The sequence below is a fragment of the Lichenostomus cassidix genome, chromosome 7, assembly GCF_008360975.1.
Source record: "Lichenostomus cassidix isolate B80296 chromosome 7, HeHo_3.0, whole genome shotgun sequence".
Classification (NCBI taxonomy): domain Eukaryota; kingdom Metazoa; phylum Chordata; class Aves; order Passeriformes; family Meliphagidae; genus Lichenostomus; species Lichenostomus cassidix.
The window spans coordinates 4,849,613-4,969,949 of NC_139488.1; the positions used below are offsets into that span (position 1 = coordinate 4,849,613).

Sequence of the window (120,337 nt, forward strand, 5' to 3'; positions counted from 1 at the left end):
GCTCCCTTTCAGCCCCCTCTTTTCCCAGAATAAGGCAATAATTAATTCCTTTCCTTTTCTATTTATACCCATTAGTCATTGCAAAAGTGTCCCCCAGTAGATTTACAGTTCAATATAATGAGGATGTCTTCAGGGAATATTAATCATGCAGTTAGCTGAAATCTAACAGAGAAAGTCTCTATTTTATTTGTAACCTTAGCCAGAGTAGTCATTTCATGGTGGGGAGGGGCAAGGCTGTAGGCTCTACCTCCAGGCTCCAGCAAATGTTTAGATAGGAAGAAAAATGAAATTTCTTTCTTAGGTCTGTACATGGCATTAAGGACCGTGGGTGGGGTGGGATAGGATGTGACTAAGTTTAAAAAATGCACTTTTTTTCCCCTTTTTTTTTTGAACCATCACTAGTAAAAGGCTAGGGAGGGGAATGAGGTTTCCTCTATAAACTATGTGGGTTTTTTTCTCTTAATTTCATGGAAACACCACTGCAAGTTTTTCCTTCTCTCGTTTCTCTGGTGACAAAATAAAACAAATGCAGCTGGGTCGTGCTGCTCTTGCTGTATTGCACCACGAAGCCCCAAAGACACCAACTCTGTGTTTTAACTCTTTTCCCTCCCTACCCAGGGCTGCAAAACTAAAGATGGCTTGAAATCTCCACAGAGATATCTTGGGATTATCCACCGTGTGCTCCAGACCACGGAGGCAGCAGCCACCACTCTGAGGTCCTGACCTGCCAGGGAGCTGGAATGCAGTTGCTTCACTATGCAAAAGCTCTTCTCCATGAGTCAACAAGTTTTGGGACTCAACCATCCTGACTGGCTGCCTGGAAAAAATGTGCTGCAAGAGGTGAAAGCATCAAAAAGCATGGATTGGGAAATGGGTAAAAGGGGAAGGGTTCTGGGAGAAAGGGTTTCAGGCCATACTCTCCCCTCTCTGTCCACCTATTTTTCACAGAGTTGTGGAATCTTCTGAGCAGGAAGGAACCCACAGGGTTCCAGGTCCAACTCCTGACCCTGCACAGACACCCCAACAATCCCACCCCATGCCTGAGAGTGTTGTCCAAATGCTCCTGGAGCTCTGGCAGCCTTGAGGCTGTGACCATTCCCTTGGGAGCCTGTTCAGTGCACAGACACCCTCTGGGGGAAGAACCTTCTCCTAATATCCAACCTAAACTTAAATTTTTTGCTTGTGTTCACATAATGAACTTGTATTGGTGCTGCCTGGCACTACTGGGAAAACCCAGGGCACTCTCCCTTTCCCTGGCATCAAAATGCCTGAGATGGTTCTGCCACCCCCTGCATGATAGTGAGGAGACCCAGAAATGTTCTACTGGAAGCTCTAGGACTTTTGCCAGGCAGGAGAGATCAGGTCCAGAAGAAGCTGAGCCACCATGGAAAAGCTGATTCTAGACAATAAGATTAGACTGAGGAACTGAATGTACAATGTTTATAAGTTCATAATTATGGCCTTAATTACTCTAAAGACACAAAGGAATTGTGCAGCTTAGCATAGGAGCCCTGGAGCATCCCTGCTGTTTCTTCAAGCCAGTGTCCTCAAACCCATCCTGGGAAGAAAAATCTCGAGCAGGTGGGAGATAAATCTTGGAGTGAGAGTCTCCACACTAGTGGGGTCTGAACAACCATTTCAGGAGGATTATTAGAACTCATGGAGAATCAGGCTTTCTCACTACTGTATCTAAACAGTGCAGAGTCCCTGGGATATCTTCATCCTCAAAGGATCTCAAGCTCTAGTGAAAAACCACAACGTCACAGATAGAGGCCTGTGCCTGGCAGAGCTTCAAAAGTGCTGTAGGTTGGGAAAACCTTGGGGCTGTTTAAAATAAAACTCTAGAGACTCCAAACAGTCCTTCCTCATGTGTTAGCAAACAACAATTTGCAAGCACGCAAATGCTGTGTAGAAGAACTGGGTGCTAGATAAATAAGAGTTGAGAGAGCACAGGGGACTTAAAAGTTGACACCGGGCTATTAAAATAGGAAAAAGTATGCAAAGCCTCAGATTGTGTTTGTGTGTTCATGAGGACTCTCTAAACATCCTGGAGCAGTTGGCTTTAATGGCCTAAATCCCAGGAAATGCTGCTAAACTATGGTATCAAATGAACATTTGCTTTTTTTCTTCAGAAAGATTCCCCTTTGTGCCTCATCTTACTGCAATTTGAGAATGTCAGGCTCAGTGGGGGCTGTTGGTCACATGCATTAACTGGGTTAATCCAGAAAAATAAGTTTATGTTCTTTTTTTTTTTCATATATGTATGTTTCTTTAATAGATGTCTTCTCCTGGGCAAATTCTGCCAGAGATGCCAAGTCTGTTTTGGGAAGATGGTCCAGCACAGGGGATGCTGTAGCAGGATTCTGCTGGAGACCATTTGATGAAGAAGAGTTGGATGAAGTTTATTTCAGGCACTTGGAGAAATCCTTAGAGCCCCAGGGAAAGCAGTGTGGCTGGGCATGAGCACCACAAGAGGTTTCTGGAATGGTTTGAAGGCATTAGTTTGAAGGAATTCAAACACATTGTAGGAATTGAGTTTGGAAGTCACAACGCTGGCAGTGTCCACAGCCAGGTTGGACAGGGCTTGGAGCAACCTGATCTACTGGAAGGTGTCCCTGACCAAGACAGGGAGTTGGAACTGGATGAGCTTTAAGGTCCCTTCCAACCCAAAGCATTCCTTGGTTCTGTGAACAGGAAGCAAGAATTTCAGAAAATGGCAACTACAAAAGGGCGCAAAATCCATCCTTCTGTTTATCATCGGGGGAAATGCTGAGAATATCAACTGCATACTTACAAAGGGTTGAAAACCAGCATCCATTGTTTTCACTAAGCATTTAACAATCTTGGCCTCATTTTCAGTTCTCTGCTCACAGTTAGAAAACAAGACCCTTGGAGACCACAGCATCACGTCAGACTCGCCTGAAGGGTGGATGCAATTGCAGACAGACACAAAGAAGCTACAGTAGCTGCTTTCCAGAGAAGCCATAAAGCTGTTTCAGTTGTACACACGTGGTTTAAAAGGAGGAGTTCACATTTTATTGGGGGCTACAAGTCAGATGAAAAAAGAAAAAAAAAAGCAGATACACAGTTTATAAAGGAGCAACTAAACAAACCATAAAACATATTTCAGTTTACAAGGGTATGTAAATGAACTAGTAGCCATCTGTGCCTTACTTCCTATAGAGTTGTAGAGGAGAGCAGATAAGTATTTTTCTTTCTATCCACACTTCATCTCCCTCCATTTCCTCTCTCTCCATTTTAAATATAATGGAATACTAAAAATCTGTTCAGGACAGTGTGTTCTGTGAGCTGCAATAGTAAGTTGCAGGTCAGACAGAATCATAGAATCATTATGATTGGAAAAGCACTCCAAGATCACCAAGTCCAACATAGAGGGTAGGTAACTAATCCATATCCATACACATTCTCTGCAAAAAATCTCTCCATGAAATCTGCAGTTCCACCAGCATGAGGAAGAAATAAAGGGTATTTATTTGAGGATTAGGAAAAGCAGCTAACTAGAGCACACCCACTTTCCTCCAGAGCATCCTATGTCCTCAACCCATTCTTAAGAAAAAACCCTTACAGAAAACAAGCTCAGGCCTTTAACATCAGTCATAAAAGAAGATGCGGAGGAAAAAAACCAAAAAAACTTACCCAGAAAAAAAAGCAGCAGGATATTTTGAGGTTATTTTGTCCCATTTTCCACCACTTCAGTGTGCCTTTGTGTCAGACTGTCCCAACAAAAGACAGGAACTCATCAGATGTGCCCACGTATGACAGAGGTGTGAAGGTGAAAATATTCCCACAAATGTCATGCAAATAGATGCCTACGTAGGTGAGAAACACCAAGTTTGCTTTTTTTATGGAGGCAAAGTGCACAGTAGGGAGATGTTCTGTAAAATATACAGGAATCCTCACAGGGACGAGGCATTATGTCATGTCAAGCTGCAAGGAAAGGTTTTGATTTGACATGAGAAAGTTCAAGAAGCCCACACAAGAAAGTTAAATGTAGGTCCTGAGAAAAGACAACACTCTCCAATCTGGGAGGAGGAAGAGGGAGATGCAGAGGTGTGGGTCTGTGCTCTGCTCCTTTCCACAATTTGGGCACTCACCAGCACTGCAAGTGACAGATGTGCTGTCCAGCTGTTTGTGATAAGGCATCTTGCTGGAGAAACAGCTTCTGCAGGGGCAGGTTCACCTAGAAACAGCTGTATTGAATGGATTGGAAGCAGCGTGGATGGGTACCCATGGACATAACAGAGCCTGGACACAGCAGCAAAGCAGACAAAACAAATGGCCTGTAATGTGATGTGTTCACTGGATCACTCGCAGGTGGATGGTTTGCTCAGATATCTCAGGTGCTGTCTGGTAAATCACTGTCATCAAAAGCTGGACCCCTCCTCTCTGTTCAAGATGCTCCAGAGGAAAAGGGACCAACCCATTTAGAGCTGCAGGAGAGTCCCTGGAAAGCAGTAGCCTCACAAAATCCTTCTTTTGCTCTTCAAAACAAAGTTATAGCTCAAGGAATAATAGGCTGTGTTCCTGAAAGTCATTGCTGTTCTCTATAATTTTTGTTGTGACACTTGGCCCTATTTTTCCTTTAGCACAGCTAAAAATAGCATGTGAATTTAAAAGTAATTAAAAGAAATACAACAGCAACAAAGCCCTAGAGCTCAAGGAGTGTTTAGACAATGCTTTCAGGCACGTGGTGGGATTTTTGGTGGTGTTCTGTGCAGGTCAGGAGCTGGACTCGATGATCCTTGTGGGCCCCTTACAATTCTGGATACTCCATGATTCTATGAACCCCAGCCCAAACCCAGAAATGAATCAATAGTAACAGGTAATACTCAGAGTTGGCTGACTCTGAACAAGACTTGGATATTTGCAAAGGCAATGATTCTGTGATTCTGTGCAAGCTCCTCTTTTTTGAAATGTTCTTGTTTTCATTTGTTCCACTCAGGACACGTTACTGGGATGGAAAGAGGAGCAGGACAGCAGGGGGGAAGAAAGAGAAAGACTGCTTGATGGTGTAAATAAAGATGTGGGGCAGCAATGCCAACCACGAAAAGGGGCCTCTCATCATGGAAAAATGAGACTTCTTCCAATTCGTGTCAAACAAAGATGCCTTCAGCTCCAGAGGGGACAACCTCGCCCCAGCCCAGCCCGAGCCGCGTGGGAGAAGATGGGAGGGGACCATCCCGGGTCTCGGTAGACCCACAGTGACTCTCCGTGGATGTTGGGAGCTACTGCAAACGAGACTCTGCCCGATTTCGGAGGAGGAGGAACTCAGAGGGCAGTTCCAGACGGCCGGAGAATAGCGGGACTGGGCTAGAGACGCCTCTGCTGCTCTTCCCGCTCCCTCATCCTGCACATCGCAGCGCCCAGGGCCCGGAGCCACCCTCCAGCCAGGGATGCGGGAGCCTTCTTGACACCGGCCGCTCCACAAAGTCCTATTTCCTTACGCTGCAGAAGGATTTGAAGGAGAAGTTTGGATGACCTCATTTTCCAGGTAGGTAGACTTTTTCTCTAGCTACTTACTGACAGAGCTCCAGCTGGGAATAACAGAAATCCCTCTGAAATCTCAGCCTGTGCCTGCTGCTGCTTAAGGGCTTTCCAGCAAGGTGCCTATTTCATGTTCAGACAGTACCTGCTATAAGAGAATATAAATTTTTCCTTTACTTTCAGCTCTTGGCTAGTTTGGGTGTTTTTCCAAGGGTTGTTTTTTTTTTCTCCCAGGTGAAAGTAGTTTGGGCCACAACTTGCTGAGGCCAGAGGTCTAGAAAATACCTCAGCAAAGGGGGTGGATTTGTTGAACAAAAGTGCTCCCTGGGGTAACTGAGCTGAGCTCAGCAGCTACAGTGAAGGGATGGCAGCAGGGTGGAGAACTAATGTGCTGCATGACTCCCTTTTGGGATTTCAGAAGATACGAATTAGACTCACCTGTGGCCCTTGTCTCCTATTTATGCTGAATTACATCAGCACAAGCTCCTCTGTTTTGGGAGGTGGCAGAACATTTAGGCATGCCTGTGAATTTATTGCTCTTGGTGGCAGGGGTTTGCTCCCCCCTAGCCTTCCTGCAGCCTGGGCTTTCCCTGGCTGAAATCCCAGGATAATTACACTGGGAGAAGATCTGGAGTCCCTGCAGGTGAAACCTTCCCCCTGGGTGCTCTGCCCAGGGATTAGAGTTACGAGGCACGTTTGGGTAGTGGCTGCAATGAGCACTGAAATTCCCTCCTCATGCAGTGTGCAAACCACAGGCACACAAATGGGAAGGAAGAGGAGGTGCATTTATAAGAGTTTTGTTCCAAATGGGACATATTTTTCTAGTTTCATTTATCAAACATTCGAGTGGAGAAAATGTTGCATGCACAATGAGTGACACCACAGGCACTGCCTGCTGGGCATGGCTGTAGAAAACACTAGGACTGAACAGCAGGGAGGCTTCAAACTTTATTCTGCATGTTTTAGCATAGTCACCATAATTCTCCTTTCTTGAGAGTAGTGCAGTTTCTGTGGCTTTAAATGTATGTGACTTTAAATAAACTTCTTGCAGGAAGTGTTAGCTTAGAGAGCAGAGCATCTCAGTTTTTGTGAATTTGGGAGCAATTTGCTCAGTTACAATGGGTATTCTGGTATTGGAGGAGAAATACACGATGCTCCAGGGGGAACTTCAGGAATATCAATGTGTAGGATAAGGCAGACCATGGCTCTGGTGCATGAGGTGACAGTTTTGCCACACTGGGATCTGCTCTAAGATATAATCAGATGGGAGAGCACAAATAACCAGATATAATTTGCACATTTGAGTCACTGCAAGTAATTTGTTTGCCATAATATTACTTTTGGTTCAGTTGCTCGTGGTGGGAAGAGAAGCAAGCAGAGAAGTTGGGTCCTCTTGCAAGGCCACTCCTTCACCACTCTGTCAAGATAAATTAATACATTTTTCAGTTGCATGTGTAACAGCCAGTTTTCAGTTGCATGTGTAACTGGGATTTCAGTGTGGGACCAGCAAAGACCATGCATTTTCTGCACCTGAGATAGGAGCACAGACCTTAATCCAGGGAGAATGGTGCAAAACAGTACCTTCAAAATCTGTTCAGAGGACCCACTACTTGAGATTCCTCATTGTTTTTCCCTTGTGTGCATCTCATGGGGAAAAAGGTGAATCATTCAAAAATACAAATACTGAGGGACGTCCTCATAGGAACAGTGGTCCTGCTGTGGTGGAGAGAGAAAAGTCAAGGAAGAACAGGATGAGCAGACCCAGGTGTTCAGACTTTATGAGTCAGCTCCCAATTTGCTCTTTGTGGTTTTTTTTTTAACTGTTTGTGTTCAAAAATTGCCTTCAACATGCAGAAATAGTTAGTCTGAAATACTGACGAAATCTGAGGTTTCCATCTCAGCATCTTGCAGCAGCAGATGGGACTTTAAGACAAATACCAAATATTAGGGGATTTGCAACAGCATCACAACAGCTGGTGGTGCTCTGAGGATGACAAAATGGGCACCATCGCCTACCCCAGCCTTGGAGACCCCTGAGGTGGGGACTGCAGTTCCCAGCAGCTGCCCCACCATGTATCCAGGGGGTTAATACCAGGTGAGATGCTGATAGAGAAGTAGTTCAGGGTGCAGACTGGGATAGAGGAGATGGTGCAAGAGGACCCCAGGGAACAGAGTTGTGTGTCGTGTTTTCAGGGGTCACTTTCCTGCCTCACCATTCTGCCCATGGAGCTTCCCTGACCCAGTCCCAAGCCCTGAGGACTGCAGGCATGAGCCATCCTATCCCAGAGCTGGCCCTGGATGCCAGTGCAGCCACTGCTCTGCTGTGTAGTGCCTTCCCACCCACACACACACAGAGGAAAGGAGGGAGGGAGGTGGTTAAACTCGGGATGCAGTGATGAGTCAGACACTTGGCCAAAGCCCTCTGTGCTCCCAGCCTCTCCAAAAGTTAATGTCTCCGTCCTCCTCAGCTAAAGTCTGGCTCTAAAATGGTGCTGTCTGAAGGCACAAAGCTGTTGTGTTCTACAAAAGATCAGGATCTCCTGCAGCCTCCCTGTTTTATGGAGGGCAAACAAAACAAGGAAAGCCTGCAGTAGGGTTAGAGGGGTGAAGTGTTAATCTTAACTAAAGCACACCTTTAGCATTAAAGTATTTTACTCTTACCATACCAGTTTTATTCTCTGCAGCACAATGGAAGTTGAGCCACACTTATCCAGTGTGCAGGGACTTCATGGAATTATGGAATGGTTTGGGTTTGGAATGGAAACCCAATGGTTTGAAAGCCATCCCATCCCACTCCCTGCCATGAGCAGGGACATTTTCCACTAGACCAGATTTCCCCAAGCTCTGTCCAGCCTGGCCTTGGACACTTCCAGGGATCCAGGGGCAGCCACAGCTTCTCTGGCCACCCTGTGCCAGGGCCTCCTCACCCTCACAGGGAACAATTCCTTCCCAATACACCACCTAACCCTGCCCTCTGGCAATGGGAAGCCATTCTCCCTTGCCATGTCACTCCAGGACCTTGTGCAAAGTCCTGCCTCAGCTGTCTTGGATCCCCTTTAGGAATTGGCAGGTGTTGTAAGGTCAGCCCAGAGCCTCCTCATTTCTAGGCTGAACAATCCCAATTCTTTTCAGCCTTTCCTCACTGAAGTGTTTCTTCATGAGGCCATAATCAGGTCTCTTTGCAAACAGCTGGGCAGCAGGTTGGATGAGGAGGAAAAGGACCCATTAACTACTCATTAGGGACATTTGGATGCTGAGTTGGAGGTACGTGAGAGGCCCTTGAAGTCAGAGGGCTTTGCTGAGCCGTGTCTGTGAAGTTGGTGTTCCCAGAGCTTTTGGATCTCTTGTCCCACATGGAGAGAGGTCTCAAGAGATGCCAGGGAGGGCTGAGCTGCCTGTACTCTTCAGTAGTGGTGTTTCTCAGGCAACTGAGGCAGCAGCCCAGCTGCATTGCTCACTTGCCCTCCCCCTGCACTGCCAGTGCCACCCAAATGCATGCTCAGCGTCCCTTCAAGCCTTGGACCCCTCGAAAAGTTACTCCAAAAAAAGCCATTCAGGAAGGAAGCTCTCTTTTTGGACTGGATTCAGGTCTTTTTTTCATAACAGACATCCCACATGTCCCTTTCTGGCTAGTGCTGGGTTGGCCATAATGCAGAAAAGCATCTCTGGGCCACTACAGAGCCACGCTGGTTGGTTCTCGCATCCTCCAGACACAAAGGTTAGCATCTCCTCATCCTCCCTATTCTGTGCTGGTGACAAATGTTGCTTGACTGTTGCCTGAGAATATCCCTTCAAATCCCAGGTTCTTTTGAACACTTCTATACGTTCCTAAGAACTTTTCAGACTAGATCTCTGACTCTTCTGCTGCTTTTAGTTACCATAACCCTACATGAAATAAAATCCCTTGTGCAGCTGGGCCTGGTGATCATTTGAACAATAAAGATGTGCATTTCTTTAAGAGGTTTATTATTTGCCTCATCACTCTGTGGGTTTACAAGGAGCATTGGCTGGCTTCGTGTCATGCCAGCAGACTCAGAAGAGTGAGCATCATGTTTAACATGTAACTTGTGTTTTCTCACAGGCATCTGAATATCCTGAGGGGCCGCTGAGATGTTCCAACAAGCCTTGTTTTCCACTCTCCTTTGTGTGGCTCTAGTTCCTCTCATCGCCGCTCAGCTTGATGTGGATAATGGAGATGTTAGTTCTACTTCCTGTGCAGGTATTAACCAAATAATTTGTGGGCAGCAATTTTAACAAAAGCAATGGCCCATGCTCAGTTGTGGAACCTGCTTGCCAGGAACTGGCAGTGGGACATTCCACCTTCCCTGGCCCCTTGCACTCCTGTGGTAACAATCCATCCGTAGGGAACACTGCCTTCCACCCAAATTCATGTTTCTGGGTTTATGTTGGAGTGCAGAGAGGTAGAGATAGAAGAGCTGAGGTCTGCCAGTGGTGGTCTCTCCCAGCAGGTGTAGTTACAAACACCAGTCAGTATCCAGCGCTCAGCTCTCTATCTGATGCCAGAAAGTTGTTAACTTTAAATCCTCACTTTTCAGTTGTAATGCAGAGGTGATTTACATGTCCAACCTGACTCAAGCAAGATTTTCAAGATTGATTCAGTACTGAGCAGTGCTGGATTAATGGTTGGACTCGATGATCTTAGAGGTCTTTACCAACCTCAATTAGTCTGTAATTCTATAGCGGATCTTAGGAGTTAGAAGTCCTGTTCACTGAGGACCCATCTGACCCAAACACAGGTGTCACTTCTAGAGCTAGGTGGGACTTGCACTTTTTCCAGCATTGAACTTAATCTGGGGGACAGCAAATTCTGGGGGACAGCAAAGGGGGTGGAAGAAGTGCACTGACATGGTCTGAATAATTGTGTCCATGCAGAAAAGAGGAACTGCCCCATCAATGTCTACTTCATCATTGACACCTCAGAGAGTGTGGCTCTGCAGACTGTGCCCATCCAGAGCCTCGTGGACCAAATAAAGCGGTTCATCCCCGTGTTCATCGATAAACTGGAGAGCGAGCTCTACCAGAACCAGGTCTACATCACCTGGCAGTTTGGTGGGCTCCATTACTCAGACGTGGTAGAAATTTACAGCCCTTTGACAAGCAGCAAAGACATTTACCTGCCCAGGCTCAATGCCATCCAGTACCTGGGCCGGGGCACCTTCACGGACTGTGCCATCTCCAACATGACCCAGCAGATCCAGACCCAGATGGCCAACGGCGTGAACTTCGCGGTGGTCATCACCGACGGCCACGTGACAGGCAGCCCCTGCGGGGGGATGAAGATGCAGGCTGAGAGGGCACGAGACATGGGCATCAAGCTGTTTGCTGTGGCTCCCAGTGAGAAGGTGTATGAGCAGGGCCTGCGGGAGATCGCCAACCTGCCGCACGAGCTCTACCGCAACAACTACGCCATCACCCAGAGGGACACCCTGGAGATCGACGTCAACACCATCGACAGGATCATCCAGGCTATGGTAGGTGCAAGGAGGGGAGCAGGGGGCACTGGAAGTTGGGGAAATGCTATCCCCTGTGGTGGGTTTTGGAGATAACCTCTGGCAGGGAAAGTGGAGCCTTTTTCTGGTACTTAGCCAGGACTCCTTGGTTTGTGCCTGTGTTTCCCAGCATGTCTGGGCAGGCTGCCACCCTAGTCATGGCTCTTGCTGAAGACCAGGCCATACCCCAGGGACATGTGCCACACTGAGACCCCACCTGTGAGGCACTGTTAATCAGGGGCTCTGCTGTGAGCCTCCTTACAGCCACAGGACCTTTACCACGTCCCCTCCCTTACCACCAAACACCCCTCCAAGGGTGGGCTGTGGGCTTCCCTGTGGGACTGAGCACCTTAACTGATTGTCTTCTTCCTTTTCTCTCCTTTGCAGAAACACGAAGCCTATGGCGAGGTGAGTGAGCAGCACTTTATGCAATTGCCACAGGAAGCAAGTTTAGGTTGCCTCAGTTAGAGAAGACCAGCTCACACCCCAAAACAGCATGGACCTGCATGGGATAGGTCTCTGCCCACCTGTGGATCAGGGCAGAGTCTGGGGACACATAATGGCCCACTGGACTCTCTCCCTGCCTCCCCCTGAGCTGCAGTGGGTTTGGGTCTGTGGAACAGATTCATTTCATCACTCTGGAGGCACATCACATAAGTGCTGCTCCTGCTGAAGTTCCTGCCCTGCTAGTACCACAGGGTTTGGCATACAGAGGGAGGAACATGCAGGGGATGCTCCAAAGAACATGGCAGTCCCATGATGACCCCAGATGAGCAAGTCTCTGCCATCTCTGATACTTGGCAGTCTTGTCCCAGTCTGGGCCCAGAGCCAAGCTATAATGAGCATACTTGTGGCAACTTTCCACTCTCAATTTATGGGCAGCACTTCTTAGGTGTGCTTGCTGCTTCCTCAGTCCTGACCCATCTGGAGCCACAGCAGATTTTAGCCCTGAGCTGATGGAGAGAGGCGTGTGGAGAGCCGTGGGTGCAGAGCTGAGCTGAGTTTGGATGCTCACTGTCAGTAACCCAATTTAACTTCTTGTATTTCAGTGCTACAAGATGAGCTGCCTGGAGATTGCAGGTCCACCTGGTCCCAAGGGATATCGAGGGCAGAAGGTAAGTTGCTTTAAGCTGTAGGAAAGACACACATGCCCATTTCTGCCACAACCACCGCAGGATGCTCAAGACCCCACCTCAGCTGCCTTCCCTGGGATCACCCAGGTGGGAGATACCCCCCCAGCATCTGTCTTAGCCCTGGGAGACACAGCGAGCACTGGTGTGCCCGTGTCTTTGCCAAGGCTGATTCACTGCCAGCAGTGCAGAGAGAGACCTGAGCGTCCGCTGGGCACCTCCAGCACTGAGGCAGCAGTTGCCATTGAGTCTCCCACTCTCAAAGCAGAGCTCTCACATGCACAGTGTGCCCCACTCTCCTGCCCCAGCTCTGTGTGCTCTGATCTCCCAGAAATGGCCATTTTCTCAGTCAGCACCAAGCCTGGACTTACATTGGGTTTTTTCTTTCCTCAGGGTGCAAAGGGGAACATGGGTGAGCCAGGCTCCCCTGGGCTGAAGGGACGACAGGTGAGTTGTGGAAAAGCCTCTCTTTCATTTGCCACACCTCTGATGATGTCAGGCTAACACTCTGTGCCTTCCTCCCTGAAGGGCGACCCAGGTATTGAAGGTCCAATCGGATACCCTGGTCCCAAGGTAAGATTCCGTAGTTGATGGCTGAGCACTTTGCATTCCCTGATTTTTGGTAAAACAAGGAGAGCTTTGCTTCTCCTTCTCACCCGCCCATTTCCCACCCCAGACCCCTGCCCTCTGCTGCCTCCGCTCCTGCTGGTTGTCCAGGCACTAACACAGCGATTTTCTTTTCTTTTTTTTCTTTATCTAGGGTGTCCCAGGGCTGAAAGGAGAGAAGGTGAGAAAGAAGAAACAGAATGGCTGGCTGGGCACTTGGCAGGGGCTGCACTTCTTTCTGATTCACAGAGGGAGAGATTAGCTGTAATGGGGAAGGATAACAACCCTATTAATGCATCATTGTGGACCTGGGGAGGAATTTCCAAGGGAATCCCAAAGCCTGTCTCTTCGTTCAGGCTTTGATCACGGTCTGGTGAAGCGGTGATGGGTTTAGGATGGAAATTAGGGGAGGGGGGGGGGCATGCCGGCAGTGTCTAACTTCCTGTCCTCTTTTTCTCCCAGGGAGAAATTGGATCCGACGGACGGAGGGTAAGAAAGGACATTTGCTAACTTGCACATTGTTCCAGCTACCAGCCCTTGGACTGTGTGTTAATAGAACCCTCTTCTTTTTTTTCCCATGATCCAAGGGTGCCCCTGGCTTGGCGGGAAGGAATGGCACAGATGGACAGAAGGTAACTGGGAGCACCCCATAATGTCACTGCTGCTGCTGCTCCATTTCTTTACCCTCCCTCATCCCTGCAGGCTGGTTAGTTTTCACTATCCCACATGCTGGCTCTCTGTTCCAACTGAGGCTTCTGTGAACTTATCTGTACATTATTCTGCATGTTCTGTAGAAATAAGTGAAGTATTTCAGGTCTCAGGAGTGAATCACAGAATATGCTGAGTTGGAAGGGACTCACAAGAATCAAGTCCAACTCGTAGAGGACACCCCAACAATCCCACCCTGTGCTTGAGAGCCTTGTCCAAACACTCCTTGAACTCTGGCAGGATTGGGGTTGTGATCACTTCCCTGGGGAGCCTGTCCAGTGCCCAGCCACCCTCTGGGGGAAGAACCTTTTCCTGGTATCCAGCCTAAACCCCCCTGACACAACTTCATGGCCTTAATGCCACGCCTCAATCAGCAAGCTCTCTGCAGGACCTGGATGTGTGACCTGGTCTGTGCTCCTGCTGAGAAGGTGATAAGGCCAGATAATTTGGGTGTAGATACCTTATCTTGAGTGTTAGTGATCCCTATAGGACATAGACACAGAAAGCTTTGCAGAAATTTGGGGTTCAGCGCAGTTTATCACAGAATCTGAAACTTCATCTCTAAACTGCTTAGTATTAAAGCCCTAAAGCCAAGTTCAAAGGCCTCTCAACAAAGTCCCTGTCTCTGTCCACTGGCCAGCATGCCCTGGTTTTCACTGTTTCTTAAACCCAGCCCAGTATATCTGTGGGTAATAGCAGTTCTTTCCACTCCTCAAGTGCTGCTGAAGTTCCAAAATATCCTTCAGTCCCCCAGACTCCCTAAAACAGTAAAGCCCTTTGGTTCCCCCCAGTCTCTATCCCAGAGCTGTCTCAGCCCTGGTGACAGAGCTGTTTTGGGGCACAGAGCAAGGCAGTCCCTTCTCTCATGGCATCTGTCAGGCAGAGTGGTTGCTGCACCCCTGAGCTGCTCTGACAGGAGAGTCATGAGAGAGGAGCAGCACAACCCTGGACATGAGTGACTGCCAAATCCAGCCTCAAGAGACATTCCCATCACTCAGGGTGCATTCATGGGATGACCCTGCCTGATTTCCCTCTGCCACTCAGGGCTTTAGACTGTTTTTCCTTTTCCACTTGTCTTTGCACACCCCACTCCTGTTTAAAGAATACACTTGGTACTTTTTCTCTAGCTGGTGACAGATAAGGTCAGTGGATGATGCTAAAAATTATTAACTGTCAGCAAGAAAAGCTGTATTTTCCCTTCAGACACCTGTAACTTCTCTGTCTTTTCCTTTTGAATGTAATGTCTCCAGGGCAGGCTCGGGAGAATTGGACCACCAGGATGCAAGGGTGACCCTGGTGACAAGGTAGGAACTCTTTACTTTTTCACCAGCACATCAGCTGTGTAGCTAGCTGCTGAGTGAGTTTCATATGTAGAAAGATGGCCAACAAGAGGTTACTGCCCCATTTTCTGACCAGCTGTATAACCTGATCCCAGGCCTGGGATCCCTGGAATGGGGAGCACAGTTTGATTTTTCTGTGCCTCCTTTCCATGGCCAAGTAAGCTGGGAGCCCCCACTGTCCCTCCCCTCCACATATGGAGGCGTTGCCCTTTTATCAACATTGGCAACAAGCAGAAACTACTTTAGCCTTCAGAGCAACTTTCTAAGCACTGGCTTAGAAGTTTTATTTGATTAGAGAGTTTTATTTGATTTATTCTGCATGGAAAGTGTTCCCAGTGTGAAGAGTGTGGTTCTTTGTCTTTTTCCTCCCCAGGGCCCAGATGGTTACCCAGGAGATGCAGGAGACCAAGGTGAAAGAGGAGATGCAGGCATAAAGGTACAAGTGCTCTGGATGGGCAGCAGGGTGTGGGCAGAGGCCACCAGTGGGGACAGCTAAACACTATTACCTGTACCTACATATATATATATATATACACATATATATATATATATATCCTAAACGCCACACTGCTTATGGAGTCCATAGGCTTTGTGGGGCTGGATCCTCTCACCAGACACAGGAGCCAAGGGAAGAGCCTCACTGGCCTTGCTCCTTGGGCTACTTATGGTGCAATGTGCTGACAAGGCAGGCAATGACCATTGGCTCTCTGGCCATTTCAGGGTGATCCTGGCCGGCCTGGTCGCAGTGGACCCCAGGGACCCCCAGGAGAAAAAGGAAACCCGGTAGGTTCATACAGCGTTCAAATGTCTCCAGTGTTTTACTGTGGTCTGTTCATAAAATCACAGAATGGTTTGGGCTGGAGGGCATCTCAAAGGTCATCCAGTTCCAACCCCCTGCCATGGGCAGGGACACCTTCCATTATCCCAGGTTGCTCCAAGCCCTGTCCAGCCTGGCCTTGGACACTTCCAGGGATGGGGCAGCCACAGTCTCTCTGGCTTTGGGCAGGACTGGACGGATGCTATAAGGAACAGATGACAAACCTCTTGTCAGCTGATGGAGGGAAGGTGACACAGGATGACTCTGCTCCAAGGCTCATGGCAGTGACATGTGGGCATGTTGGGTGTGTGGAAGCAGAACTTGGGTGCTCATACACACCTCTGCTCAAGGGGGACTGCTTGACACAGGACACCTTTGACCTCTCTTCCAACAAACTCTATTTCTTTTTCTTCTCCAAGGGACCTCCAGGCAACCCTGGAGCTCAAGGGCCTGCTGGAACCAAGGGAAGAAAAGGTGAAGTGGGACCTCCTGGACCCAAAGGAGAGGCTGTAAGTGCCTGAACAGATCCCTGGACATTGGGCACACTGCAAGAACCTGAGGAAGTTTCATGGATGAGTGCTGAGAAACTCCCCTGTTCTGCTTTGTGAATCCCAAAAGATATGCAGATGCTGATCTCCCTGTCCCTCCCATCCTCACAGAGGAGTACTCCCATAATCCTAAGGCTGATGTTAACCTTTTCACCTTAGAGAAATGTCCTGTTTTCCCACATAACAACACTGATCTGTTCTCTATGGATGCCCAGGGACACTTTGGTTGTACTATGGCAAGTTCCCCAAACCTCTGGTTCCTTGCAGGAGTTCAGAGAGTGAAGATCTGGTGGCCATTATGGCAGAGCTCTGTGAAAGGGAAAGTGTCACATATCAGTGGTGCCACACAGACCCTTTAATATGATGGTGCACTGCAAATTTTGGGGAAGGGGTTGAAGACAATGATCCCTGGCACAGCTCCACCAGCACCAATGGGTCAGAGCCCAACCAGCCTGTGTCCTTGTGCAAGATCCAGTGGAAAAAGCAACACTGGATGAGCTGGGAGTGAATCAGTCTTTAACCCTGAGGGAATGAACCAGATGTGTTTGTGGTCACCGCAGTGAAAGAACAGTCTGGCTGAGGCTTCCCAAAAGGAAGCTCCCTGCTCCCTTGCTGCCAGGAACATACTTGCTTAGGGGGCAAGTGTACATCTCTTGGGCCCAGAGGGAGGAGGGAGGGCAGCCAGGGGTCGCTGCCCAGGTAACATCCATCTTCTCACCCCATTTATGTGACTTCTGTGTCTGCCAAGGGGCGACGTGGAGATCCAGGGACGAAAGGCAGCAAAGGCTCTCCTGGAGGCATAGGAGAAAGGGTGAGTAAAGGAACTGCCCAGATTGTTGCACAGGAGCCTGAGATGGACAGGACTGGTGTGTGATGTGCTACTGCCCAGCCATGCAGCGTCCAGCACCAGAGCTGGGAATGCAGATCCCACTGTGCTGTGCTCCCACTGTGCCCGCTGCCTGTCCTGCTGGCACCAGGTACAGCCTCCTCCTCCAGCCCTTGGTCCAGAGAGGGGATGAAGGGCAGCAAAGCTCAGGGTTAAGAGACATTCAGAGGGCACACTGGCCTGACCCTATTTCAAACCAAGAAACTCCAGGTTTGAGAAGGGCATCATGGAGCACTGCCATGCACATGGATAGCATTGGAGACATCCCTGACTAGGAATATCTTTACCCTCCTCACAGGGAGATCCTGGTCCAGAGGGTGCTCGTGGTCTGCCTGGTGAGGTTGGAAACAAAGGAGCTAGGGTAAGCATGGAGCAAGGCTTGGTGACAGCCAGGAGGAAGGGGGAGCACTGCTGCCATCTGGGGCAGCTTGCCTGGCTTTCCTCCTCATGCACTCTGTGTTCTTGTGTCTTTCTTTGCTGTACAGGGAGAACAAGGACTGCCAGGACCCCGAGGTCCTTCGGGTGCTGTGGGAGAGCCAGGCAAGATAGTAAGTCACTCTTGGGCCTGTGTGTGACTGTGCCCTTCTTCTGTGGTGAGAGCTTGCCCTACTGACACAAGCTGCCTGCACAGTCTCTCCTGAGGAGAACCTGCATGGCCTTTACTCAGGGAGTCTCAAAAATTGGGTGTTCCCATGGAAATGTGGAAGGGATCACCAGTGTGGGTGGGTCACTGGGGAGAGGGAAAATGGGACTCCACAAACATCCATTTGTCCTGGGTCTGTGGTTGGTCCATCACCCCACTGTGGCAGTAGTGCTGTGACATCCACATGGCTCTGTGGGACATGGGAACCCCAGTGCTGAGACAGTCACTTTCACAGTAAAGTCACAATGAAGGGAGATGGTCCTGCAGCACCATCTCCAGGGCTGGTTTCTCCAGCTCGGTCCCCTGTTTGCTGGGGGGGTAGCAGAGAACATCCTCAGCCACTCCCTGCTTCTCCCCAAAACTGTCCTGCAGGGATCACGTGGGGATCCTGGTGACTTGGGCCCAAGAGGTGATGCTGGACCACCAGGACCAAAGGTAAAGTTTATGAATTAAACTCAGCATTTGAAAGAGTCCTATTTATCGATGTATTTATTTACTAAAGAAAAGAGGCAGTTTTCTGTGTGCCTCAGAAACAGAATCAGACCTGAGCCTCCCTATGGGGCAGAGATGTAGGTCTTGCTCTGGTCAAGGCAGCTCTGATTACACCCCTCACCCTGCACAGACTCAGGGGCATCCCTGACATGAGACATGCCCAAGACCCAGCAAATCCTTGCTCTGCACAGCCATTCCCAGTGCTTCAGGGCTTTGGCTCCTGGTGGTGTCTCACCCCAAGAGAAGATGAAAATGCCTGTAACTGTCACTGACAGGAGCAGGTCAGAAGGGTCAGCTTTGGTATCTCACAGGTCTTTTCTTTCTACCAAAGGGTGACAGAGGCAGACCTGGCTTTAGCTACCCTGGACCCAGAGGACCTCAGGTATGTATTCCTCATTCAGCATGTGGGGAAATCTGTTTGGGTGGGTGTTGCTGTTGGATCTGAGCCGCCTGAGAAAACAGGGAAGGAGGAAGAAAAATGCTCAGGGTCACAGATGTGTGGAGCCTGTGAAGGAGAAAGGGGCTTGAACACCAGGACTGAACCTGGCCACAGTCCATCAGGTGCCTCAGTCATGGTGATGGTCCCTCAATCATCAGCCTGAAGCCACAGCTGCTCTTCAGCTTCTTGCCCCTCATTGCAGTTTTTGGGTGTACCTGTGCACAGTGTGGGGCCACCTGGACAGGTGCTGACCTCTCCCTCCTCTCCTTTTGTAGGGTGACAAGGGTGAGAAGGGGCAGCCAGGACCCAAGGTGAGTGTGTTTGTCTCCATCAAAAGTTTTTTTGTACTGACTGAAATACCAAGGTGTTGTCTCCCAGCCCTCTGGGTTAATGGCTGAGGAGCTGCCCTGGATGTTCCCTGCAGCTGGAGCCTTGTTGTATCTCCCAAGCCCATCTCCCTTTGAAATCATCTGAAAAATGCTTTGCAGAACGTTTTTGGTTTTTTTTATTTCTTAATGCCTGTGTAAACACAGTTTGTTTGCTCTGCTCTGAGCTGCTGGTTTAGAGGATGCTCTCCCAGGCCAGGCAGGCATGTGTTTGTGATGCAGCAGTGCCTCTGCCTGAGCACATCCAGATGTGCTCCATGCCGGATCTGTTTCTCCTTCCGTCGAGCAGGGAGCAAGAGGTGAGCTTGGACCAAAAGGAGCACCAGGGACCAAAGGAGAGAAGGGAGAGCCGGTAAGCAGACTCCCTGTACTGCCCCCAGGGCCAGTGTCCCCCTCCTACACCCCTGCCAGGTGTGCTGCAGATGACACTGCCACTCTCTGCCTGCTCCCTGTCCCCAAGCTCAGCTGTGGCAGGCTGGTGACTGTGCTTAGCAGGGCTGGGCCTGACCAAGGGGTCAGGAGGGGCCCTGAACACCAGGGGCTGCATTACCAACATTACCCAAGAAATATTTGACCCTTCTTTACTTCTTCCCCAGGGTGATCCTGGCCCAGGAGGGGAGCCTGGACAGCGTGGTCCACCTGGTGAAGCAGGCCCTGAGGTACAGACCCATGGCATCGTGTCTGAGCAGATGCAGTTGGAGGGGACACAGCTGCCAGATGTGTCTGCTGGCTCACAGTGGGGGCTTCCCTTCCCCTTCCCTTTCTCTTCCCTTTCTCTTCTGCTTTCCCCTTCTGCAAAAAGCCACATTTTTGATGGCTCTGACATCTAGTTCCCAGAAAAAGAACTCATGGGAGAACTGTGCCTGAAATCCCTGTGCTCTTCTTACAGGGGACCCCTGGCCCACCAGGAGACCCTGGTCTGACTGTAAGTAACCCCTGCTGCTATCCCTCCTGGAGTAGTAATAGCTTTGACATGCACAACCAAAGAATAAAACAGGTCATCAGGTCCCTGCTGCTGCCTGGCAGAGGTGGCCTGTGGCTTCCCATGGGAGCCAGGGGAAGAGGGGAGAGGGCTGGCTGGGAGGGAGGGGGAAAGGGAAAGGGAAATGCCTTTCCCTTAGAGGGAAGCATTCACCCTGCACCCCTTTCCTGGCAGGACTGTGATGTGATGACCTACGTGCGAGAGACCTGTGGATGCTGTGGTGAGCAGACATCACCTCTCCCCAGGGAAGGGGAATGACCACTGAAAGGATGGGGACAGAGTGTCACCAGAGGGTTCCCAGCATCACTGATCCCTGTGTTTCCCTCCTTCTGCCCCTCTCCCCAGACTGCGAGAAGCGCTGTGGTGCCCTGGACATCATGTTTGTCATAGACAGCTCTGAGAGCATCGGCTACACCAACTTCACCCTGGAGAAGAATTTTGTTGTCAACGTGGTCAGCAGACTGGGCTCTATTGCCAAGGACCCCAAGTCACCAACAGGTCTGGACCCTGTGAGGACAGAGTGGGGTGTGGGGAAAAGAAAACGGTCTTGGATCCTTTCAACCTCAATGCTTATTTTCCATGGCTTTTCAGACCAATTGGGCAGCTCTTTGACTTTCTCCACTTTTCCCTGAGGATGCAAAGCCAAGTAATGTGACACTTCCTTGGCAGGTGCCCGTGTTGGGGTGGTGCAGTACAGTCATGAGGGGACTTTTGAAGCCATCAAGCTCGATGATGAGCGCATCGATTCCCTGTCGAGCTTCAAGGAAGCAGTGAAGCGCCTGGAGTGGATTGCTGGAGGCACCTGGACACCATCTGCCCTTCAGTTTGCCTACAACAAGCTCATCAAGGAAAGCCGGAGAGAGAAAGCCCAAGTGTTTGCTGTGGTGATCACAGATGGGCGCTATGACCCCCGGGATGATGATCAGAACCTCGGGGCTCTCTGTGGTAGAGATGTGGTCGTCAACACCATCGGCATAGGAGACATGTTCGACCAGCCAGAGCAGAGTGAGACCCTGGTGTCCATCGCCTGTAACGAACCCCAGCGAGTCCAGAAGATGAGGCTCTTCTCAGACCTGGTGGCAGAGGAATTCATTGACAAGATGGAGGATGTACTCTGCCCAGGTCTGTCCCTGTCCTTGCGTGGAACTGGAGTTTTGAGCCCCAGGGTTGGGGGTGGGGGGCAGAGGTGTGTCCCAGCAGGTTGTCCAGTAGCTGGGTCATCCATGGTGGGCTCTGACCTTTATGAAGGACTAAGAGTCCTTTCTCAGATACAGGTCAGCCTTTTGGGGCAGTCCTTTGGTGTTCCTTGCAAGAGACCTTGTCCTGCCACTCTAACTGTGCAAGCTGTGAAGGGGGATGGCAGCACATGGCTCAGTTTTCCTTGTTTCTTTTCCTTCCAGATCCACAGGTGGTCTGCCCAGAGCTGCCCTGTCAGACAGGTAAACATTACAAGTCGCTTCATGCCATCTGCACAAACTCTGGGGGGAGACTGCACGAGGCTCAGGAGTAGGAGAGAGGGGTGCAACCTTGTTCATTCCCTTTGGAAGGCAGGAGTTTGAGAAATAGTGTTATTTTACATGAGGAGAGGCTCCAGGGTTTCATCTCCTGCTCTTTTCCTGTCTCTCTGAGTTCTCTACACAGGTAGGTACGAGTGGTTTAGCATGGTTCATCTCTGATATTGCTCCCTGTCCAGATTCCTGGGAGCCACCAGGTTTTGACCTCCAAACTCAAGTCAGAATCCCCTGGCTAAATTCCCACTCCTGTGACCTTTGTAGCAGGATGCTCCTTGGGAGGGATGAGCAGAGCAGATACTAGCGAGCTGGAAAATGGCACTGTAGTGGACCCAAAGCTTTGGCTTCTCTAACGCTGGCTGTATTTAATTAACAATTAACTCAGGGTGTTGGATTAAAGGAAAAGCTGTAAGGATCCACTGGCATCAAGGAGACAGTTGCTGTGTGCTGAAGGTAGCTTTACTCAGTCACATTTTGCTTGTTAAGGGGCAGATGTGTATCCAAATTCCTAGAGATCCTGTCTGTCTGAGTCCCTGCGCCTGTTTAAATACAATAGATGCGCTCTGCTGATACACAGAGTTTATAAAGGACCAAAGTTTTGCCCATCCTGTAATTTTTATCTCTTCTCTTGCCATGAATGCTTTTGTGGCAGTCCCTGGCTTCAACTGAGCCTTATACAGAATATCAAAATTCATTTTTAAATAAGTCCCTTCATTTCCATGTGACGGAAAGGAAATCTGGTCCCAGGATGCATGGAAATCTGGAGAAAATCTATAATTATTCCTGTCGAAAACCCCTTGCTGGAATATTTGCACCTGGCCATGCAGGGCACACAGTGTCCAACCATGATGCTGAGCTCCTCTGCCACGTCCTCTAAGGAGCTTTGTCCTGCAAATCTGTGCACAAGGAGGTGACATTCCTGGGCCACACTGGTGATTGCTCAGGTGTCTTCAAAGGTTTTGGTCTTTGCAGCCTTCCCATTTCCAAGGAACCCAAGCAGTGGCGTGCTCGTTTCTCCTGGGCTTGGGCCATTAAAGCCTTCCAAAGCTATCAGTCCTTTCCTTGTAGTGCAGTTGGGTGTTTCTGTTCCTGATGCAAGGTGAGAACAGTTTGATGGTGCCTGGCAGCCCTGGGGACTGAAACAGGAGTGGCTTGAGGAGGCATCTGAGGGGCTTCCCTCTTGGGCAAATCCCTCAAGCCATGCCATATGCAGACCAGGCCAAGCATGGGCAAGACCTTTGCCCCAGAGAACATGGGAGGTGGAGTGCAATGGCTGGGTAGGGTTGGCCTCCTGTCAAAGTGCCCTCTCAGCATGGGCAAAAGTTGTGCTAGGTCTGGTAGATAAAATTTTAAGTAATAGGTAGAGATTCAGGAGTCTTTGGGCAAGGAGACTTGCCACTCACCACACTGGATGGTCTGTGCTGCACTGCTGTCATCGTTTAGAAGGGTTTGCAGTGGTCACACTTCCCTAGTGGCAAGGGAACTTGTTGGATGGGATGGGACATAAGGCACATGACAGAGCCTGGGGCTTCTCTGCTCAATTCTTGGCTTCCTCTGGTTCTCAGAGGACATCTCGTGAGTTTGTGCCAATTCCCGTGCAGATCCACTGGATGGAGATGATGCCCTTCAGAGGGAAATGAGTGAGCTAGTGTACATCCAAGAGGTGTCATGGAATGGCCAGACAGCCTCAGGTCAGGGAGGTAGCTAAACCAGTCCTGTTCTTGGCCCCATGGCTCAGCGTGGTGGTCCTGGCACTTTAAGGGGCAAATCAGCTGTGCCCCAGCTTCAGCCTGGGTGGTGTTAGCAGAGCACAGAAAGGAACAGGTACCCTATACAGCCTGTCTTCCCCCATGCTGCCTCAGTGCTTTACCTGAGATTTTCCTATTTTCAGGACAGACCCTTGCCTCTCATCAGTTACTGCTGTGCTAACGGGATGCTGGAGGGTTGAATGCTGAGCAAATCTGAATTGACCACTTGCTTCATAGAAACCGCATGACATCCTGTGAGGCCCTTGCTAACCCACGCAAAAGGCTTTGCTTTGAGCTTTGGGGTTTTATTCAAAGTTAATTTCAGCACAGCCAGGTACAGACAGAGGCTCTCAGGGTCCTGACAAGCCCAGACACCACACAGCTTTGACTGGAGTCACTGCCCTGAGGCTCAGTGTCAGGCAAGGAGGTCACAGAATTCTGTCACTTAGATGTCTTTCTGCCTTACAGCACCATGTGTGCACATAGCGTAGTCCTAAGCTATGTGATGGGTGAATCCCATCTGCAGAAGGAAGTGGCCTTTTTCATGAAAGCTGCTATTTCTCCATTGTTCCTATGCTGGATCAATAGGAACTCAGCAACTAAGGTTTTGTGTAATTTTCTGAAGTCACTCAGTTGATGTGTGAAATATTTCAGGGCAAATCCCACAGTTCCTCAGACATAAATGGCAGAAAGATTAAAAATCTGGCTATGGTCTTTACTTCTCTATCCTCGTTAGCTCTGTTCTTCTCTGGTGAAATGCAGGTAGGAAAGCCAGGTAGCTTTCAGAGACACAGCCATTGTTAGCAAGCCCTGAAAATATTCTTTTGACGCTCACTTGCAGATGACAGGAACCCTGGGAGCATAAACCCACTTATTTTCCGCCCCATGGAAGAGGGAGTCAAGATAGATTTCCCCAGCACCACACATTCGATCGCCCAGTTCCTAAACTCCACGCGGGATTCCCAGGACCCCAGCGTGTACACCCAGCTGGTGGCCACTTTGGCCTTTACCGCCGAAAAAGCCAAGTTTGCCACCGGAAATGAGCGGCAAGAGTGGATGGACTTGTTCATTGACACCTTCAAAATGGTGCACAGCGAGATTGTGGGGGACCCAGAGACCGTGCTAGGGCTGTGCTGAGACCTCTGTTGGGGGTTAGCAGAGGCAGAGGAGGCAGAGGTTGAGTGGAGGTGGAAATCATCACTCCTGTGTGGTAGAGGGGACAGTACATGGGGAGATGCTTTTAGTTTAGGAGAAACAGAGGCAGTGGAATGGCTTGGTTGCACTCAGCCAGGGACAGGACACAGGGAGCAGTCCCCTCCAGCTCAGCCAGCTGACAAGCATGGTGGCTTTCCCAAGCAATGCCAAGTGATGCTCTTGCTTTGCCTGCTGCTTTTTTGCCAAGAGCCTAACGATGCATTTTCCTCATGCCTTCCTACATATGTCTTTGCTGACTCCCTCCAGAGCATCTTCTGCATTCTCTCTCCTGGTTATCACAGGCTCCCTTGGAGTCCTGCAAGGCTGACTAAGCAAGGTCCATCCCTGCTCACCACAGTGTCTCTGTGGAGCCCCTCATGGGCAGCTGGGGGTGTGGAGGGAAGGAGCAAGCAGGATGGGAGAGGGAGCAGCCCTCCCTTTCAATTGGGAGAGCTGACACATGGGCAGTGCTTCCCTCAGAAGCTGTATGGGCTCCCCTGGCCTTTTTCTCTGCTTGTACATTTGTGTATCCTCTGTCTTCATTCACAACATGCTCCTGTACATATCCGAGAGGCAGATACTCTGTTACGTAGGGCCGAGTGGTCCAAAGCTAAACTCCTTGAGTGATGTGAGCTGTTTAAAAGCAAGTACTTAAGCTTGATGCAGTAGAGCCTACTCAATCCATACCCAGTGGTGGCATGTGTGTTTGGACAAGGTGTGATACCTCCATCCACTCAGCTGCCCCTGGTTTGCACAAAGTCAGGCAGGCGAGTTTAAACCTCCAGTTTAACTGCTTTCAAGCTGTATTTAGAGGTAGTGGAATTTCACATGCAGACACAGGAGTAGAAGCGCTTACTCTGACTGACATGGTATTATTGCAATAAAGTATACTGAGAAAATGTCATATTTAATGGGCAGAAGGGAGATGTGCCATCTTCAGGGATGTGGCTGTAATATTTCCAGGAGTAAAAAGTGGAGCCAGTTGCCAAGCTCAGCCATGGGAGTTGCCCGCTTTGAACTTATTGCAGTGTTCCCCTGAGGTTTCAGCACTTTTCCCCCCCAGTCTACAGGGACAAGTTGCTCAGAGAACTCTAGAGGGGAAAGAGTTCTGAGCACTTTACTTGGTGTGCTCTCTGTTTTAGTAGAAGGCAAAAAGATCAGCCTGTGCCTGAGTCTGGTCATAATTCACACATTCCAGATGGTCTGTGCAAAGCTAAATTCACTATTCTGTTCTGATTTTTACCCCGAAGTTGGTGTGATTTAGCCTGCTGGGATACAGGACTCAACTCAGAGTAGTTAAACTGTTCCAGCCATGATGCCACAGGAAAAGCTCCAAAACCCCACTGATTTGAAAAGATCTCAGGGCTGAGACATTTTGCTGAACAAAAAGAGGACTGGGGAAAATTTCAGCAAAGGGGATGTTGATTTTATTTAATTTCATCACACAGTGGCTATTTATTTCTAGCAAAAACATTGGAAACAAAGTTTTTTACCTCTCAAAAACCTTCAACTGATTAGAGATGGGGAGAGGGAGAAAATATCTCATTGCCTGAGCAGTATTTGTGCTCCTCCTTGTTAGAGGCAAGTGGGTGAAGGAATGTTTTTTTTAGTATAATCCTGGCTAATCCCTCTGATAAAACCAGATGGATTTCATCACAGCAGCAGTTCCTTCAGTGCAGGTCTTGGGCAATGGGAGAACAGAAAAGGAGCTGGGTAAAGGATGGTCCACGCCTCCCCATAGACACAGAAGGGGCTGGGAAAGGGGGAAATCCCAAAAAGGGCTGGGAGGTCAGTCCCCACTTCACTCTCATCTCCACTGTCAACACTGAAAGAATAGAGCTGGTTTTAGAAGAAGCAGAAAGGTGATGTGAATGGGTGGGGTTACTCTGCACATGCTAATGGCAGAAAAATCAATGATATTTCTGCTTTTTTGTGCTGTCTTAGTTAGACATCCTCAGCTGTGCAGTAAGGTGAGCTGCAGGCACTCATGATCCACATAAGGAGCAATGCACCACTTAAAAGCACAATAGGAAGATTTTAGTTGGCCTAATTCATGGTGGTGCCTTTGAGAGCATCTCTCCCAGTTAGGATGAGAATCTTGCTGCAGAAAAGGGAGCTCGGGTCCTCAGCCTCTCAGAAATGGGAACAAGCTGCAGCCAGAGCCTGACACTGAACAGGACAACCCCAAGGCTTTGCTGCCTTACATTCCCATGGGATAACTCATATCTAAAGGCACCTTATCAAACAGCTGGGAGGCAGCCCTCTCCAGCTGGGAGGGCTGAGCAGCAGGCGGAATGTGTCTCTGGGGAATGCTCCTGTCAGATGTGCATTACGCTCTCGCTGAAGCTCCATGGAGTGATGCTGCTCTCTGCTTAGCTAGGAGCTCTTCAGGCTTGCTTGTCACCTCGAAAAACATGTGGGCAGGCCTTGGGGAAGGCTGTTAACACTGCCCCAACACGACATGCAGCTGCTTTCACAGACCCTCACGTAGGTTTTGAGCTGTGTGGTTGCAAGGGGGATTCTTTCCTGCCCTTCTGCCTCCATGGCTACTCAGAGCAGGTGAGGACCAGGCAGGTGCTGCCAAGGCAAGGTATCCTTGTGGCAGCAGTGCCTGCACACCAGGAACTGCAGCATCAACATGCCTTTAGACAACATTTCTCACAGAAAATCGGGCAGAGGTGAGTATGTACCTTTATTGCTTTAAAGGAGGGGAGGTAACAAGTGATAGGACAAAAGGAAATGGCCTCAGGTTGCACCAGGGGAGATTTAGGGGAAATTTCTTCACTGAAAGGGAGGGCAGGCACAGGAACAGGGAAACAGTGAAGTTGTCATCCCTGAAAGTGTTCAAAAAATGTGATGTGGTGCTTAGGGATATGGTTGGTGGTTAACATGATAGTGCTGAGTTAATGGTTGGACTTGAGGATCTCAGAGGGCTTTTCCAACCATAAGGAATCTGTGATTCCCTGATTCTGTGCTGACCCTAGTATAGCACCATTCAGCACCAGGGAAGCTCTTTGCCAGGTTGGATTCACTCATAACGTGTAAATTCAATCTGACATTACACTCCAATCCCCAAAGTCACCCCCTCATTGCCAAAAATGCAAGCTCAAGACAGGGCTGTTCCAGAAGCTCCTATTCCCTGCTAGTCATGTAACATAACATGGCAACATCTTTGGGACTTCACCCTTTTGAGATTCAATCTCAGAGCCAAGATCTGCTTGAGAGTGCTGTGGCCATTGCCCTACCACCAACTCAGGAGAAGGCAGAGGAACACTGAATGCAAGGCACATAACTACAGAAAAGGAATTGCAATACTTGTCTTTAACTATCAGCTGACTCCAAAGATGATAGCTATTTTCTTCTTCTCTTTTTGTTTTTTTTCCCTGAGTTCATTCTGTATATATTAATATATTCTTTATGGTTAGGCTAGGCTTGGAGCAACCTGATCTAATGGAAGGTGTCCTTGCCCATTGCAAGGTGTTGGAAGAAGATGAGCTTTAAGATCCCCTCCAACCCAAGCCATTCTGTGATTCTCTGATTCTCTGATTTTATGATAATAACTCTGAAAGTAAACCTCTCCCCAGAAGTAACCAAGAGGTTTGCAGGTGCTGCCTGCCATTTATCTCTGGACATTCCTCTCACAAATCAGAGCTGGGAACTGATGTAAGGCAGTGCATGTAATTCTGGGACTGAAATGCACAGACCCATCTAATTTCTTGAGGGTCTGTCATTGTTCCCAGAATTAACATTCACCAAGGGCCCAAGAGCTGAGGGCATCAAAAGCAAAGCTCCTACATTTCAAGCTGCAAAGACAGATTTTGGCAGTGGGGTTGGGCTGGTCCTTCTCTGGACAAGGATGCCCAGAGGCAACTCCAACCCAAACTATCCCACAGCCGCCTCCTCCTCCCAACTCCTGTCTTGTTCTTCCCCCTGCAGAGCTCGCCGTGGCCCAGTGCACCCAGCGCCCTGTTGACATTGTCTTCTTGCTGGATGGCTCGGAAAGGATCGGGGAGCAGAACTTCCAGAGCGCCCACCGCTTCGTGGAGGAGGTGGCCCAGAAGCTCACGCTGGCCCGGAGCAACAGCGACAGCATGAACGCCCGGATCGCGCTGCTGCAGTACGGCAGCGAGAGGGACCAGAACGTGGTCTTCCCGCTGACCCACAACCTGACCGAGATCTCCGACGCCCTGGCACAGATCAAGTACCTGGACTCGTCCTCCAACATCGGGTCAGCCATCATCCACGCCATCAACAACATCGTGCTCAGCCCGGGCAACGGGCAGCGACTCGCCCGGCGCAACGCCGAGCTCTCCTTTGTCTTCATCACCGACGGCGTCACGGGAAGCAAGAACCTGGAGGAGGCCATCAACTCCATGAAGAAGCAAGATGTCATGCCAACAGTGGTGGCTCTGGGGAGCGACGTGGACATGGATGTCCTGCTGAAGCTTGGCCTGGGGGACCGGGCAGCCATATTCCGGGAGAAGGACTATGACAGCCTCTCCCAGTCCAGCTTCTTCGACAGGTTCATTCGGTGGATTTGTTAAAGGAAGGGCACACACATCCTCTTCTCACTGTTATACACACCCCTGGTATTACCTGTTGTATTTTCTTCCCCCTGTATGGTTGCTAGCCCAGAAAACTGCCCTCTGGGTCCTCCTTTCTAGCCAAAATCCAGAGCTTTTTATTGATTTTCATGATGAAGAGTCATGTATCTTACATTTATGGTGCTAATTAAAATCCAGATCAAAGCAGGATACAGAGCCATATGATGTACTTTTGTAAAGCTTTGCACACACCAAGCCATGACTTGTGTTCGTACTGTAATCCTAGAAGGGCTTATCAGAGATGCAAAAAATCTTTCCAGTGTAGCAGGACCAGTGAGTAACTCTAGTTTTCAAAAACACTCAATATCTCTCAGTGTGTCCTGCTCCTCCTTCCTGGAAACAGCAGGATGGTGTGAGATGTTTTGCTGCCTTCCACAGATGCTCCTTTGGGGGTATTTAACTATCTTAAATTTTGCAAATTATGTTTAAGATCTTTTTTTCCTGTGGGCCATACCTCCCTTGACTCCTTCTGTTGTTCTGCCCTTCATCAAAACCTGCTCATCTATTACTGCACTCCAAATTTCAGCTGAGAGGGGCAGCATGACTCCCAGCATCCACAAAATACTGGGCAGCCACCAGAGCTGCCTCCCAGTCATCCCAGAGTGCTCAAAGCATCCATGGTACCTTCCTCCCGGCGGTATCTGCTGAGCAATGCCCAGATTGGAACTTGAATTGAGCTGTCTGCAAAAATAAATAAACCTTTTTCACCCTATCCTGAAAGGCCTATTTATTCTTGGGGTGTTTTTTAATTTTTTTCAGTGAGCAGCTGGTTCTTCTGTTTTCAAGCTGGTAAAACCAGATAATCATGGGATCACAGAATGGTTTGGGTTGGGAGGGAACTGAAAGACCATCTCATTCCACTCCTCCTGCCGTGGGCAGGGACACAGATTGCTCCAAGCACTGGCCTTGAAGACTTCCAGCTGTTCAGGTTCCTCATCTGTTCATGGGAGATTCCCTCTGCCATGGTGAGCTTTTTCCTATAAATCATTACCCTGGCATAATCACAGCATCCCCCAGCCACCCCCTCTGCCACATCTGGGAAGGCTCACCCAAAATGTAAGGAGTTTTATGGGATCCCCTGTTAGCAGCCAGCATCATTGCCCAGGAAAAAACACACGGACACAAGCAGATTGGAAAACAGCACGTGATGACTTCCAGCAGGTTCCCCCGAAAGACAGAGGGTGGACATGCTGTCCATTGACTCAGAGATTCCAGGTCAAAGGATTTACAAGCTAAACACAAGAAAAATCACTCAGCAAGCAAAATGCTGCTCCGAGGGAAAGGGGGGGGGAGTGGAGCAACAAAGGGGGTTCCCACAAGGAGTCTGGCCTCCTGTTTTGCTGATCACCGCGGTGCAGGTGGGACATGCCAGACGTTCAGTCAGAGTCAGAGGAGCTGCTGCTTGAGCTGCATGAGCCACCAGAGTGCTGAGGGAGAGAAAACAACTTTTACAGCAGCAGGGAAACTAGTCCCTTTTACAGCATTCCTGAGAGGGGTTAGTGACCCTATGGTGACTGCCCCATATTGTGGGAGGGTTGGAGGGATTTTTATTATTTTTTTACAAGGCTCTTTAGGTCAATAAAGGAAATTCCAGAAAGATCTTGCTCTCTGCCAGCAAGGACAAGGTCACAGCAGATCACTTCCAGAGCTGTCTCACAGTGAGAGGAGCTGATGATTTGATTTGGTTGGGAAATGCTCCTACCTCCAACATTGGAACTGGGGATTTCTTTAGCAGTTCCTCATTCAGACCTGCTCTGGATGGTGCCCATCCCTGGAATGGCATTTTCTGCAGAATCTACTCCAAGCACAGGGAGTTGCTTCTCCTTTTTTGGGTTTTTATTTTGTGAGTTGCTTTGTTTTGTTTTTTTTTTAAGGGGGAACTGAGCAGTTCCTCTGCTGCAAGACACTGAGTGAATGTCCCTTATGGAGGCACAGCTTACACTCAGGTGAGCAGGACAAAGTCCTTAATACACTGCACGGTGCCCCCTGAGCCATGTCACCACTTTAAATGGCTTCAAGGAATTTCAGAGATTGCTTTTCAAATTACTCACTTAACATGACTCATTCTTGCCTATTTATCAATCTAACAGGAGTTTCCATGTCTAAAAAAAGCCACTGAAGTTTTGGCAGCTTGCTCCAGCCACTACAGAGGAGAGTCCCAGCTGCTGAGGCCGGATGCTGTGGAATGGGGAGGGGGTCCAAAGGACTACAGCAGAATTGGGGAGGAATTAGCTGTCCCACTCTTACCTTGCCTCCATGGTGCTTGCAGTGCTTCTTCTTGTGGTGCTTCTTGTGGTGGTCCTTGTGGCAGCCGGGCTGATGGCCTGATGGGGGGTGCCCGTGGGGATGATGCCCGTGGGGGTGATGCCCGTGGGGGTGATGCCCGTGGGGGTGATGCCCCGGGGGGTGCTGGCCAGGCGGAGCAGGGCACGGGGGGCACACTGCAACGCCACCAGGGTAGGGACCCGTGCCAGGATTGGGGTGTCGCGGAGGGCACGGAGGGCAAACTGCAACACCACCAGGACCAGGGTATCCTGGAGGGGCAGGAGGGCACACTGCAAGGTATGGCTGTGGCGGGCCTAGGAAGAAGAGGGGGCTGTTAGTGGGTAGAGACAGGCTGTCCCCAGACGGACAGTGCAGGGACCTGGTGCACCCTTCCACCCAAAGGGCCGTCCCGGTCCAGCTCTTCCTCACAAAGGACACCCCACACCCCTCTGGGATGCAGGGAAACCCCCCAGGTGCCTGTGGCCATGGCACAGAGCTGCCCTCTGAGCCCTGATGGCTGTGTGGTACTCACAGCCCTGCCTGGCCCCACAGCCCCTCACCTTGGTTGGGGTCACACATCCTCAGTGGTCTCCGAGCTGAAAGGGAAGGACAGGAACCGTCAGTCACCTGCTATGGGACATCCCCTGGCCAGGAGCTGGGACCTGACTCCTCTGTCCCACATGTCTGACCCTGGCACAGCGACTCGCTTCCCAGGAGTGCCATGCCCACACAGACCCTAGCAGCGCCTTTGGTGACAGTGCCAACGTCCAGAGCCACTGTCCCCCCTCCCATGCACCCCCAAAGCCCAGACGTGTGGTTCCCATTGGTAATGGAAATATCAAACCCACGCTGGCCCAGCCTGGGTGCCCATCTCGTGTCCTCGTGGACCACGAGGGACTGGGGACACGTTTCTGGGTGCAGAGCCAGCCGTGGGGACAGTGCACCCTGACCCTCCCGCTGCCCCCGTGCTCCCCCGCTGCCCTGCACTCACCAAACCTGCGGAAAAGTTCTCAGAGGAGGCGATGCCGGCGGCACTCGGGATCACCGTCCTTGGCACCGCTCTCCCGGCTGTCGGGCACCCGTTAAATACCGGAGCCCTGCCCAGGTGAGCCGGGCGCGGCGGGCAGGGGCGACACCGGAGCGGTGGCACTGCGCCGTCACCATGGGCACCCGAGAAACGTCAACACGGCGCTCCCAGCCGGCACAAAGGTCCGGCAGGGATAATAAACACAGGCGATGGAGGGCGGTGGTTGCACTCCCAGCGCCGAGGGATGCAGGGAGTGAGTCAGCTGACCCCTTCATGAACCCTGGCTCGCTGCCCCCAGCTCAGGCAGAGTGCCCAGGAACAGGGGTGACCTTCCCACAGACGGGGCTGTGCGACACTGGGGCGCAGGGTCCACACACTGCTCAGGGTGCTGCCGCGGTGTGCGGGTGGAGGACACAGTATCTGCTGTCACACCCGGTCAACAGGGACAGGAGGCAGGGCTGGATGTCCAGATTTTCAGGTTTTCTTCTTGGAGGATATATGAGGAGGGTGCAGGATTTCTCCCATCCCACTCCATCCCATCGCAACACACCCCATCCCCATTTCCCTGCTAAAACCCCTGATGGTCCCTCGTGTTTGGCAGTGCTCCCTTCCCAGGCAATGCAACAGGCTGGAATTGTCACACATCACATGGCAGAAAGGGACTGTGCCAGGTCTTAGCCCAGATCTAGGATAGCAGGGTGTTTCATGGGGTTTTCTGGACACAGGCACTGTGTGGGGTCAGGAGCTGCCCATGCACAAGGATTTCCTCATAGGCAGTGCCAGAAGATCCCTACTATCCCTTCTGTAGGGATCATTGTGGTCCCAGGTTTTGCCAACCCAGTCATCTACTTCTGCCCCCGAGATGGGGGGATGGAGCCTGGGGTCCAAGCCCCAAACAGCAAAAATCCCCCTCCTCCAGGGAAAGGCCAGCAGGGAACATGATGCCAGATGTGCTTGAGCAGACCAGCTCTCCAGAGGCAGATACCAACAGAGCCCAGGCAGGGACAGGTGTGTTTCCCAGCTGTATTTGCCACTGCAGAACCCCCAGAGCACTCCTGAGCCCTTCTCAGGCCACCCGCTTGTCCAGCAGCGCCAGCACGACTGCCGAGCCTTGCTTCGCCTCTTCCAGCAGCTCAGAGACCTTCTGTGACATCTGTGTGGGGACAACATGTGCCATTTGCCACTCGACAGGACAGAAGAGCCACCCACAATCCCCTATCCACCCATGCATCGCACTGGTGACAAAGGGACACGAGAGCTCCCGGGTTTGCCACCTCCCTCTCTGTCCTGCCTCACCACAAGGCGGAACTTCTCATCCGTGATGTCCTTGAGGTTGATCATCACGTTGAAGTAAGCTCCGAACACGGCCGCTTCCAGCATTTTGGCTCCCACCTGGGGAAAGTTGGGCTTGGGAGAAGCTGTCCCGGTGGAGCAGTTCCACCATTCCAGCAGGACCCCCACCCTCTGCCACCCAGGGGCATGCAGCACTTTCCAATATGTCAGTATTCTCATGAAGTGGCTGCCAAAGAATTATGGGGTGGAAGCCACTGGCCAGTTTGGGAATCACAGCTGGACGGATGCATCCTGGAGGTCAGGACATGAGGGAGCACCTGGCAGGTGAGCACACTGGGGCCGTACCTGGATGTCGGATTTGCAGGCCAGGTTGCAGTGTCATGCTAGCTCCTTCAGAGCAGGCCAGAGCCCGCTCACCTTCTCTGCCAGGCCATAGGGAACCCCCACGGCCGTCTTCAGCCCCTGCTGCATGGCAGCCGTGCGCCTGGGAGAGGGACAGCCCTGGGGTGAGTGCTGGGGGGCTGTGTCCCCACAGTGAGCCAGTCCCCACCAGCCCAGCTCACCTCTCTCGTTCTTCAGGGGTGTTCTTGGGCAACTTCATGGCTTCCTGCAGGGAAAGAGAAGCAGCTTTGCTGCCATCACCAAGACGGTGCCTTGCACTGGGGTCACGGCAGACCCCACAGCTCCTGTGCCCTTGCAAACTTCCTTTATGTGGCAATGTCCCTTCCCCTGGTCCTGGCTTTAGCATCCCTGGAAGTGTTCAGAAAGCAAGGCACCAGTGGGACCTCACCATGTAGCTGTTGAAGGCACGAGAGTCAGCATCCACCATGGCCACCAGCTCATCCATGGCCTGGTGGAAAGGTGGGATCAGCTTCCTCATGATGGGGTCCAGATCCTCAAACTGCCGCTTCCCGTAGCTCATCAGTCCCACCATGCTGCCCAGCGCCGCTCCCTGCCAGGGTAAATCCTCCAGTGGGACACAGTGCTCACTGCTACCAGCATGCCAGCTCCCTTGGCACATCCAGGAGCCCCAGGGCTCCATCTCGGTGTGGGGAACATACCAGGGCTCCTGCAGCTGCAGACACAGAGCCTCCTCCAGGTGCTGCTGACCTCGCCCCCACTGCTCGCACGAAGGCACGCAGTGGCTTGGCCACCAGCCCCTCGTCCACCTCTCCTGCCTGCACCAGGTACCTGCAGCACAGGTGGTTTAGAGCCCCCCAGGTGCAGGGACACCCCCACCACCCGGACCCTAATCACCCAGCACTGCCCTCTCCAGCATCAACCCTGTAAATGAGCAGGGGACTAACCCAAAAAACCAGCCTGAGGGTCAGGATAAGGACTGGGAACCCCATGGGAACAGCTCGGGAACACAGGTGGTGTGGGGGTTGCTCTGTATTAGGCAGAGTGGGCTGTTGTAAATGGCATTTGGTGGGACAGAAACAAGTCTGCAGCCATGTCCTGGGGGGGTGACAAGGACTTCACCTCCTGGGTGGATTTCCCTTCCCTTTCCCCCACAGACATGTTTCACACCAGGTGCTTCAGCGTGTGAGCCAGAGGCAGTGAAATTTTGCATGGGGATAGCATAAGGAATTTAACATTCAAATCTGGCCACAACACCTGCTCCCACTGCCTGCTCAAGTGGCCTGGAGTTCTCCCACTCCATGTTCACAATCATCAGCGTTTGGGAGCAGGGACCACCCTGCTCCTGCACAACATCCAGCAGAGATGTCCCCGGGCTGTGGAGAGGAGCTGGGAGCAGCCACCACTCCCAAAACAAGCCGAGTGAAGGCTTCAGGCAGCAGGATCCCCTCACCCAGGCGGGGAGGGGCACCGTGACAAGAAGTAGGATGTGGGTCCCTACTCGATGATGCGCTCCCGGGGGTGAAACGGAGACAGGGAGTCCAGGCCCAGCCGGTTGACCACCTGCGAGGAGCAGCGCTGTGTCAGCCCTGCCGTGATAAATCCTGCTGCATCCTCATTCCCTGCTGCTAATTAACCATGGCTGAGTCAGCACTGGGACCGGGCCACCACCCAGGGAGAGGACAGCTGGCAGCAGCAGCCCATCCCATCCCATCCCAGGCTCGGGGGTGGTGTGCGGTCACCTACAAATGACTGGGAACTCTACCGATAAATCATTAGCTTGCTCTTATCTAGCACGTTCCCCACAGGCTGGAAAAGTCCCTCCCTCCTGCAGTGGAACAGCAGAGCCTTTCCTCATTTCCAACTAATGCCCTGTCCTGGGACAGCTGCCCATAATGCCACACACTGTCCTTGAGCTCTGGGGACACCTCCTTCTCCTCCTGGCCTCCATGCAGGCAAAACAGGCAGCTGCTGCCCACACTGTCCACATGGATTGTAGTCCCTGCCCCCGTGCATCTCAGCATCCTCAGCACAATAAAGCAATTTGTCCTACAAAATCCTCCCTGGAGACAAGTGTAACACCTGGGACCTGAGCAGTCCCAAATCTCTGCTCAGTGACACTTTGGGAGACTGACAGGGGGTAGACGTGTCTCTCTCATGATCCCACCCTTGTGCTGGGTGATCAGGATCCCACCCTTACCAGCCTGATCTTCTGTTCCTCCTCCAGGATGAAGAGCTTTTCCTTCTTGATGTAAAACTCAGCTGCGTCCAGCATGGCCTTCTTGGGAACAAGCCCCACCAGCTGAGACCCCACCACAGGAAGATTCAACTCCTGCAAAGGAATTGAAAAGAAATGTGATTATTCCCAGAGCCCTGCTGCCACTACCACCCCAACCTGGCGATCCTCATCGCTTCCCAGGGCATGGGAAGCTCATGGGAAAGCCTTCAACAGAGTAACTGGGGGCTAGCAGCAAGTTGCCAAGCTTTTGGGGGTTTTGGCACCGTTCAGCACTTTGGCTGAGCTAAGCATGAGAGAAAGAAGAGCCTGACCTGGGGGTGGGGAAGAAAACTTGGTGGGAGACATCCTCTGGGAAGTCCCCCAGAGGAACCCAGAGGAACCCAGAGGTTCCCATTGGAACAAGCACCCCAGGCCACCCACCTGTGCATCTCGGCAGATCTCCTCGTAGACAGTGTGGAGCGGCGTGGTCTCAAAGTCCAGCAGGTTCGTGGAAACCTGGGCCATGTTCTCCTCCTCCAGATACCACCCAATGCCCTGCACCTTCTTCAAGCGCCCGGGCTGCCAACAACTGCCACACTCAGGGCACAGCCCAGGAGGTGTGGGGACAGGCAGGTGTGCTCCTGGCGTGCCCGTGCTGCTGGGGTACCTGGTCGGGGCCACGGCCCTGCTCGCGGATGTTGAGGGCGATGCGGTGAGCCAGCTCCTTGGTGCACAGCAGGTTGATGTTGTACGCGATGAGGAAGGTCCGGGCACCCGTCACCGTGGCCCCCCACCGGGGGACAAATGTGGGGGGCCCAAAATCGGGAGCCCACTCTGGTTTTGCAAGCTGGGGAGGAGGGAGGAAAGCGTGTGGGCTGGCACCGCACAGCAGCACGAGCCGCTCTCCCAAGGAGGGCACCTCCCTCCCCAGCTGGAATCTGCTGTGACCACCTGTGTCACCAGCTCCTCATGGTGCAGAGGGACTATGCCAGTCCCCAGCACACCCCCTGAAACCAGGGAAGGACAGCTCAGGGGTGCCCAGTCTGAGCCACCACCAGGCTCACCTTCTCAGGGAGCGCCTCGTACTCCCCAGCACGGATGGAGGGCAGGGCTTTCCTGCTCTCATCCCGTGCTGCCGCTCCATACAGGTAAACTGCAAGACACAGCTGGGAAGTGAGCATCACCAGGCAGGGATTGGCACTTTCTCCAACAGTTGGAGTCATGAAGGGTGGGATGGGATGTGGAGAGATTCCTGACGCCACTCACCAGGCACCCCCAGCTCTGCTGCCAAGCGCTGCCCAAAGATGTGGGCGCAGGTGACACACTCCTCCATGCTGACGTTCCTCACTGGCACAAAGGGGCAGACATCCAGGGCCCCCATCCGAGGGTGCTCACCTGGTGGGGGGCAGATAGAGGAATGGGAGGTGGGAAGAGCAAGCAGACAAGGAGGGAGAACGATCTTTTCCCGCACTCTTACAGACTGGACACTGTCACTGTGAGGAAATCACAGAGCTGCAAGAGACCCACCAGGGTCATCGAGTCCAACCCCTGGCCCTGCACAGGACACCCCAACAATCCCACTGTGTGCATCCCTGAGAGCGTTGCAAACACTTCTTAAACTCTGTCAGGCTTGGGGCTGTGACCACAGTCCCTGTTCCAGTGCCACCCATGCTCGGTCCCAGCAGTGGGGATGCTCTGCTGATCCCCAAGATCACCTGAGTGTCGGCTCATGTCAATGAGCTGCCCAGCCACGCGGGCTGCGCTCAGTGCCCCTTCCACCACGGCCTCGGGGGATCCCACGAAGGTGTAGACGGTGCGGTTGGTGGAGGCACCAGCATCCACGTCCAGCAGCACACATCCTGGTGTCCGGGAGATGGCCTGAGCCACCGCATCAATCACCTGCCGGACAGTGGATGGGAGCAAGGGGGCTGAGCTGGCTGGGTCTGCACCACAGCAGTGCCTTTTTGAGAGAGGGGACATCTCAGCTGAACCCCTTCCCACCGGTGATAGGGTTGAGGATGACCTCACAACCTGTGGGGATGCAGCCCTGTGCCACAGAAGGTGCAAAATGCAAAGATGTGGGCATTGCACTCCCACACAGGGTTTGGGGCATCCCTGGCTCCCAGCGAGCCCCAGACTCACCATGGTGGGGGAGAGACACCTAGCTACTGCTGCATGTCAGAGAGCACCACCACAAATTGCTGTTCCTGAGAAAACAGTCCTCTGCCAGCTTCCCAACAGATCTGGCTCTGCAAAGCCTGTTCCCTGGGGAAGCTGTGCTTTCATGGCCATGCTGCATTTGCTGAGCTCTCCTGCCACTGGCAGAGCCAAAGTTCAGTCAAAGGCTGATGCCCAGGACAGACTCCATTAACCTAGAAAGCGTCTTTTGGCACAACTGCAAGCAGAGTTTCTCTGCAGTGGTATCCCACACCAACCCCAGATCTGGTGCTACAGCAACCTGCAGGCAGGGGTGGAGGGAGGTCTGAGCCCCCACTTCTCACCGAGGTGCCTAAGGGAGCTGAGGCTACCATTAGGCATTTTTGGCACTAGATAGGTATGGAAAGGTGCACAGCACTGCAAAGGAGGCACAGCAGAGGCTGGCAGTGGGTACTGCCCTGCAGGGGGAAACCTGTCAGTCAGCACCCCGGTGCCACCCACCCCTCAGCCCTTCCACGTACTCCCTCACCTCTTTGTTATTCCCCTCTGAGAAGTTGGGGACGCACTCCACCAGCTTGGCCATGGTCCCAGGGTCTGCTTGCACCCCGCAGCCCCCGGCTCGGCTCTTCACACCCCGTGGGTTTCCTGCCCTTTCCCGTGCCACTGCGGAGCAAAAGCCTCTCAGCAGCCAACCCGTTGCCTCTTTCCCAAGCAGGAGTTTCTCATTAACTGAATTGATCTGTGGCCAGGGGACAGAAAGGGGCTTGGATAAACACGATGGTACTGGCCCTGCTGTGCCTAGAGCAGCTCTGGGAATAAAGACTCTGCGGGGCCAGATGGCAGCACTCATCAGCACCAATTAACTGATGAAGGACAAAAATCTGCTGAAAACAGCAAAATGCTGCAGTTACCACACGGGACAGCCAAGTCACTGCAAAATCACCAGTGTTTCTAGCAGGGGCACATCTCCCGCAGGACCCCAAATGTGAATAACGAGTAAAACCATCGCTGTGAGCAGGATTCGAACCTGCGCAGGGAACCCCTATTGGATTTCGAGTCCAACGCCTTCACCCCTCGGCCATCACAGCCCGGCACCGCCACCCGCCCCACTCCCTGGCCCGGCCGCGGGCAGCGCCGCGTTTTCCCGGCAGCAGGGAAGTGTTTGGGATGTCCCGGGACAGAGCGGGGGGGCAGGACACCCTGCGCACCGCGGCTCGTTGGTCTAGGGGTATGATTCTCGCTTAGGGTGCGAGAGGTCCCGGGTTCAAATCCCGGACGAGCCCTTCTTTTAGCCCACCCACCCTACTAGCCCTTCTTTTAGCCCACCGCCACACGCTGCAAACGTGGCCTCACTGTCGCATCGCCACCTCCGCCCCGCCCTGCAGTGCAGCTTGCGGCCACAGCCACCCACAGCTTCGCTTGGCCTCTCGCATCGCCTCTGTGCTCAGAACTCCACCTCCCTGCTCTGCCCCGCAGTTATTCCCCCATCCCAAACCCCTCGCCAGCCCCGTGACACCTGAGGGATCCCCAGTGCCTGCAAAACCCTGAACCCGCTTTCCCCAGCTCGGCAGGCAGGGCTAGGCAGCAGAGACAGGGATTTCCTCCGAAAGAGGAGAACGCCGGGGGGCGTAGCTGATGGCAGGGGGATGTAGCTCAGCGGGAGAGCGCTTGCTTTGCATGCAAGAGGCCCTGGGATCAACCCCCAGCATCTCCACATCCTTTTGCCTCTCCAGACCCCTCCCGGATGGATGCAGGGCTGCCAGAGAACCTCAGATTCCCCCAAAAATCCCTGGGGCTGCCTGCGGGCACGGCTGACCTGGCATTGCCTCCTGGCACCCCGAGTCAATGGGCAAATGCCAGCAGAGATTCCCCACCCTGCCCAGGTGCTGTGGGGTGTGTGGACACCCGGTGTCCCTTCCCCAAGGGGCTCGGGGTGTCCCTTGGGGTGACCCCCGGGGTTTGGGGGAGCAGGTGGGTGGCAGGAGGGCAGTGAGTGTCCAAAAGAAGGGCTCGTCCGGGAGTTGAACCCGGGACCTCTCGCACCCTAAGCGAGAATCATACCCCTAGACCAACGAGCCGCCATGTGCACCTTGCCCTGCACCCCAATTCTGTGCCGGGACACCCCGGACACTTCCCTGCTGCCCGGGAAAACGCTGCTCCAGGGACATGCTGCCACTCAGGGCTCTGCCTGCACAGTGACACCACACACACACACACACAGCCACCCCAACCTGCACAGCCTGCACAGCTCTCACACACGGAACAACTCCCACTGCCCGCTCTGCTCACTGCACTCCCCCTTCCCTGCCCACCGCAGCAGCCCAAGCACCGACAGCCAGGGCAGAGCTGTGCCAGGGGATGTAGCTCAGCGGGAGAGCGCTTGCTTTGCATGCAAGAGGCCCTGGGATCAACCCCCAGCATCTCCATGTCCTTTCCCCTCTCCAGACCCTTTCCTGATGGATGCAGGGCTGCCGGAGCTCCCCAGGAAAGGCTTGGCACTGCTTCCTGGCACCTCAAGGCTGTGTAGAAATACCCTGGGCTCTTCCCCTCCCCTGCCTGGAGGATGCAGGGCACGGGAGCACTTTGTTTTCCTTCCCCACGGGCCTCGGGATGTCTCTTGGGGTGAACATCACTGCTAGGAGCAGCTGGGAAGAGGGTTGGTGGTGCCTAAAAACTCTTCTGGGAGCTGGTGTGCACTGCTCCCCCAGGGATGTGGGACAGGGTGATGAGGGGGAATGTACTCAGCATCCTGGGGAAATGCACCACGTCTGCACGCCACGCCCCTCAGTATCTTTTTCCTCACCTCTCCCGGGTCTGCAAAACCTGGATAATCCCGGTGTGCCACTGTCACGGGGGCATCACAGTCCCTGCCTGCGGCACTGAGCAGGTCCCTATGGAGGAGCGGGGCTGCCCTAGCTGCCAATGACTTTTCCATATCAGCTCCCCCCGGCACTCCCAGCGAGGTTATCCGGGCGCTGGGTAAAACCTATCGCCGCGAGCAGGATTCGAACCTGCGGAGCACAGCGCTATTGGATTGCGAGTCCAACGCCTTCTCCCCTCGGCCATCACAGCCCCTACCCCGCGCTTGCAGAGTCACCTGCGGGCAGCGCACCGTTTTCCCGGCAGCAGGGAGGTGTCCGGGGTGTCCCGGCACAGAGGGGTGCAGGACAAAGTACACATCGCGGCTCGTTGGTCTAGGGGTATGATTCTCGCTTAGGGTGCGAGAGGTCCCGGGTTCAAATCCCGGACGAGCCCTTCTTTTTAGGCACCAGTGGCTGGATTCTGGGCAAGCAGGGGCGAGGCTGCTCGGCACAGGGGGCACGGGTGGCACAGGGGACACGGGGAGTCGACACGGCCCATTCATGGTCAGGATTGGTCCCCTCCTGGGTGGGGAAGGGGCTGTCGGGGCAGTGAGGGACGGCAGAGGGTGGTGTCAGAGCTGCCATCGTGGCCGCAGATGGGCTGCACAGCCAGAGTGTAGGAAATCTGCTTTGGGAAAGCCTGATGGAAAAGGAGATTAATCGCCACCTCGTGGAGAAAGTGGGGAGGGGGAAAAAAAAATCACAAAACAACTGGAGATGCTGGGGATTGAACCCAGGGCCTCTTACATGCGAAGCAAGCGCTCTCCCACTGAGCTACATCCCCTGCTGATAGGAATTCCGGGAGGGCACATCCTCCCGGCACGGCAGTGGTCGTGTTTACCTGTGCCGAAAGTAATGTCAGCTGAATGAGAGATGCTGCAGCCACCCTATGGGGTGCTGTTTGCAGGGAGCTGAGGGATGAGAGGGCTGATCACCCCTCAGCTGGTCAGCAGAGAGCAGCAGGAGTGCAGTCCCCATGAAGGAGGTGCCCAAAAAGAAAGGCTTGTCTCCAAAGGAGGGGTTGCCCCCAAGAAGGAGAGGTTGTATTCCAAGCAGGGCTTATCCAGAAGTTCAGCTCTCCCTCCCAAAAGTGAGATGCCTATCCCTATACCAACAGTCTGGAGTGCTGCACCCCTTTTGCCTCCCCAGCCCCACGGTTTGGATTTTGGGGTACAGCTGAGGCTGCGGTTTTCCCCAGCACAGCCTGGAGGAGGAATTTCCAGGCCAGCCATGCCAGGAGGCAACCCCAGGGGTTTTTGAGGGGGCTCTGGCAGTCCTGCTTCCATCAGGGAGGGGTCTGGGGAGGCAAAAGGACATGGAGATGCTGGGGGTTGATCCCAGGGCCTCTTGCATGCAAAGCAAGCGCTCTCCCGCTGAGCTACATCCCCTGCTCCAGCAGCACTGTGCTGCTGACCCTTGATGGTCCATCCTGCCACAGGAAAGTGCCAAACCAGGATGTGGGACCAGCACATCCATGGCACAGCCCTACAGCCCCCAGTGTGGCTTTGGGACAAGGGACAGGTGCTGTGAGTGCTGAGTTACAAGCAAATTCCCCCATCTGTTTATTTTTTCCCAGCTCCCATGGGGGTCAGCAGGGTGCTGGGGCTCCTGTGGGTGCTGTGGGGGCACAGCTCCAGGGCAGGACATGGGGGATTTTTCAGGACACAGTTCCTGAGGGTTTGGCTGCCTGTAGCTCTGCTGGGGAGGGAAGATGAGCTGCTGCAGGAACCCCAGCTGGTGGGAACCCCCCTTCACACAGGGAGAACAGCAAAGAGATGATTTGCAGACAGCAGCGAGCCTCCAGTGCTGGTTGTAACACATGGCTGTGCAAGTGCAGGGATTCCCTCCATCCAAGCCCCCTGAACTGACCAAGGGGAACTGGTCAGTTGGGAGAATGGGAACTGGGAGGATGGTTGAGCCATCCTCTTCATATCCACAGAGGGGTGGAGGGGAGGAGGTAAGGCAAACAGTGCACCAGGTTTCCAGGTCTCATAACCCCCCCCAGACACCCAGCTCCTTCAGCCCCACACAGCACTAACCACATCACTCTTCTCCTCTTTGGGAACTGTGCAGACACCTCTCAGCAAGCATGAATTAACAGCCCTAGGATGTTTAATCAAACAATTCTTGAGTTTAAAACTCAGATTCCCTCCCAAGACCCTGCAAACCATTGAGATCTGGGCTCCACTTTCATTGTGCTCATCCCTGTCTCTCCCTGAGGGCTGTTCTCCTCAGCAAGAGCTCAGAGCAGGATGTAGGACAGCCAGGAGCAATGTCTGCCCATGATGAGGGCTCAGGGTGACACACAGTGCTGGTGGAGCCAACAGGGCTGCAGGATGAAAGTCTTGTGAGCCCCATTCCCACAGGGAGCACCAGGAGGGCCAGATCATCATGCCTCTGCCTTTTGATTTGCCTGCTTTTCCCCCCGTGACTCACATATGTGGGCAGCCTGTTATTTTCCTGCTCTATGGGATCTCCAGCCCTGGCGAAGAACCAGAGCCCTTGGCAGAGCCACTGCCTGTCTGGCTCCCCAGGCATGGCAGGGAGAACACCCTGAGCCCTGCACTCGATCCAGGGGTGTCAGGGGTGGGATGGCCTCTGCTGCCCTCTCCTCCCTCTCCTCCTAGCCACGCAACCACTTTCAGTCCCCTTCCTCAGTCTGGAAGGTTGTTTCAAGCCCCCTCCTAGCTGGCCTTGAAGCACATCCAGGGATTCACCACACAATTCCCATCCCTCTGCCTGCCATGCCTGCACACTCCCAGCTCCAGGGGCTCTGTCTGTCACCAGACTGGCTCCAGGTGTGTCCCCAAGTGCTCTGGCCAGCAGTCCTTGCCCTGGTGAGGAGGATGCCTGTTGATGCAGTTCACCCTCCCAGCATTGCCCTCAGCCCAGTGCCCCAGTGCTGGTCTGGAATTACACCTTTTGCAACCCAGTAAAGGCACAGGGGGTGGATTTGCCTCTTCATCCTCTCCCACTGCTGTGAGACACCACGGGTTTTGTCTTCTCCCCTGGATGTGCAGAGAAGCCACAGAGTGATTGATGTTCTGTGCTGATCCATCAATGATCCAGCCTCTGCCAATCCTTCCAGCCCTGTCACCAGTGCCATGCTGCCTGGGGCTTCCACAGAAATGTGGAGTATCCCGAATTGGAGGGATCCCATAAGGATCACCTAAGTCCTACTCCTGTCCCTGCACAGACACCCCAACAATCCCACCCTGTGCATCCCTGACAGCATTGTCCAAACACTCCTGGAGCTCTGGCAGCCTCAGGCTGTGCTCATTCCCTGGAGAGCCTGGGCAGTGCCCAGCACCCTCTGGGGAAGAACCTTTTCCTGATATCCACCCTAAACCTCCCCAGACAAAGGCTCCCCTCTGAATGGTCCCACTGGCTTACTGTTCACAGCAATCTCCCCTTTTCCATCACAGCTCTCTGTGCTTGTTCCTCCTCAAATCATGACTTCCCCTCTCCTTCCCACCTCATCCATCCCCAGGGTGGGAAGGTACCTGTCCTTCAGGAGCCTGAGGATACTGAGTGACCACAAGGACAAGGTTTCCTCTAAGGTCATGGAGCAGCTGAGGGAAGATGGAAGGTGGGCAGGAGACATGAAACTCAACAGGCATGGCCAGAGGGTGACACCTGGGCTATACTCCAGGCTCTTTGAAATGCTTCTGCTGTGTTTGCAAGCTGCAAGTAGGCAATGCTGGGACAAAATCCCAGGACCCAGCTATTTCCCTCAATGTGCTTCCACCTGCTGAGCATTATTTTTCATCTCAGACTTGTTATGTAGCTCCCTGTTTCTCACCAGAGCCTTTGGCTGTACTGTCTCTACACAAACCTGATCAGGGCCTGATCAGCAGGTCTGGGGGGTCCTGCCCTGGGTGAGGGCTGGCTTGAGGGGGAAATGTGGTGAATTCAGGGCTGCTTTTGAGCTGGGAGCCAAGGATGCATGGCTCCCAGCAGGTTTCAAGGCTCCCATGGGAGACAGAGTCCCCAGTCCCTCAGGACAGGGAGCCCTGAAAGGCACCAAGGTCCTCATTTCCCTGACTGTCTGCACTGACATCAACATTTTCAAGACAAATCAAGGACTTGTGTAGATTTTCAGAGACACTGGACTTTCAGAGAAAAAACAAATTAAAATCTGTATAACCTCACTAGTGGAGTCATTCAGTGCAAAGCCACATAAAAATGTCATTATTCTGTCCACCTGCTCCCTGCTGGACTGTTCTGTGCAGCAGGCTTGAGGAAGGCAGCTGCACAAGGCCCAGAGGCCTACAGCTTCCAAAAAAAAACTTTTGCTGGAATTCCAATGCTTTTTGCAATTTTTTATTTAGAATTTTGCACCCTATCTCTACAGACAATTTCCAGAGCTGGAATAAAAATATCTGAGCAGTCCTTGGAAGAAGGATATGGAACTACACCTCCCTTCTCCTGGTGCTCTGGCTGCTGAGCAATTGCCAGGTAAATTTACTCCAAATTAGGAGCACCTCTGCAAAGCTCTCCTGGGCAATAAAACCAGTTGAGCTTGGTCAAAGGCTTTTGATGACCAACAGGCTTTTAAGCTCAGCATAATCCCTCATTAGAAACACTCACAAGCTTTATGCAAATACTCATATTCCTCCTTCCATCAGCTGAAAAGTTCTGCCTGATGAGCCATAGCATCTTAAAAATAGGCTTTACTCAATTCATGACATCTTCCAGAGACACCTGTGTCCCCTATCCATGGAACAATTATTGTCTCTTCTTTTTTACTCTTCACTGTCACCCAGTAAACATTGGGTGAGCTTGGCATAGGATTCCCATCCTCCCAAGAATCCCACTTTTACCTTTTTTTCCTGACTCCATGTCCACCCTCCTCAGCTCAGTGTCCCGTCCCCCACCCCCAAAATCGTTGCAAAATGCAGGGTAAATGGCGTTTTGAAATGTCCAACCTTCGTGTTCCCAGCTCCTTGAGGGAACAGGCAATAAAGCCTGCTCCTGCGGGAATTCCTCCCTCCCTGAGCAGGTGCTTGCCGTGGGGCAGCAGAGAGCTTTCCAGGCTGAGAAAGCTGCCTTCAGGCTGATCCCAGCAAACTACACACTCCTGTCAGCACAGGGCAGCAGAAACCCCCATTTTGGACAAAGAACAAACCTCCCCTGCAGCAACAAGCTGCCTCCAGAGGAGGTGACCCCTGCAGACTCCAGAACAAGGAACTCCACAACACTCAGGCTATGATGTAGCAAGTCTTTAATGAGAAGAAGGAGAGTGAACCAGTTCAGAGTACAAGTGCGTTTCCAGCGCTCAATACAGAAATGGATAAACCCCGTTATGGGACAAGCTGATCCCTGCAAGGTGTCCCCTCGCCCCACCACCCCATGGCTATCATCTGCCATCTACAGCCTGATAGAAGCATTTATTACCCACCCAGCAGCAAATGCTGGCCGGAAATACAAAGACTTAGTGAGAAAAAGGTGTACAGAGGTGTGGTCTGGAGTGATGAGCTCTCACAGCTCCCCTCCTCCCGGGGGAACTGCTGGCAAGCCCCGGAGAATCTCCTCAGTCCTCTTCCCCACTCTCGGTGCGTCGCTCTTATCCTTCCCGACCACAGCACCGGCACGGGCAGCAGGAGGAGCCCCCCGGGCACAGCCTACAGCCCGCTGCCCAGGCACAGCAGTCCCGCCTTGCCCAGCCCCCGGGAGCCCACCGGGATGCCGCAGCAGCGCAGGTAGCTCCCGACCGCCGCCGACGCCGTGGAGCCCACGGTGGTGTTCTGCGGGAAGGAGCTGAGGATGGGCCCGGGCAGCGTGACCACCACCGTGGGCGGCTGGATGAAGGCGGTGGAGTCCCCGCAGCGGCGGAAGCAGGGCTGGTTGCAGCTGGTGGCCAGGGGCCGGGGACCGCAGGAGGAGGGCAGGCACAGGTCGTAGCAGGACATGGCTCGGCGAGGATGTGCACCTGAAAGCCAGAGCCGGGGTGTAAATGCAGGGTGTGTCCCTGCTGAGCCCTCACGCAGCGGCTCCCGGAATGAGAGGTGCGGGAAAGCGAGCTGGAGGGTGAGGTTGGAGGGTTTAGAAATGCCAAAGGAAGGCTTCCCCCCTCCCTCGCCCCATAAACCAGTCGGGAAGATGGGTTTGGTTTGAGCTGCAGGTTGGTCTGGGGGAGCTGGAGGATCCCAGGTGCTGGAATAGAGAGCAAACCCACTCCAGCTCCAAGCTGACAGGCAGCCTTTGGCAAGCAAGGTGCTCACAAGATGCTTGAAGCAAAACCCACTTAAATCAATACGATGTGAGCTGAGCTCTCCCATCCCAAAATATAGTGGTGATGCCCTTCCATAAACAGGGACACACCGATCCCTGCAACGCAGGCATGTCCTGTTCTAATTTTTCTCCTTCAGAAAGGAGTATCATGCAGGATGCAACTGGTTATGTGGTTGCAGACCCTGCAAGCCCTGCATCCTGCAGCCCCTTGTATTCCCCATTTTAGGGCAGAGATCCACCCTTCCCCGGTGTCCTCTGCAGCTGGAAGGGAGGCAGGGAAGGGGATGGAGCCCGTCTCGACTTACCCAGATGGAGGTGGCAGCGGTGGCAGCTGGAGCAGGTGGTGGGGCCAGGCACTGTCCCCACAGTTTTATAGGGTGGCCCAGCCCCCTGGGGGGGCAGGTGCATGCCTTCTGCCTGAAACTCCCCAGTAACCAGCAGTTTTCTCCTGGAAAGCTCCCCCGACTGATTAAACAGTTCCCTCTTTCATCTCTTATGTTTTGCTTCCATGTAATACTGAGTAAGATTGAAATGATTCGGGCTACAGGCATTAATTACCTTCCTTCCTAAGGCCAAGGGATATTTTAGGTCTTTATGCCACCAGGCAGGAGAGTGTTTCAGCAGAATTTAGGGCAGACGCATCCCCACCTTCCTCTCAGCACAACCAATTCACCTCCCTGGTGCACCTGAGGTGAGACCAAGGGTGTAAACTGGATGTAAGGAACATCCATTTGGAGTTAAATCCTGTGCCAGGAGTCTCATGGATGGCAGGAGAGCTGAGGGGCTGCAGGGCTCAGGGTGCTTGGTATGAGTGATGTGGACACAGGCACCTGACCTAGCCCAGCATGAGCAATTTGTTATGGGTTTGGATGCGCTTAGAGGATTTTCTTTTTATTTTTTGTTATTAATCCTCACACCTGGAGAGGTCCTGCTTGGAAGGCACATCAGATTTTAAAAGCAAAGTGATCATGGGCTCTGAAGTCCACCCCCACAGGTGACACGCACCTAAACTGGCTGATTTTGTGCAGGGAAGGGATTTTTTACTTCCAAAATCCCTTCCATCCTGCTCGTTGCATAGGGTAGTAGCAGTGAGCCAGAAGGTCACAGGTGTCCTTCCTCGTGATGGAGTGACATCGTCAAGACAGGGTTAATTACAGTAATTACAGGCTGTGCTGTGACACCGGATTGCTCTACTGGAATCCTGTTAGCTACTAAACATCCCAACCATCCCAACCTGCACTTAAAGGTGAATCACCCCCACAGTGGGGAGAGGGAGTTGCTGATGTGGTCCCAAGCAGGACCATGATGAGCCATCATGAGCTCTAGGGGCAAGGAAAGTTTGAAAAAGGCTTTTCATTTCACACCAGCAGAGCCCAGATGACGGCACAAACATCTCCTGCCCTGGAATAAACCCTGGCAATATCAGGACTCATGTACTACGAATTTGTGGAGCTGTCAGCATCCTGTCAAAGACATGCCTCGTGGGGTTTGGGGGGTCATTTTAGTTCTTGGGATGACTTGGCCAAGGTGGATCTCACTGAATGGTCTCTGGTGACTCCTCCCTGACCTGCCTGTCAGGGCAAAAAAAAACCCTTTCCAAGGTTGTGGGGTCAAGCTCAGCTATTTTTAAACATCATTCTCAAAGGGGGAAAAGGCAGTCAGGTTTTCCGAGGTGCAGCGGAGGACACATGCTTCAGGGAGAAGGAACCTGGCAGCTCCTGGGGTAAGGCAGGAGGCTGTGGGTTCATAATTCATAATTTCCTAAATGGAGACTTGGTGAGCAGGAAAAGATGAGGTTTTAAGTTTAAGCTTTACTGTGCTGCTTTTTGCACCATGTTTGAATAATAAATCAATGCCACAAGTGCACCTTAGACTCACAGCCAGAATTAAACCCTTCTTCTACCAGTCAGGTTTTCTTTCCCTTCACTGATCAGTTTCCATCTCTTTTTTTTTTTTTTTTAATGTGCCTCTGTGCACTCCCATGATCTCAGGAAAACAGCTGAGTGAGTGACTCCTTTCCAGACTTCAAGGCACAGACTGGGATCTTCTGAACTGCAGCCTCACTCTGTGTTTCAATTTTGAAATCCTGTTCAAGTCCTTGATATTCTGCTCACATTGGACCATTCTGGATATTGTCCCAGAATAATATCCATGGATGCAGCGATGCTTGGGATAAAAGAAGTGGGGCACTCAGAGGGGGATGTTGTTGAATGTGAGCAGATCTGTGGACTGAAACAAGTCCTTTTTCTGGAAAAGACAGCAGGGGAAACAAAAGGCACACGTCAGGAAGTTAAAATAATCAGACTTGTGTAATGAATGAATTTTTAAAAAGGAAAATCATAGGGGAAATGGCAGCTGTTTGGGTGATAAACAAGGACTGAATTTTCCATCCCCTATTCATTTCAGGGAATGAGCACTTTCTGCTTGAGATGTGACTTACTCTGGAGGAACCTCAAACCAAACCAAACATGTCAGACCCATTTTCTTAACTTCTGCATGCATCCAGGATGTGTGGCCACCTCAGCCTTGCCCCTTCCTGCAGCTAAGCACACTAGAAATGGACACCAGGATCAATAATCCATGTGTTTTTCTTCCTATCACCAGCCCCAGCAGTGCTTTGCAGCTCCAATTTCCCCACTTTGCATTTTGATTTCCAATATCCCAAGGGCTGGATGTGTCTGAGACTGGCTGGAGCTTGCCCCTGTCCTAAAATTTCTCCTGAAAGCCAAAGGCAAGGGCACATCTTGGAGCAGCAACAGACCTAGAGCATCCCATCTCCAAGGAATGTCTGCATGCAGGGTGCTCACCCAGGGCTTGCCTCCCGGCAGCAGGACAGGCAGGGAGCACTCCCAGATGGCTGATGGATGAGTGGGACACCCCAGTGCCAGCAGGCAGAATCCTGATGCAGCCAGAGCCAGGCATAGAGCATCCTGGCTGCCTGTGTCCTTGTCGGGGCAGACTCGGGGTGCTCCAGGGCCACTGTGTGCAGCCCAGGAGAGGAGCCCAGCCGGTGCCACTGGGAGAGCCAGGCTCGGGCTGCCAGGCGCTGTCCCGGGGCTGCAGGTGATCCAGTTCCGTGCTGCCACATGGTCCCTGTAATTGCCGACTCCCTGGGTGGGCCGATGCTCCACACTGGCACATTCCCTTCGGGGGGACTTGTCACTGCTCACCAGGACAGGGACATTCGTGTGCCAGGGCATGCTTCAAGGGTGTCCCTTGAGTCAGTGGGGCTCCTCTCCTGGCTGCCTGTGCCCTGCAATCCCCCTGCCATGCACCACCAAACCCCTGCACACACCACCCCGGCCCATTGCACCATCTCCAGCTACAGGCTGGTCTCTCTCCAGGGCTGAACCCAAACCCATGTATTTTTCCCTGGAAATCTCCCACAGATCCCTTGCAGGACACCTGGCTGTCCAGGCAGGGTCATGCCCCTTTCCTGGGGTGGCAGAGCTGACCAAGCACAGCAGCATCTCACGGCAGTGGAGTGGGACAGGGCTGGTGTTTTCCAGCATCCTGATCATGGTTTCTGGCTGGGGAGAAGCTGATGGAGGGGAGCAGCTCCTCACTGGTCCCCAGAGATGTCTCCCCAAGGCATGGGAAGGAAATACAGCCACAGGGAAGGTCAAAAATGTGTGGGCAGCTAAGCCTGAGCATCCTCACCTTGCCTTGAAGCCATGGCATTGCTTGGCCACATCCTCATCAGTGGAGAGGATGAGCACAGCAGAGCAAAACACACAGGGCAGGAGAACACTGCGGGGGCTGCACCAAAATACAGGTCTTGAGAGAGGGGTCGCCAGGCGCCCGACGAGGGTGGGATTCGAACCCACGCGTGCAGAGCACAATGGATTAGCAGTCCATCGCCTTAACCACTCGGCCACCTCGTCCCCTGTTGTATGCTTCGTTTTTTTAGCACAATTTTTTAGCAGGTTTTTTTTGTTTAGTAGATTGGTTTTTTGTTTTTTTTTTTTTACTACAGACAGCAGAACTGGAGCTGGTTCTTCAGGGTGTCCTTGGGCAAGCCAGAGCCCTGGCAGCCCCTGTCACAGCAGGGCAGCAAGTCAAGCAAGCATTTATGATTCATTTGCCCCTCTCCCTGTTCCCTTGTGTGTTCAGAGGGTGGCAGAGGGCAGCGTGGCATTTATTTTTGCCATGAAAACGCGTGCACCAGGCATCTCCATTACTCACCCACATCTAACCTGTGTCCAGAGGATTTTCCTACATGATTCAGCACCAGCTGTGCAAAGTAATAGGGAAGATGATGGGGGTCCAGACAGCATCTAATGTACCTCTTATTTCCCAAATTCCCTGGTTTCTGGCAGCAGTTTGGGCTATCTCTCTGCTGTGAGGAGAAAAGGGAGAGGAAGCAGAAGGAAACTTTTCACCCCTAGAGTGGAGTGACCTGAGACAGAGTGCTGGGGACTGACAGTGCTCAGAGCAGGACAAAGACCCCCAGCAGTGCCCCCAGCTTGGGACAGGGAGGAAAAATAGCCCTTCAGGCTGAGGCACCACTGGGAGTCGAACCCAGGATCTCCTGTTTACTAGACAGGCGCTTTGACCAGCTGAGCCATGGCGCCCACTGGCCCCAAAGGCTCTGGGTGCTCCTGAAAACATCTGACCTTCTGCCCACCTCTCTCCCCATCTGTCCCACACTGCTGCCCCACGTATGGGGTCTGCCAGATGCAAACCCCGTCTCTTTTTGCTGTTGGGAAAACCCCTGGTGGTGACCCAAGGGCCTGGAACAGGGAGCCCAATGTATCCCATAAACAGCCCCAGCTGGTTTTGGGGATAACCAAGCCCTACAAGGACACACTGCCCCCTGCCCTTGCCCAGGCACAGCCATGCCAGCTGCCACCCTACACTGAACTGAGAGCCTCAGTCAAATCTCCCTCTCTGGCTGGTCCCCCCAGCACCAATGGTCACCCCCAGAGACACCCCAAGCCCCATGTCTGTTACACCAGGTGCCTCCAAACCCTGCAGCACCTGGGCAAGGGGGAAAATCTCTGCTGGCATTTCCTCGCTGCCTGCCTTGGGATGCCAGAAGGCAATTCCAGATCAGCTGTGCCCACAGGCAGCCCCAGGGTTTTCCTGAGGGACTTGGGGGTCTCTGGCAGCCCTGCATCCATCAGGGAGGGGTCTGGAGAGGCAAAAGGACATGGAGATGCTGGGGGTTGATCCCAGGGCCTCTTGCATGCAAAGCAAGCGCTCTCCCGCTGAGCTACATCCCCTGGCACAGGCTCTGCCCTGGCTGTCGGTGCTTGGGCTGCTGCGGTGGGCAGGGAAGGGGGAGTGCAGTGAGCAGAGCGGGCAGTGGGAGTTGTTCCGTGTGTGAGAGCTGTGCAGGCTGTGCAGGTTTGGGTGGCTGTGTGTGTGTGTGTGGTGTCACTGTGCAGGCAGAGCCCTGAGTGGCAGCATGTCCCTGGAGCAGCGTTTTCCCGGGCAGCAGGGAAGTGTCCGGGGTGTCCCGGCACAGAATTGGGGTGCAGGGCAAGGTGCACATGGCGGCTCGTTGGTCTAGGGGTATGATTCTCGCTTAGGGTGCGAGAGGTCCCGGGTTCAACTCCCGGACGAGCCCTTCTTTTGGGCACTCACTGCCCTCCTGCCACCCGGCTGCTCCCCCAAACCCCGGGGGTCACCCCAAGGGACACCCCGAGCCCTTTGGGGAAGGGACACCGGGTGTCCTCACACCCCACAGCACCTGGGCAGGGTGGGGAATCTCTGCTGGCATTTGCCCATTGCCTTGGGGTGCCAGGAGGCAATGCCAGGTCAGCCGTGCCCGCAGGCAGCCCCAGGGATTTTTAGGGGAATCTGAGGTTCTCTGGCAGCCCTGCATCCATCCGGGAGGGGTCTGGAGAGGCAAAAGGACGTGGAGATGCTGGGGGTTGATCCCAGGGCCTCTTGCATGCAAAGCAAGCGCTCTTCCGCTGAGCTACATTCCCCTGCCATCAGCTACGCCCCCCGGCGTTCTCCTCTTTCGGAGGAAATCCCTGTCTCTGCTGCCTAGCCCTGCCTGCCGAGCTGGGGAAAGCGGGTTCAGGGTTTTGCAGGCACTGGGGATCCCTCAGGTGTCACGGGGCTGGCGAGGGGTTTGAATGGGGGAATAACTGCGGGGCAGAGCAGGGAGGTGGCGTTCTGAGCACAGAGGCGATGCGAGAGGCCGAGCGAAGCTGTGGGTGGTTGTGGCCGCAAGCTGCACTGCAGGGCGGGGCGGAGGTGGCGATGCGACAGTGAGGCCACGTTTGCAGCGTGTGGCGGTGGGCTAAAAGAAGGGCTAGTAGGGTGGGTGGGCTAAAAGAAGGGCTCGTCCGGGATTTGAACCCGGGACCTCTCGCACCCTAAGCGAGAATCATACCCCTAGACCAACGAGCCGGGGCGCGCAGGGTGTCCTGCCCCCCCCGCTCTGTCCCGGGACATCCCAAACACTTCCCTGCTGCCGGGAAAACGCGGCGCTGCCCGCGGCCGGGCCAGGGAGTGGGGCGGGTGGCGGTGCCGGGCTGTGATGGCCGAGGGGTGAAGGCGTTGGACTCGAAATCCAATAGGGGTTCCCTGCGCAGGTTCGAATCCTGCTCACAGCGATGGTTTTACCTGCCTGGATGGGAACTGACCCCTGTGGCTTTTACGCCATCTAACCCTTCCCCTCCTGCACCAGTAAATATGGAGCATCCTAGAGCATGGGAAGCCATGGACCGCTTGCTCTGGGGACAGGGGAAATCCTCCCATCCGACAGGGTGGGGAGCACCAGGAGAGGCTGGGATCCCAGGGGCCAGGGATGGGTGTATTTCCTTTTACCCAAGAGCCAGCTTGCCTCACACCAAGCCCAGGGCAGTGGGGCCAAGGGGCCCAACAATGCAGGCTTGGGGCATGTTTCCACTTTCAGATGTGAGGACACCTGTGTCCCACTCCCAGAGGAATTGTCCCTTTGGGCAGAACCTGTCTTGTTTTTCTCTGGAGGTACAGACTCTTTGGGATCTTCCCCTTGTTCCCCTCCAGTCACTGCAGCTTGGGGCTGGGCAGGGTGAGTGGGGCAGCTCGGGGGCAGGCATGGAGTGTGGGCACCCACGGTGGGCCCCACTCCTGAGCCAGCCATGCCTGGAGGCAGCACCAGAGCTTTTTGGGGTCTCTGCAAGGCTCTGTCAGCCCCACAGCCAGCAGGTAGGGGTCTGTGGGGAGGCAAAAGGACATGGAAATACTAGGGATTGATCCAGGACCTCTTGCATGCAAAGCAAGCACTCTCCCACTGAGCTACATCCATCCCCCTGTGCAGGGCAGGGTGGTGCCCAGGAGTCCCCACTGTCCCCATGGTCCACCTGCCCCTGTGGCCACTGGATTTAGGGAAGTTGTGCACCATGGACACTTCCAAATGCTGGCCCCCCATCCTGGGCACTGCAAGATGGATTTCGCTGTTCCAGGCTGTGGCAGGGGCAAAAGGCAGCATCAGCCACCCTCCTCAACTCCCAGAATTGTGGGGCACAGGTCTGGGGCTTGATTCTCACTTAGGGTGTGAGAGGTCCTGGATTCAGCTCCTGGATGAGCCCACCTTTTGGGCACCCACCTTCCTAGGCTGGCACATGGGACCATGGCATAACCAGGGCCCTGGCACAAAGGGCTGGGTGGGCAGGATGGACCCCTGAGTCTGGCAGTGTGTGCCCAGAGGTGAGGGAACTCAGCCAGCCCCTCTCCCTGCCTTGCACAGGGGATGTAGCTCAGCGGGAGAGCGCTTGCTTTGCATGCAAGATGCCCTGGGATCAACCCCCAGCATCTCCATGTCTTTTTCCCTACAAGAGCTGCTGTACCCCTGGGCATCCTTGGAGGATGCTTCCCTGTGCTGCCTTGTCTCATGGCCAAGGCACCTGAATTTTTTCCAGCCATCAAGTAAATATGAAAAATCACATCCCTGTATGTTCCCTTTTCCCAACCCTCCATGTGTGGGCAGTGGGGCTGAGCAGAGCCCTGACACCAGGCTGGGGGACAGCAGAGCCTGGGACAAAACGGGGTGTCCCTGGCTGTCCTTACCAGAGCAGGGGACACCAAGGGCTGTGATGGCCGAGGGGTGAAGGCGTTGGACTTGAAATCCAATAGGGATTCCCTGCGCAGGTTCGAATCCTGCTCACAGCGATAGGTTTTCCCCACGGCTGGATGGGCTGAGGTGCAAGGGTGACCCCATCCCTTGGGATTTTGATAGCTTGGAGAGCATCAAAAAGGAAAGGGCAGTTTTCTTGCACTGGGCATCAGTGGGCTTGGGGACTCTGGGATCTCCTCCTGAGTGGCCCTTTTTTTTGGGCACCTGTGGCCAGGCATTGCCCCTGCAGCATCAGGGCATGGATGGGGTGGCACTACCCAGCACAGAGGGCACGGACAGTGTCCCCAGCTGGGCAGCCCCTGGGCTGGGATGGTCCCATCACTGCACAGGAGCAAGGTGTTGCCTGGCAGCCATGGGCACAGGCACAGCTCAGCCATGGCCAGAGCTGGTCCCCTCCTGCATGGGGAAGGAGATGGGGATGGAAGCTGTCAGGGCAGTGGGGGATAGCAGAGTGGGGGGCCAGGCTGCTACTGCAGCCTCAGGGGGATGCCATGGTGCATCCCCCAGCTTTGGAGAGCCCTTCCAGAGGTAGATGTGAATTTTATCACCACTGGCCTGAGAAAGAGGTGGGTTTGAGGAGGCAAAAAAGCTGGAGATGCTGGGGGTTGAACCCAGGGCCTCTTACATGCGAAGCAAGCGCTCTCCCGCTGAGCTACATCCCCTGCCTGTGACTCCCCTCACCTGGGGGTCCTGCTGAGCCCCCTGCTCCTCCTGGCCCCATTTTAAAACCAGGTAGTGCAGCCCATAGCCAGGTGCTGTGTGTGAGCTTCAGACAAAGTTTAGAAACTCCCACTGAATCATGAGGTGCAGACAGGACCCCCTGGCTTTCTAAACTTTTCAAAGAGAGGCCTGGGTGTGGCTGAGTCCAATTGTAACCTCAGATTTTGTCAGTGGTTTATCTCTAAAATATTATATAAGTGTAATTGAACCCTTACATAGCTTTATCCTGCAGGATTAAAGATAAAGCAGATATATAAATACATATTATTTTTATTATGATTAGACAAAAAAGATCTTAATCAGAATTATTTACAACACAATATAGGATCTGTAACAACTATTACAATATAGTGCACTATGAAGCAATATTGAAACAATTACATTAATGCAAATGTATTAAAGGTAACAAAAACAAATATCAAGTAGAGGTTGATGTTTCTCACCCAGACCAATGACTGGGGGCAAATCTCTTTGGCTCAGTCTCAAGCAGTGACATTGAGAAGTATCCCCACTCCAGGGGGGTATCTTTACACATACACTTCAAGAAGGGATCTGTCAGAAGACTCTGCCATTAAAATTTGGGACTGAGGTTTTATAGTATAAAGGGATGAACTGTCAGTCAGATATGTCCAGGCCAGCTGTGCCAGCTCCAGGTAAAGTTATCAATAATATTACTTGTTTTTTCCTTTATAGATCTACTGTATGTTCATCTCAGTATCAGGATGTTTAACTTTGGGATTGATGAGTCAGGCTGGTTTCAGCTTTATTTAACACCAAAAGCAGTGTGACCTCTTTTTCTTCATTTAACACTGATAATTTTGGAAATAGGGCATTGTCTGAGTTGTTTCCCCCATTCCAGGCAGAGCATCCTGCTACATATGACCAGGTGACATCCCCACAGCCAGGGAAGAACGAGAGCAACTTCTCAACTGTGGCCATCCATCAAGGACAAGCTGAGCTGCCACAGGTCCCATCTCACCACAGCCAGTTCCGCAAGTCCTGAAACTGAACAAAGGGTTTCCTGCTCATCCAGATCATCTGGCTCGTTGGTCTAGGGGTATGATTCTCGCTTCGGGTGCGAGAGGTCCCGGGTTCAACTCCCGGACGAGCCCTTCTTTTGGGCACCCACGTGCCTGGGGGTGTGGCGGGAGCAGGGCCAGGGTAGTGGGAGGACAGTGGTGCCTGCAGACAGAGGAGATGAGCACTGCTTTTTGGGTGGGCACATCCCTAAACCCGGATTGAGCCCGTGGAGGCAGCGATGGGGAGGCTGGAGTCCAACCTGTGACAGTGAGATTTGGAGCCCTGGGGACAGAGTCAGGCAGCGGTGGGGGCAAGGGGACTTTGCCAACTCCCCTGATCTTGCGCAGGGGGATGTAGCTCAGCGGAAGAGCGCTTGCTTTGCATGCAAGAGGCCCTGGGATCAACCCCCAGCATCTCCACGTCCTTTTGCATCTCCAGACCCCTCCCGGATGGATGCAGGGCTGCCAGAGAACCTCAGATTCCCCAAAAATCCCTGGGGCTGCCTGCAGGCACGGCTGACCTGGCATTGCCTCCTGACACCCCAAGGCAATGGGCAAATGCCAGCAGAGATTCCCCACCCTGCCCAGGTGCTGTGGGGTGTGAGAACACCCGGTGTCCCTTCCCCAAAGGGCTCGGGGTGTCCCTTGGGGTGACCCCTGGGGTTTGGGGGGACAGCCAGGTGGCAGGAGGGCAGTGAGTGCCCAAAAGAAGGGCTCGTCCGGGAGTTGAACCCGGGACCTCTCGCACCCTAAGCGAGAATCATACCCCTAGACCAACGAGCCGCCATGTGCACCTTGCCCTGCACCCCAATTCTGTGCCGGGACACCCCGGACACTTCCCTGCTGCCCGGGAAAACGCTGCTCCAGGGACATGCTGCCACTCAGGGCTCTGCCTGCACAGGGTGGGGGGCACAGGGGGTCACCCTGGCTCATTGGTACAGGGGTATGATTCTCAGTCAGGATGCAAGAGGTCCTGGGTTCAGCTCCTGGATGAGCCCTTGCTTTTGACCACCCACCATCCCCAGGGTGGAGGGTGACCCTTCCTGGTGGGTACATCCCCGTGGAAAGGATGGAGTGCAAAGGACTGGCAGCAAGGTGCTGCTGGAGGAGGAAGATGTAGCTCAGATCAGCCCCCAGCATTCATTCTTATGCCTTCTCAATGCCTTCCCTGATGGATCTGGGGCTGCCAGAGCTCCCCAGGAAAGGCCTGGTGCTGTGTTCTGGCATCCCAAGGTCGTTAAAAATGTCATAGCTATTTCCCTATCCTGCCTGGAGGCTGCAGGGCACAGGAGGCCTTTTTTCCCTTCCCCACGGCACTCAGGTCATCTCTCTGGGTGTACATCAATGCTGGGGGGAACAGCTCAGTAGGAGGGTGGTGGATGCCAAAAAGGCAGACTCATCCAGGAGCTGAATCCAGGACCTCTTGCACTCTAAATGAGAATCGAACACCCAGACTAATGAGCTGGGGTGCACTGCTCCCCCAAGGATGTGGGACAGGGTGATGAGGGAGAATCCACTCAGCATCCTGGGGAAGTGTTCCACCTCCCCCTGACACTCCCCTCAGTATCTTTCTCCTCACCTGTTTCAGGTCTGCAAAACCTGGAGAACTGGGGGATCATCAAAGTCCCTGCCTGGGGCACTGGGAGGGAGAAGCAAGGGTAGGGCTGGCGTTGCTCTGGCTGCCAATGATGCTCCCGTATCAGCTCCTCCTGGGAACCCCAGCGTGGTTATCCGGGCGTTGGGTAAAATCCATCGCTGTGAGCAGGATTCGAACCTGTGCAGGGAACCCCTATTGGATTTCGAGTCCAACGCCTTCACCCCTCGGCCATCACAGCCCCGAACCCCGCGGCGCGGGAACACCGCAGTCTCCGGTGCGGGCAGCGCCGCGGGGTGCGGGTGTGCGGGGCAGTGTGCGGATGTCCGGCATGTCCGGCATGTCCGGGCTGTCCGGGCCGTCCGGGCCGTGCGGGCAGCGCGCTGGTGCCGCAGTGTGCCGGCGGGGCCGCGGGCGCGCCCCGTGCTCAGCGAGCAGCCCCGGTGCGCTCCCCGTGTCCGAGCGGCGTCGCACAGCGGCCGGGCCGGGCTGGGGCGGGGCGCGGGGGCGGCACTGCACCCCGGCTCGTTGGTCTAGGGGTATGATTCTCGCTTAGGGTGCGAGAGGTCCCGGGTTCAAATCCCGGACGAGCCCTTCTTTTTGGGCATCACCACCCTGCTCCCGCCTGGCCGGTGCAGAGCCCGGCGGACTCTGCCATCGACTTTTACCTCTCAGGGACACCCGCAGGGCCGAGGCTTTGAGCTTAGCGTGGCACACAGAGTGTCACACGGGGCTGTGCCCTGTGTCTGGTGTCCCAAACCATAAGTCCTACAGAGTGATCCTGTTTTTGTGGTGGCAGCGGGATGGAATGGGCTGGAAAGGGCTGTGTCTGTGGCCGTGGGGCACCCCTGGCAGTGGGGCCGGTGGGCGCCATGGCTCAGCTGGTCAAAGTGCCAGTCTGGTGAACAGAAGATCCTGGATTTGTCTTCCTGTGGTGCCTGGGTCTGGGGGGTTGTTTTTCCTCCCTGCTCCGAGCTGGGGGCACTGCTGGGGGTTCCCCACTCCCCCCCTTTGCCCCTCACAATGATGACGCTGACTCAGAGCAATTTGGGTGCACACTTTTACTGAAACATTATTTCAGTCTCCCCAGAGTCCCCTGCTGGACTCAGCAATGACCAAGGCATCCCTCCCACCAAGGACCCGCTCCTGTCCTTGCCCTGTGACCCCTGCAAGTCCCACAGTCAGCAGCAGGATTGGTGCCCCTCGGCATGGCTGCCCTACCTACCTGGCAGGGCTGGCTGGAAGGACCTGGCAGCATCTCAGCTACCTTCCCCCGGGGTGCCCAGACCTGTCCAACACCAGGGTGAGCCACAGGAAAGGGCTAATCCCCCCTGGGTGGGGAGAAGGGAGCTTTTTGGATTCCTCTCCAGGCAGGTCACCTAGAACCACCCAGCATCCTGGTGCCAGTGAGGGCTCAGGGTGGTGTGGGACCAGGGCACCTTCCTCTGCCCCTCTGGGCTCCCACCACAAGCAGGATGAGAGTTGTATTTTGCCTTTTGCCGTTTCTTTGTTGGTTTTTTGGGTTTTTTTCCAGTCACAATGAACGGGCATATTCACCCACAACTCAGATGGGAAAAGCCCTTCTATACCTTCTCTGCCCACACTCCCCACAGTATCCAGGGTATCCATCCACGGTTTCACACCTCCTTTGTCCCAGTTTGCTTCCCGGTTGCACTCTTCTTTCGGAAGGTTATCGCCTGACTGCTCAACAGCCACTTTCCACACTAATCGCTCTTGTAAGGATTTCTGGCTGCTTTCTTTTCCATGAATCCTGGATAAGACCTCCTGCCCCTCCACACCGGGACACTGGCTGGCCTTTTAACCATTACCTCAATTTCTCCTGCCAACCCCTTCCCAAAATCCAGGGCTGCTGCGGGGGCTCCGGTGACTTCTGACCCTGGGGAGGGTACAGATGCCACGGTAGACCAGGCACTTGCTGGTACCCCCTAACCCCGCCCCGAGTCCCCTTGAGCCGCAGGAATCTGAGGCCACCCCGGGAGTCCCTCCGAGCGGCAACAAAATCCCGACGAGGGTGGGATTCGAACCCACGCGTGCAGAGCACAATGGATTAGCAGTCCATCGCCTTAACCACTCGGCCACCTCGTCCCGCCGCAGGGCCCTGTCGCCCCCTGCCGGCCTGACGCAGCCGCCGCAGCCCTTCCCGCCCTGCCCCGGGGCCTGTCCCGGTCCTGGCTGCTCCTCGCCCGCTGCAGGCCCGGCGCGCTCGGAGCGCCACAACGCCCTCTTAGCGCAGTAGGCAGCGCGTCAGTCTCATAATCTGAAGGTCCTGAGTTCGAGCCTCAGAGAGGGCAGTAGTTTTGGGGTGCTGGTTTTTTTTTTGCTTTCTTTTTTGTTTTTTTTTTTTGTTTTGTTTTTGTTTGTTTCGATGCAGACATTTTTTGACGCCCGCGGCCGCGCCAGGCGGCTCCGGCGTGCGCTGCCCTGCCCTCGCGGCGGGCGGTTGGCACAGGGCGGGCCCGGCTGGGCGGGCGGTTCGCGCAGGGCCGAGCGATGCCCGTGGGCACGGGGTGGGTGGCAGAGGAACCTCTGCCGGGCGCGGGGCGAGCGGAGGTGCGAGCGGCGCGCGGCGGGACGAGGTGGCCGAGTGGTTAAGGCGATGGACTGCTAATCCATTGTGCTCTGCACGCGTGGGTTCGAATCCCACCCTCGTCGGGATTTTGCTGCCGCCCCGCGTTCTCCATCCGTAGGTAAACGATATGAGGAGCCGAGAGTGAGACCAGCTCCTCCCCCTAGCCCCGTTGGTACCCCAAAAAAGCCCTGAGTACAAGACAGCAGCACCCCCGACCCCGAGATCCTCGACCCTGAGCTTTTACAGAGGCATGAGGCACCTTTCCAGCCACTAAAAATTTTATTAGTTACAAAACACAGTTTACAGCAAATGGTATGAGCCACACTCCCAAAGCTGAATTCCAGGTAAACTGAGAACATCGAGAGCAGGGCACAGGATTCCCTTCACATGGAACCAGTTAAACTCAACAAAACTCAGACCAACAAAAGCACGTGGAGCAGGAACAGCCTCAAAGCTCACCCTTTTCAACTTAAATTCATTTCAACTTAGCATTAAGCTACTACTGTTATTTTGGGTTTAAGAGAAATAATACAAATGAAAAGCTATTAAAAAAAAACCCAAGAAGCAAACAACTGTATAATTACTTTTTTGGAAATTTTTGTAGTGGAAGTAATTGTATAATTACTTTTTTTGGAAGGCAATTGACAGTTTCAGACCACTGAGGATTTCAGCTGGGGTGGGGCAGGCAAGATAATCAGTTCAGTGCAGTAATTTATATTCAACCAGGCAGAAGTTTCTGTCTGAGAAAAATTTGCTGATTGTGTAAGAAAAAGAGTAGCTGTATAGGAGTACTGCAGACATGAAGTACACCTTTGTAGTATTTACTGGGAATTAAAACTAAGGGCCTTCAATTTCCAAAGGTTTTTAAATGCTGGAGAACACAGGCAATCTGCTCTTCCAAAAAAAAGGAAAATTGTTTCTCCATAGCTGTTTACTGAAGACTGAAGGAAGCATCCTGTTTTCCAGCATGACATGGGATCTGTGGAATAAGCATCTCACCTGTTTTTAATGTTGTAAATACTGAATAAGATAGAACTTGGGTTTAGAAGAACAAAAATCCTTCTGGATTTGCACTGAGCAACAAATACAAAAACAAGGCCAAGTGCTGCTCCAGCTCGAGAATGACAGTTTTGACATTCCTGGGAACAGAACAGGAGCTTCAAACCACAGTGCAAGGCAGTTCCTGCACGAAGGAAGCACAAAGCTGAGACAACATTTCAGGGACTGTCCATGGAGAGCACTTGCTCCAATGCTCCCAGGGACCCCATGGTACCTTACAGCTGAACCTGAAGCTGTGTTTACCCACAATGAGAGCTGGGAGAAAGAAAAAACACCACTGCCATTTAAGGCCTTCCAAGAACAAGCATTTGACTCGTCTCTGTGCCTGTGGGGCAGAAGAGGAGGGAGCCCCAGATCATCCATAACACGTTGCCCTGGGCAATGCAGCTACATGAGAGAGGCCCAGGGCCCACGGCTGCTCCGTGTTCCAATTCCAGAACTCCTGCTTGTTCTGGAACGTGCCCCAGGAGCGCATCTGTTCAGTCACATGGACCTGAATTTCCATCCTGTGTCTCCATGTCTCAGCTCTGCTCAAATGTCCACCATGTCCACCAGAGCAGAGAGGTGAAGCTCGGAGGCAGCCTCGGCCTCCTTGGTGGCTCTGAGGAGCTGCTGCAAGTGTTTGAGTCTGTCTGACAGCGCAGGGCTTTGCTCCAGCTCCAGAACCTCGTGTCCCTTCTGACTCCCAGCCTGGGCAGAAAGAAAAGAGATGAGACTGACACTTTGTCCCAAGGTAATTCCCACTACATGTTCTGCAGCTACTGCACTCCTCAGAACATTAGTCAGTGCTCAGAACCACCTTCTCTTACCTCTTGAGCAGCTGACATGGGACTCCTCTCCAAGGGGCAGGTGACAGCTGGGGTGGAGAGCAGAGACTGGGGGAGGTAGAGAGGAAGACCTAAGAGATCCCCAAGGGGCTCCATGTCCTCAGCTAGGTATCGGTGCAGCTGTTCTTCAAACCTGGATGGCAAGAGCAAGAGCACCAGTCAGATGGCAGCCTGGCTTTGTCCCTGTAACCAGTGCATTACACTGAGAGTTTTGGGGTCAGCAGTACCTGACCTCCACAGCCATACTCAAAACAGTCTGATGTACCCCACTGCTACTATCAAAATCCAGTGGAAGACTGTGGTACAGAAAGGAACCACATGGACTGGAGACTCAACTGATGGGAAAGGCAGAAGAGACAAAAATCTCTTGGACCAACTGCAAAAGCTTTAGTTCTTCACCTTTGTGATCGGAATTGCTACAAATTCACATCCCAGAGAGGACTTTACAGACACTTGTGACACTGGGGGACACACAGACCACTGTACTGCTTCAGCTCTGGTGGCATGACTGACCACAGAGTTTTCAACTGTTCCCGAGAGCTCCAAGAATTTCTACCCTCCTGGACTGTTCCCATGATGCAAGAAGGACAGTAGGGAAGTGCACTGATGTGCTTGGTGAAATCAGATAGAACTGGAGACAATCTGGGCTCTTTTGAAGCACTGCTTATCTTCCTGTTCCATACAAGTTACAAATAGTTTACAACCCTGGGCTGGAGCTGCAAGGAAAAGATGCTACTCTGGGAACTTACCTCTGGTTTTCTATTTTTTCCAGTTGCAACTGTGCCAATAGACGCTCCTGGGCCAAGGATGTGTCTGTGAATTCATCTGTGCTGGGAATGCTCACCTCCTGACCTGGCAGCATGCTCTTGCCAGATCCATACTGACCTGGCACCATGGAGATGCTGCAGGGTTTCTTAAAAGACTTGGGAGATTTTATCTTTGACCTGAAGGGGAGAGGAAAAAACCAACAAACAAAAATACAGGAATTGGTATGAATGTGTTGATTAGCTTGGAAATAGCAGGGAGTGAGTAGTCATCATTTGGATCAATACAGAGAAATGGAGAAATAATGGAGAAATAATGCCCTTGTGCCAGGGTGTGCCAGGGTCCAAAACAACACCAACCTGTGCATGGGATTAAGAAGGAACTAATCTGACAGGAGCACAGAATTCACCTCAAACATCACTCACAACACAGCAGAGCTGCAGCTAAGTTTCCAAGAGGGAAGAGAGTGGCTTCCTTCTGAATGAGGCTAGGGAAGTCAGCTAGACTTGACATCTCAAATACTTTCATGCCCCACAGCTCTAAGGCTTCCTTCCCTATCTAGCACCTTCTCAGACTCAGTTTTCTCTCCATGCTTTCCACAAATCCAAAGCCTCAGCAGCAGATTTTCTGGCAGAAGTTAATTTCTCCACTTTTAACACTTTCAGCACTCCCCAAACAATCCACTTCTGAGAGCTGAGTAACCCTGTACAAATAAAATCGACTTCCTACCCCGTTTCAAGCACAGCCTTGTACATCATATAAGGGAGATGTACACAAGCACATTCTGGAAGGATGCCAAATGCTGGTTTTCAGCACTGTGGAGGCCAACTCACCTCTCAAGGCCTTGCCGGATCTCCTCCTGTGTCCGCAGCCTGGCTTGATCCCATGAGAAAGGCACAGTGTAGTTCTTTAGATGCTCCTTGAAGAAGTACACACGAATCTGACCATCTTTACTTACTGCTTCTGTGAATAAACCCAAGCCCAACGTTTATCATTTGCACAGGTTCCCTGCTTCAGAGGAAAAGCTCAGTATTAAAAAGGCGATCTGGGGGAAAAACGAGTGTTCACTTTCAATTAGGTTTCAAACAGAGTCTGGGACAAACTTCATCAATGGAAGTGATAATTAACTGTGGCAGCCTGCCCTCCCAGCTGACATGGCTTCTGAGGGGTAACTCTTGGACTCTGCTTCATACAAACCCTCTCCCACTGGGATGGCAGGGCTGAGAGGCTCTAACCAGAGACACTTTTGTAGTCCCAGGATTAAGCCAAGCCATAACCAATCCTAAATACACACTCCAAAGGGAAGGCACATGTGCAGAGCACAGCAAGACCAGAGCTCCCTCCCTGCTACACATCACTTGCTGCCATATGTAAAGGCACCACTGGCAAGGCATTAAATACCACCACAAAAGCAGTATCATCCATGCTGCAGGAGGACACAATACCTGGAGCAACAGGCAGTTTGGGTGGTTTCCAGTCTCTCAGTTTATGATCAATACAGACTGCCAAGATATAATCCCAAGGGATCTCATCAACAGAAGGTCCATCTTCAGAGTTCCCAGTTGTTCTGGTTTTCCAGTTTTGGTAAGTTTTGCTCAGCAGATTCTCCACTTGAGACTGGATGAGTGGTTGAGTGTGGGAAGAACTTGCAATCTGAGAGACATACTGAAAAATCATGTGGCAAACAGGACGCCAAGGAGCTGTGCAACAAAAAAATCCCAAAGTAAATTGCAAGGATTTGTGACAGAACCAACACTGCACAGGCACATCTTGGAGAACAATGTGCTGCCAGGAAGATATTAAGAGTGTGAAGTACCTACCACCTAAAGGAGGCAGATCTAGGTATGGGATCTGGAAGGACAGCACAGCCTTCTTCAGCCAGGCCAGGTGATCTGGCATGTTCCACTGCAGGTGGGGCAACACCTTGTTACCCCCAGCTTCTGAAAACTCTGTGACAGGCCAAGACAAGTCACAAAGGTGCTCTGAGGATGCCACATCTGCCAGGAACTGCAGCACACTGTTGTAGAGCTCTATGATGACCCCAGGCTCCTGGGATGGCAGCCCAGCCGAATGCCTCTCCTTCCAGTCATGGTAGAAGCGCTTGCCAAATTCTCCATCAATCCCATCCTCAATGTATTCCTGAAGGGTCTGGCTGCACAGCTCGAGGGAGGCAGGACACTGGGACACCAGCCAGCCCACAGCTGCTGAGACCTATGACACACAAAACAGGCAAGACTGGAAACTGCTCTGCAGTAATCGGGACACAAAGGATTCAATCCTGCAACCCTAAGTTTGAGTATCCAAGAGAATATGCAGCAAAAGGCAAATAAATCAGGTATCATCATACCACCATTTGCAATAGTAATTCTCCAACTAGGTGGCCACAAGCTGAATTCCCACACAGCAGGTGCAGGAACTCACAAAAAATGAGGCTGTTCACATGAGGTATGGTTATGCAGTGGAATTCCCTGCTGCAGGACACTGGGGCTGTTGAAAACTTATCCACAAAAATTTAGACAGATTCACAGAAATTAGCCCAGGGTGACTATATCATGCCTTGAAGTGCAAATCTAAGTTGTGAGGGTTTGTGGAGGAGCATCACCCTGGGCTTGTCAGGGAGAGATCTGCTTTGTGTACAGAACATAAAGGCATCTCTCAGTCCCATCCACCAGGATGGGATAACTCTGGGTGATCTCACAGCAGCCAGAAGAGTTACAAAAGGTCCTCTGCATTTTAGGACTAAGAGCTTAAGGATAAAAAGGTTTACCCGCCACCAGCACTCCTTTGTTGGGCAGCAACACAGGCAGGGCAGACAAGAGTGGTTTTAGGTAATCCCTGAATTTTGGTCTCAATGCAGCTTGAAGTATTATATTTTTTTTTTTTTGGTAGTAAATGCCACTGATCTCTGGTCAGTGAAAATTGAACAGTCACAAATAATGGGAAAAAATTCCTGTATCTTGCTGTTCTTACCCTTCTGGTGCCTTCCAAGTCATTGACAGAGCCTGGGAGCTCTACAATGGTGTAGTCTGAAATAAGCTGGGCTGAAATCAAGTCCTGGAGCATCAAACCTTTAAAAAATAAGAAAACCCATCATGTACACAGAGAAAGAACACACATCCTTGGACCACATGCTTTGCATTATATTCACAGTGTTGCTGGCCCCCTCCACCTCTGCCCACAGACTTCCATGATGTGTGTGATGGAAAACTGGAAGCTCGCTTGCCTGGTGAGCTCTTAAGGCCTCATGATTTTCAAGAAAGCTCTGAGAATTGCTCTCTTCACAGCCTCTCCCTTTACTGGATGATGTAATTGAGAGGATGCATCAGCCACACCACTTCTACTTAGGGCAGCCCTAAACATTCATACTTTCAAGACACAAAAACAATTACATACCATCTTCTACTTCTTTCTCCATGGCCTCCTCTTCCTGACTGGGCACTAGAACCACCAAGGGAACTATGGGGTGGAAAGGTTTGGCCTGAAGCAGCTGTTTCAGCTGCAGCAAAGCTGAAAGCCAGTAAACATCATCTTCTGCAACATCTTCACTCCTGACTCGGGGGGGCAGGAGAAGAATGAGGCCACTGGTCCCCAGCAAGTCCTTTTGTGTCTCAGCCATATCAAGCTCCGAGTCAGAGAGTGCACCATGTGCCACCTAGACAGGCAACAAAGATTACAACAGAAATGCAGCTAAGCTGTTTTCATACCAAAATCTGCAGTTTATTGGCACTGCCATTCAGCTTTGACATCTGATAGATGAGCTGAGCACAGAAGTGCCCTCCAGCACCTGATCTGGAACCAGGAACTGATGATTCAGGTGGCTGGTATTTACTCAACTGATTATGAACAAATAAAATCCATTTTTTTCAGGCCTTTTCAACAATGCTATTTTTCCCAGTATCATCTCCCTCCCTCTGACAGGACACAGTATCCACTGGAGAAGAATCCACCCTGCTTTTATGGCCTCATAGGTATCATGAAATTGTTCTCACCTACCTTTACACATACACTGACTTTAATGCTTCTGCTCCCCTGCATGCCAAGAGAACTAAATAACGTCAGCGTTTGAATTTTGCCTTCTGTGTGTGAAGTGTTTTTCTCACAGATTTTCTCTCCCATAAACTTGGCTTTCAACCAATCCATCAATATCCTAGCAAACAAAAAAGACAGCTTTGGAGGGTTTTGTTGTCAAAAATGGCACTTTAGGGTTTTAGTATCAGCACCTCTAAGATACCACAATCTATCATAATCCTATATATTTAGGTTATGATAAATAGCCCTAATAAATAGCTATAAACTTCCATGAAATTGTCATCTGTCAAGGTTTTGTTTTCAGTATGAGCAAGAGGAATCAAATAATGTTAGAAAATACAGATCACTGCAATAAATTACAGGTATATTGTTTAGCGTGCTTTGGAGAAAAAACAAACTGAAAATTTGAGACAGTGCAGGCAAAATTACATCAAGGACTGTGCATTACCAATCTTCTACACTAATAGAAAGAAGTCTGCCCTGATTGAGAAAGGGACCCAGCAATCAATTCTTCAACCTACCTGTTGGGATCATCCTTGGAATATTCATCATCACTGGGCAAAACCAAGAGTGCCTTCCAAAAAACGTGTTCTTGTTGAACTGGAGTATGCTCCATGATTAATGAGACAAGATCCAGGGGAGTCCAAGCCAAATCACTTTAAGAGAGACAAAAAAAAAAGGTGAAAAAATCCACCCCAGGGCTCTTTCCCAGCTAGGATTGTTTGTTTTGCAGTGAACAAGTTACAATACTGTAAGTAGTGACTGTTCAAGTTAATTCTTTAGATCTGTTGCTCATCTTTCAGGAACTGCAGCTGCTAAATCTGATACATGAGCATTACTCTGGGGATTTCAGGAGCACATGTGTACTGCTTCACTTCCACACTGATCCCATACACACCCAGGCCACTAGAGAGCATGAGGAGCCATGGGAAGTCAGACCTCCTGCTGCACTTCAAACATCTTAATCAGTATTTTCCTGCAGCAAGCCAGGTCATTTACTCATAAATAGCTCATTTACTCCCCTCCTCCCCACAACCCATCCCAGACCCCATCCCATCCAGGTACAAAATCACAGTCCATAATACCCACCAGATCCTTAAAATTACACCCAAGAGGATCATCTGACCCAACACCTTCATTAATTTAGTGGAAGGAATCCCTGCTCATGATAGGGGGATGAAACAAACAAAATGATCTTTAAGGTCCTTTCCAACCCAAACCATCCTATGGTTCTATAACCTTCCTATTCCCATTATTCCAAAATATTCCCAGAAGCAAGTGGACATTCAGGCATGGTTAGCCATCCCTTACTGCCATTTCTGATATCTCTGGCACTTCTGTTGCACCTTGCTGCTAAAGAAAACAGGAACCAAACTCCAGCCTACCTTATCAACTGCTGGTAGAAATGCTGAACTTTAATTTCATGCAGTGTCTTGTTTCTCAACCAGTTCAATCTGGAAACAAAATATTTTTGGCTATATTTTTTGGTATAAAACAGGTACTTTAAACAAATCTAAGAAACACTGAGGCCTGGGAAATATTACAGAGGTTAAAGAAAGTTGCTGTTAATAGAAGAATTTATTTATTTTTTCTGTCTTAGTCATGGCATTTCTGGAAAAAGTCTTTTGGAGGCTATTTAGGAACAAACAGTAATGCAAATCTGGTAACATTCATGATGGAAGAACTTTTGGTAACTTAACTTTCAAAAATCAACCAGGTTGCCAACTGATGCCACTGGAAGTATCCTTACCTCGTGCAAGAGATTCCCAGCTTTCCTCCATTCCCCAGGTTTACGAATCTCTTGCACAAGTTCTCCATGGCTATAGGCCACTCTGCACTGGGGGACAGTGCCTTCAGCTGATGTTTGGAATCCTTGCCACAGGGAGCAGCTGGAAATGCTCTCATCTGACGCTTCAACTTCGTCCGAGCTGCCACTGCTTCCCTCCACCTTTGAAAAAGACATACAGGTCACATTCATAAACTCTTCTGCAGGCCTTTGTCATCAAATATTTGTATAATGAACACCACAACAACCACAACACACTGAGCACATGTCCAGGAAAACCAGTGATCAACAGAGGGAATACAAAGATAAGCTATTACAAGTTTCTAGGCAGAATGAAGCTGGAATCTCCTACCAAGCTCATTACCTGACTACAACAAGGTGTGATCCCCTCCCCAAGTACAGCTGAGTAATTTAGCAGAGCCTGGTACTAAAACTGTACTCTTATCGTGGAGATAAGACAGAAAAAACTGTCTCAAAAAGAACAAAACCACACAGCTGTAGTTCCACCTCTATTAGCTGCTCCCAAGAAAAGCAGTTGTGTCTCAGGGTGGTAACTCACCGCTGTAAGTACTTGCAGAAACACTGGAGCTCCTGAAGGGTTTCCTTGGCAATCTGGAAAATCTCATCCTCCAGAAAGAGCTGCATGAAGTGGCCACACACTTCCTCTGAACACCGGGCAATCCGGGCTTGCCGGTCCCTTTCTAAGGCACATCTAGTTCCAAATAAAACAAACCAAGACTGCTGAGGTGAAGACCTCCAGTAAATGCCAATTCAATTGGCAGAGATGCAAACAGGGAAGTCTGTGACATTTAGGAAACCCTTAGGAAAGCAAACTAGAGCATGCAGCATGTTGTACGTACTTTAACTCATTGGTTGAAGCTTCTTTAACACTTTCCTTTATTACTTCTTCCATTAACTCCATGCCCAGCAACTGGCTCAACTGCTTTATTAACTCTTCTCTTTCTTGCTTTTGCCTGGAAGGACAGAGAAAAGATATACACAAGTGAAAAAATTTACACTGGCAAACCTACTGCTTAGTTACACAAGCACCACATGCATTGTCAAACAGCTAATTCACCTAAAATTGATTTCCCACTATCTGGTTTCTAAATAAACAGCTCTGAATGGAGCCAGCTTTCCCTCAAAAATGACAGAATGCAATGAGGTTATTTGAGGAAAATATTTACCCCTAAGCAACCTGATCTAGTGAGGTCCTTTCCAAGCCAAACCATTGTAGGATTCTATTTATTCTTAATCCAATAAGCTACAAACAAGTAGCTCACTCAGCAGGAAAGATACAGCAGAGCCAGGATGCACGTCCCTTTCTGGAAGATCTGGGTGAGTAACAGTTCCTAAAATTCTCACCCATCATCTTCCCAATGGCTCTAAGGCTATCAAAATGCTAACTAGCTCTGAGAATGCAGAAGGGACACCTTGCCTGCTTGATCCTAAGGGAGTTCAAGGTGAGACTGTTCTGCCAGCGTGGCAGAAAGACACGGGGCTTGAGCAGAGGCACAGGGACTCAGGTTGGCACCAGCTGTCCTTCTCTTGTGTCCCCAGCCCAGCCTGCCCTGCAGCCAAAGCAGTGCCTCACCTCTCCTCCTCCACCCTGCGCCGTTCCTCCTGGACACGCTGCCTCTCCACACTGAGCACACTTCCAGCCACTTCTCTAAGGATCTCCTCCATCACTTCAGTCACAAGTTGCTCCACGGTGGCCTCTGAGGTGCTGTGCAGAAATAGCAAATCTCTTCTCAAAGCCAGAAGGTTTTCATTCAAAGCCCCAAGTCTGTGCTTTTCTCAGCCACACCTTGCTCTTTGTGGTGGGCTGACTCCAGCTATTAGGCAAGCACCCAGACTGATACTGGCTAACTCCCCTCCCCACACTGGGACAGGGAAGAAAGTAGAAAGAAAGAAGGAAAACTCACGGATGGAACTAAATACAGTGTAATACAGAAAGGGAAAACCCCCACTCTCCCACCAAGCAAAGTAAATGCTGCCAATCTTCATTTCCCATGGGAAGAGCAATGCCCAGACAGCATCTAATCAATGTCCACCCTGAAACCACAGATCTCCAGCTTCTTCCTCTAACCCAGTTTTATTGCTGACCATGACATCACTTGGAAAGGACTTTAGTCAGTCTGGGTCAGCTGTCCCCATTCAGCAATAATCAAACACTGGTGGAATAACAACTGTTTGGGTCATATCCCACATCTATGACTCTACTGACTGCCCTGGAGAGGAAATGTTTATCAGAAACAGAGAAGCAGCCAGATCTGGACTTGCTCCTCTTGTCCCCCTTTGGGCACCTTCCCTTCCATGGCAGAGGTTTCTTCCAAGGCAAAGCTTCCAGAGGTTTGGGTCAGCCTTCCCTTAGGCCAGAGCTGGGATGTGACAGACATCTGAAGAAAGGTCTGCTTTCCCTTCCACTGCACCATTTATACTGTCTCCACCACAGACCTGGCAGAGCTCAGTTTTACCATCTTCACACATGGTGCTGCTATGGCAAGGGGAAGCTGGAAGACTCCAGGAGAAGCAGCAATAAATGCTCTTTACCAGATGGCAGCAGCCACGTAAGCTGCTCCTGCTCTGCCCACTTCTCTGCACTCTCCTTTGAGGACGTCGTGCACCAGCCCATCCACCACTTCAGCGATGTCCTGCAACACAGCAAAGGAAGCTGAACCAAGGTGTAGCTCTTCTGAGCATTAAACTGGGAGTAAGGCTCTCCAGCTTTGTTTAACTGACTGTAATTCACAGCATCACCAGTATTTCTGCTTACAAACTGAGCCAACTTAACCAAACACAACAGCCTGAAAACTTCAGGCTGTTTAAACTATCTAAAAGGTTAGTAACAGCCCAGAAATAAAAGCCGCTTTTTTTACTAATATGGCCAAGTCAATTTAGGAAATCATAATTAAGGAAAGAGACTTCCATCTTCTTAAATCAGCTAGAATGAAAGTCTGAAGTAATTCCAAATGACCAGTCTAACCTTCACTGAAATATGCCATTATCTAGGTAGAATATGGTAACTGTACAAAGCAATGAGACACTCAGACTGGTTTAGCAGCAGCACACAGAAACTTTCATGGGAGGGAGAAAAACAGCACAGGTACATGGGGTACACATTCAAGACCCAGCATTAATGGTCATGTACCCACAAGAATAAACTTTGTCGTGTCTCATATCCCATACATGCACATTCCAGAAAAATGAAAAACCCTAAGAACTCAGTTATCTTTTATTGTATTTCATAGATCTTTCCCACATATTTCCCTACCGTGTCCGAGTAGCCAGGCTGAGGCTTTGAAGGGAGAGGCTCAGGCTGTGCAGCAGGTTGGGAGATGGGCTGTGCTGGAGGTAGGACTGGCACCAGCTGACGAGGCATCAGCGAGGGCAAAAGATGAGCTGGGGGCTGGACTCTCACTGCTGTGGCCTCTAAATCCACACCTCTGCTTTCCACTCTTCCTTCTTGGGAGGGGAGAGGAGAAAAATTAAGGAAACCAGATCAATCTCAAACAGAAGCAAATCTTATCTTCAAAAGCTGGCTTGTCAGATAAAACTCATCAGGTCATAAAATAAATCCGTAACAGCATCTTGTTGCCTTAAAGTTAAAAATATATCACAGAAATTAATTTATGAATCTTTTATACAAAACACTTAAAAATTGAATTGCACATTACTCCTGGTACCAAGCACATGTATTTCCAACAAAGCAACTGTTTTAAGTAAGGCACGCCTGGCACCTACACACACTATCTGTACTTCCAGCAAGGACAGAAAAGCACACACCCAGCTAACCTGGAAACTGACACATTTATACACACAATGGCAACAAACAGCTGCAAATAAAAGCATGCAAACTGCAAAGTTGGTTTTTTTGAATAGTTAAACATCTTATTTCGCTTATGTTGGCAAAAATTGGCTCAATAGTGTGCTTCCTGAATTGGGAAATACATTTTATTAATCAGGCTGTTCTTAGCTTTTACAGACACATAAATACACCTGAGCAACCTGGTCTAGTGGAAGGTGCCTCTGCCATGTCAGGGGTGTTGGAACTAGATGAGCTTCAAGGTCCCTCCCAACTCAAACCATTCTGTGATTCTATTATTGTTTAAATTGTAATCCTTTCATTACATCCAAATTTCCATGCAATTTTGATCTCTGAGCCATGAAAAGTTTCTGCTTTGCAAAATAACCCTGCTGATGGAGCTGACTCAGACAGTGTGTTCTGAGCAGTACCTAAAATGCAGGTTTGCTCTCACCTGTTGCTTCCACGCTGGGTTTTTGGCTACTGCCAGCCTGATCCACAGAGGTGCTTCCACCAATGTACTTGTTCTGCCCATTGAAGCTGGACACAGGCACGTGGTGGGGCACTGGGGGCAAGGGCCCCCCGTTCACAACCTCCCCAACAGAGACTGTGAGCTTCTGGCTGACAAAGGGGGATTTCCGTGGCTTGGGCAATCCATCTGGCTCCAGGAAAGCTGAGCGATTCAGCTCCACATAACCCCTGGGGAACAGTAAAAGTAACAACCAGGAGTACATCCTCAAAGCTCCAGTAACCTTCCAGAAAGTTTCAGGCTTTCAGTTCTGAAACTTACTGTTTCAAAATAGAATGTCGACAGGAACAGACCACTAACTGGCATCCTCAAGGGCTTTTTTCTCCCTTCTCCAGTGTCTCCAGATTCCAGGTTTGGAGGAACACACCTTACAATGTATGGGTTTCCATGGCAGACACTTATCTGTGAACTGCTGCCCTCCAACATCCTCTAACAGATGGTTTGCAGTGTTCAGCTTCATCCCACCCTACAGGCATCACTATAATGCCAGTTTCCCAAGAAGCAGAACTGTATCCTCATTTCCTACAGAAACCCCATCTTCTACTCTTGGCCTGTTCTTTCTTTGGTTCCAACCTTCAGGAGCAGCTCCCCTACATTACCCCTTTGCTTGGCATTAGTCTAACCCCCCAGGCATCATTTTCCTCACACTTACCCATCTGATACACTCAGGCCATAATAACTTATAAAATCAGTTGCCTCCTCACAATCTTTGAACAGCAGCATGCGGACCAGGTGGTCCAAGGGGAACGCTGTACTTCTTTGGGTGCTCACAGTGTAGGCAATATTGAGGGATTTGAGACCATCTTTACGAATCTGGGGGGAAAGGAAAAGCCACATAACTACCAGGAAAGAACCCAAAATGTACTATAAAGTGTACAATAAACATAATCAAATTTAAATACACCACTATTTTGTCATCAAGTATCCACACAAACAATTATTCCAATTTTCTAGTTCCTGTTCCTCTTTCATGACATTTGTTTTGAGCATATCCCTTCGTGATCCTTGTGCAGACAAAACACCTTGCAAGGGCTTCTGAAAGTACAGGCTCATATTTGCTTTGCAAGACTCTCTCTGCTTCCCAATTATTTTTCAGGGAAATATTTATTTGTACACAATTACAAGGGGGAAAAAATGCCAAAAAGAGCATTTCAGCATTTGCCTTTCATACCACAGCAGAAAGCTCTTGATAAATTTTAACACTTCTGAAGAAGCAATAAGAGTATTATTTTTAAGGCTCAGTATCTACTAAGTTTTCTGCTAAGACTTCCTCCCACATCCAAGACTGTCTTACTTATTAATACTTTAAAAATATCAATTTGTCTTTTCCTCACCTGGTTGAAATAACAGTGTAAGAGACAGGCATTCAGATAGGAAGCTGCTTGCACAAGCTTGAAAAACCTCACAAAATTGTTGCTGTTTAATGCAGCAAAAGCTTGAACTGCAAATCTAACTTCAGGCGAGTTTCTAACCTCTGGACGAAACTGCTGAACTTCTCTGTGGAGACAAAAGATGGGGACAAACCTTTTGCTTCAATATTAAAATCACAAGTCAACAGCAACCTGTAACAGCACAGAATTAAAATCAGGAGCATTACAATTAGTCTGGATTTAATCCTAAAGTCAATTCTTCCCAGAGGCAAAGAGAGACAAAACAAGTGATGTCATGTTCCCACCTGAGAATGTCACCCTTGTTGAGATTCAGCAAGACGTTATAACCTCGGAACTCTGCTTCACTCCTGCAGTAAACTCTCTTGTTAGCCAAGTCCTGATACATCTCCTTCAAGCTCTGCAGGCATTTAGTCATGTTCTCATTGTTGATTTTGGCATCAAAGGAGGACATGGGCTCTTCACACAAGTGGTGAGCACAGTGGATGTGAAAGCGAGTGCACTTCTCAATCAGAGACACCATCAGCGGGTTGCAGAGATGCTGCTGGGTTATATCCTAACAGAATGATAAAGAAAGCATTACATGTATTTTTAAACTAGTTGAAGGGCACAGTCACCTGACACTACCTCTGGAAAACCCATTTCACTGTGCTTTGAGTCACTCTGCAATTCAAAATATTTCAACAACTATTGCTTTTTGCTTCACTTTTTTACAGCATGATGGGATCTTTTGCTTTTTGTCACCAAACATCTCCATCCACAGTGCTTACCTTTCTTATTCCACGAGTTCTGTTCCAGACAAAGTCATACCACTCTCGGTAGTTTCCTTCACCTTGATCCATAATATTTGTCACTAAATAGTCCATGGTCATGCTCAGCACCTCAGAAGGTCTCAGTTCATGGGGCAAAGGTTCCTCCTGATCTGCTGAAGACCTGCTGTATTCCTTGATTGCTGCTGCATGATCCACCTGCAAGAGGTGAGGAAAAGAATCAAAACACAAGAAATATATACAACCTTCCAGCAGTAAAGAGGATTTCAACCCACCAATGCATTTAATTTCAGTAAGGAGCAGACTATTGAAGTGTTCACTTAGTCTCAAGTTCATAACCCTCAAGACAATAAATACATATAATTACATATAATATGTACCTACAGCTTTAGAACTACAGTTCTAAGCAAATAACTAACAGACACAACAAAGTGAAAAAGCAATTCTTGTTTTCCAATGGGGAACTGAAAGGTATTAATGAAACAGCCTACCAAATTTTTGTACCAGAATTAACCCTGTAATCAACTAAACAATAACTGACAACTTCAATGAGCATCAGGCATACTGATATCCTGGGAATCTCACACCTTGTCAGATCCTAGAAGCAATTCAAAGATGCTGAGCTGGTTTCTTGTCTCCCTCATGTAACGCTCCTTTTCAGGACACATGTCTGGGCAAGTGCCAACAACAGTTTTTGCTTTGCCAAGATCAGTCCTTTTTATTCGAGCTAAAAAAGAAAACAAGTAATTGAACAAACACTAAGCATCTCTTGCGTTTCATTTTTTTTTCTACATGATACGCTATTACTTTGATGCGCCAAAACACCCCTGAGCATGCAAGGCTGTGCCCAAACCTTGATACAGTCAGAAATGCACAAGGATGGGGATCTCCCCACTCTGAGGTCTGTCCAAGGACTGCACAGATTGAGAGTTTTGCTGAAAAGATTGAAGCTTTTAAAAGATACACGTTTTGTGTCCTAAGGAACAGCAATTTCAAAATTCTGCATCGAGTGGACAAGAAGTTTGTTTGTCAATATTAAAAATAAGACCTTAAACTAAAAGTAGGGTCAATTTTGAAACTGCAAGGACAGCATGGAAGGCATTACAACCAGCACTGTGAAACACAAGGGCGTTTCTTGAAATAATTCTCAGCTGTGTAATAGTTTGAATTTGGAGAAATACTAGAGGCCTGGGCACAGGTTGCTCAGAGAAGCTGCAGTTGCCCCACCCCTGGAAGTGTCCAAGGCCAGGTTGGACAGGGCTTGGAGTAACCTGGGATAGTGGAAGATGTCCCTGCCCATGGCAGAGGGTGGGACTGAGTGAGCTTTGAGATCCCTTCCAACTCAAACAATTCTGTGGTTCTACAAAATGCAATTAAGGCTTTGGGAAACTTTCTTTAAAGAGTCGGTAAAGATGCCAATCTCCCTATGTGCCCTCCTTCATAGAAGATGGGCATTCTACCGTTCCCTTTACACAAGAAATTGTACGTGCAACAAGTAAAACAGATTTGTGTGTTTCACAAGGAAAAAAGTACAAAAAATACACTAGGAGAGTATTTTACAGACTGTTCCACGTTAAACTCTCTTTTAAGCCATCTCCATAATATCACAATAGCTTTGCCACAAAACCCAAACACTTCCTTCTTTCCAGCAGATAAGCAGACGTTACACTCATTAACTGATGTTAATTACTTTGTCGCATGATTTTGTCCCTCTGGTCCAGGAGCCTGTATCTCTCTTCAGATGTCTCAGCCACCAATCCCACCAGGTTACTGAGAGATGACAGTGAAGCTACCAAGCCCTCTGAGCTCTGCCCTTCAGAACTGGAATCAAACAGCTCTGCTTCAAACTGCAGTGTTTTCCGAAGGCCAGGCTTCTTTGCTGGAGAACTAAAAGAGAGAAGATTTTTTATCAATAATAATAATACATTAGTGCATGCCCTGGTATTAATCAGGTCATTGTCCTTTAGGATGCCAGCACCTGTTTAGAAGAGTATTTTGTTCACAGGGAAACGAGTTGAGGAAAGGAAATATGTACAGATGTGCTAAGGTTGTTCTGAGCTAACACCCACATTGGGAGTTAATCTGGTTAAATCCTCAGCACAACCCTCATAATGCTGCCAAGAGTTCTGGCATTGGGTCCTAACCTTTGTGTAACAGAAAAGGTATTAACTGAAAGTGTCTTAGAATGGACAGAAATGGATGGCTTTTGTAGCATTTTGCATCATTATGGATCAGCAGTTTGTATTTTAAGCTAGGAACTGGCTTGCTGATGTGGAGATAAACCCAACACGCCATAGCAACAGAGATTACTAAAAGATTTTACAGGGCCAGATACTTTTTTCATCAAGGAACACTGATTCATTCACAACATATTACTAATTTTATAGTTATATGACTACATGTATCAAATGACTTTTGTCAGACTAGACATGCCATTGAGGTATGACAAAGATGACAACCTCGCCACTCCTCTGACTGCCAGGAACACTGTTCACCTGAAGTGAGACAATGACCCAAACTACTCCAAAAAGGAGACTCTCATCCCACAGAAATCCAATTGCCTCCAAAGGAAACTGCTTGGTTGAGAAGCTCATTGAATCACAACCACAGAGACTGTCATTACTGCTAAGTCCTAGCTGGGCTCTGCACTGCTCACTTCCCTCATGCCTCATACCGCAGGTGTTTTTATGAACAAAATCCAGAGACCAAAGTAAAATACCTTAATAAGCCATTAGGAGTATCTTTCTAACAAAATGTGAGAGCTGTGCACTTCTAATTCAGACGAACCAGAAAAGAAGGGAAGCACCCTCCCTGAAGAGAACACAACTATTTGGCACAAAATGATCACCACTTTTCTCCCTTTCCTGCCAGGTGGATTCCCAGAGGAGAGGACTTACCTTCTCCCAGGCATGACACTGCTGGCAGAGGATCTTATTAAAGGTTTTCTAAGAGGGGAATGCTGATAGCTCTGTTCTTCACTACTTTGTCTTCCTTCATCTTCACCTGCTTTCTTCTCCTTGGATGAAAATTCTCTTTTTGCTGGACCTAAAATGACATATAAACATGAAACTAAGACTGCCAGTTTTGTACATGCAAGCAAAACTTCCAGAACAACTTGCACTAGGAACTGCACCAAGTTTCTGCCAATTGCTATCAAGGTCATTGCTCTATAAAGAGTAAGTATTTTTCAAGAAAGTATCACTTAGCAATAACTGTAATTATCAGTAAATGAAGTCTGATCCTCAACCAAAATAAAGTTCTCTCAGGTTTGGGATATAATCCCCAAGTCATAACCTATGGGATATGAAATCCATTTTACCTGCATACATCACAAAACCCAGTACTCCTACTGAGACATTTTAAGTATTTATTTCACATACCCAAGCTCAGACTCAGATCGGCATGACTTAACACTTGCAGGAAGGGAAAATTTCTTCTCTCAAGGACAATTTTTCCATCAGCTGGATTTCTTAAACACTCTTAGACTAGTTATTTCAGGGTGTTGCCATAGACATAACACCATAATAAAATGACAAAGAGGCAGCCCCAGAGCTGCTGCTTCAAGATGTTAATTGTCAGGGAGATGAGTCTGCAGCTGTTTGTTTTCCAGAAGGCAAGGCTGTGGTTGGTCAAAGCTGTGCTGAACCATTCATCTGCTAGCAGCTGAAGTGCACCCCGAGGCTAGGATCTCACAGGCACACACACTGCACTCATAGAGCTAAAGAAAGGGAAGCACTTGACATTATAAGTATTTGCTTGGAGACTGAACAACCTCCTCTTGCCCTAATCCCAAGCAGGGTCTGGAATCCAAGTTTCTCATTCTTAAACTCTGTAGGTTGTTCTCTTTCTTGGTTCCAACAGTATCTAACTGTTGATACACAGAACATCAACCTCAGCAGCCACAGCAGAGGTTCTCAGGACACCTTTCTTAAGTTCATTCTCAGAACCTTTTCCTGAAAGCTGGAAGCCCACATCCCAGTCCATGATCTGAGGCAGGCAGCAAGGCATTTTAAAGTGGGTTTCCTTATATCCCCCAAGAACATGCTACTTCTGGATAGAAGAACAAAGTTAACATCACCACATTGCTGTTGCATGACTGCATTAAGGATTCAACCATGATATCTCCTGCTATAGAGATAACTTAGGTATCATTCTCAGAATATCAAGGAAAAAAAAGAGCAGCTAGCACACTACTTATACATCATCCAGTAATCTGGAAACACAGACTTACTTGTTTTCTTCTTTTGCCAAAATGTTACGATGTCTTTGTGTAACTCTTTTGCTTTTTTTCTGGCAAGAGCTGCAGAAGCCTGAAAGAAACCAAAAGTAGAGCATGGAAAGCTATTGGCATCACAACACCAAAACACACAGTGCAGTTTTTGCAAGAGAAACATTTACCAAATCCCAAAAAATTCTAGTTGCTGTATTTTAACCTCACTTAAGATCTACATGCCATCAGCTGAACTGGTCTCCACAAAAAATGCTGCTTTTGCACAAACAGAAGTGTAGTTTTCATCTGGACCGACCCAAAGCGCTCAGATTTAAGGCTTTCTTCATGGAATCAGAGACTGGTTTGGGTTGGAAGGGACCTGAAACAGCATCCAGCTCCACCCCCCGCCTTTCACAGGGACACCTTCCACTATTCCAGGCTGCTCTAAGCTCCATCCAACCTGGCCTTGAACACTTCCAGGAATGGGAGAGCCACAGCTTAACTAGGCAATCTGCGCCAGGGCCTCATCACCTTCAAAGAATTTCTTCCTAACATCTAACTCCTCTTTCACTTTATACTGTTCCCCCTTGCCCTCTCCCAACCTGTCCCTGTAAAACGTTGCTTCCCCTCTTTTATTGTAAGCCCCCTTTGGACACTGAAAGGGGCTCTAAGGAATCCCCAGATACTTCTCCAGACTGAACATTCCCAAGTGTTATGCCACTTCTGATACTCACATGATCAAAAAAGTGGAGAACAGCCATTTTTTTATTACGCCTGGTCATGATCCGACGAACTTTTACGAACTGGCCAAAGTGTTTCTCGAGCACAGTCCTGTCATTGAGGTAGTCAGGGATGTTCTTGCACTGGAAGGCAGTCAGCTCGGCAGCCGGCACACCCCCCAGCCCCTCCGTGCTCTCGCTGCCGCGGCTCCGGCGAGCAGGGGCGGCGGGGGCCGCATCTGTGACGAGAAGAAACACGACAGCAGTCAGCAAGCGGAGCGACACCCGGGCGGCTGGGCTGCCCCACCAGAACCCCGCGCACCTTCTCGGGAAGGCTCCCGGGCCTCGGTCGGCGGCGGCTCCTCGGCGGGTCCCCGCTCGGCCTCGGGGACATCCCCGCGCTCCCGCTGCTCGCGGACCTGGCTGCGCAGCATGTCCTCCAGCGTGCGGCCGAACAGCACCCCGCCGCGGGGCCGGCTCAGCACCACCGCCCGCTTCTCCGGCGGCGCCGCCGCTCGGCCGCCCGCCGCCGCCCGCCGCGGCGAGCGCTCCCGCTCCTCCTTCCGCTTCAGCCCCTTGGACGGCGGCTCCCCCGGCTCCTCCGGCAGTGCCCGCGGGCCTCTCTCCTCCGGCCGCCCCAAAGCGGCGGCGGGACGCGAGAACGAGAAAGGCTCCCGCGCCGCCGCCGCCTCGGGGCCCGTCTCAGGCGCGAAGACGAAGGGCGACGAGAAGGCGAAGGTGGCGGGGGCACTCGGGCCCTTCTCTGCCTCGGCACTTGATACCGGTTTGAAGGCGGCGGCGCTCTCGGGCGCCTTGAAGCGGAACTCGGGGGCTGTGAAGGCACTGCCGCCGCCACCCGACGCTTCGCCGGAGGTCGGGAAGCCGCCCAGGCTGGTGGGCGGCCTGAAGCTGAACCCCGAGTTCCCCCCCGGTGCCGGGGCCTGGCCCAGCGCGTAGGGCGGCCCGAAGGTGGCGGCGGGCGCGAAGGGGAGGCCGGCGGAGCCGCTGCCCTGGCCGAACACGGCGGGCTGCCCGAAGCGCAGCGGCGGCGGGAAGGAGGGCGGGCCGCGGAACGGGCCCCGCGCCGACATGGCTACAGCAGCGGCGGCGGCAGCGGTCTCAGACCGCCGGGAGAAGAGGTAGCCGCATGCGCGGGGCGGGAAGAGGCCGCGGCTACGGAGCGGTGGGCGGAGTCCCGGGGGAAAGCGGGCAGGGCCACGGCGGCAGCAGCTACGTAGCGGCGGGGAGATGGGTGGGGACATGGCTCGGTGGGCAGGCGGAGTCTGAGTGAGCGCGGTGTCAGCGTGTGGGCAGGGTCACTGCGGGGGCGTGGCCTCCTGTGGTGGGCGAAGGTCTCCATTGGTGGCTGCATGGTGGGCGGGGCACAGGGAGGCGGGGCCTCATTGTCCCCGCGGGCGGCGGTGGCGGCGCGGCCATGAGCGTGGCGATACGGAACGCGCAGCGCGCCGTGCCCGTGCGCCGAGCCCCGCTCCGCCGCGCCGTGTGCGCCCTGCGCGCCGCCCTGGGCGCTTCCCGCTTCGACGTGGGGCTGGTCTGCGCCGGCAACGCGTTGATGCAGCGTCTGAACGGTGCCTACCGACAGTGCCCGGAGCCCACCGACGTTCTCTCTTTCCCGTTCCACCAAGTGGCGGCGGGCGAGCTGCCGCGGCCGCGCTGCCGCGACGAGTACAACCTGGGGGACATCTTCCTGGGGGTGGAATACATCCAGCAGCAGTGCCGCGAAAGCGGGGAGGACTTTAGCGATGTCCTGACGGTGAGCCCCGCTCGGGGGGTCGGGCGGCGCGGCGGGCACGGAGCTCGGTCGGTAACAGCGGTGTTGTGCTCCCGCCCCGTGCAGGTGACGGCAGCCCACGGACTGTGCCACTTGCTCGGCTACCGGCACGACACGAAGCCCGAGTGGGAGCAGGTGCGGCATGCGCCGGGGCCGGGGAGGGTGTGAGGGCTCCGGCTTGGGGTGCACCGGCGGCCCCGGTGACGGGAACCGGTGCTCGCCCGGCGCTGACCGCCGCTGCTCCCGCAGATGTACCAGAAGGAAGTGCAGATCCTGGAGGAACTGAACCGCCTCACGGGCTCCCGCCTGCGGCCCCTCACCGCCGGCCTCTTCTGAGGCGCCGAGAGGGGCCGGGGCTCCGCCGGCGCCGCCCCGGACGTGGCGTGCGGATGGCGGCGCAGGGGCCCGGTGGCCGCTGTCCCCCGGCGCTGCCGCTGCTGCTGCTCGGCCTGGCCGCGCTCGCCCTTCCGCCGCCGCCCGCCGCCGCCTCCGAGCCGCCGCCCGCCGCCCTCCGCGCCGGCCACGCCGCCTCCTCGCTGCCTTCCTCCGCCGCCGCCCCGCACACCAGGTGAGCAGCGGCGGACCCGCCACGTCGGTCCTGCCCGTCGGGGTCAGCCCCGGCCCGCAGTCCCGGACTCTCCCAAGGGGACGCGGTGGGTCCCTTGCACAGGTGTCTCGGCCATCAGCTGGTAAAGGGCTTCCTTCGCCTGCTGGTGCGTTTTTTGGGTCTTTTTTTGGAAGATGTCGTTGCAGCTGTCTTGGGGCTTTCATCTGTAGAATATCCTGAGTTGGAAGGGACCCCACAGGAATCATCCAGCTCCCAGGTGCACCCTTTTCCCCCCGCTCCTCTGGAGCATGTCCTCCTGCCTTTCTGTCCAGCTTACGAGAGTTAGCCTGGGTGATGTGCCAGTAGTTTCACCAGTGTCACCACACACCCCATGTTACCCTCAGGATGAGTGAGACTCTTCACTCCTTCACCTGCTGCCTCCTGCTCCACGGTGGGAAAGGCTGCTGGCATGTGCCACCTCGTCAGGAGACCCTAGTGACTCTTCCAGCCTCTGCAGCACTCACTGTTTGATTTCCCATACTTGTTCCCCTTCTGAGCACCACAAACTCATGAAAGATGAACAGCTTCCTTCCCCACAGTTTCATGGCAGGATAGCAGTGTTAAAAAAAATGTGTAAAAGCCTTGAAGTCCTCCCAGAAATAATGGTATTCCTTTTCTTCTCCCCAGATACCTTTTGTATGATGTAAATCCCCCGGAAGGGTTCAACCTTCGCAGAGATGTCTACATTCGCATTGCTTCCCTTCTAAAGACTCTACGGAAAAGTGAAAACTGGGTGTTGGTTCTGCCTCCCTGGGGACGTCTTTATCACTGGCAGAGCCCTGACATCCTCCAGGTCCGGATCCCTTGGTCCGAGTTCTTTGATATCCCAAGCCTCAACAGGAACATCCCTGTCATCGAATATGAGCAGTTCCTTGCAGGTGGAGTATAGGATCATGCAATCTACAATTCATTAAATATTTGATATGGTTTCTTCACAGGTTTGTCCTTAAAAGGGCTTTAATCCTTTTATGGGAAATAAAAGAATCTTAGGGGTAGCAAGAGGAGGGATGGGAAGGAGTTTTGCCGAGTTACACAACCACTAGGATGGAATAACTTGGCAGCTTGTTTGATGTAGCACTGTTGTCCCCTTGACTTCCTGGGACCCGCAAAGATAGACAGGTAATGCCTGTGGTTAAATTTGCAGGTATTTCTGTGTGATTTTGACCATAATGACAAGCCCATAAGGAGAGAAGCAGTCTGGTGAAATACAGACAAGCCACCTTTTTCTGGATGTGGTGGTTGGACAGTAAAAGTTGTACAGCAGGTTCTTCCTGGAACTTACTTTTTCGTCGTTGATGCTGCCCATACTTGAAATGCTTACCCCTTGCTTTTTGTGTCTAAGAGAAAGGCCTTCCATAAGAAAGTGAAGTTGGTTCCTTTGGAATTTGGTGCCATGTTGAGCTAATCACCAAATGTTCAAATCCACAGCAGTGTCACAAGGCTTGTTCAGCAGAGGAAATACAGGCCACCAAATGTCACACCTCTGCAAAGAGCTCTGAAGGGATAGCTGTTCCCTGCCTTCCAGGAAAATTCATATAGAGACCCTGAAATTTAAGGGAAGAAGGGCTTGTACTTGGCATTTTTCTTGGAGGCACTCCTCCTATGGCAGCTGCCTACAGCATTGAAAACCTCTGTGCTTTGTGGTGTGTTTTATCCATCTGCCAGAGTTTCACTTTGACAGTGATTCTGTTGTGTTGGGTGTGTTAAATCACACATAGCTGGGTGGGATAGCAGGTGGTCACATTGCCTGACCCTTTTAGCTTTTCTGGCTCACGCAGAACTTCCTTTCCTTTTTTACAGGAAAAACAGGGAGGAGAGAGAGTAGTGTAATATTAGCATTTCTAGCAGATTTTTAACTGCAACTAATGCTCATTCACACCTTTATGGCATGGGTTTTCATGCTCACAAATCCTTTCCTTTGCCTTTTGCTCAGAGTCAGGTGGGCCTTTTATTGAACAGATTTATGTGCTACAAGGCTATGCAGAGGGATGGAAAGAAGGAACATGGGAAGAAAAAATTGATCAAAGGCCGTGCATTGATCAGCTGATGTACTCCAAAGACAAACATGGCTACTACAGGTAACATCTAGCAGTCCTTCTGGTCTTTTCAGTTGTATTCAGAGAGATATTTGCCTGCTCTAGCAGACGTGTAGTTGTTGCAGTATTGTCTGTGAATATCTGGGTGCTTGGGGTTCACTTTGTTTTTAAAAAGGCCATCAATAATAAAATGTTGTATTGGTATGAGAAGATTTCATTCTAAAAAGTTGTTGCTCTGCAGAAAAACAGCATAAAGGACGTGGTTGGTTTATTTATATCATATGTAGTTTTTTTAGGATGTTTTGTTCTATATATGACATTAATTTAAAATACAGGCCTGTGAACCAGTCCTTTGTGTTCTCTTTTAGGGGCTGGTTCTGGGGTTACGAGGAAACAAGAGGCCTAAATGCCTCTTGCTTGTCTGTCCAAGGATCTGCCTCTATTGTGGCTCCCATCCTTCTGAAGAATACTTCAGCACGGTGAATTGCCTTGTGTTACTATTTGTTGTAGTACTGTGTGCCCACAACCCCATTGCCAGGTGGGAAGAGCAGGGGGAACTTAAAGGCTGTATCCCACTGTTGAGATGCTTCATCACTGAGTTATTGTACTCTGTTAAAATCATTGCAAAAGGGATTTACACTGTAAGAAACACTAAGCAGTAAGTTAGGTCAAAGGTTGCTGGGCTAAAACCTAAGAGGAAGTAACTTTGAGTTCTTAAATTCCCTCTCAGGCAGCTTTTGTGACTCCTACCTCCAAAGTGTCATCTAATATCCCCTGGATCGTGCAGTGGAAGAGATGCTGAACCATCAGCTCTTCCATATTCTCCTCCACACCACATATGATTTTGCATCTCTAGGATATTCCCCCTCAGCTGTCTCCTCTGCAGTGGGAATGGTCTTGGCTCCATTAGTTGTGAAAGCCATTCCATGCCTTTGGTTGTCACCACTGCCAGTCTCTGAACCTTTGCAGTTCAGCTGGATCCTGCACACTGAGGGTGGGCAAACCTGTTATATTGAGTACAAATTACATGCTCTGCTAAGTGCTCTCTTCTTTTTCTGCTAATTCCTGAGACACAAGTTCCTGGTTTTGACCTCTGAGTGTTGCATTGATATTAAGATCAAACTGTCCTCTTTCCTGACCATCAAGACCTTTAGTTATGAGATGAAGCCAGTATTTTTTTTTTCACTACACTCACTACAATGTTAGATTTCACCTGCCACTCTATTGGCCAGTGGTCAGACTTCTCTAATTATTCATAACTGGTCTTTGCTGCTCTGAGCAATTTAAAATTATTGTTAAGCTGTGTTACCCAATTTCATGCCCTTTTGTAGGTTGTTTAGGAATATGGTGAAAAGAAAACTCCTTCCACTTGTGACCTCCCTCTGCAATGAGAATCATACATTTTTCCGTCTTTAAACTTTTTTATTTTTCCTAATCCATGCAAGAACCAACCTTCCTGTGCCAAGTTTTCTTAAAAGCCTTTAATGAAGGCTGTCAGGAAATCTTGTTAGGCACTGTCAGTGAGATTTCCCTTATCTTCATGTGTGCCAATGTCTTCAAACTACTCTGATTGTTCAGAGTTAGAACTCTGGACTCCCATACTGCCCTTCTGGCTGGACAACCAGTTGTGTGGTCCTAGGACTGGGTTTTTACTCTTCCAGTGTGGTCACTTGTAGGAAGCTTCTCAGTGCATTTCAATGAGTAACCTCATTCACCTCCAAGCTTCCTGTTAGATGCAGTGCTGCTTCTTTACCAGCATGGTCTGTTCTGTTTTCCAGGTGATTTGGAGCCTTCTGTGCAAGTGTCCAGCTGATTATCAGCAGTGGATTATCAGAAGTGATAATCCAAAGCTGATCAGTTATTTGCTTTCTCTCATTTTAGTAGACGGAGATCCAGATAATGACCTTGACAGCAGAAGCATTTGTCTGTGTGTTTGCTTATAATCAGTGTGCTAACAAACTAAATCTACATCTCTTAATGCTCTTGGATACTGGAAACTCTCAAAATCTCTTCTGCTTCTTACAGCTTGGATAGTGCAGTTATGTTTCCAGTACACAATCCTGAACTTTGTGTATTTATGAAAAGCACAAGCTGTTGCCTGCTACCACACATTTTTGTAGCGTCTCTGTGTTCTTTGATCTGTTGTTTTAGTGTGGAAAATTTTATTCTACACGTGGGAAAACACCATCTCTGGTTTTATTTTCATGATCTTCTGCTTTCTCCAAGAGATTCTCATGTGCTATGAGGCTGAGCATTATCTCACAGGTCACTTCTCCCCTTTGGATCACTCTTCCTGTCAGAAATCTCATTTCTCCTGTAGCAACTACTGCAAGGACTATGTGAGGGGTGGTTAATTCTTGTTAGTGTTTAACTTTCAGAATCATGGAACCATTTGTTAAGGAAGAGAGCAGGGACACAGAGTAGCATGGTTCCCTTGTCTTCCCAGCAGGCTGTGGGTCACAATTTGCCTTATTGAGAGCTAGAATTTGCCTCATAGGAGTCTGTCCCTCATTCCCCATGCTCCCTTTGCAAGCAGATCATAGTCTGTGCTTTATCCTAGCAAATGTATAAAGAAACGCCGTAATGTAAATTCTATTCCTAAGGGAACTGCACTCAGTTTTACAATTTTCAATAGGTCAGTGATGTTAGACAGAGCTGAAAACCTTCTTCATGACCACTACGGAGGGAAAGATTATTGGAATGTGAGTATTTTCCAGATAGCTTTGCTAGACTTTTTACTTGGCTCTGCTAAAAAATTCGGTAACCAATGTGTGCTTCAATTTTGTCTCAGGTTTCTTGTCTTGAAAGTAATTTGTGTCTTATGTTTGTGCAATGCGTGCTAAAGATGATCTTCAGGTTGCTGTGGATTAATGTAACAGAGGAATTTGTCCTGCTGTCTTGTGCCTAAAGACCCAGTGCTTCAGGGCATGGTGATTAAAAGGACCTCTCCTATACAGCTCACCTGCAATCAGAAGGGAGCTGTTTCTTATCTGGTCAACCTCAAGATTATCTTTTCAAAATAATTCCCAAGAGTGCTACCAAATCCCTCCCCATTGGCTTCAAAGGCAAAATCCCCATGGGTTACAGTGCAAAGGTCTGTGGTAAAATAATTCCTGTCATAAAAGTTTTAAGAAAATGCTAAGGTTCAGACACAGGAAGATGGAACATAATTAGAATTACTAAGAGAAGCTGACTCTCGTGATATTTACGAAACAAATTACACAGACCTCAGTCTGTAAGATTTAAGTATCTGGCTGTTCACTAGGGATATGGCATGTTTTTCAGAAATGGACCAAACAGTAGTGTGCTAGCCATGAGTTTTTCATTGAGAGTGACTTCTCAAAGAAAGAAATGCAACCCAGATACCATTTTTGAGTTTGACTTGTCTTGTAAAAGCAAACACAAAATCCACATGGATCTGTAAGACACATTTCTTAGCAGTGGCACATCAAACGTTGCCCCAGTGGTTTTGTCTCATGTTACTGAGCACAGTGGAGGAGAAACCAATTCAGTCACGATGAGTTTGGCATATGGAGGAATAACTGCTGAGGGAAAAGGTAGGAAAGGCTGGCAAATTTAGTTTCTTTTCTTTTCTAGAGCAAGGTGCAGGCCTGATCAGTGTGGCTGTGTTTTGGGGTACCAGTCATGCTGTGCCTGGCAAACTGTCCTCTGTGGGCTTCCCCCTGTTAAGGCAGCTGGAAATGAAAGAGGAGTGTTTTTGTTGCAACTTCTTTGGTGCCCGTCCCACAACAGACTTGGATAAAATGAAGAATTAGACCAAATTGCCAAATGTCCTTTGAAAAAAGCTTCAGTCACATGGGATTTCCTATGTTCTTTTGCCTGTTAATAAAAGGGCCATGTGTGGCTGTGTGCAGTTGTAACTGCATCACAGAACCTTAGAGATTATTACTCACAGGTTAAGGAAATAATTTCTTTTTTGTCACTTTTCCACTGAATTTGACAGGAGGGTCTGTGGCTATATGCCTAATATTTTTAAAGCATGTTTTATTCTTACAGGTGTTTGGCACACTAAAGTTTGCCCAGCTTTTGTTTCCAAAAGTGAGGTACATTGCTAGAGTGTTTCATTTGGTATGTTATATGTTCTGTTGTGTAAATAACTGCAGTGAACTCCCTGCACCCTTGTATTGCAGGGGCAGGCGAGTATGCTGGTTATAAATGTGGTGATAATTAGAATTAAACAGTTAAAGCTTGGATAAAAGGTTAGAAATCATTTCTTATAGTACTGCATGCGTGTACCAGAAGCAACCACATCCTGGCAGTGCTGTGTGTGTGAAACTCTCCCCACCTAGTCATTTTTAGCTCTTCTTCTGACTCAGTGTCTGCTCTTGTTCCAACAGACCCGTCGGAGCATGGTGTTTGCTAAACACCTCCGCGTGGTGGGAGATGAGTTTAGGAAGAAATACCTTCAATCCACAGATGATGCAGACAGGACTCATTACAAGGAGGACTGGACACAGATGAAGGTAAAATCCTTAACAGTCTGTTCCCCATAAGAAATATTCATTTGTGTGCACCTTGCTGTGTGCTGCAGGGCACAGTGGAAGCGTGATTCTTCTGCTCACATTGAGGTGGACATGCATGTTCCTAGTGCACCTTCTTCTCCCTGTGTGACACGAGTTAACACAGTCTGTTGAGATGTGCCTGACTGGTTCTGAAGGCAGATCTTTGTTGCCCTCATTTCAGTAAAGGCAACTTGAATTTCTTCTTGTATCCAGCACCGTGTGTGGGTGTAAAGTTCAGCTGCCAGCTGCCAGTTGAGAATTTATCTGGTCAAGGGGAGGAATTTTTGCTTACAAAGGTTTGGCACTCTAGTTTCTCTTGCATGGTACAGGCCACCCAAGATCAAAATGTTGCAACAAGTATCCCAAACTACTTCCAGTCCATACTTAGAAATTTTTGTCTGCAACTAGAGTGATTATGTGCCTTGTCCAGAGATGATGCATTCTGACTTTTTAGTGTGAATAGTGATGTTCTCCAGTTTTAGAGTTTATTGATCTTTCTCTCATAGGCTAAGATGGGTACAGCTCTAGGTGGCCCATACCTTGGGGTTCATCTCAGAAGGAGAGACTTCATTTGGGGTCACAGAGAAGATGTGCCTTCCCTGCAAGGAGCAGTAAAGAAAATCCGCAGCCTCTTGGAGACGCTTAAACTTGAAAAAGTTTTTGTAGCCACTGATGCTGTTGAGGAAGGTAGGCAGATCACAGTCACTTCAGGATTACTAACTTTTGACAATGAGTGCAGCAATCACCACTGGCTCCCCTCCCTGCCTGCAATGCTGTGAATTTTGGCAACCATGTTGTAAAATTTGTTGGTAGATTTTGGTGTCAGTTGCTTTGTAAATTTGTTCACCCTGGGTTACCTTAGTATCACAGCAGCAAGCTGCACTTCATAATGGAGAGATAAATTTGTGTCCTTCCTTTTTTAAGAGATTGAACTGCTCAAGAAACAGCTGCCTGAGATGGTGAGGTTTGAACCCTCTTGGGAGGAGCTGGAACTCTATAAGGATGGGGGCCTGGCTGTGATTGACCAGTGGATTTGCGCACATGCAAGGTAGCAAACCTGACTTCTATTTCAGCCAAATCTTAATGTCACTGTCACAAAACTGAGTATGATTTTTGGCCCAGCTGTGTTTGTTTACAAGTCATCTAAGACATTGTATAGTTGAGATGTACATAGTAGATGTATAATGGTTATATTGTCTGTATATGTATGATATTTTCATTATCATAACGTTTCAATGAACAATAAAATTCATTGGACTGAAGTCAAATTGCTTGTATTTTAAAAGCTTGGCCCACCTCACAAACCCTTTTTGATTTTTTTCCACAGGTATTTTATAGGCACCTCAGTTTCAACATTTTCCTTCCGAATCCATGAGGAAAGGGAGATCTTGGGATTTGATCCGAAAACAACTTACAACCGATTTTGTGGTGAAACAGAGAAAAACTGTGAGCAGCCAACTCACTGGAAAATTGTATATTAAACACATACAAAGGTTTCAGTACTGTGAGAGCTCAATAAGGAACCAAGCTGCCAATCTTTTAGAGAACAGCAGTTTATCCACATATTTCCCATTACATTATGTGTCCAGAGCAATCCAAGTGCTTATTTTACATCTCCACAAGTGTGGTCAAAGCCATGCATACACAGCAATAACAAATTCTCACAGTGTTCCAATAGGAACAAAGAGATTTAATACATTATTTCTTAGACAACTGCTGGGGATGAAATCAAAGCAAAGAAAAAAATCTAAATGTAAAAAATCAAGACGTCAGCGATGAAAAAAACACACTTATACAGTGTTTCTGCTTTTGAGATATGCAGGTGGTGTTTTTTCTTTTCTGCTTCCCTTCTCATGCGAGCTCCCTTTTAATTTCTGCCACCAAAATCCAAACGTGCAGGTTATGTCCTTCAAGCCACTGTTTGGGATAAGCCATGGTACACTGTTAAACAGCTCATCCCACACATTTTTCTAGTTTTGGCACACTTGCCATTTGCTGTTTAAAAGATTGGGCCAAATCTTGCACTTTGCCGTTAATATTAGTAGCAAAGGCAACCTGTAAATGGGCTTTAACATGTTCTCAGCCATATGTGTTTCCATTCCAGCTGCCAAGGGGCAGCGTGTGGAGTGCCAGGGGGAAACTTTCAACTTCCCCCTTTCATGTTGTCCCCAGAGCCCCCAGTCCCTCTGCAGAAAAGAGAGGGGTTATTAGGAGAAAATGGGTTTAAATGGACAAGAGAGCACAACCTGCCTCTGGGGCCAGCAAGCCCCAAACACAAGTGGAGGAAGGAGCAGTGGCTGTTTTTCAGCCATGCCCAAGAGAGTCAGGAAGGGTCTCCTCCCACTGGTTGCACTTTGGTTTCTGACTGTGAGGCAGGAGCTGCGATTCCTCAATTGTGGGGACCAGAACAGCACACAGGATCCAGGCACTGCCTGACAGCGCTCCATAGAGGAGGGATGGTCATGCACCTGAACCTCAGCCAGTGTGCTGCTAATTCATTTACTTCACTTTTAGTACACCGAAAGCTCACTGTAAATCAGGGTGGTCTCTGATTCTGCCCTCTTCCTTTCCCTTTGTAGGGATGAACCACTGTTGTGCTTTCAAGGAAGCTATTCTTGAAAAACTTCCAGTATTCCAAGCTCCTTTGCCCTCAGTGGATGCTTGCCGTGGAAACCCTCTCAGCTGGGTTCAGAAAATACTGAAGTTGGCTCTTCTAAAATCCAGGGTCTTTGTCCTACTGCTGACCTTTCAGCAAGACCTTTAACTCCACAATTTTGTGAAACTGGACCTTCAGGGCAGGGACCTTTCCAGCCTGATGTGCCCTTGTTCCTCTCTATCTCTGCACAAAACACAGCATAGAAAAGAATAACACGACACAGCCTGTGTGCTCCAGGGCTCAGGTTTTGCCCCACTTCAGCTCCAAGATACAAATAAGGTGAAGAAGCTGAAATGTTTATTAAAGGAAAGCAAAGCAAAGCAAAGCAAAGCCAAAGCAAAGCAAAGCGGAGGGATAAGCTGGAAGCAGGAGAAGGAAATGGAGCAGGGTCTGAGGGCTGCAGGGAGGGAGGGAGAGGCCAGGAGCCACTTGAGCTTCCAGGTAGGCTCAGGTATGCCCAGTATCAGCTGTGCCTGGAGCTGGTTTCTGATCTCCAGGGGTTCTCCTCTTGTATTGGATCTGCTGCTGTCCTGGTTGTCCTGATTCAGCAGATGAACTTAGTAACGCAACTCTTTCATCCAACATGACTTGAACTATCAGGTTTGTGTTGGAGGGGCTATCATCTGTGCTCAGGGCTTGAAGAGCTGCAGCAGAGAACAGAGCCATGGTCAGACCAAGGAAACGCCCTGAAAGGTCCAATCACCCAGCCCTTGCCATGGCCAGGAGGGAGCAGGAGAAAACAGGATCAGATGGAAGGTGCTGGCCAAGAATCCCCCACAGGTCCCTACAATGTCTCTACTCTGCCCACGCCGCCCCTCGTCCACGTGGGGAGCAGAGCCCTCCGCAGCCGGGGCAGGGATTGCAGCTGCCACTGCGAGCCCCAGCTGATATCCTGCTGCCCTCACTCACCCTCCCAGATGAGCTCCAGCTCTTCCTGCTGCCCCTTCATGAGCATCCCAGCAATCCCTGGGAACACGGAGCCAGTCATGGCCTCTGGCCCGGATCCTGCTGCAGAGGGGCAGGGAGGGACCAGGACCGTGGCCTTGAGGCTCACCAATGGACCTGATGGCCGCCTCTCGCAGGGGCTCTTGTCGGTTCTCCAGGTAGGGCAGGGCCTGGCGCATGTGCTCAGCTGCTCTGCTCCTGTCCTCTGCCAGCTGGAGAGAGCGCCAGGAGGGAAGGCTTGGCACGGGCTCTGCCCCTTGGCTGAGCTCTCCCTGCACCCAGCCCTGGCCTCCCCTGCCCGCACAGCCCCGAGGTGCAGCCAGCTGGCACTGCCCTTTGGAGGGGGCAGAGGGCCCAGAGAGATGCAGTGCTGCCCCACACCAGAGCTCAGCTGGGTTGGGAATCCATCGGCATTTAGCTTGTGGCCAGAGCAGCCTGGAGAAGAGCCCGCATGACCCAGGGAAGGGAGCAGCGTGTGGGGTGCAGGCTGGTGCCCCTGGGTGCAGCAGTGGGCAGGGGCACAGCTGCCAGCCCCACAGACTGGGCACTAGGGGCAGGGGGCTTCTCCGGGCTGTGGCTGGGGCTTCCAGGCTCTACTTACCACACGCTCGCCAAAGTTCCATGGGTCCTCCATCTTCAGCAGATGCTTGAGATCTTTCCTCTTCAGGAAGCTTACTGCAGAAAACAGTGTTTCCCGAGAGGCCTGCAGGGCAGCAGAGACCCAGAGATGGCACCACAGCCCAACGCGCAGGACCAGCATGCCTGTGCCAAAGCCAGGAGGAGGCTGCAGCCTGCAAGGCGCCAGGGCAAGAGGCAACCAAATCCCCTTCCCACAGGGACACCAGTGCCCAGGAGTCCTCACCTCTGCCACACGCCGGTTCTCATCGTGGCAGTGAAAGAATAGTGGCAGCAGGCTCTTTCTCACATGCATCTTCAGGGGCTTTTTTCCCTTTTCCACTACTGATTCCATCTCCTTTTGGAAGAGGCGGATGGAGAGCAGTTGCACCTGGCTGTTGTCCTGTTGGAAAGGAAAAGAACTCAGAATGGGATTCTCCAGGCCCCCCTGCACACAGGCCAAAAAATTCACAGGGCACCACATTTCTGGGCAGCAACCAGTGCCCATGGCAGGGGGCACAGAGCCTTACATGGTCAAAGAGTCGCCGGAGAGCCTCAGCCAGCTTGGGGGTTGTGGGGGTGGATACTTGGACATCTTTGTTCTGGAGTATATTCATGAACACAGTGAGCGTCATCCTGACCACCTCTCCATCTTCATCCCCCAGTAGAGCCAGGAGGTTTTCAGACAGGGGACACATTTTTTTGGCCTGTGTGGAGCACAAGGCTGTGCTGTGAATCCATGAATGGCTGCACTGCCAACACTGTTCCAGTGGTGCAACTCTACCCGGCTGCCATGGGACCCAGAGGCCAAAGGCCTGTCCCGAAGCACTCACACAGCTGAAGGGCAACACAGGAGAGCTGGGAGCAGCTGCCTCAGCTCCCAAAGCCCAGCCAAGCCCAAGTGATTGCATTCCCCAGCCCCATGCTGCCAGCACAGCTTCAGCCAATGTCCCTTCTCACCAGCCAAGGATCCTTGCTTAGCACCACAAGGCCTCTGAGTGCCATGCGCTGCCTCTCCTTGGATTCGCTCTTCAGGTGCTTTATCAGGATCTCCAGGATGTTTTCACCCCATTCACTCAAATCCAGGCACGGGAGGATCTGAAAGGCACAGGGCTTGGAGGAGTGTGGCTACGAGAGGGCAGAGAGCTGGGAGGCAGCTGAGTGAGGCAGCGCTGGCCTTCAGGCTCACCTCCACAAGGAATGCCATGGCAGCGAGATCCCAGCCTGCCTCCTCCCTGCTGAGCCGCCTGAGCAGGCGGACTGCAACGCAGGAACACAAGGGTATGGAGACATGGTGCATCTCCCTGGCAGGGAGGAAAAGGCACCATCAACCCTGAGCCAGGTGGGCAAACCTCTCCCAGGAATGACTCACAGAAGTCTGGTCTATCCCAAGTACCCCATGGGCCCTTTGGGAGGAATCTGTTCCCAGACACCCTCCTCTCCCAGCCTTTTCCAGTCTGCTCATCTGTCCCTTGGTGACAAGGCCCTGTCGCCCATGACTAGGTGGGGTGCTCCAGGTCCAAAGGACAGGTGTGTCCAGGGAGAATGGGGTCCCACCTGGCCAGCACACCCACAGCATAGTGGTGGGTGTCAGCGCAGAGCAGTGTGTCCCAGGCACACCTGCGTTCCATTGCCACCAGTAAATCCAGACACTGCAGACGGTGGAACAGTGCCCTCACAGTATTCGCTGCAAAGCTGTGTGCAGAGCAAACCCAGGTCACACTGGGAGCACTGGCCTCAGCCCTGGGGACATGGAAGGGATGGGAGGATTGGGATGGAGTACCTGTTGATGGTAGGGGGAAGGTTGTGTTCCTGCTGACATTTCCTCCAGAAGGTATCAACCTCCTCTGGCACCTGCTCTGTGCTGATGAAAACCTGGAAGAGCAGAGCCACTACAAGATGTGGGGAATATTCCATAAATGGCTCTGGGCACCAGGGCAGGCGAAGAATCTCCCAAACCACTCTGGTTGCCTGCAAAGGACAAACCGCGCCGAGACAGCACTCAGTGCCAAGGTGTCCGTGTGGCAGGGCCCGAGCGTGGCAGGGAGAGGCCAGGGGAGAGGCAGGGGGAGCACCGGGCCTGGTGGCCCTGGACCTGCCCCTAGGCCAGGTTTCAGCCCAGCGCCTGAGGCAGGGAGATGCACTGGGGGAAGGAGGATGGAGAGCTGAGGGAGAGGTGACCTGGGGGTGAGCAAAGGCCACTTCCACAAACTCACAGCCAGGGAAAAGACATCCTTATTGTCCCCATCGGAGGTGTACATTTTGTGCACTGGCCAATCCTCCAGCACACAGAGGAGTGTTGGCAGCACCTTGTCCACCGTTTCTCCTGATGAGGCTATGGTCTTCCACATGGTTGCAGCAGCTCTGTGGGACAAGAGCTGTGTGTCAGGGGGGTCTCAGCCACAGCACGGTGGCCTGGGCAGCTGTGGGGGCCCAGGTGACAGAGCCACAGTGCCTGGGGTGCAGGTAAGGAGCATGGTAGCAGGCTGGGCAGCTGACATCCCAGGACTGGGAAATGGACGGTCTGGTGGCTCCCTGAACTCTCTGCCTGTCTAGCAGATCCCACTGGACTGGCTGTACAGGGTGATGAGCCCTAAAGGCTGGTTAGACCTGAGCCCTCAAGGCAGGTGGGCCCTGTACCTGTCACATGATGGGGCACAGCGCAGGAGGGTCACTGCGACATCAGTGGGGTGTGCATCAGTCAGCCTCAGGATGTCCATGGATAGCCTGTCATCTGGAGGTCCATTGGACACAAGGTTCTGGTGCATGTTCCTTACAAATCCTGGCACCTGGGGAAGGCATGTGGAGACTTGGAGAGCTGGCAGAGGGAGCAACTTCCCCAGCTTCCCCGGAGCCCTGCTTCCCTTGTCACCACACTGGGCTGGCCTCAAACGCTGAGGAGGCCCAGTGGAACAGACTTGAGGTGCCACACAATTCTTGAGGGCACCCAGCCCTGGCCACAAACTGCTTACTTGACTCGGATTGGAGACAACTCTGTCTCCAAAAAAATCCAGGCTGGGAGCAGGAGCAATGCTCTGAGTGGGAGCGGGTTCAGGTTCTGCTGCACCCTTGCCCAGCATGGTGATTATCTCTCGACACCAAGTGCCTGTGGGGTTTGTAAACACCTGCAAAAGAAGGAACAATGGGGAAGAGAGGGATGATCCCTCGAGCGCTCCAACAGTGATGCTTGGCTTAGAAGTTGGGGATGGCTCTCAGTACCTGGCCTATAAAGTGACAGCACCGACGGGCAGGGCTCTGCTGTCGTGTTCCGTCCCTCCCTGCATCTTGCAAAGAGAAAGCACACCCAGGGCTGAGGGGCTGCAGGAGAGGCCAGAGAACACAGCCCTGTCCCCAGGCAGGGACAGCCCCGGGATGCCCAGGGGATGGAGCATGGCTGCAGTGGGGATAAAGTCCAGCCCCTGTTCTGTCCTATCCCTTGGCATGTCCACAGGCAATGGGATGGGATGGGATGGGATGGGATGGGATGGGATGACATGGCATGGCATGGCATGGCATGGCATGGCATGGCATGGCATGGCATGGCATGGCATGGAGCCAAGCTGGCTACAGGCATCAGCCCTGTGACCGAGCTCTGCCACTCACCCTTCTGCAGCAGCTGGAACACATGCATCTCCTTACGCTGCTGTACTGAGGCAGCACTAGGGCATTTCTCCACCTTCTTGGGTACACTGGGGGGTGTCTGCTCCATGTCAATGTCTGGATTTATGGCTACTTGCAGGTGAGGTGCCTCAGAAAAGCTCTGTATCAACAAGTGCTGCAGTTGTGCCTTGAAGGGACTTAAAACAGAAAAGCATCGGGAAAACTAAAGGACAGCAAATCCTGCAGTCTATCCTTGAGGACTCCTGCCACAATGACAGAAGACATCTTGTAAAGGCTCTGGGTCAGTAAGTCCTGCAGACTGTCCTCGAGGGCACCTACAAAAGAGAAACCTCAGGAAGGCTGTGGGTCACCAAGTCCCACAATCTGTCCTCAAGGTCACCTGCAACAGTAACGGCTTGGAAAAGCTCTGAGTCAGCAAGGAAAGAGTTGGCTGTCAGGGGGTCCTCATGGATTTGTCTCGTCCTGTCCTGTCCTGTCCTGTCCTGTCACATGTTCCAAGCACTGTGATGTGGCCACATCACTGGCAGCACCTATGTCACAGTGTGTCACAAAGGGCCCTTGGACACCCTGTCCCGTTCCATCTCCCAGTGACCATGACACATTGTGTCACAAAGAGCCCTTGCACAGACTGCCACGTGCCCTGGGGACGCCCCCACCCCATCCAAACTGCCCCTGCTTGCAAGGAATCTGTTCTTCAAAGTGTCTAAGACAGCAGGGCAGGAACTTCAGGAACTGCTCAAACAAGAAGCAAATGCTCCCCTGCTCTGCGGGCTCAGGGCAGCAGAAGGAGCCCCCAGGGCTGCCGACGCAGCCGCAGCGGGAAGGGCACAAGGCCTTCCACAGAAGCTGGACAAGTCCCAGCTCCTTGGGACAAGTCCTGGCTGCTGGCCATCCTAAACACGGGGGTGACACACACACAAGGAAGGCGTGGGCCAGGGCACCAATGCTGCTCTGAGCCCTGGGGCTTGGGGAGCACTGAAATCAGCAGGTGTGGCAGAGCCCCCACAAAAGCACACCTGCCACCCCCCCGTACCCTGGCAGTGCTGGTGCCCGTCTGCTGCCACACAGACCTGTGCCCCCGCCAGGCTTCTCTGCCAGGGGGCAGCCAAAGCCAACGGGCATTGGTGTCTGTGCTCCTTCCTGCAGGTGGCCCTTGGCAGGAGCACCTGAAGCCCTGGTAGCAGCACTTGGTATCTGTCAGAAGGCAGAAACTGTTGCTCCTTCTTGGGATGAGATGCCCCTTCCTGGAATGATTTTTGCATGGAAGTGATTACCTGCAGCACAAAACCACCATCTGCTGGTGAGTTTCACAGGACAATTGGATTGTATGGACATACTGTCAAGTATACTTGTGTTCTTCTGACTGTTTTTCTTGCTTTCTGGAAAAAAACATCAGCCCAGTCTCCAATGCCCAGTGCTCCAGTGTCTGCGTGTCTGGCTGTGGCCAGCAGCTCATGTCCAAACACAACTGGGTGCCTGCCAGGCAAGGGAATGGACAAACATGAGCAACGATTTTCTCTGGTGAACAAGGGAGGCACTTGGGGAAGGGCAGAGGATGGGTATAACTCTGGGATGAGAGAACGAGTTCTCTGTCTCTGATTATGGTGGCAGCACCCTGAAGGAGCAGCCCAGACAAGTGCTGGAAACAGATATGTCCTGCCCTTTTCTGCTGTCATATGGACATGGAACAGACTTGTTCTCATGGATCCAGAAGACTTGATCCAGGAACAATGGAGGGCCATGCATTGGTAGGGAATGGCCTCCATCAAGACCAAGGTAGAATCCTCTGTCAGCAGAGCCTGAGCTTGTGACCTGGGCCATCTGTTCAGCAGACACCAAAGTGCTTCCCTCCACCCCTGAACCTCAGACATGAATCCCTGCTTTTCTTCAGCATCTGCTGCTTCTTCCTTTGTTCTGAGTAAGTTCTGCATTTAGAGTTTAGAAGCACATGCACATTTTCTTAAATGGAGTGCTTGAATGGAGGAGAGGATCAACAGCTGCAGTCCAGGGTTTGTGTCCCATCAGAGTCCCTAATGATGGCACCAATGCTGCTGCCTTGGGACACCTGACTGTGGGAGGCAAGTCTGCCCTCAAGCATGGCCACTGAAGTCTGTCAGGGGCACAGGCTGCAGCTGAAGCTGCCAAGTGCTGCTGTGAGGCTGCCAAGAGAAGTCAAGAGAAAGCCATTGTGGCCAGTTCTGCTGAAGCCTTTTGCCAAACCATGTGAAATTGTGCCCACAGTGCCCTTTTGGCATCCTGGCTGGTGCGGGTGCCTTGGTGAGGAAGTTCAGGCATTCTGAGTCCTGCTATTCCTGTGCACACACTGGTGCTGTTTCTGTGACATGCAGAGCTGTGTTGGCAGCAGCAAGTCCACAGCCCAGCTTGAGGAGACATTGCCCTTCCCATGGTAGCAGCAGCTCTGCGGGCCCAGAGCTTCGTTTTAGGGGGGTTGCAGCCGTGGCTGCCAGACCTGCCTCTGCCCATTGCCCCTTACCTGCAACACCCAGTGGCTGTGCCCTGGCAGGGCTTGCCCTTCTTGTCCCCAGCTAGCGCAGCCTGGGCACCTCAGGGGTGTCCCCACCACCCTGCTGATGCTCAGCCTCAAAGGCTTCTGCCACAGGCATGGGAGATGCATCAGAGAAGCACCAGAGCAGCCAGGTGGCAGGTAGAAGGTGGCTGTCTGAGGGCTGATTATGGCCTCTGACACCCAATTCCTCAGGGCTTCCCACCACCCCATCCCCTCAGGGGCCTCCTGTCCCCTTGCAGCCTCCTGCTGCCCACCCCCTCACGCATCCCCCTCGTGCCTTCCCACTGCCTTGTCCCATCAGGGCCTCGGCAGCACCTCATCCCTGCAGGCCTCCCACCGCCCTGTCCCCTCAGGGTCTCCCCCAGCCCGGCCATCCTGCCCGGCCGTGGCGCAGCCCCGACGAAGCTCCAGAGGAGCCCCGGATCAAGAGGCACCGGGGAGCCCTCAGCAATCCAGCCAGCAACACACGGGCAGGAGGACACAGGTGGAGCTTCCGGGCTGCCAGAGGGCTTGTGGCCATCTCCAGGCACCAGCCTCGCAGGGATCCCCGCAGCTGTGGCCTCTGCCAGCCCGCTCCGTTGGAAGTGTTTGGGCTTCGGCAGAACCAGCGAAGGCCAAGGGGCTTCTGGCCACTTTCCCTTCCACACTGCATGCCTGGGAAACTTGCTGGGCACAAGCACCCATCTTCCCCTCTTCATCAATGGCCTGAGGACACTGGGCACCAAAAGAAAGCTCCTGGATCTCTGCATATGACAACAGCAATCTGATATTCCTACACTGGTGTGAAAGGAAGTGCTTGCAGAGGAGAGGTGTTCCCTGCAAGCTCAGCTGGCCACAGCAGATGCAGCCTCTTGGATCAGTTCTCCACAGCAACACAGGACAACCAGCCACAGCCACACAGGGAACGCCACGTCTCCCAGCGCCGGCAGAGCTGATCTCGCATTTTCTGGAATCGGGAGTAATGCGTTCTCTGTACAGCTATGTGGATGTACAGAGTTTGAACTGCCAGGTTGGAAATGGCAGGGCTGATGTCATCTGCCATATCCTGAAGGGCTGGAACAGAGAGGAAGTCGCCAGTCAGAATCTGGATCTGTGGGGACTTGAGCAGACCCTCCTGATAGGGCCATCCCACCCAGCTCTTGCCATGGCCTGCATGAAGCAGGAGACCAAGGGATGAGCCAGAAGGTGCTGGCCATGAATCTCTCACAGGCCCCTGAAATGTCTCTGTGCTCTGTCCCCGCCACGCCTCATCTGCACAAGGAGCAGAGCCATCCAGAACCGGGACAGGGATTGCAGCTCCCCCCTGCCAGCCCCCGCTGACACCCTGCTGCCCTCACTCACCCCCGCCGATGATCTCCAGCTCTTCCTGCTGCCCCCTCAGGTACCGCCCGGCAATCCCTGGGAACACAGAGCTCTGTGTCACAGCCCCAGCAGCACAGCTCGCCCACAGCGGCGCTGCCAGCTGCCCAGGATCGTGTCTCACCCAGGAACCTGATGGCCTCCTCTCTCAGGGACTCCTGTGGGTTCTCCAGGTAGGGCAGGGCCTGGCGCATGTGCTCAGCTGCTCTGCTCCTGTCCTCTGCCAGCTGGAGAGAGCGCCAGGAGGGAAGGCTTGGCACGGGCTCTGCCCCTTGGCTGAGCTCTCCCTGTACCCAGCCCTGGCCTCCCCTGCCCGCACAGCCCCGAGGTGCAGCCAGCTGGCACTGCCCTTTGGAGGGGGCAGAGGGCCCAGAGAGATGCAGTGCTGCCCCACACCAGAGCTCAGCTGGGTTGGGAATCCATCGGCATTTAGCTTGTGGCCAGAGCAGCCTGGAGAAGAGCCCGCATGACCCAGGGAAGGGAGCAGCGTGTGGGGTGCAGGCTGGTGCCCCTGGGTGCAGCAGTGGGCAGGGGCACAGCTGCCAGCCCCACAGACTGGGCACTAGGGGCAGGGGGCTTCTCCGGGCTGTGGCTGGGGCTTCCAGGCTCTACTTACCACACGCTCGCCAAAGTTCCATGGGTCCTCCATCTTCAGCAGATGCTTGAGATCTTTCCTCTTCAGGAAGCTTACTGCAGAAAACAGTGTTTCCCGAGAGGCCTGCAGGGCAGCAGAGACCCAGAGATGGCACCACAGCCCAACGCGCAGGACCAGCATGCCTGTGCCAAAGCCAGGAGGAGGCTGCAGCCTGCAAGGCGCCAGGGCAAGAGGCAACCAAATCCCCTTCCCACAGGGACACCAGTGCCCAGGAGTCCTCACCTCTGCCACACACCGGTTCTCATCGTGGCAGTGGAAGAATAGTGGCAGCAGGCTCTTTCTCACATGCATCTTCAGGGGCTTTTTTCCCTTTTCCGCTACTGAATTCATCACCTCTTGGAAGAGGAGAATGGAGAGCAGCTGCACAAAGCTGTTGTCCTGTTGGAAAGGAAGCAAAATCGCTCCATATCAGCTGCTCAAGGCCCCTCTGTGCACAGGCCCAAAAATCCACATTTCTGGGCAGCAACCAGTGCCCATGGCAGGGGGCACAGAGCCTTACATTTTTAAAGAGTGGCCGGAGTGCCTCAGCCAGCTGCAAGGCAATGGGGCTGGGTATTATGATGTTTTTGTGAAGGAGTAGAAAGCTGAGTACAAGGACAGTCATCTGAATGATGTCTTCATCTGCATCCCATAGTAGGACCCCAAGGCTTCCAGTCAGTCTGTACATTCTTTTGTTCTGTGTAGAACACAAAGGTGTGTAGCCCCACTGTGCTGCCGTAGGGCCCAGAGGCCAAAGGCCTGTCCCAAAGCACTCAGGCAGCTGAGCCAGGAGGCAGGAGAGCTGGGAGCAGCTGCCTCAGCTCTTGAAGCTCCAAGCAACTGCATTCCTCAGCCCCATGCTGCCAGCACAGCTTCAGCCACTGCCACTTCTCACCATTGAGGGATCCTTGCTGAGCTCCATGAGGCCTCTGAGTGCCAGGTGACGCATCTCCCTGGACTTGCTCTGCAGCTTCCTTGTCATGATCTCTAGGATGTTTTCACCCCATTCACTCAAATCCAGGCACTCCAGGGTCTGAAAGGCACAGGGCAGTGATGGAGGAGCTGGACTGCAGGAGCCCAGAACCATTCAGGGCTGGGCCCAGGCGGCAGCACAGGGCACGGGCACCGTCCCAGGCAGCTGCGGCTACGAGAGGGCAGAGAGCCGGGAGGCAGCTGAGCGAGGCAGGGCTGGCCTTCAGGCTCACCTCCACAAAGAATGCCATAGCGGGCAGATCCCAGTCTGAAATCTCTTTGCTGAGCAGGTCGAGGAGGCAGTATACAATGCTGCAACACCAGATTTTGGAGACACAGCGCATCTCCCTGGCAGGGAGGAAAAGGCACCATCAGCCCTGAGCCATGTGGGCAAACCTCTCCCAGGACTGACTCACAGAGGTGTGGTCTTTCCCGAGCACCCCATGGGCCCTTTGGGAGGAATCTGTTCCCAGGCACCCTCCTCTCCCAGCCTTTTCCAGTCTGCTCATCTGTCCCTTGGTGACAAGGCCCTGTTGCCCATGACCATGGGGACTGTGTGGGTTGCTCCAAGTACAAAGGACAGGTGTGTCCAGGGAGAATGAGGTCCCACCTGGCCAGCAGACCCACAGCATAGTGGTGGGTGTCAGTGCAGAGCAGTGTGTCCCAGCCACGCCTGCGTTCCATTGCCACCACCACACGCTCACACTGAAGTCGGCAGAGCAGGGCCTTGAGGGTCCTCACTGCGAAGCTGTGTGCAGAGCAAAGCCCAGGTCACGCTGGGAGCATTGGCTCTTGCTATGGGGGCATGGGATGGATGAGAGGACTGGCATGGAGCACCTGTTGGGGGTGGTGGGAAGGCTGTGTTCCTCCTGGCATCCCTTCCAGAAGGTTTCAACCTCCTCTGGCATATCCACTGTGCTGACGTAAGCTTGGAAGAGCAGACGCAAAAAGAGGTGGGGGAAATACACCATCACTACTGGTGGGCACCAGGTCAGATTGAAGACCCTCCACAGTGTCATGGTTGCCTGCAAAAAAAACACCCTGAGACAGCGCTCAGTGCCGAGGTGTCCGTGTGGCAGGGCCTGAGCGTGGGAGGGAGAGGCCAGGGGAGAGGCAGGGGGAGCACCGGGCCTGGTGGCCCTGGACCTGCCCCTAGGCCAGGTTTCAGCCCAGCGCCTGAGGCAGGGAGATGCAGGGCAGGGGGGAGAGAGAGCTGCTGGACAGGTGGCCTGAGGGTGAGCAAAGGCCACTTCCACAAACTCACAGCCAGGGCAAAGACTCCTGTGTTGTCCCCATCGGAGGTGTACACTCTGTGCACTGGCCAGGTGCTCAGCACATCGAGGAGTATCTGCAGTGCTGGCTCTGCAGTCACACTTGAGGACATGAGTGTCCCCCACATGGTCATGGCAGCTCTATGGGGTCAGAGCTCTATGTCAGGAGGGTCTCTGCCACAGCACTATGGCCTGGGCAGCTGCAGGGACCCAGGCTGCCTTCCAGCCCTGTCTGCCCACTGCCCCTCACCAGCAGCACCCAGGCAGCCAGCCCCTGTGATACAGGCCCCTGAGGGGCAGGGAGAGAGCATGGCAGTAGGCTCAGGGCCTGACATGCCAGGACTGGAAAATAGGAGCCAGAGGGTCCTGGAACTCTCTACCTGTCTGGCAATCACCCAGGACAGGCTCTACAGGGTGATGGGCTAGTGAACCCTAAGCCCTCAAGGCAGGTGGGCTGCCATACCTGTCACATGATGGGGCCCAGCGCAAGAGAGTCATCAGCACATCAGGGGGGTATTCCTTGGCCAGCTCCAGAAGGGGCTTGTCCAACCTGTGCTCAGCAGACTCATTGGCTGTGAGCCACCGGTGGATGTACCTCACCATGGCTGGCACCTGGAGAAGGCCCAGGGAGATTTGGACAGCTGCCAGAGCAGCAACTTCCCCAGCTTCCCCTGAGAAGTGCTTCCCTTCTCACCACACCGTGATGGCTTCAAAGGCTGAGGGAGCCCAGCAGACCCAGCTTGAGGCACCATGGGATTCCTAGGGGGATCGAGCCCTCACCACAGGCTGCTTACATGCTTTGGGTTGGAGACACCCTTCTCCACAAGCAAATCCAGCAGGGCAGCACTGGTCTCAGCATTGAACAGGTGAAAGTTTGCCAAGACCCGAGGGCCCACGCCAGTGGTCTCTTCATGCCAAATACACGTGATAAATTCACAAATCATCTGCAGGAGAAGGGCAGGAAAAGAGGGAGGATCCATGGAGTGCTCCAACCACAGTGCTTGGCTGAGCAGGGACAGCGGGCCCAGCCCCAGTGGGGATGGCTGCAGGTACCTGTGCTGTTCTGCGGAAGCGGCCACCAGGTGGGTCCTGCTCTTGTGTCTGCTCCGTGCTTGCACCTGGCAAAGAGTGAGCACAGCCAGGGCTGAGGGGCTGCAGGAGAGGCCAGAGAACACAGCCCAGGCCTGTGCTGCCCAGGCAGGGACAGCCCCGGGATGCCCAGGGGATGCAGCATGGCTGCAGCAGGGGTCAGCCCCAGCCCCTCTTCCAGTCTATCCATGAGCATGTCCCTGGGGCATGGGATGGGATGGGATGGGATGGGATGGGATGGGATGGGATGGGATGGGATGGGATGGGATGGGGCCAAACTGGCTGCAGGCATCAGCCCTGTGGCCCAGCTCTGCCACTCACCCTTCTGCAGCAGCTGGAACTGCTCCACCTCTTTAGGCTGCTGTGCTGGGGCAGCTCCAACCCCCTCCTCCTTCACCCAGGCAAGTTTGGGTACGCTGGGGGGTGTCTGCTCCATGTCACTGTTTGGAGTTATGACTACCTGCAGGAGAGGTGCCTCAGAAAAGCTCTGGATCAGCAAGTGCTGTGGTTGTGCCTTGAAGGCACCTGCAACAGGGAGGCCTCAGGATGGGTGTGGATCACCACATCCCACAGTCTGTCCTCAAGGTCACCTGCAACAGTAACACCTCAGAAAAACTCCGAGTCAGCAAGGAAAGAGTTGGCTGTGTGGGGGCTCCTCACAGCACCGCTCTGTTCCGTCCCACTGTGTGCACTGAGCACTGTGGCATAGTCACATCACTGGCAGCACCTATGTCATGACATGTGACAAAAGACACCCTGTTCCATTCCATCCCATGGTGACTATGGTGCACAAAGGGCCCTTGGATACATTGCACATGCCCTGGGGATGCCCCCACCCAAAACACCCCTGCTTGCAAGGAATCTGTTCTTCAAAGTGTCTAAGACTGCTGTTAGGAACCAGTTTAAACACAGAAGGGCAGAGAACACTAAGTCTGTGAATAAAGTGGATCAAACCCAGAAAGGTTCAGAATATACCCAAAAAATGTGATTAAGACCAAACGAGTTTGGATGTTGGTGCCAAAAAATGGATATATTTTATTTAATAGTAAAAGAGGCAAAGAGAAAGAAAGAGAAAAGAAAGAAATAATAAAAGAGTGTCTGCGTGGGGAGACAGGGAGAGAGTGACAGGGGTTAGGTAGAAACATATCACCCTTCTGGGGGTCCCAATGATGTCTCGTGGCTTCCCTCCATCTTTCTCCCCAAAGAACAGGAGCCTTTGTCCTGAAGTGGATGCTATAGAGTGGATCGGGTAGGATGCTGTAGGGTGGGTTATGTAGGATGTAGGGGTGCTTAGCCAGCAGCCTCATGTCCTGGTGGACCAGGAGCCTTCCTGCCCAGAGGGGATAATGCAGTGTAGAAGATGTGAGCAGTCAGCAGCCTCCTTCCTAGTCCTCCCACTCAGAAAACGGAAGCCTGTGATGCATGTGCCCCTCTTCATGCCATTGCTTCCCCATTGCATCTCCCATTGCTTGGCAGTGTCCCACACCCAGCAGCAGGTAGGTCATGGAGTCATGGGGTCATGGAGTCATAGAATCATGGAATGGCTTGGGCTGGAAGGGACCTTAAAGCTCATCTCATTGCACCCCTCTGCCATAGGCAGGGATACCTTCCACTATCCCAGGTTGCTCCGAGCCCTGTCCAGCCTGGCCTTGGACACTTCCAGGGATCCAGGGGCAGCCACAGCTTCTCTGGGCACTCTGTGCCAGGGCCTCAGCAGCTTCACAGGCAAGAATTTCTTCCCAATATTCCATCTAACCCTGCCCTCTTGTCAGTGTGAAGCCATTCCCTGTTGTCCTGGCCCTCCAGGCCCTTGTCCAAAGTCCCTCTCCAGCTCTGTTAGAAGCCCTTTAGGCATCGGAAGAGACTCTAAGGTCTCCCTGGAGCTTTTTCTTCTCCAAGCAGAACACCCTCAGCTCTCTCACCCTTTCCTAACAGCAGAGGGCTCCAGCCCTTGGAACATCACTGTGGAACACTCCCCTGATTCAACCAGCTCCATGTCCTTCCCGTGCTGGAGGCAACGCTGCAGGTGCTCAGATCTCACCTGAGCAGGGCAGAGGGGCAGAATCCCTTTATCTCGTGCTGCCCACACTGTGGGATCAGCCCAGGATGTGGTTGGTTTCAGGGGCCCAGCACACATGGCCGGGGCATGCCCAGCTCTCACCCACAGCAACCCCATGTCCTCTTTGGCAGGGCTGCTCTCAGTCGCTTCATCCCTCAGCCTGGATCAGTGCTGGACATTGCCCTGACACAGGTGCAGTACCAGCACTCGGTCTTGTTGAACCTCATGACGCTTCCATGGGCCACTTCTTGAGCTTGTCCAGGTCCCCTCTGCATCATTCAGTCCTTCAGGTGTGTCACTGCACCCTCAGCTTGGTGTCACCTGCAAACTTGCTGAGGCTGCACTTGATCCCTTCATCTATGTCATTCATAAAAATATTAAAGAGTACCGGTTCCTGTACAGACCCTGAGGGTCACTTGCCTCCTCCTAAGTGTACCATGACAGTGGAAGTGCCTGTGGGACAAAGTGGGTGGCACAACGTCAAGAGACAGTGCTTAGGATCACTGTGGTCATGGCTAAGTCTTGGATCTCCCTTCATTGCATGAAAAAAACCAGTCTGCATTTCTATTTCTTTTCATATGCTACAACTCCTGAGAAACAGATTTCCTCCAAAACAGAAAAATAATCTCAGGAAGTTTTCTTGGAGGAGTCTGGAGCTGCCACCCAGGATTGTCAGGTCCCAAAACCATAGATCAAAAGACTCGAGATGTCTGGGATGAATCTTGGCTAGAAAGGAGAAAAATCACCTCAGGTAGCATCCTGGGAGGGATCTAGGGCTGACACCTGGGATCTCTGAAATCAGAGATCAAAACACTGTAGAAGATCCCTGGGAAGAGTGTCAGAGGACTCCTGGAAGAAGCAGTTTCCATCAAACAAGATTTATGCTGAATATATTCTGTATCTCTTCTGCATGTGCTCAATCCAAAATTGAAGCCTGTAGCAGATTTTAACAATAGGTGAAATCCACACAGCCAAGTCCTCTCAAGACACATCACCACATGACACTTGAATAATTCAGTTTCAGCAAGAAGAAATTTAAATGCAGAGTAATATCACAGACAGATGTAAGGATGTCCAGAGTTTGGAAAAGGCAAACAGGGCTGAGTTGAGACAGCCTGAGTTGAATCTTCTTAAGTTTTTCTATGTTGCTTATCCACATGAGTGTAAGCAGCAGGATGAGGGAAGTGATCATTCCCCTTTAGTCAGCTGCTTCCTCCATTATATTTTTCTGGGGCCAAATGCACTGGAGGAAGGACAGGCTCCCAAGCATGGTTTGGTGGAGATGGTGCCCATGTCTGGGGACAGGCAACCCAAGCCAGGTGACATGAGGCTGCTGTGACAGCTTCCCTCTGCCTGGGACACATACTAGCAGACAGTAAGGAGAAGAACACAGTAAAGTTCCTCTTGCTTCACCTTTAGCAATTTATTATCCCAGCTGACTTCCAGCTCTGACAAGGACTTGTGAATGCCCCACAGCACCATGGCCTGAGCTGGGGGAAGGCTGGAGCCCCGGGGCTCAGGCTGTGCCATGATGCCAACCACCTCACAGCTTTCTGCTTCAGCTGCCCCTTTTCCAAGGGCTGGTGGTTACTTCACCTGTGGAAGCTAGGTGCCATCGGCTTGGGGACAGAACAATAACAAAATTAAGCAAAGCACTCTTTTTTCCCACACATCTAGGGGAGGACAGGTGTCCTTCCCCTCCCAGCACAGGTCCCAGAGCAGAGAGAGCAATTCAAAGGCCATCACTGGCACCCACAGTACAGAGGTCAGCTCAGCAGAGATTGTGCAGTGCCCCCCACCACGATGCTGGGCACAGGGAAGGCCCCACATCCCACACTCTTGGTATAGACAGACAGCCTGGGAGGATAAAGGCAGCCTTGCAACCCAGCATGAGAGTCTGTCCAGATGTGGAATACAACACAGCGTGGCAGTATTGTCAGATCTTCAAAATGGTCTGAAAAGGCACTTCACTCCCCATGTGGGGAAGAATATATCTGGAAAAAACCTTAGAAAGGGAATGTTTAGAAGAGGTTCAACAGCAAGCAGAGGCTCTGCAGCACCAGGGCACCACCCCTCTCTGGCAGAGGTAGCAGTCCACATGACAAGGGCAGCACTGAGATATCCCACGCAGCACACACCCCTGTGGCCCCATGCAGATGCCAGGATCCAAGACAAGTCCAGGGCCATGGCATCTCCAGTGTCCCAGCTTCAAGCAGACAGGACTCCCTGCTCCTCCTGCCCTGCCCCAGCTGAGGGTCTGGCTCTGGCTTGCAGCTGCCCAGCCAGAGGGCTGTTGGGGTGCAGGCGGCAGAAGCGCCCCAGCGCCCAGATGGGGAAGACGTTGCGGTACGCGGTGTAACTGATGGCACACGACTTGTTGAACACCCCAGCGATGTTCTCCTGGGAGACAAGCAGAGAGCAGAATGGAATGAGTGACAGGGGACTGCTGCGTGCTCAGGAACACCTTGGGAAGACTGAAGATGTACCTGAGGCCAGTCCCCGTTGGGCAGCTGCTTATCCATCAACACTTTAATGCCCCTTTCAAGCACACTGATGTCAGGGTACCTGCGAAGCACAAGGGAGACGTGAGCATCTTTATCCAAACCATCTGCAAACCCCCATCCACATACCTGGGAACTCAACCACCTCCAGGCTGCCCTAAGCTTGTCCCAGGCTTGCTGAGTGCTTTGGGAAGGGCTACCCACAACCCCAAGACACTAGCTATTATGAATATGGCAACATTTTCCCAGGCTGGAGGCCTGTAGTTGTAATCAAAAGCTTTGCTTTGCGCTGGCTCACACCAGCCAGGCCCAAGGTCACCCAACCCAGCCTGCATCTCCCTTTCCCCTGAGCACTGGGGCCAGGTGGAGCTGCTCTTACCTGACAGCCATGAGCCCCAGCAGGGCCCAACAGGTGTTGTGGATCTGCGACTCAGCACTCTGCACATACTTGCGCTGCTCACAGGACTCGAAATCCTCTCCCCATCCTCCATCTGCCATCTGCTTGGAGACGAGGAACTGGCAGGCCTGGGCCACCTCTTGGCAGGCAGTCCTGCAGGGATGGGGACCAGAATCAAGACAGGACTGGGGACAGAGAGGGCTTGGATGAGGTTCAACAAGACCAAGAGAAGTGGTGCCCGTGGCCAGGACTGCCCCGAGAGTTTGAGGGTCAGGCAGCAAGTGCCTGCAGGCACAGTATGTAGGAGGAGCAGTCCCTGAGGCAGGAGAGTTCAGGCACAGCCAGGGCATCCACCCAGCCCCACCACAGAGTCCTACCCTGGCCCAGGAGGCAGGTAGGGACAGGGCACCCACACATCCCCTTCTCACCCGTCGAGGTACATGTGCTGCATGCTGGCAAACGCCTCCAGACCAAACCAGGTGCCGTAGGTGAAACAAACCCCCCAGCTCCTAGGAGGGAGGTGAGAGAAGCACTGTCAGGGGTGTGAGGCCACAGGGAGAGGCAGGCTGCATCATGGCTGTGCTCACAGAAGAGCAGAGCCACGCACAGAGATGCAGCCTGCCTTCCCCCATGGCTCAACCATGCCTAGTCCCACCAGCACCTGCTCCCAGCTAACTCAGGTGTCAGCAGAACAGACCACAGAAACTGGAGCCACCTCAGACTTCTCCGGGTCTTGTGCAATGCACAAGGTACCTGTTCTACTTAGGCTGGAAGGAGACTAACAGAGCAAAGCACAGCAGCTAGAGAGGATCAGCCCCTACTTCCCCTCCCACAGATCCTGCCAGCCCGGAACACTTGCTGTTATGATCCCTTTCACACTGGGGCAGCCAGAAGAAAACTGGGTGCTGGGAACGCAGCTTACCCTTCCCAGGACCCATCTGCTCGCTGCTTCTTGCGGCAGAAATCCAGGCCCTTCTGCAGAGTCTCCCTGGACAGGAAAGAAGTCATCCACTTCAGAAGCACCTCAAACTCAGTGTCTGCTTCACTGGGGGCTCCATCAGCCCCTCTGAGGCTTTGATGGGTCCCATTATTGGAGGGCACAAGCAGCAAGAGCATGCAGACAGGCAGCTACATTGTTCAGGAGGCCAGGGCAGGCAGCTTGGGACAGTGAGCCTGTCTTCTCCCCTGCCCAGCTCTCATCTCAGTGCCTCCTTACCTGATCTCCCGGGCTCGGTGCTCAGGGAACTGGCTCTGGAAGTGTTTCAGCGCCTGCATGACAGCTGATGTGCATTCCACGTATGTATAGTCAATCATGATGTCACCTGCCAGCAGACAAAGGCTATCAGTGCCACAGCCCGTGTGGGGAAGCCTCCAGGCCAGCCACTGCCAGTGGTGCACTGATCCCACATCAGGCACGCACTGATCATGGTGAGCCCAGGCCACTTTGTCCCTTCACAGTGGGCAGAGCAACCAGCCCCCCCAGCTCTCCTTACCAAACACCTCTGAGGGGTTCAGCAGCTCCAGTAAGTGGCCTCCTCGCTTGGTTTCATACGTGGCAAAGCCTCCATCCGAGTTCCTCATGCTCAGCAACTGTCCAGACAAGCAGAGAGGAGGGTGGGACAACCTCATGGGTAGTACCACTCCAGTCTGGCCCCAAGCCAGCTGTGAGGACAATGTCAGACCCACAGGTCTATGGGGCTGGCAGAAAACCTAGGTACCAAACCAGTGACAGGCAGGCCCAATCTGGGCTATCACATCCCATTAGGTCGCTAGGCAGCTCTGTATCACAGCAAAGATGTTGCCACCCCAGGCCTCGTACTAGCTCAGATCTAACTAGATCTAACACCACATCTAATACCAGATTCAACAACTCCTCAGGCCTTGGCTTCTCTTACAGGCCTGCATGTCCCTTGGCCCTAGTTTTCGCAGCTCTTACCACATTCACAGCATCAAAGAGGCGCTCAGGGGGCACAAGCTTGTCTATGAAGGGACACTTCTCCTGCAGCAGCATAACTGCCTTCAGGCCCTCTGCTGTGCAGTCTGCCACAATCCAACCGCAGTCCCGTGTGCTGAAGGGGAAGCCACCCTGGAAAAGGATCAGGTGGGCTTAGGGAGCAGAATCACCTTCCCTCACCCACTCTGTTCTTGGAAGAGAGCAGGTGCTGCCCCTGATTCCTATTCCTTCAGCCTAAATCCCTGCCCCAGTCATGCATCCTTCAGAGACCAGTGCCAGCCATCATACCTTGTTCATATGGCGATAATATTTCTGGTAGTCGGGAGGGTTCTCTGGGATCTGCAGGAGACAAGAAACAAATGAGGACAGCCTGGAGGTGCCTGGCTGCAGGACCATGGGCTGAAACCATTGCAGGTGCAGAACCAATGGGGAGTGGACAGAACCTGCCTTCCACTGAGGGAAGCAGATAGGAAAGAGGTCAGCTCTGGAGAAGGGAGAAATCTCCTTTTGGCCTGGTTTCAGCAATTGTTGCTAAAGTCCCCTTTGGGAGCTTTCCTGCCAGGGAATCATCTGCTTTCAATGCTCCCATTGGCAGCACCATGAACAAAACCCATGACAGCATCTGCACCAAGCTGCTGTTGACAGTGACCCTCACCTTGAGCCACTGCTGGCCTGGCCAGCAGAAGCAGAGCTCATACAGTCACTATCCAATGACCCCAGGTTTCCCAGAAGGGTGCCTCAAATCTGTCAGTACCAGACAAGATAAAGGGCAAAAAAGTCCAAGCTTTCAGTTTTCCAGCCTCTCTAAGCTCAGGCAGCCATCCCAAACATCCCTGAGCCTGGCCAAGGTCCTCTCCAAGCTTCAAAGATGGTTCCCTGAAAACAGGGAGCAAAAAACAGGAGACTGTTCCTAGGACTTTGCTAGTCCAGCCTTTCAGAAGATCTCTTCAGAAGGCAAAAGATGCATCCAACAGGGTTCTGAGCAACAGCCAAGCCTGCACAGCCAGTGTGAGACACCACTGACCTGCTCTGCTCACCTGGGAGAACTGGAGGAACCCATGGGCGTTCTGGAGGCAGGAGGTGAATTCAGGCATCTCCTGGGCTTCTGCCTAAAACCAGAGATGCACAGTGAGCAGTCAGCAAGGGGATGTAGCCAGCTGTGTTTTCCCAACTCAGTCACAGGATGCCAGGCCAGAACTGGCACAGCAGAGCTCCAAGAGGGTGCACAGCAGGAACTCTGGTATTTGGGGATGTGAGTAGAGACCATTTCCCAAGGCAGCAGGTAGCACTGAAGAGTACATTACCTCCAAGAAGGCTTGGATGGCAAAAGCAGTATCCCAGAGCTGGGATCCGTTTGTGCCCTGGAACAGAGAAAACAGATAATGAGAGGCAGGTGCTAGCAGCAGCCTGACCCAGCTGTGGGGTCTATGGAACAGCACAGCCCTCCTGCATTACCCCCACCAGCTCCCTCCACCCTGTTTTATGTCACCCTGCATCATGGCTGATGAGCTGGCACAGAGAGGATAGATGAAGCAGGTCAAGGGACAGCAAGGGAAATGAAATATAACAGCTGCTTCAGCCTGCTCTGTGCACAGCCAAGGCAGGAGAGGTGGCTAGCATTAAGGAGCAGAAGGACACAATGGCTCAGAGAAGCAGAGCTCAGCCCACATGCAGGATCAGGGGCCTGGCTTTCTCCTGCCCTTCTCCCAGGACTCATGAGGATGGAGGGAATGGGGGCTTAGCACTGCCCTCTCAGCTCACAGCCACAGGGAGGCAAACTAGCAGGATAGACAGTACTCCCTCCTGGCATAGCTGGGGAAGTGGCAGTGAGACACAGAAGGCCACCAGACAGCAGAGGTGAGATGCCAGGAGCTCAGGCCTGGGATGAACACGCTATCCCATTACTCCACAGGCTGCCCCAGCACACCAGGGTCCCTTCAGTCACAGCTGAACTCCTACAGCACTTCACCTGCATCTTCATGCCGTCAAGGCCCAGCCTGTGGGAGGAGAGAGCACAGTGCTGCAGCACAGGCACAGTGGGAGCACGAGGAGGCAAGTCAGGAGCCATGGTGTGCCTAATCCACAGAGATCCAAGCCCTGTGCTGTGCCAGGTGGTCACACTCAGCCCTTACCAGAGATAGTCAGGGATTCTGGAAACATGCTCCTGAAAAGCTGGGGAGTCCTTCCCTTCCACAAACCAGCGAACCAGCATATTGATCGTCTTGGAAATCTGCCAAGAGGAGCATTGTCACTGATCTGGACAGAGCTTCTTCCAGCCTCAGAGACACATATCCCCCCCACTCAACACAAAGCCATCCAGAGGTTGTCCCACCCTTGATCCCAAAGGCTCCGCCTGTGGCATCACCCAGCACAGCAGAGTTAGTGGCGCAGATGCCATGAGGTTACTCCAGAGCTTCCTCTCAGATCATCTCCCTGGACCTGAAGGAGAGATACACCTCACGAGGGCCACACCTGTTCCCACGCCCTCTGCATCTCCTGTGCCCTGTTAGCCTTAAGCTCTTGAGCACCAGCAGGAGTTGAGCAAGATCTGGTGATTATGATTACATGCCACAATTGCACAAGCTGGTCCTTAAAGAACAAAAGGTGAGATGTTAAAGGATTAACAAGTGTCTCACCGGCCCGATGCTTATGCACTTGGTGAATCTATCATCAGCCTTGATGTGGTCATACAGCTCTGTAATGGCTCGCTGCCTCAGGTGAGTGCTGTGGTGGGCTTCATACATGTTCATGATTGCTACAGGAGAACAAAGGGACATGCAGTGAAAAAAACCCCACCCTGTGCAGCCAGATTCACTTGCTGTGGCAGGCTGCACCCCAGCTCACACAACAACCAGTTGAGCAAAGCGTCAGGCTAGAGCAAAGCTCTGCCCCAGAGTGGTCTGAGGACATGGGCATAAGGCCCTGCTACTCTCAGCGCGGGAGAAGCCCACAGATCACATAATCCCTGTCTCCATCCCAGCTGCAGAACGTACACCAGCAGCTGGTAGTAGCCTCTAAAGAGCTCTGAGAGTAAAAGGCAGCTTTGGTATCCCCTGCAGCAGCTCCCACACTCACCATAGGCAGCATCCAGGAACCAGCTGTGTGGGGTGTACACATCACAGGCAGCCACGTTGTTCCTCTGTGCTGGCCAGTCTATGCTGGCATAATCTTGCACATACAGCTCCTGCCACGAGACAGCAAAGGGCATCAGCATGGCCAGCCAGGACCAAGTACCTGGGGCAGTTCCTGCTGGGAGCTGGCTGTGCTGTCTGACAGAGACCATGCAGGTATGAGAGCTGCCACTTGGCAAGCCAGGGGCTGGCCCACAAAGGACATGGCCAGCAGAGCAGATGGTCATGGAGCCATGTATCCTTGTCCAGTAGGATCAGCTCCTTCATTACCTGCCGCAAGCTCCGGATGAGCTCGTCCTCTTCTGCTGACAAACGCTTGGCGTAGCAGTAGCTCATGGGAAGGTAAACCTGACGGCAGTGACACCAGAGCCGTGAGGGGTGGGCTGGAAACCACGTGGGAAGCAGCCTGAGAAAGAAAAAGCCACAGCAACAGAGAAAGTGCTGCAGTGAGGAACAAAGAAAACCAGGGGCAACATGGAGAGATGTTGTGCAGAATGCCCAGAGCAGGGCATGCCTTTCTCTGTCCCCTGCAATACAGGATATACACAGAGCCTGGCCCTGCTCAGATCCCCCCTCCAACAGGGATACCCTCTCCTGACACCACTCCAGGCCCAGCTGACACAGGGCAGGGAGGTCCTCAAGATCAAGGAAGAGGAAGGGGAGAAGCCAGGACAGTCACACGGGACTTTGAAGGCACAGGGCTGGACTGACAGTTAATGGCATTTGCTGAGAAAGCACCAGCAGTCCTTGGTACCGTGCAGCCCCTGATTTCCTCCAGGGATAGTGTCATACACTTCCCCTCTCTGACACCCCTCAGCCCTCTGAGTAATTAGGCAGGGTATAAGCAAGGGTTTAGGGCTGGCAGCCTTACATGTGGCTGTCCCTTCCTGCTCAGGGCTAGTTCTGGCTGCCCAAACATACTGGTGGCAGGCAGGGAGCACATGAATGCTTTAGGGACCCTGTGGGAAATGCTAACAGGACTATGCTCTGGCATCTCCCTTGGAGGCAGTGCTCAGTGCTATCCACCCACTGGCTGGCCTGCTGCTAGCTCCCAGCTGACAAGCAGCTTGGGCACTTCTAGTTCCTGGACAGAGCTTGGGTTATCCCAGCAAACACCAGTGGCTAGGACAGTTCTGGGTAGAGGCTGGTGGCAGGACTGACAGCAGCTCCTTCTCCACAGTGAGGGAGCACATACCACATCTCTGGGAGAAGCGTGTTCATTCCCTCCCAGCTGTAAACATTCAAGACAGCCAGCCAAAACTTGCCCCAGGAAGGGATTCCCACGGCACCTCCTGCACAGAAAAATATCAGCTTTCAGTGTTAACACAGCCATGGCAGCTACCTGCTTTCTTCCCCATCACAGGGCCCACTTCTCCCCATGTTTGGGAGTACACTACATGGCTGGGATACACGATCCAAAACAGGGCGAGCAGGCAATGGTACAAAAAAGCAACATAGCTCCTGTCATTAATTGAAAATGCAGTTGCCAAGAAGGGCAAGAACAAGAGTTCTTCTGCTTCCTGGCAGCCCCCTGTGTTCCCTGCAGCCCTCAGGTCTGGCCAGACCTCTCTCACCAGTGTCCCAGCCCCATGCTGACCTTTGCTGTGCAGGTTGACACGGGCCCGCACAACGTCAGGGTCATCTGGTCCGAGCCCCAGGATCCTCAAGGCTATGTAGTTGAGAGCTGTGCCAAACACTGTTGATTTGTCTTCCACATGTCTGTCAGGAGTATATACAGACACACCACAGCCATTAGTCATCTACTGCCATTAGCCAGACACAAGCCACGGCTGTCTTTGTTAGGATGAAGTGGGATGCCAGGGGTGACTTTGGACAAGAGGGACCTCACCAATGCAGGAAGAAACATTGCTCTGCACTACTCTGTCACACACAATACTTTGGGATATAGTGCCACAGATGAGATGTGGCCAGACTTCATGGTACGGCCATGTCTGTGACAGTGTAGCTGGAGCGCTACACAAGCAAGTCCAACCACCCAGAGGTATCATAGGTGCTGAGTCCCCCTCCCTGAGCCTGGGCAGATCTGACAGCAGCTCCAAGTCCTGGACCTTGGAGGTGCCATCACTCAAAGAAGCATCTTTGCTACTCACAAGCCCCAGCCTCCGTCCGGGAGCTGCACAGAGCGCAGGTAGCGTACCATCTCCTTGCGGAACCCCTCGGGCAGCTGGATTTTGGCCGTGTGGCAGGTGATGAGGAGACCTGGAGGAGCAGACAGGCCGGCACTGTAGAGAGCCGAACCCCAGGCACTCACCTCTCGGGCAGGTGCCCCAGACCCACCTGGCAGCAGGAACAGCGGCCCGCCGTAATCGCCCGCCCAGTGCCCATCCTCGGCTTGCAGCGCCGCGTAGAACCGCATCCCGTTGCGGGCTGCCTCCCGGGCCGAGCCGGCCGCCGGCAGCGTCTGCAGCGCCGAGCTCTGCGGGGAAACGGCGGCACTTCAGCGGGACGCCTCGGGCACAGCCCCACCGGCCCTGCCCGGCCCCCTCCGCACCGTGTCCAGCCCGAGGCTGTGCTGCTCCAGCGCCGTCTGCGCTCGCCGCTCCCCGCCATCACCATCGCCATCGCCCAGGTAGCGCCAGAGCTGCCTGCCGCCCTCGCAGCGCAGCCGCCAGGCCGGCAGCTCCGTGGCCGCCGCCGAGCGCCGAGGGCCGCCGCGCCGCCGAACCGCCCTGCCGGACACGGGCACCGTGAGCCGCGGCAGCCACCCCGCTCCGCCCCGCCGGGACCCACCAGGTACCCCCCGCCATCGCCCTGCCGATCGCACCGCGAGCACTCACCCGCTGCTCGCCGCCATCGCCGCGGCTAGCGCTGGTGCCGCGCCGGCTGGGCCCACATCGCCTCACGGGCGGCAGCCAATGAGGCCGCGGGCCGGGACGAAGCCCAGCCCCGCTCCAGCCTCTCCCGGCCCTGGTGCCATCCCCGTCCCGCCTCTTGTGCCATCCCCGTCCCGCCTCTTGTGCCATCCCCGTCCCACCTCTCCCGGCACTCCTGCCGTCCCCGTCCTGCCCCGTCCAGCGCCGGTGCCATCCCCGTCCCGCCTCTCCCGGCCCTGGTGCGATCCCCGTCCCGCCCCGTCCAGCTCCGGTGCCGTCCCCGTCCCGCCCCGATCAACTCTGGTGCCATCCCCGTCCCGCCCCGATCAACTCCGGTGCCATCCCCGTCCCGCCCCGTCCCCTCCTGCCGTGGGTCCCCCGGCCCATTCTCAGGACCTGCCTCCTCCGTCCCGCATGCCCGCCCCGGCACACCGATCGCTCGCTTCCCCACGAGTGCCATCCCCACACCTACCGCGACAGCCGTCCTGTCCCTTTGGGTGACAGTGCCAAGCCCCAGAGCGACTGTCCCCGCCTCCGTGGAAATAACAAAACAGCGCCGGCCCGGCCTGGGCGCCCAGCTCATGTCCTCGTGGGCCACCAGGGACTGGGGATACCTGTCTGGGTGCAAGTGTATTCTGGTATCTATTTTATAAACTAGGCTTAGGTCATGCACTGGTTCAGCCCTGGCTGTGTTCAGTAAGAGCAAAATGGTTTTTGGATGGTGCTGGCCTTCTCTTGGAGGGATAACGGATGGGGATAATGTCTTTGACTTGTGTCTTATCCCACTGGTCCTCAGTAGGGAGAGCTGTGCTCCTTCTCTTGCACAGTTTGTATGAACAGAGGGAACTCTAAAAGTCCACTGACATGGGTGTTGTATTTGGGGCTTAATTGTCCGTTTATTTTTGGTTAAAGAAAAGAAAGTCATAATGAATCTGTCTGAAATGAGGTTCATGCAAGAATCTCCACTTCCGTGTAGATGCCAAAATCTTAGTATAATTTATGGTAATATTTGCCTAAGGGCAGTGATGGAGGATGAACAACTTGGTTTTATTATTCTGTCTCTGCACAACCCACCTGCCTTAGAAACGTTTAATAGTTGCCAAACTCCTGTTCCTTAGGCTTTGTTTTCATACAAATTTTTCTGTGTCTGACCCTCAGCTGGATTCAGCCAGGAACTAGCTCACCTCTGGCTGCTGTGTTTGCAGGTGCCAGGGAACCTGCTCCCTGCAATCCTGGGAGTCCTGCTGGGACTGTGAGTGCAGCCCTGCAGAGGCACTGGCAGCTTCTTCACCCTCCCACCCAAATTCCTCTGCTTTCATTACTTTTTTTTCTCCCAGTTCAATGACCGCTGGCCTTTGTCTCATGGTCTGGCAGAGCCTGGCGCCACACACACCAGAGAGACAAAGAAATAGGCTGGCTTTTCTCCCTGAGCCTGGCATGAAGAGCCCACATTGTGAGGGAGA

At 52.2% G+C, this 120,337-nt stretch overlaps 9 protein-coding genes and 27 non-coding genes across 43 annotated transcripts; 16 read left to right on the forward strand and 20 right to left on the reverse strand.

The window, feature by feature from the left end:
* Window positions 1-5,275: 5,275 nt before the first annotated feature.
* On the forward strand, window positions 5,276-29,761 carry COL6A2 (collagen type VI alpha 2 chain). Of its 2 annotated transcripts, none has more exons than XM_085065914.1 (28): window positions 5,276-5,512; window positions 9,587-9,724; window positions 10,399-10,997; window positions 11,403-11,423; window positions 12,065-12,130; window positions 12,539-12,592; window positions 12,674-12,718; window positions 12,906-12,932; window positions 13,214-13,240; window positions 13,339-13,383; window positions 14,710-14,763; window positions 15,173-15,235; window positions 15,520-15,582; window positions 16,036-16,125; window positions 16,913-16,975; window positions 17,349-17,411; window positions 17,536-17,598; window positions 18,066-18,128; window positions 18,517-18,567; window positions 18,900-18,935; window positions 19,300-19,362; window positions 19,607-19,669; window positions 19,900-19,935; window positions 20,167-20,212; window positions 20,338-20,490; window positions 20,662-21,114; window positions 21,393-21,431; window positions 24,093-25,351. In XM_085065914.1, the coding sequence occupies exons 2-28, from the start codon at window positions 9,616-9,618 to the stop codon at window positions 24,386-24,388; spliced, it is 2,751 nt and encodes a 916-aa protein (XP_084922040.1). In that variant the 5' UTR covers window positions 5,276-5,512; window positions 9,587-9,615; the 3' UTR covers window positions 24,389-25,351. The 2 variants fall into 2 exon arrangements, with proteins under 2 accessions (XP_084922040.1, XP_084922039.1); XM_085065913.1 differs by lacking the exon at window positions 24,093-25,351 and adding an exon at window positions 28,382-29,761 and having other exon boundaries at window positions 5,281-5,512.
* A 418-nt stretch (window positions 29,762-30,179) lies between these two features.
* On the reverse strand, window positions 30,180-39,069 carry FTCD (formimidoyltransferase cyclodeaminase). 2 transcript variants are annotated; one of them, XM_085065915.1, is made up of 17 exons: window positions 38,899-39,069; window positions 37,928-38,111; window positions 37,479-37,607; window positions 37,277-37,365; window positions 36,880-37,059; window positions 36,654-36,791; window positions 36,195-36,326; window positions 35,496-35,557; window positions 34,696-34,825; window positions 34,425-34,586; window positions 34,198-34,241; window positions 33,980-34,118; window positions 33,638-33,733; window positions 32,306-33,494; window positions 31,875-31,910; window positions 31,297-31,628; window positions 30,180-30,476 (listed from the first exon to the last, which is right to left on the reverse strand). In XM_085065915.1, the coding sequence occupies exons 1-12, from the start codon at window positions 38,950-38,952 to the stop codon at window positions 34,013-34,015; spliced, it is 1,410 nt and encodes a 469-aa protein (XP_084922041.1). In that variant the 5' UTR covers window positions 38,953-39,069; the 3' UTR covers window positions 30,180-30,476; window positions 31,297-31,628; window positions 31,875-31,910; window positions 32,306-33,494; window positions 33,638-33,733; window positions 33,980-34,012. The 2 variants fall into 2 exon arrangements, with proteins under 2 accessions (XP_084922041.1, XP_084922042.1); XM_085065916.1 differs by lacking the exon at window positions 37,928-38,111 and having other exon boundaries at window positions 38,899-39,068.
* A 306-nt stretch (window positions 39,070-39,375) lies between these two features.
* TRNAS-CGA (transfer RNA serine (anticodon CGA)) lies at window positions 39,376-39,457 on the reverse strand. Its single transcript has one exon. It is a non-coding gene; the product is annotated as a tRNA-Ser (tRNA).
* A 123-nt stretch (window positions 39,458-39,580) lies between these two features.
* On the forward strand, window positions 39,581-39,652 carry TRNAP-AGG (transfer RNA proline (anticodon AGG)). The gene has a single exon. It is a non-coding gene; the product is annotated as a tRNA-Pro (tRNA).
* A 359-nt stretch (window positions 39,653-40,011) lies between these two features.
* Window positions 40,012-40,083, forward strand: TRNAA-UGC (transfer RNA alanine (anticodon UGC)). The gene has a single exon. It is a non-coding gene; the product is annotated as a tRNA-Ala (tRNA).
* Window positions 40,084-40,375: 292 nt separating this feature from the next.
* TRNAP-AGG (transfer RNA proline (anticodon AGG)) lies at window positions 40,376-40,447 on the reverse strand. Its single transcript has one exon. It is a non-coding gene; the product is annotated as a tRNA-Pro (tRNA).
* Window positions 40,448-40,723: 276 nt separating this feature from the next.
* On the forward strand, window positions 40,724-40,795 carry TRNAA-UGC (transfer RNA alanine (anticodon UGC)). The gene has a single exon. It is a non-coding gene; the product is annotated as a tRNA-Ala (tRNA).
* A 564-nt stretch (window positions 40,796-41,359) lies between these two features.
* On the reverse strand, window positions 41,360-41,441 carry TRNAA-CGC (transfer RNA alanine (anticodon CGC)). Its single transcript has one exon. It is a non-coding gene; the product is annotated as a tRNA-Ala (tRNA).
* Window positions 41,442-41,552: 111 nt separating this feature from the next.
* TRNAP-AGG (transfer RNA proline (anticodon AGG)) lies at window positions 41,553-41,624 on the forward strand. The gene has a single exon. It is a non-coding gene; the product is annotated as a tRNA-Pro (tRNA).
* A 318-nt stretch (window positions 41,625-41,942) lies between these two features.
* Window positions 41,943-42,014, reverse strand: TRNAA-CGC (transfer RNA alanine (anticodon CGC)). Its single transcript has one exon. It is a non-coding gene; the product is annotated as a tRNA-Ala (tRNA).
* Window positions 42,015-42,546: 532 nt separating this feature from the next.
* On the reverse strand, window positions 42,547-42,618 carry TRNAA-UGC (transfer RNA alanine (anticodon UGC)). The gene has a single exon. It is a non-coding gene; the product is annotated as a tRNA-Ala (tRNA).
* Window positions 42,619-46,452: 3,834 nt separating this feature from the next.
* Window positions 46,453-47,157, reverse strand: LOC146434389 (feather beta keratin-like). Its single transcript, XM_085065615.1, has one exon. The coding sequence runs from the start codon at window positions 47,140-47,142 to the stop codon at window positions 46,855-46,857; it is 288 nt and encodes a 95-aa protein (XP_084921741.1). The 5' UTR covers window positions 47,143-47,157; the 3' UTR covers window positions 46,453-46,854.
* Window positions 47,158-51,266: 4,109 nt separating this feature from the next.
* On the reverse strand, window positions 51,267-51,348 carry TRNAS-GCU (transfer RNA serine (anticodon GCU)). Its single transcript has one exon. It is a non-coding gene; the product is annotated as a tRNA-Ser (tRNA).
* Window positions 51,349-51,964: 616 nt separating this feature from the next.
* Window positions 51,965-52,038, reverse strand: TRNAT-AGU (transfer RNA threonine (anticodon AGU)). Its single transcript has one exon. It is a non-coding gene; the product is annotated as a tRNA-Thr (tRNA).
* Window positions 52,039-52,617: 579 nt separating this feature from the next.
* Window positions 52,618-52,689, reverse strand: TRNAA-UGC (transfer RNA alanine (anticodon UGC)). Its single transcript has one exon. It is a non-coding gene; the product is annotated as a tRNA-Ala (tRNA).
* A 275-nt stretch (window positions 52,690-52,964) lies between these two features.
* On the forward strand, window positions 52,965-53,036 carry TRNAP-AGG (transfer RNA proline (anticodon AGG)). The gene has a single exon. It is a non-coding gene; the product is annotated as a tRNA-Pro (tRNA).
* A 292-nt stretch (window positions 53,037-53,328) lies between these two features.
* On the reverse strand, window positions 53,329-53,400 carry TRNAA-UGC (transfer RNA alanine (anticodon UGC)). Its single transcript has one exon. It is a non-coding gene; the product is annotated as a tRNA-Ala (tRNA).
* Window positions 53,401-53,758: 358 nt separating this feature from the next.
* Window positions 53,759-53,830, reverse strand: TRNAP-AGG (transfer RNA proline (anticodon AGG)). The gene has a single exon. It is a non-coding gene; the product is annotated as a tRNA-Pro (tRNA).
* Window positions 53,831-53,954: 124 nt separating this feature from the next.
* On the forward strand, window positions 53,955-54,036 carry TRNAS-CGA (transfer RNA serine (anticodon CGA)). Its single transcript has one exon. It is a non-coding gene; the product is annotated as a tRNA-Ser (tRNA).
* A 1,117-nt stretch (window positions 54,037-55,153) lies between these two features.
* Window positions 55,154-55,225, forward strand: TRNAA-UGC (transfer RNA alanine (anticodon UGC)). The gene has a single exon. It is a non-coding gene; the product is annotated as a tRNA-Ala (tRNA).
* Window positions 55,226-55,494: 269 nt separating this feature from the next.
* TRNAS-UGA (transfer RNA serine (anticodon UGA)) lies at window positions 55,495-55,576 on the forward strand. The gene has a single exon. It is a non-coding gene; the product is annotated as a tRNA-Ser (tRNA).
* A 555-nt stretch (window positions 55,577-56,131) lies between these two features.
* On the reverse strand, window positions 56,132-56,203 carry TRNAA-CGC (transfer RNA alanine (anticodon CGC)). The gene has a single exon. It is a non-coding gene; the product is annotated as a tRNA-Ala (tRNA).
* Window positions 56,204-57,301: 1,098 nt separating this feature from the next.
* Window positions 57,302-57,373, forward strand: TRNAP-CGG (transfer RNA proline (anticodon CGG)). Its single transcript has one exon. It is a non-coding gene; the product is annotated as a tRNA-Pro (tRNA).
* A 255-nt stretch (window positions 57,374-57,628) lies between these two features.
* TRNAA-UGC (transfer RNA alanine (anticodon UGC)) lies at window positions 57,629-57,700 on the forward strand. Its single transcript has one exon. It is a non-coding gene; the product is annotated as a tRNA-Ala (tRNA).
* Window positions 57,701-57,991: 291 nt separating this feature from the next.
* Window positions 57,992-58,063, reverse strand: TRNAP-AGG (transfer RNA proline (anticodon AGG)). The gene has a single exon. It is a non-coding gene; the product is annotated as a tRNA-Pro (tRNA).
* Window positions 58,064-59,033: 970 nt separating this feature from the next.
* TRNAS-CGA (transfer RNA serine (anticodon CGA)) lies at window positions 59,034-59,115 on the reverse strand. Its single transcript has one exon. It is a non-coding gene; the product is annotated as a tRNA-Ser (tRNA).
* Window positions 59,116-59,396: 281 nt separating this feature from the next.
* TRNAP-AGG (transfer RNA proline (anticodon AGG)) lies at window positions 59,397-59,468 on the forward strand. Its single transcript has one exon. It is a non-coding gene; the product is annotated as a tRNA-Pro (tRNA).
* Window positions 59,469-60,898: 1,430 nt separating this feature from the next.
* Window positions 60,899-60,980, reverse strand: TRNAS-GCU (transfer RNA serine (anticodon GCU)). The gene has a single exon. It is a non-coding gene; the product is annotated as a tRNA-Ser (tRNA).
* Window positions 60,981-61,113: 133 nt separating this feature from the next.
* Window positions 61,114-61,186, forward strand: TRNAM-CAU (transfer RNA methionine (anticodon CAU)). Its single transcript has one exon. It is a non-coding gene; the product is annotated as a tRNA-Met (tRNA).
* A 279-nt stretch (window positions 61,187-61,465) lies between these two features.
* TRNAS-GCU (transfer RNA serine (anticodon GCU)) lies at window positions 61,466-61,547 on the forward strand. Its single transcript has one exon. It is a non-coding gene; the product is annotated as a tRNA-Ser (tRNA).
* Window positions 61,548-61,724: 177 nt separating this feature from the next.
* Window positions 61,725-82,635, reverse strand: MCM3AP (minichromosome maintenance complex component 3 associated protein). 5 transcript variants are annotated; one of them, XR_014853370.1, is made up of 29 exons: window positions 81,674-82,623; window positions 81,367-81,590; window positions 80,654-80,732; window positions 79,320-79,467; window positions 78,113-78,309; window positions 77,010-77,149; window positions 76,423-76,620; window positions 75,940-76,208; window positions 75,599-75,761; window positions 74,917-75,077; window positions 74,190-74,434; window positions 73,205-73,395; window positions 72,484-72,584; window positions 71,525-71,656; window positions 70,791-70,904; window positions 70,490-70,642; window positions 69,895-70,092; window positions 69,530-69,598; window positions 68,666-68,800; window positions 68,109-68,262; window positions 67,509-67,767; window positions 67,086-67,183; window positions 65,936-66,326; window positions 65,561-65,815; window positions 64,949-65,078; window positions 64,100-64,294; window positions 63,333-63,483; window positions 62,591-63,213; window positions 61,725-62,526 (listed from the first exon to the last, which is right to left on the reverse strand). XR_014853370.1 is itself a non-coding variant. In XM_085065925.1 (28 exons), the coding sequence occupies exons 1-28, from the start codon at window positions 82,611-82,613 to the stop codon at window positions 63,055-63,057; spliced, it is 5,646 nt and encodes a 1,881-aa protein (XP_084922051.1). In that variant the 5' UTR covers window positions 82,614-82,626; the 3' UTR covers window positions 61,725-63,054. The 5 variants fall into 5 exon arrangements, 4 of the variants coding, with proteins under 4 accessions (XP_084922051.1, XP_084922050.1, XP_084922052.1 ...); XM_085065925.1 differs by having other exon boundaries at window positions 61,725-63,213; window positions 73,205-73,392; window positions 81,674-82,626; XM_085065924.1 differs by having other exon boundaries at window positions 61,725-63,213.
* Window positions 82,636-82,681: 46 nt separating this feature from the next.
* On the forward strand, window positions 82,682-83,527 carry YBEY (ybeY metalloendoribonuclease). Its single transcript, XM_085065941.1, has 3 exons — window positions 82,682-83,125; window positions 83,210-83,278; window positions 83,393-83,527. The coding sequence occupies exons 1-3, from the start codon at window positions 82,787-82,789 to the stop codon at window positions 83,477-83,479; spliced, it is 495 nt and encodes a 164-aa protein (XP_084922067.1). The 5' UTR covers window positions 82,682-82,786; the 3' UTR covers window positions 83,480-83,527.
* Window positions 83,528-83,532: 5 nt separating this feature from the next.
* Window positions 83,533-92,122, forward strand: POFUT2 (protein O-fucosyltransferase 2). The gene is made up of 9 exons (XM_085065938.1): window positions 83,533-83,711; window positions 84,378-84,628; window positions 85,684-85,828; window positions 86,155-86,265; window positions 88,422-88,488; window positions 90,145-90,270; window positions 90,816-90,996; window positions 91,234-91,357; window positions 91,637-92,122. Exons 1-9 carry the CDS (start codon window positions 83,533-83,535, stop codon window positions 91,788-91,790), a joined length of 1,338 nt encoding a protein of 445 aa, XP_084922064.1. The 3' UTR covers window positions 91,791-92,122.
* A 1,009-nt stretch (window positions 92,123-93,131) lies between these two features.
* LOC146434411 (maestro heat-like repeat-containing protein family member 7) lies at window positions 93,132-98,675 on the reverse strand. 2 transcript variants are annotated; one of them, XM_085065935.1, is made up of 16 exons: window positions 98,526-98,675; window positions 98,129-98,460; window positions 97,745-97,809; window positions 97,498-97,650; window positions 97,166-97,314; window positions 96,742-96,889; window positions 96,309-96,496; window positions 96,083-96,220; window positions 95,715-95,829; window positions 95,486-95,623; window positions 95,056-95,232; window positions 94,773-94,928; window positions 94,512-94,613; window positions 94,020-94,122; window positions 93,875-93,931; window positions 93,132-93,609 (listed from the first exon to the last, which is right to left on the reverse strand). In XM_085065935.1, exons 2-16 carry the CDS (start codon window positions 98,232-98,234, stop codon window positions 93,413-93,415), a joined length of 1,992 nt encoding a protein of 663 aa, XP_084922061.1. In that variant the 5' UTR covers window positions 98,235-98,460; window positions 98,526-98,675; the 3' UTR covers window positions 93,132-93,412. The 2 variants fall into 2 exon arrangements, with proteins under 2 accessions (XP_084922061.1, XP_084922062.1); XM_085065936.1 differs by having other exon boundaries at window positions 97,745-97,803; window positions 98,129-98,674.
* A 2,529-nt stretch (window positions 98,676-101,204) lies between these two features.
* Window positions 101,205-106,796, reverse strand: LOC146434412 (maestro heat-like repeat-containing protein family member 7). Its single transcript, XM_085065934.1, has 15 exons — window positions 106,320-106,796; window positions 105,963-106,027; window positions 105,704-105,853; window positions 105,373-105,521; window positions 104,903-105,050; window positions 104,476-104,663; window positions 104,249-104,386; window positions 103,872-103,986; window positions 103,562-103,699; window positions 103,187-103,363; window positions 102,910-103,065; window positions 102,649-102,750; window positions 102,157-102,259; window positions 102,015-102,071; window positions 101,205-101,726 (listed from the first exon to the last, which is right to left on the reverse strand). The coding sequence occupies exons 1-15, from the start codon at window positions 106,432-106,434 to the stop codon at window positions 101,530-101,532; spliced, it is 1,998 nt and encodes a 665-aa protein (XP_084922060.1). The 5' UTR covers window positions 106,435-106,796; the 3' UTR covers window positions 101,205-101,529.
* Window positions 106,797-110,126: 3,330 nt separating this feature from the next.
* LSS (lanosterol synthase) lies at window positions 110,127-118,976 on the reverse strand. The gene is made up of 22 exons (XM_085065933.1): window positions 118,839-118,976; window positions 118,553-118,730; window positions 118,339-118,477; window positions 118,152-118,260; window positions 117,638-117,759; window positions 117,236-117,332; window positions 116,311-116,446; window positions 115,985-116,093; window positions 115,546-115,664; window positions 115,042-115,139; window positions 114,879-114,906; window positions 114,214-114,270; window positions 113,947-114,018; window positions 113,198-113,248; window positions 112,892-113,041; window positions 112,449-112,545; window positions 112,172-112,277; window positions 111,878-111,943; window positions 111,384-111,464; window positions 110,938-111,108; window positions 110,544-110,622; window positions 110,127-110,457 (listed from the first exon to the last, which is right to left on the reverse strand). Exons 1-22 carry the CDS (start codon window positions 118,853-118,855, stop codon window positions 110,266-110,268), a joined length of 2,274 nt encoding a protein of 757 aa, XP_084922059.1. The 5' UTR covers window positions 118,856-118,976; the 3' UTR covers window positions 110,127-110,265.
* Window positions 118,977-120,337: the final 1,361 nt, after the last annotated feature.

Bases quoted from the DNA above. Each gene is read 5' to 3' on its own strand.
- LSS (XM_085065933.1), bottom strand. The intron at 118,478-118,552 runs GTGCGGAGGGGG...GTTTCCCCGCAG, and splicing joins ACAGCCTCGGGCTGGACACG to AGCTCGGCGCTGCAGACGCT. The intron at 111,944-112,171 runs GTAAGGAGGCAC...TTTCCTGTCCAG, and splicing joins CACCGAGCCCGGGAGATCAG to GGAGACTCTGCAGAAGGGCC.
- FTCD (XM_085065915.1), bottom strand. From the start codon at position 38,952: ATGGCCAAGCTGGTGGAGTGCGTCCCCAACTTCTCAGAGGGGAATAAC. The intron at 34,587-34,695 runs GTATGTTCCCCA...TTACCCTGGCAG, and splicing joins CTGCAGCTGCAGGAGCCCTG to GGAGCGGCGCTGGGCAGCAT. The intron at 34,119-34,197 runs GTGAGCTGGGCT...TCCCTCTCCCAG, and splicing joins ACCCCTGAAGAACGAGAGAG to GCGCACGGCTGCCATGCAGC.
- MCM3AP (XM_085065924.1), bottom strand. From the start codon at position 82,613: ATGTCCCCACCCATCTCCCCGCCGCTACGTAGCTGCTGCCGCCGTGGC. The intron at 66,327-67,085 runs GTAAGAACAGCA...TGTGTGTCATAG, and splicing joins ACTTGGAAGGCACCAGAAGG to GTCTCAGCAGCTGTGGGCTG. The intron at 65,079-65,560 runs GTATTGTGTCCT...GTTTATTCACAG, and splicing joins CAAACTGCCTGTTGCTCCAG to AAGCAGTAAGTAAAGATGGT.
- YBEY (XM_085065941.1), top strand. From the start codon at position 82,787: ATGAGCGTGGCGATACGGAACGCGCAGCGCGCCGTGCCCGTGCGCCGA. The intron at 83,126-83,209 runs GTGAGCCCCGCT...CGCCCCGTGCAG, and splicing joins ACTTTAGCGATGTCCTGACG to GTGACGGCAGCCCACGGACT. The intron at 83,279-83,392 runs GTGCGGCATGCG...CTGCTCCCGCAG, and splicing joins CGAAGCCCGAGTGGGAGCAG to ATGTACCAGAAGGAAGTGCA.
- LOC146434412 (XM_085065934.1), bottom strand. From the start codon at position 106,434: ATGGAGCAGACACCCCCCAGCGTACCCAAACTTGCCTGGGTGAAGGAG. The intron at 106,028-106,319 runs GTGAGTGGCAGA...ACTCTTTGCCAG, and splicing joins GTTCCAGCTGCTGCAGAAGG to GTGCAAGCACGGAGCAGACA. The intron at 104,387-104,475 runs GTGCTCCATGCC...CTCTGCACACAG, and splicing joins CTTCCCACCACCCCCAACAG to CTTCGCAGTGAGGACCCTCA.
- LOC146434389 (XM_085065615.1), bottom strand. From the start codon at position 47,142: ATGTCCTGCTACGACCTGTGCCTGCCCTCCTCCTGCGGTCCCCGGCCC.
- LOC146434411 (XM_085065935.1), bottom strand. From the start codon at position 98,234: ATGGAGCAGACACCCCCCAGTGTACCCAAGAAGGTGGAGAAATGCCCT. The intron at 97,810-98,128 runs GTGAGTGGCAGA...TCTCTTTGCAAG, and splicing joins GTTCCAGCTGCTGCAGAAGG to ATGCAGGGAGGGACGGAACA. The intron at 93,932-94,019 runs GTGAGCCTCAAG...CCGTGTTCCCAG, and splicing joins GGCGGCCATCAGGTCCATTG to GGATTGCTGGGATGCTCATG.
- POFUT2 (XM_085065938.1), top strand. From the start codon at position 83,533: ATGGCGGCGCAGGGGCCCGGTGGCCGCTGTCCCCCGGCGCTGCCGCTG. The intron at 84,629-85,683 runs GTGGAGTATAGG...CCTTTTGCTCAG, and splicing joins ATATGAGCAGTTCCTTGCAG to AGTCAGGTGGGCCTTTTATT. The intron at 86,266-88,421 runs GTGAATTGCCTT...AATTTTCAATAG, and splicing joins CTGAAGAATACTTCAGCACG to GTCAGTGATGTTAGACAGAG.
- COL6A2 (XM_085065913.1), top strand. From the start codon at position 9,616: ATGTTCCAACAAGCCTTGTTTTCCACTCTCCTTTGTGTGGCTCTAGTT. The intron at 12,593-12,673 runs GTGAGTTGTGGA...TCCTCCCTGAAG, and splicing joins CTGGGCTGAAGGGACGACAG to GGCGACCCAGGTATTGAAGG. The intron at 20,213-20,337 runs GTGAGCAGACAT...CCCTCTCCCCAG, and splicing joins AGAGACCTGTGGATGCTGTG to ACTGCGAGAAGCGCTGTGGT.